At 46.4% G+C, this 140,798-nt stretch overlaps 4 protein-coding genes across 5 annotated transcripts; 2 read left to right on the forward strand and 2 right to left on the reverse strand.

Annotated features, from left to right (window-relative positions):
• Positions 1–956: 956 nt before the first annotated feature.
• On the reverse strand, positions 957–54,173 carry TTLL11 (tubulin tyrosine ligase like 11). The gene is made up of 9 exons (XM_075716222.1): positions 53,850–54,173; positions 46,728–46,824; positions 44,810–44,943; positions 36,318–36,893; positions 35,630–35,725; positions 34,984–35,102; positions 9,461–9,718; positions 6,908–7,014; positions 957–1,272 (listed from the first exon to the last, which is right to left on the reverse strand). Exons 1-9 carry the CDS (start codon positions 54,171–54,173, stop codon positions 983–985), a joined length of 2,001 nt encoding a protein of 666 aa, XP_075572337.1. The 3' UTR covers positions 957–982.
• A 9,851-nt stretch (positions 54,174–64,024) lies between these two features.
• Positions 64,025–102,588, forward strand: LOC142594262 (carboxyl-terminal PDZ ligand of neuronal nitric oxide synthase protein-like). The gene is made up of 11 exons (XM_075715959.1): positions 64,025–64,129; positions 68,015–68,086; positions 93,208–93,300; positions 93,949–94,007; positions 95,470–95,578; positions 96,009–96,150; positions 96,540–96,700; positions 98,538–98,705; positions 100,072–100,237; positions 101,336–101,693; positions 102,099–102,588. Exons 1-11 carry the CDS (start codon positions 64,025–64,027, stop codon positions 102,586–102,588), a joined length of 1,923 nt encoding a protein of 640 aa, XP_075572074.1.
• Positions 102,589–120,590: 18,002 nt separating this feature from the next.
• On the reverse strand, positions 120,591–122,827 carry NDUFA8 (NADH:ubiquinone oxidoreductase subunit A8). 2 transcript variants are annotated; one of them, XM_075716726.1, is made up of 4 exons: positions 122,749–122,827; positions 122,501–122,643; positions 121,315–121,480; positions 120,591–120,839 (listed from the first exon to the last, which is right to left on the reverse strand). In XM_075716726.1, exons 1-4 carry the CDS (start codon positions 122,797–122,799, stop codon positions 120,702–120,704), a joined length of 498 nt encoding a protein of 165 aa, XP_075572841.1. In that variant the 5' UTR covers positions 122,800–122,827; the 3' UTR covers positions 120,591–120,701. The 2 variants fall into 2 exon arrangements, with proteins under 2 accessions (XP_075572841.1, XP_075572840.1); XM_075716725.1 differs by having other exon boundaries at positions 122,480–122,643.
• Positions 122,828–122,983: 156 nt separating this feature from the next.
• On the forward strand, positions 122,984–136,602 carry MORN5 (MORN repeat containing 5). Its single transcript, XM_075717043.1, has 5 exons — positions 122,984–123,030; positions 123,102–123,249; positions 123,582–123,693; positions 124,615–124,746; positions 136,523–136,602. Exons 1-5 carry the CDS (start codon positions 122,984–122,986, stop codon positions 136,600–136,602), a joined length of 519 nt encoding a protein of 172 aa, XP_075573158.1.
• The last annotated feature ends 4,196 nt before the right edge of the window (positions 136,603–140,798 follow it).

Consider the following 140,798-nt stretch of genomic DNA (forward strand, 5'->3'; position numbering starts at 1 on the left):
AATGAAGAATCATGCAAAGACAAAGTCTGCTCTAGATGTTACTGCAGGTCCAAACAGGGTAGCAAACACAAAAAAGGCAAAAAAATGAGCAAACCTAGAATACAATTAGTGCAGCCTCAAGTCAGTGACAGGGCTAGTTTCACTGGAATTTAAATGAACTCTTAGGCCTTTACACTGTAAAGCTTTTTGCAGAAGCAGTGCTTAGTACCTGAAGACAAAACCACCACTTGATTCACCAAATTTGACCTAATGAAGTAAATTTTTTCTGTGAATAAGTGTGAGCTTATTGGTTCTGTGGAAGCAAAAGGATAAACATCTTTAGTTTTTCTTTAAAAAATTAACAGTACTTGTCATGGCAAAGACATGTACAAAGAAGTAGAAGCCAAAATATGATTTCAGTGTTTTAAGACTGACTTTAAAAAATAAGTACATAGACAATGACCAAATCTGCATTGATTCCAACATGTACAGTCCGAGCCACGGAAAGAAGAGGGTCAAAGCCTGAAGTCTGACCACAACCCTAATTCGAGGTTTCAGTTTTCCAAAGTCCACAACTGGTATTTGGGACTGCAGCTCTCCTTACTTGCTTTCCATGACACATCCAGTGCATACAAAGCAATGTAATTCCTTTGATATGAGCATGCCTCTCGATCAGTGCAACCAATCCCATGATGCTGGTTATCATCTCACTGTATTTTGGTCCTTGTCTTCACAGGTGCTTTTCTATACACTCACGATGAAAGCACAGTTTGTCACGTGAGGTGTACTGTAGGTCCAACAGCGAGGAAAATAAATAGCCATCACCAGGATCATTATTTGAGATCGGGAGCTTGCAGTAGGTTTTTTGAAGAGTGTAAATAAAAAAAGCTGAAATAAATAATTGTGAATCAGAAGAAGGAATTCAAGAATCTGTCTCTCCTCCCGCAGTACACGTACGTATCTGGGGACTAATTCTCAGTTCTGTCCTGGTGAATTAGCACCGTTAATAGCGATGATTTCTATAATCTGAAAATTTACTAGCTGTGGCCATGCGATGCAGGAGGGGTGTAGGGGCAGCTGGTGTAAGGTGAAGTCCATCCGTCTGACAAGGAACTACTGCACTTCGGCGTTCCACAATCCCGCGGCCACAAACCAGGCGCTTTTCATCCAGGGCAGCCAGCTGATCCTCACAAAAATCGATCAGCGATGCCACTTGCTCGTGAAGTGGCAGGGACTTGTATTTTTTCTGAGCCAGGCAGAAGAAAGCTTCGACAAAGGCTTGCAAACACATTCCTGCAACGAAAAGATGTTCATAGGAGATTCGTAGCACAGCATTCTCTAGCAAACTGCATTCTTTAAACATCATAGTATCTCTTGTTTCTTTAGCACCAAGGTCAAATGTGTACGTGCTGGGTGTGGACGCGTACAATCGTGTTAGTTAACAACTTTTAATTTAAACAGCACCCATCTAGAATGCTCACTAGAAGAAATTGCCTGTCCTTCCAAAACCAAAAGATGAGGTTTTATTTGTACGTAACAGGCACGTGAGCTCGTTGATGTTTCAGTACAGGGTAAGCCCAGGCTGGGGTTACAGACGCGCGATAACTCTATCGCTGAGGCTACTTCTGGTTTGACAGACATCAGCTTGACCAGCAGCCTGGCATCCAGAGGCAAACTGGTACCGCAACAACCGATGCTAAGATATTGTACAATTAAATTGAAGTAATATCAGCCTTGATTTCTGCTGCCTCACATATTAAGTTGAAACCAAACCAGTCACACAGTAACATATTGAGCTTCAAGGAAAAGAATCCACCTGGAGACAAAAATTGTATCGGCAACGCACTTGGGTCATTTAAACCTTGTATTTTTAGTGATGGACCTAAACCAAAAGTTCAAGTGTAGAACTACTGAAACAGGACGGCATTTCAGTCTGTAGCACTCTAAAGATAACCCCATTACCAAGCATCACCTTATCGCAGAAGTGAGTTGCTTCCCCTCTGCAAAGACTTGTACTGGCTATGAATCCTTAGCCTTCCTTTTGAAGGCGAAGAGGCCATTTTTTCAGCCATACCCAGTAGCTCTGCACCAGGAGTTTTGCTTCAGCTGAATGAAAAACAAGCAGCTGAAGTGTGTACGAAGGGAAAGTGGTGCAGTGCCAAAAAATTCCTTGGCTATAATAAAACTCTCCGCTCTGCCCCTTGACAAACAAAAGTACCCCGCAGAAGCCACATGCTGCAGAACAGACTCTTCAGGTGTTGTTTGATCACATCTTACTAATAACACATTACCACAGACGATGGAAAGAGGGGCTGCATATTAACGCTAATTACTGTATTTAAGACCTTGAAGCAATACCTACTTTTTAATTCTTAATTAAGAAGCCAGACCGCAATCAGTTTTGCAGAATGCCAGCAACGAGCAACAGTTATAGCTGCTTTGTGCTTTAACTGGCTCTCCCAGTCTGAACATACACCTAAGAGGATTATTTTAGGATGAGATACTGAAAGGTTTGGGTTTTTTTAACTTAATGTTGGCTTATTGATGCTGCAGGAAAGGCAGCTTTTCAAAATACTACAATTACATTCTGAAGTATAATTTCTCTCAACTAAGACTGCAGCTGGGGTCGCTTACGATCTTGGCTGTAAAACAGCTTGCAAAGGAATTGTTGGGTTATCTGAAAGCAGCAGCTGCCAGCTCAGTAAATTATTTTATCAGTCACGGTGAGCTGCAGGCAGGGAAAGTACCTGTGGTTGCATACGCACTTTCTCCCCCGTAAGTGACACTCATGTGAAGCATTTAATGAAAAAAGTTAGAAGCTGCTGTTGTACAACAGCAATAGTTACTGTACTGGTTACAGCTCTAAGAGGGCCAAACGCAAGCCAACAGAAATGGTTGGGTTTTTGCATTTTAACACCTAGAAAACATGTGGTTCATTGCAACTCTCAACAAATCTCTTCATTTCTGAAACCCTGAAGATTCACTTGCATTTCTATTATTTTTGCTAGTGAAAGTCTATCAGCTAACCACATAAACGACTTATACCCACATTGAAATGCTAAATGGGAATACTCAAATTTTACATGCCTGTGAAACTAAGGTGACCCTAAGCTACCTAAAGTAGTATGGGAGTTCACACATTATGAACCATCCTATCTCCTCTGCACTATACCTTCATTTTCTTCCTTCTAATCATAGATCTGGATTTATCCTTTCTATCAGCCACGGGAACAGTCTATTTTGCCTTATCTGACTTCATCTACCCAGACTCTACAGGATATTACAGGATACCTATGTTCAAGCAAAACAAAATAATACTTACCTATTTCATACAAATAAAAGCTTCATTAACAGTTCTGAAGCAAGTTCAAATATTCAAAAAAAGTTATTAATTTTACTGTTGTCATACCTGACCACACTCTCACACATTATTACATGTATCACTGATTCTTGATCTTTATGCAGGAGAGAACTACAGATGTATTTTAGGGAGGTGGGATAACAAAAACAAAAGTTAGTCTCAACTTGGAGACTTTTGATTCTTCTGCTATTTTAGCATTTAAAAAAAAAAGATGCAGGAGTATATACATTGATGTCCATGTTCAGCTGCTTATATAAAAATACATTTTGAACCAATTTCTGGGAAGATGCCAGCTGCAGCTGTGACCAGCACGCTAGTTTATACCAGTGGCATCGAGGTGGATTTCTTTATCCCACACTGACTGAAATGGAACCTTGACAATCCTCCTCGATGGCCACGAGGAGCAGTGATACAAAACCTTCCAGAATGCTCCAGCTGCTGTTTCCCTGCTATAAATGGCTCAAAAAAATGTCAGGAACAACTTCTTGTTGTTGAGACGGGAATATTAGCGCAATTGAAATTATTCAACGTGTTACAAAAGCTATGGAAAAGTTGCCAAATTTCTGGGCTTAAGTTCATATAGAAATGTCATAGCAATTTTAGAAATTAAGTTATATATTAAATGGTGCATTTAGGCCATTAATGTAACAAGAAAATAATCCCTGAACTCTGCTCTTTGGTAGATTACTATCTCAGATCTAAAAATGTGACCAAAGCAGATGGGGAGGTAATTCACTACTGAAGGCTAGGTTGGCTGTTTGTTCCTCTAGCAAATTATACAAGGTTTTCTTCTGTTTATTCCTTTTCAATAGGTTTTCTTCATAAACATCAGTAACAAACTCACCAACTCATTGCGAACACCTCATAAAATGATATCTAAATTATATGGATCGGGTGCTCATGGAGTTTTTAAAAATGCTTATGCAAGTATGATTTCTTTAGGCAGAGAAACACTCTTTGTTCTTAATTATTTCACTGAGAACTGCAAACCTTCCTTTTCACTAATAAGGCTGAGCACACACTAGCAATGTAGATATTCTGGAACCTTCCAAAGTGTCTCGTCTTCTGATGGAAGAACTGAACGCCCTATTACTGTTATTAACCTCCCACTTTTTGCAGAGGACAGATTCTCAAGCCATGCAGCCTAGAAACCTACTAGTGCCCACCCCCGAGCAAACCTAAGAACACAGGAAAAGACAACAACAGAAGGCAGTCTGGGGTCATTAGAAGCAAAAATCCTTGAAGACCAACTTTTACAAAGATATTTTTACAACCGTTTGCCTCATACATAGGGATCTTGGACAAATAACAAGACCTAAAACTGGAAACACATCGCATTTTTAAAGCAAAGACTGAAGATTATAGCTAAGCTGTACAGTAGGGACTTTTATAAGTAGAGCTGGGCTCCTCATGCAATGCTCTGCTGCCCCAGTGATGTCTACCATATGAACACCTCAGTAATATCTCAGAAATATTTATGAAGCAAATATGTTTGCTTTAAAAACCTAAGTCCATAAGATAGTCAGCAGAAGAAACCCGTTGTTGATGTTTAGTATAATCACCCCTTCTCACAAGTAATTAGTTTTCTTTAGCAACCTCAGATAAACATGCAAATGCAATTTGTATTAAGTAGCAGAAAATGGAGCATCCTGGTATTATCTCCAGCATCTGGTACTGCCAAGTCCTTTAATGCTGCAGCAATAGTGTGCTACCACTTAGGAAAAAATTATATACATTTAAACATTTAGAAAAACTAGGTTTGAAGAGGTTTTTTGTTGAGAGAAATCTTTTCTAAACTTCAACACAGAAAACATTTACATCGGAAAGTTATCTCACTGATCTGCACGTACCAAGTCAGCTCTGGGGTCCCAGGGTTATCAGTGCGGATCCAAAGCTATTATAACCATTTCTTACCGCGGGGCAAGTAATTACATCTAAGAATGCCTACCCTTTAGCGTGAGCAGAAGATAAGAGCCAAACTCACAAAAGAAGAAAACACTGACATTTCAATTAGTTTGTTTTCCTTTGAAAGGAATTTGTGACAAATCTGTTTTATAAGCCCAAGAAGTGAATGTGGACGAACTCTACCGTGGGTGCAGGTAAACTGAAGACAGTTTGTAACTTCAGCCTGGACAACGTGGTCAGGATTTGGGCAGAGAGATCTATTTTTTTTTTTTTCAGAAGATGAAACCGATTTTCACATTTTTGTATAAATCCAGAAAAAATAACCAAACAATATAATCGAATTTTAAACAGGAAACCAAAGACATGGATGGAATGCTCCCTCTGGCCTGTTTATTAAATTGTGAGGGATTTCTTGTAATAGGTTAATATTCCAAATGCGACTGTGTAATAGGAGAGTGTTTATATTCATTTTGGCAATCACTCAGCCGCAGTATCAAGAAGATATGTGATGGTAACACAGTAGCTCACCAAAGAATCTGGGAATAAGATCACACAGTTTAATAAACATTTTCATTTTGGCTTTAGAACTGTAGAAAATCCTTACTACTGTGTAGCAATCAACTTCCCATAGCCTCTGTTCTTGGCTAACATCTTTAATGTGCTGTGTTTCAATTTAAATGCATATTCCTAAGTTAGAAGTAAATAATTTAGATGAATGACTTGTAATGTTTCTCCCAGAGGCTGCTCAATGGAAGGGGCACTGAGCGGCACGGACCTGGCACCTCCTGCAAAGGTGCCCCTGACCAGCTGAAGGAAAGCAGTCACAGGACAAGTGAACCCTTGCTGGGGTAGATGAATTTCTTATAAAAGCTTTTCAGCCATTCTGAATACGCTCTCACACTGAGCATTACAATCCAAGTCAGATGTAAAAATGTTTAAAGGTGACTTAACTGACTCCTGCTCCTATATGAACAAACAGGAGCACAATTTCCAGTAAGGGCTGCTTGTAGCAAAAAGTGCTGCTACTCATCCTTAATAACAGCGTATTTAATAGCTGAGCACTGCGTGAGTTTGTGCAGAAACCTACTGTCCTTCCCTTACCTATCGCAAAGACAACGAAGATGGGAGTCTACTGTTGGGCGGGGGGCGGAGAACTCTCTGGGAAAGCAAAAGTAATACAGGTAGTTTTGTTTGTCCCCAAAGTAACCTTTTTGGGGAAGAGAATTAAATCAAAAAGAGCAGTTAAACGTATTTATTTCTACCTCCTACATAGCTTTTTGTTTGGTTGGGTTTTGCTAGACCATGCAAGCTACTCTAATATGGACATACCTTCTTACATTGTAATTAAACTGGAGGTTCCGCGGGGAACGTTTTTAAACGCTTCTCTGCAAACAGCAACAAGAGTTACAAATGCAAAATTGCAACCATAAAAAGGGGCTTGCAGAAGACTTGTTCCAACAAATAAATTGAAAACTAAGAGTGATCTATTCCATAGATAAAGGGAAACTACCATGGAACAAAACAGAAGAATTTGTGTACGTGTACGTGTCTCAGATGTACATGCCTTGTTCCCATTATTTTACTGAATGTTTGAGGTGTGCTTGAGCTACCAAAACTACAAAAAACCAGCTTCCATAGCCTTCAAATACAAAATAGTGTTACCTGATTCTTTGTGGTCGATTCCCATGCTGTTCCACCTTCTTGTGATATCAATATATAAGATATCTACAGAAGCCATTGAAAAATTGCTGTTACTCAGTTTGCAGTTTCTGTTAAAAATAGACAAAGAAAAAATTCTGATTATGTCCAAACTTCCAAGTTAGAAAAAGGGCAACTGCAAGGGCAACTGAGAGAACATTGGGAGAAAAGTTTACTCATGTCATATGTAAACGCCCACTGTAACATGCTTAGTCTAATAAAACACAAACAGCAGATAGCAAACAAACCAGTGTTCATTAAGTGTACATATCCGAAATGGTAAAGGCCCTGAATTTTTCATGTGCAGAACATCTCCTCTATGTACCTAGTCCTGCTGCCTGTCCAGATCACGCAGGCACCACCTCTGCCAGAAGTGGCTCGGGGCCGGAGGAGCAGCCTGCTGCGATGCATGCATCTAAATACGATTTGCACGTGCAATCACATGGCAATCTCTAGCCACGAAAAGGCAGCAGGTCAGATTGCAGATTAACGGGTTTATTTGGGGTTTGCAACAAAGCAGGAAGAAAAAAGAAAAAAAGAAGAAAACTCTGAATATTTCAGTTAAAAATATGAGTTGACCATTAGACACGGCTTTCTCGCTGGCTATTGCGAGTACTCTTTCTGAGGCCGTAAGAGAATGGAATCAATTGGTACATTGCAAAACCCAACACAAATCTGCACAGACTATCTACATGAGGCAGAGCTTTCACAGAGAAATACTCTTATATTTGACTGACTGATCCTGTTTGAAAAGGGTTGGAGGAAAGCTTCAAGGCACAGAATTACTTCTTCATGCCTGAACACTGAACAGATTTACCCCGTGTTACTGAACACGGCATGGAAAACAGCAGCATCTCTGGATGCATCTCGGGTGTTTGGTGCTAAGCGCATGTAGGAGGTCTGACACTTGTGTGGTCTGAGCCTGCAGTGCAGTGTTGATCAGTATATGAGAATTAGCCTTCTGTCCAGGATTTCCAGATGTCTGGCAGCCTGGCTGGAACTAGTGCAGCGTGCCAAAGAGCTGGCCAAAATTTCTAGCCAGAAAAGAAAAAAAAAAAAAAAACAAACCCCAAACACCAAACCAAAAAACCCAGATAATTTAAGAGAATCCTACTCTTTAGTAGCCAAAGCAGAGCTGCCTTAAAACGGAGAGTTAAGGTCTGGCCTAGATAGTCCCAAAAAAGTCTTAGGTAGCATCCAAGCAAGGACTAGAGCCACGTTCAGCATTTCCTTTTTAGTTGTATTTTAGAATGAAGACATTATTGAAGGGGAACGGATTTTGATTAGCTAAAATTTGACTGGATAGTCTCCGCCACCACTTGGCCACATGCACACACACACCAAATCAGACTTGTGTACCATTTTATTCTTGAAAAGTGATACAGCACACATCTTAGAAACATGACCTTAGTTCTGAAATGAGTAGTAATGACAGTATTTCAGAAAAAGGCCATATAGTTGGTATAGATTTTTCCTCTGGGAAAAAATAAACAAAATATTTGCCAGTATTAAAAAGTTTAATTTAACATGCATTAGGAAACGGCAAACACTATTTCACTGAGATATGGCAATTTATTTTAATATTCTTAAAAGAAAATGTTGGCGTTTATTCTGTGTTCCTCTGACAAGTGCCAAACTAAGGCTGGACTAAACAATAGAAAATACAGAACTGGAAACAATCCTGTACTGGTCTGTGGATAGAGCAGATGCCTTCAGTCATTTTCTGTATATCGTAATTTGTATAAATCAAATTGTTTATATTCATTCCTGAATGCTAAATGCATCTGCACAGAAACAGGATCTGTATTTTAAGAGTACATCTGCTGCTGCTGCTTATTTCGTTTGTCATTGTCAATGAAAGACAGAAAATGAGCTGTTTGCACCATGGCTAGAACAGATATCACCGTAAAAAACAATGAAAAAAACCCCCTCACAAATAAAAAGTACGTGAAAAAATAAATTGAGTTCCTTGCCATTGCAAGTTGCAATTTCACAATGCAAATCCTTAGCGCACAATGCATCAGCAGCTGGCATTTGGAAACGCTTTCCTGCGGCCCGGGGCAGACGGCTATGCCCCCCAGCCAGCAGAATCGGCTCTCGTGACCCAATTTCGGCTGTCGCTTTCTCACAGTGGTATTCCTGCGATTTGCTAGGAACATGACATGTTGACTAAGACTGCAAGTAGTATCTCCCAAAGTATCACTGATCTGCTGTAGAATAAAGACCCAGGTTCCTACTAGACACAGTTTCATAGGTCAGGTGTTTGGGGAGCTTGGAAGAAAAATATAGCCGTTTTATTAAAAAAATATGCAATGGTTCAATGGAACTTATGGGGAAAAGTTTCTTTAGCAGGCATTACTAAGCCTACAAGCTAAAAGTGTACCACTGTTAGGGCCTGCTTTTAGTCAACAAAACTTAAGATAAGCACAGGGACAGCAGCGCTACCCCATAGGATCGGGAGTTTCTAACTTCTTGACTACGCTTTAAGCAATTCCTAAAGAAATTCACCTTACTAACCTTATAAATGTTCGGAAACCCGTTGGCCCCAACTTTGTTGTCCCTTTTACACCAAGAAATCGGATGAACAGTGCAGCCACTCTGTCCACGAGTCGCAGATAGTTAAACTGCTTGGCGTACTTGGGAAACACTTGCTTGAGACAAAGGGAGGGGAGGCCAGCCTCCGGACTTTGGGTGGTATCGCATTCCGCTCTGTCTGCCGGCCCGGCATCCAACAGCTCTTCGTTTGCTTCTGACACATGCTCCAAAGTCTGACACCTGCAGCACATAAAATAATTGTATCTTCGGTTAACCTTATTCTTACAAGATTCAGTACGCTGTCTTTCTGGAATTTTTTTTTTTTTTTTTAAATTACAAAACATTATTTTATCAGAGCTTTACAAAAATGAAAAACTCAAATACTAAGGTTCCCTAAAGCAGAAATCACGTTATAGGAGTATTTAGAAGGATAATGAGCAGACCATTCTCTGATGCCAAAAATAACGCCTATCAATACGATCGACAAACAGATGCTGCCCCATTGCCAGGTTAATTGTGAGAGCTACCGTTTACTCGTAACTCCCCTTGAAATGACCGGGAGTTGGGCACAATCTTACCATCTTTCTGTAAGTTTTGAAATTTTGTTTTATACTAAACCTCTCCTTTATCAAAGTCTTGGGTTTACCACCCCAAGAAGGTAGGAGTGGGTGCCTGGTCACTGCAACACTGCCCGGTCACCCAGACCCTGCGCGGTTGTTTTTATACGGACCTCTGGCTATTGTATCCTAGGAAGAGGTCAACAATTTGCTATGCGGGTATTAAATTGCAAAAAAATCTAGCTGTGTTCCTTCTGGGCACTGCCCAAGCTGCAGAAACAGATGGAAAACATTACCAGTGTTCAGAAATTCAGGAGGATGCCTATCAATCCAGCTACAAAATTATAAAAATGAGTATTTTTTGAAAAGATGGTGATTTTAGGACCTCAAAATTATGACAATTTAAGACATTACATTTTCCATATGACTCTCCAGCATTTTCTGAAAATCATATTCCCTTAAATTATTTCATATAAAACACTCCAAAGCTGAAACACTGACAACAAGTAGTTACTTCTGAGAATCTTGATCAAGGTATGCCTGCATGATTCCCTTACAGTACTTCAAAAATATTTATAGTGCATTCATTGATAAAGACATTTTAGTTTATCTTTAATAACAGAAAGCCTGGATGGACATCAGATTGCATTGCTCCTTTCTGCATCCCTGATCTGGAACAGTATTTTTCTCTCATCACCTTTTCTTTATTATTATTATTATTATTTTTAAATTTTTTTTTCCTTCCCTTCTTACTTTTTCTTGTCCTAACCAGTAATGCTCCTTAGATCACTTAATAAAGCTGAGGCAACAACAGGTTCTCAAGAAATTGGGCCCCACTGAGTTAATTTTTTTTCTAAAATGGCAGAAGATTTTTTTTTTTTAATCCACATAGTTAAACGTTAAAAGCCAAACACTTCAACCTCCCCCTCCAACACAGAAATTGTTCTTCTCGATGCAGATTTGTTGTGAAGCTGCAGAATATCCGTATTCCTTGCAAAAGGTCTTTACAACCTCACAAAAGGTAACCGGCTAACTTCTTCCGCACAGACGAGGAACGAGGAAACACCAGATAGTAACCGCACGTTGGTGTTATCAGCATCAAATATAGGTGTGTAGAAAAAAGATGAGTTTCATAGAATATTTCATGGGAAATGCTTAGAGTTTGTAATAATCTAATGATATTTAATTTATTTTCCAATAATGATTAGAAGCTTCCCTGATAAGTAAGGCGCAAAAACTACAGTAAGATACATTTGCAAAGAAGAAATTCTAACAATACATTCAGAAGCAATACAGTTCACATAAATGCATACTGGCACTACTCAGAAGACAATTTCTGGGAAATCCCATTATTTTTTATTCAAGTCCTCCGTGCATACTGTCAAAATACATTATTTCATCTTGATTATTGTTGCCAAATTCCCTAAATAAAGCTGATCAAGATAATGATGTTCCGAAATAAATGTTACATGTTTAGTCAGCGTGACATACTTTTACTTTTTTTCTGCATTTGACATCTCTAGATAAAATCCAAGATTGCTATTCTCCTAAGTTCAGAAAGTCTGATAGCTGATGGTAATTATTTGGCACGCACTAAGTGTATGCAGGTTTTCATTTTCTTTTCAGTCATTTTTCTAAGTACCTATCATCAAGAGTAAGTATAATTCACACCAGGTACTAAAAAAATTAGTGCTTTTACTACCTTGATCTTTTGTGTTCCTGAGCAGATTTAGCGTCCTTCAGAAAGTTCTGTTCCAGCAGAGGATAACAATCAACATAGTTATTATCCACCCACAGCACTGTAAAAGTTATTAAGTCAAATCTACAGTAAATCTGTACATTCTGACTTCGACTGCAAAAGGCAGCAGATTTCCTTAGCCCTCGTACAACCATCCTGTAGTCAGTCAACCAGAACAAATATCACCATGGGATTTGCAGCCTCTCTTTTCTACTGAATGTCCCTGAAAGACATTAATCCATTGCCACATTGTGTCCCCTTTCAGTATAGAATACTTCAAAGTCATACTTTTAACTTCTAGTATGTTGAAAATAAATGTATGGCAACTGTAAGGCAAAGGGCTCTCACACAAAAAGAAAAGTAATAATCACCCCAAAAAAGTTTTAATAAGTATGAATTAAATTGCAATCTCTAATTTCTAAAAGACATTTTTGCGGCCAAATTTTCCACCCTGCTTGAAGCTGGGCTCTCAACTCATTCACACCTCCAGATGGTACCTTCAAAGGGCAGCAGCTCACCATCCACAGCAGCGCCTGCCCAAACTCCAACCACAGACGCAACTGCTCAATGCAGAACCAAGGCTGGAAACTTCTCCCTGCACCAAATGCCAGCTCCAAGCTTATTCAGATGAACTTCGAACGTCAGCAGAGGTTGCAGCGGTTATTTGTAAAGGGCACCCATGTTCAGCCCCGTTTGGTGTTTAAGCACTCATAACTGCCAAGCCATTGCTGCTTGGATGGGGCTGTCACACCACGATTCACAAAGTGTCTGTTCTTCTAAGACCATTGCTAAAAACTTCTAAAATAATGGTACTTCTTTTGTATCCACACTTACATTCATCGATATTGAATACCTGTAAATGTGATCATTTTTTTGAGAGGAAAGACTCTTAAAAAAAGTCTTTTAAAATTAAATAAAAATCTTAGGTAGTGCTTTGGTAATGTTCCTCTTTACTGCAGATAGCAAAGTAGAAAAATGATGTTATTCTTGTCTTTAGTTAAGTAAAGCTTAAAGTAATAAATCATTAGTTTTGTTCTGTCTCATGTAAGATCGGACGGTGGTTTCACCGCCATCGAGTACCCTCTGGCTGCCAAAAGAGCGAGAGTACGTACAGCCAAGCAACAATGAGCATGCAGGCTTCTATTTTTAATCTAGAAAGGTCTGTTCATGAATTTAAAAATTCAAATCTTCAGCCAGTTGAACTAGACCTTGACCAAACGTGAAACCTTGTACTCAGTAGGAGAGAAGGTTGTGTTGTTTGTAACATAACTCTTGTTTTAATGACGCCTAGAAGCCCTGAACCCTTTCTCATTCTAAATTCAAGAGTGTTTTGGATTGTACATTATTCATTTATCATTAATGTTTTCAGTTAAAAAAATACAAAGCTTTACTTTAAAAGATGCAAGCAGAGCTGAGGAAGTTTCATTTTTTACAGAAAATCCTGAAGGGACTGCTAAAGGGATGAGCTTCAGAGAAATTAAGTACAGCCCAAGTGCTCTCCGGTGCCTGCGCCGCCCAGCCGCGGGAGGGAGGCCGGAGGGTTGTCCATCCGCCCGACGTTACCCAGACAGAAGTTTGACTTGTGGAACAACGGCTCTCAGCGTAGTCTTCATCTGCAAATCATAGAATCGTTTAGGTTGGAAAAGACCTTTAAGATCATCCAGTCCAACCATTAACCTACACTACCAAGTCTACTCTAAGCCAATCAAGGGTTGACTAGACTAAACCATGTCCCAAAAAAAAAAAATCCACACCTCCTTCTGGCTGAAGTAATAGTCCCTGGAACTTCTGAGGAAGTACAGGAGTCTAAAAGAGGGGTTTTTTCAGCCTTTCAGTTTTCAACCCCCATCCTCAAAAGAAATGTGAAATGGTCATGAAGAGAACACCCAAACCATCATCATAAACAAATACTCTATGTACTGCTGGGAGCCACAGGAGATTCTGGAGTGGATACAGTCAAATTATTAAACAGGACTATGTCTGGTTTGTATTAGGGTCATAGCAAATTGTGTTCATAGAATTGTGGTCAAAGGAAAAATATCGTTGAATATAATAAAGCAGAGGCTCTAAATTACCACCTAGAATTTCCTTCTACCCCTCCCTTCTATAGAGAAGAGCCTACAGCTGCCTTTGAGGTCATAGATAAAAACTCAAAACCAGCTTCCCATTTCAAACCTTTACTGAAGTAGCTCTTAAAACCATATTTCATATTAGAAAAGTATTTTTTAAATAAACCCAGGTTTTTTTGTATGCTGCTGTATGTCTCATTCCTTTCGACTTACACACTGGGAAAGTTTATAAAATATTTAAGTCAGAACAAGAAAACTTAATTCTAATCTTTATTGCCAAATCTTGTACTTTCATTAAGTAAAAAAAAAAAAAAAAAAAGAGAATATACTTCTTAATTTGCTTTTGCAGGTTATTGCTTTTATAAAGTTTAATGATTTGTTTTCAATCTTTAGCTTCCCTTCCCCCAAGATTTCCTTAAGTTTCCTTTTCTAATGCACTAGATCTTAATTAATTTGATCATATAATTTGGATTGAAGTGAAAGTTATGTTTCCACTTTTAATAAAACTAAGACTTTCCGAAACAAACCTGCACAAGTGCTTGTCCATATCTGTAAAACTGAACGATACATAGACTCACCTGTTCTGCACGCTCACCTTAACTGCAAGCATTTACACTGACTATATTCAGAATATAATTCTCCACTGCTACCACAGACACTACTTCCATAAAAGTTTATTTTCTGTAGATCTATTCAACACACTTGTATGCACCCAATCTCAATGTGGTCTCAACACGACTAATTAAGAAAAACTGCCTAGCTAGGTATATTACAGCCAGACTCGGTATCTATAAAAACAGAATTTTACTGCGATCTGCACATTTTTGCAAGGAAACAGTGCACAACATATTTTTTTGCCGCAGCGCTAGATAAATTACACTCGCTTGCAATGCACCATTACATTTTCTTCTGTGTTTCGCTGCCATCTGCCATCGCCACACCATAAGGGTGAGCCGGATGACATAACTCCCCAAGGGTCATGCAATCAAAGACCGTAAGTGTTGGCAGTACAGCTACAAAAAGCAGAAATACAGCTCAAAGTCCAGCAACAATGAATACGTAAGGGGGATTTTCACCTCCATTTCTACCATTAACTCGTCAGTCAATTGGAAAATACAGAAGTACACATTTTTGTAATGTCACCTGTCAGATTCAAAGTGTCACTAAAAACTCCTATGCATATTTACCATCCAGTTCTTTCTTAATCCAGAACGTGACTTCCAAGAAATATCATATATACTGTGTCGTTCAGGATTTCACCTCGGGAGTCCGCTACAACACACGGGGTTCTCATGCTTGGCCCTGGTCTCCCTGAAAACCTTGCAAAACGTCTGTGGACAAGCACTGCAGTCAAGTTGTGGGGAAGGGATGAGAAACTCCAAAATGCTGAAACACATCTCCAGAAAGAGAAACTTGCACAGGTTTCCTCCATTAGCTCCTTTCTCACGGGATTTCCAGCAGGCAAGGGGAGGAGAAGCAAGCTGAGCCCCACACTTAAAAGCTGCTCCTTAGAATTAATTGTTTTGACTGACACAGCTGAGTCAGGCTAAATGAATGAAAGGTCAAATATAAGGTAATGCTTCTGTTGCCATACAGAACAAAAGCAAAGCTTAATTTACATACTAATGTCTGACCTCAATACATTAATTTCTCTAATTCTGCAGCTTATGACAGATCTCCCTTTAGAAATGATCAACTGTGGAGACAATATTAACTGCATCTTTAAAAAAGAATTTCAATTTTAATAAAGCTTATGGAAACAACATCTAAGACTACTTATCTTTTATACATGATTACTAATTTATTAATGTTTCCTCCATCTATGTTTTATCCCTTTCATTCTGACTGGCCTTAATCTTTATGCAAATACAAGTTGCTAAGGGACAAATTTGCAACTACCAATTAAAGGCTTCAAAATTCCCAACATTCTGTATACTTGTATATACAATTTCGCTGTCAAGTTCAGAGTAAAATTAGGTAAGAATTGCAATATTAATATTTCTAAGAATGCTCACTTGATATATTTAACATTTAGGGCATTGCTAGAAGTAAAAATTAAGCAATTTTTGTATCAGCTGACAACTGCTTGCCTAATAAAAGAAAATATTATGCTCTGGATTCTGAAGCTATAATTATTCCCTCAGCTGAGCCAGTATTCTCAAAGCAAGGACTATGTTAACATAGTTAAAAGCAGGGACTATTTTGCAGCTAGATCTATCCACCCATTGATCACCGCAGTATATGGACCTCCCAAGAAACAGATACGCGTCTGTTACTGGAGCGTGTAGGTACGAACACGTCTGTGTGCTCATTCACAGAAGTGAATCATTTAGGAAACAGTGAGTCAATGCCAGAACAGCGTCTTTGCATTATCAACCATTCATGAATTTTCTTTTATGAACTAATCCCATTACTTTTATTAGCACACAGAGACTTGTAGCACTCACAGGACATGGTAGCAAGAAGTTGCATAGTTGGACTGCATGTTGTGTGAATAATCAGCATCTTTTGTACCGGCCACCTGCGAGTTTCATTTGAAGAAACTGAATGTTCATGAAGAGGACTTCACCCTCTGGCAAAGTGAAAAACATCAACAGCACTAGCATTTCCTCCTTTCAAAATAATAATAAAGTTGCACAAAGATAAAAGTATTAAAAGAATATTTAACCCCACAGAGTAAGAGATTTTTGAAGTTATATTAGAAACATTATTGCTCTTACATATAGTTTACTCAACACGTCGAGAATGCTTTGAGGCAAAGCAACCACAGTAAAGAATCCATATTTCAAAGAGCAGAGCCAATCCCATTAAAAACAAGGTTTGGTAATCAGCATGTTGTCGGCAGTCAACTAACTTCACATCATACAAAATACATTTGGAAAACACAGCAGCTATCCTGTCTCCTGGAAGCAGAGAGCACTGAAAGCAGTTACAACTTCCATCTCTAAGAAAAAAGAATCCATAGCTCAATTAGAGAAATAAAGTCACCGCACTTCAATTTTAACCTCATCACAAGCATGACCATGTCTAACTTGGGCTGCACCTTCAAGGCCTAATACCGCATTCACTCTAGAAGGGTGAAAGAAATGGAGCACGCTAAGTTTGTTTCTGAGAGCTGGCAAACAAATTCTAGGAGAATCCAAGGACAAATTAAAAAGCCCAGCCATTTGCTTAACAAAACCAAAATAATTTATCAGATTCTTGAAAAAGTTAAATCGAAGCCCCTGTGGTCTGTCATCAACAATCACAGCAGCTCTCACGCACAGCATCTGCTCGTTGCAGGCTTTCCATTTTCTGTCCCAGGAGTGTTATTTGTTTACCACGTATCGCTCTCTGTAAGCTCTACAGCCATCAGCCCCCTTTCCGAGAAGGATGTTTCCCTGCCTCTTCAGATTGGGTGGATTTATTACAAAAATAAACACTTCTCATTAAAGATTAAATAGCTTTTGAAACAAAACAGAAGACTGAAAGTTCGCCACCTTAACACATTGTTAATGAGCATTTCCAAGATACAGAAATTTAGTGTGGATCCTGACTTGCTCCACAGCAAGGACACAAAGCGATGGAGGAGAGTATTACTGACATTTTCATATCATATGCAGAGAAGACGAGAGCCTGCACTTCAAACTCAAAACCTAAGACAAGCAAACATGCTGTCCTACACATTTTGTTTAGGAAGAAATGCGTTTGTGTTACAAAACATGTCCGACAGCCACACAAGCAATGATCCATGTACTGCAATTATCAACAAGTATTACTCAAGGATTAACACTTCCCTTTCAAAGGAGACGTACAGAGCCTTTCCCAAGTCGTGCATTGCTCAGAGGAATTCCTGAAACAGGAGGCGGTGCAGAGGCACACTGTGCTCAACTTTCCACCTTCAGCCTACACAAATACAGCCACTTCTGTTCACTCCTAGATGATGCCGTTCAAGATGCTCTTGTCTACTTTTGTACAGAGAATGCTACAGAAATAATAGCTTCCATATGTTCCATAATATAAATAAACTTTCAGATTCCAATTTAAAAAAAATCAAATCACAACATGGGCAACAGCCAACACCGTTGCAGCAATCCATAAAATACCAGAGCACAGGGACCAACAGAGATTTACATCCTTCCTTTGACAACACAGCCATGGAAGAGTTCAGAAGATGACCCAGCCAGAGAAACCACTGTTTCAGAGAAACCCGAGAAGCCCCAAAGTCGAGTCAGTGAGTTATTTGAAGAATTCTCCATAGTTTGGAATGGATGTTATCTGCCCTGATTAATAAGCCAGGATTTGCTCCACTAGCCTTTGAAAAATCTGTTCTCCTAGACAATTCGGGTGCTGATGATCTTAGCATTTGCCAGATCAGAAAGGGCTTAATTTTAGGGTGTTTTAAAAAGAAACATGTATGAAAAGAAGTGTTCAGGTTTTCAACAAGCCTGTTACGCAAACCAGAAGTCAGAAAGGCTGTGTTAATTCCCTTGTATTTTAAACTAAAGCTCAATCCAATCAACCATTTTGAACCTGCTCTCCAACACTGTCGGTGTTCACCAGTGATACCGTGATTAAATCCAGTTTCGTTCAACTCCTGCCTTACCAGGTGATGACAGGAATCAGTACAGCAGCACACCAGAGAGAGGAGAGACATCCTTCAGAGATGCAGAACAGATACTGCACACCTGGGATAAACATCCAGCTGGATGTAATAGTTGCACTTGACCTCTCTTTTTATTTCTATAGCACTCCCTAACACATAGTTTAAATCATTAAAGTGAAGAAATGCATTTGAGAAGTCTCAGGTGCAATGTGCTGAAAAAACCAGTTATTTCCTAATTATTAATTGAGATTCTTTATTTCCAACTGTCTCTTTTTAAGAATAATGGTAATGTCAGTTTGCATTAGCTAAAGATTTATTACCTCTAATGTAACAGAAGCAGTGAATGCTTACGCTATTACCTGTCATCTATTTGAGTGCTGCAGAAAATATGGCATTACTATAATGAAATAATGCACAAGCAATGCAAAACCTGCATCGAAGGACTTTGTTCCACTGTAGCAAAAAATTATTATAGAACAAAGATCATTAAATATGGTCCCAAATACTTTATTTTTTGTGGAGGTAGCTTTTATTATTCCTAGTAGATTTATTTGTGTTCACTATTTGCTTTTAAGGTACTTATGTGCCTCATTATTTCTCCAGAGTTTCCTTTGTTTCTTTTGAAAAGTGTGCCTCAAAAATAGTAATACAGGATACTGCAAAGGCAACCCAGTTGTAAAGCCTGATAATATAGTGAAACCAACATTAAATTAGACCACCAAGTGTCTTACAGTAGAACAGGAAAAAACCTAAACCGCAGGGTATTTCTTCTCGTGTGGAAATGATTCTTAGAAAGCAGTCATGATTATGCTAGGGTAGAAAAGGAGCTTTACCCTGTCATCCAATGGAGTAGAAAGCAGCAGTGCAATTGCATTTTATCAGCAGTAATCCTCCTATTAAAGCAGGTGAATTCTACATACACAAAATAACACTACTGATAATTACAGTGCTGTTAAGTCATGTGGCTTTGTGCTTTCATTTTGTGGCAACTGGGTGCTAGGCAGTTTTATTGCTTTCTAATTTTTTCAGAGACTAGAGACCAATTATTACTTAAAAATAAGCCAATCATCTCTCCTGCTAAAAGATGACTAGCAGCAGAAGTTAAATTATAGAGAACATCACTGCCCCCAATACATTAATTTCTGTCACTCTGTCACTGTAAAAATTTACAGCAGATATAATCTCTTTGAAGGGGGATCAAGTCATAGAAAATACGAGCCTAGTTTTAAATAGAATTTTAATTTTAATGAAAGCTTCAGGGAATGATGTTTATGCTGCTTATCTTTCATACCTGGTGATTAAGTTAATTTATACTTAATGGAAGAGGATATTTCTAATCCCCAGACAGGCTCAACATCTGTCTGTGACTATGTTTTTGGAAGCCTTAAGCTGCTTGTGATTGATGTAATAAAACCAGGATCCTGCAGAACTGACACCTGAAGGATATCTGTAGGAGGGAAAATGTTATTTTTCTGCTCAATGCCTGTGCTTAAGTCAAGCCAAAATCCCAAGCACTTAATTTTGCTGTCCCTTAAAAACTTGCTTTGCACTCCCTCGCCGTTATTGTGCGAGTATAAACAGGGGAATAAGCAAACACTTCTCAGATATGGTTATGATCTAATATTCATGCTCGTTATGTGCAGTATCTGAGAACACGTAACTTTCCAATGGCCTGGAGCTGATGAGAATAACAAAGCTCCTGCAAAAATCAGAGAAATAATCTCCATTTTTCCTTCACTTCTCATCCCATGTCTCCTTAAGACCAAATGCTAGCAAAATAAATGCTTGCATTTACCCTGTAGTTACAACGGAAAAAAAAAGTCTTGAAAAGTAAACATCTTGCTGGGAAAAGATATAATTTTCAAGTTTGTCCCAACAAATCACAGTATTCCCGTAGAAGGAAAGAAAACACACAAAAAAAATTGGTATTTCCATCTGTCATGTATATCCATGTTACTTTAAAGTGATGCTCTTCCAGAGAGGAAAGCGGCTACCAGAGATTATTACGAAGCAGTCCGCCAATACTATCACACACTGGAAAAAGCTACGGAAGTTCAAAGCAACACAGAATGGAGGAAGACCTAGAAGGTGAATGGGAGTCAAGCAGCAAAAGAAAAACAAAAACAATAAAACCGCAGGTTTGAGTGCTTCATTGTTCATTAGGATGAGAGGAAATGGGCTCAAGCTGCGCCAGGGGAGGTTTAGGTTGGATATTAGGAAAAATTTCTTTACGGAAAGGGTGGTCAAGAATTGGAACAGGCTGCCCAGAGAGGTGGTGGAGTCCCCATCCCTGGAAGTGTTCAAAAAATGGGTAGATGTGGCACTTTGGGACATGGTTTAGTCTGGTCTACCCTTGATTGGTTTAGAGTAGACTTGGTAGTGTAGGTTAATGGTTGGACTGGATGATCTTAAAGGTCTTTTCCAACCTAAATGATTCTATGGTTCTATCTAAAACTGTTTCTGGAAAGGGTAAGATAGTGCCCACAGGTGCCCAAATAAGTCTCCCTGGAATAACCAGCATTTACACAGTAACCAGTAATGCCGGGAACATGTTAAAAGACGGCAGTAATATTTAAGCTCCAATACTGTACCAAGTGTCTTGGAAGAATGTCTGACACGCATTGCTATGATTCCCTCAGGCCTAAACCCCCCTTGTTATATTAAAAATACCCTCAAAAATCTTATTATTTATATATCTTTATATGAAATTGTTAGTATAAATTATGGATTTTTCTCTCCAGTAAAGTAGTGGAACACTTTTAAAATACGAGCACTCCAAGGTGGACCCATTTCATGGCTCTGACATTCCCTGACATACTTGTTCCACCGCCGCTGACTGGGTCCGTCCTGGCACAGATGACTGCCCTGACGACCCGGGAAAAGGCGGCACAGGCACAGTTGCTCGCTTAAAGCAAGGCTCCAGATCTAGAACAGGGAACACACATGTAACGTAGCACCATTCCAACCGGCGTACAAAGCACGGAACAGGGAATGCACTTAAACTTGTGTGCTAAGAAAGCACAGTGAAGTTTGCTTTCGCAAATTAGGAACCTGCATTTAAACTCTGGCACTTTCTAGCCACTGAATTAATCTAAGGAACGATTTCCAGTTAAGTGTCCATGTGTAAAAGTCCAATTAACAGGAAATTCTTACATTTCCCTATTCTATCAGGTTTTATCTCAGGGAATCTCTATCTTATTCATGTCTCCCTGTCTTCTTCTGTGGTCCCTCAAGTTGATTTTGTTTCTCTCTCCTCCTGGTTCTCCTCTAAGGATTGTCACACAACTTACATTTTACAGGACATACTTATTCAGAAAACTACCAAGTGTCTAATGCCTCTGGTTTTGGTATGTTCTTGGGAAGGAAAAAGACCCTACATCACATTTTGATATCCCGCTTCAGAGGTTATTGGGGTAAAGAAAAACCTAGCAATTCTTTATTTTAAAGGATGAAAAAGAATTAAGATCTCTGAAACTTCAGTTGAAAAAAAATTAATGACTGCATGCAAAAATCAGCAAAATTAAATTTGCAATGAAAAACAAGATCCTTTCTATCTCCCTCCAAGTATCTTAACAGGTTTACTCAAAACCCTTTAAAAGCAAGAGGGCATTTTCAACACAAAGTAACTCTTCAGACTGAAAAGAATATGATAACCTCATTCAAACAGTATTGTCTCATGTTTAGTATTTAGAAATATCTACAAATCATGCAGAACTAAACTGCTTCCATTAGAATTCCAATTAATGTTAGAACTGAGCTGAGTTTTTTCAGTGCTTTCCCCCAAATCATGCATCCAAGTCAGTGAAACCTGCCGGCTGAGACACACTTTGCAGCCAATGGAAAGTACCATCAGTTACTTCAGTCCATGATAAAAAAAAGAATGGAGTGGATTTTGTTCAAACTAGCAGTACCAAACTTGGGCTTTCATGTTACAGTGCAGTGAATTAATGGTTTGCATCAAAGGAAAATACATAAATGAGTTATTTCTTGTAACAACATGGGGTAATTAGATCATTAAATTTGCTCTATAATTCACAGCTGCACCGAGATTGACAACTATTTGCTACGAGTTCTCCCATTCCTAACCCCGACACCTAAATACATTGCAAATAAATAATCCTTAGAAGGCATGTGCATGTAAGAACTTTCCACCGGTATTCAGGGATATAATCCATGCCTGTGCATTCATTTATTCCATTTTACTGTTACCTTAATAAAGCACCGTTATGTGGCCCGGGAGCCCTACTCCACAGAAATGATTTGTTTCTTTTATTAGTAAGGTGATGTACCTCAGTATGCCCTTAGCTGATCGATTTGTTATAACATCTTCTGGGTTGTGTGAAATCTTATATTTTTAAATCAATTTGTTCGTGGGCTGTGCCATTCCTGAGGGAACATAAAGTACACGCTGCAACTCAGCAGTCGCATGAAGAACTCAAAGACATAACTGGTAACCAAGACAGAGTATTCAAGGCTCACCCCACAGATTTCATGCAATCAAAACTATCACAGTTGGTCGTAGGTTTAGGTACACATAACGTACAGATTGCAAAGATGGCAAAGAGACAGGTACAAAATAAGACATTTTTATACCTTATACAAAGATACACATAGGCATGCTGTATATACAGACATATACACACATACACAGTATATACACTACAATTTGTCTTTATAGTAAACACTTGTACAGTTATTTTATGAAAACTATCTGGTGGGAAGTAATTTAGTATCAGAAAGATTACAGAAAATTAGAAGTTACTCTCCTTGATTTTAGACAAGGCAGTTAGGCTAACATTCTAAAAATCAAATTTCATTCAAGAAGTACTTAACTGCAGGTTAATAATGGAAATTGTGCCATACAAAAGCTGTGAAAAAGCTATATACTGAAGAGTGCAGCTGAATCACTACTCCTGCAGGAAGTCAAGATATCACCCAAAAACCAGATGATGCTAGCAAGCTACAGGGTAAGTAGAGGTGAAGATTATTTTGCTGATAGCAGAAACTCAGCTCAAATGATTAGCATATTGAAGTGTCAGGAAAAAAACAATTTGCACTCAAGCCTACCTACTAATCACCTTCCCTGTATGAACATGGAAATTCAGTGAACCCACTTGGACAGACAAGGCACGCAGATGTTGCCTCTGCCCCATACTTAAGACAGAGAGGAAAAAAAAAGAGAGTGTTTTTAACTTCAAAACACAACAGCTTTCTTGTATTGAAAACTAAAGAGGAAATTATAGCAAATCCAAAGAAAGAAGATGTTGTACTATGTCTTAAAAATGTACTTTAAAAAATTAAGCAGTTTCCTTCACAAAGGAAACAGCTGCTCATTTTCCTCCTCTTCTTTGCACTAGACAGGCTGTGATTAATGCAGTCTAGCAGAGGAAGAGAGGAGATGGCATTTGTAGAATGAGTACAGAAGACAGAGAATAAACTTACTTTCTTTCCCTATACAAGCAACAAATTAGATTTCAATTAAATTAATTTTATAAGCAGAAAGTTACTTTCTTACGCGGGGTGTTGCTGAGCAGTCTGTTTTCCGGTTAGACAGCATGCTAAGCCGTGTCCTCCTCTGCCCTGGTACTCTTCTTCAGTGGATTCGCTAGGTACAAATACACTTGTTTAACTTTTACTACACGACAGTTTTTCAACTTAAGAGTTAGTCCAGATTAACACTCTTTGATAAAACATAGTACACTTCCAGAGCTGGATGGATGCTTAGATCACTGAGGCAGAGAAGCCCAAAACAACCAGAGCCATGTACTGAAAATTAGTTGGAAATTAAGCCTTTGTTCAACCTGAAGAGATGTCAGCCTTGAAGGCTACATACCAGAAGTCCTGAATGGTGGAAATAACATCTAAAGGACATCAAGGACTTCTCTACCGTATTATTTTTGCAAGCCAGTTTACCTCTGAGGTAAAAGGAAAAGGTGAATGGCCTTAAGAACTACAGTAATTTCATTCTCTCAAAGGTACAGAGGGCTAACTCCACAAAACACTTAAGTATGCGCTTAAGTACTTGATGAATAAGGTCAAAGATGGTATTTGTTTTATATCCTATCCAATGTAACCTGAACAAATTTCTGACCGTGCTTAATCTGAATTTTCACTGGTTTCAGCTTCACTTGCCTTCAGCACTGGCTGGATCCAGCAAACATCTGTCTGCAACAAAGCCTCCAGGGATGCTTTGAAGTATTGCTGAGTTTAGGTTTAAAAAACCCCAAAACAACACAGAAGCAGCTTACTTTGTTAGAATTCGGTCCAAGCAGGAGCACACACCAAAGGAGCTCCAACACCTAGGCTGTCAGTTATGGAATGAGGCTTGAACAGCCGCCGAGCGCCGCGAAGCCTTGCAATATCGGGCTTTTTATTAGGGCTCGGTGAAGTCAATGGGACTCCTCTTGCTCCAGTCATTACTGCTGCTTATGAGGGATGCAAAACACAGCGTGCCTTAAGCCAGATTCTGTTACCATTAAGACTCACTTACAGCCTCTAATGAAGTAATTGAATTCAAAGATGTATTTAGACCCACTGCCTCCACATTCATTTTTATGCCATTTGGAAGGAGACTAAGCAGCCACCCCACTCTATTCCTGACCTCCCTTCTTCTTGGGCAAACCTTGAAGATTACAGCAACTTTTGTGGCTGCACTACAAAGACTAGAGGAACGTGGCATATTTTGATAAAACCTTCCTTGCCTCTGCATTCTATCACAAAGGTTTTCTTTTCATTTAAAAATCATCGTAAGAGAAAAGAAAGCAAAAAGACTTCTTAATGATCAACTTAAAATGTAATACAGTGTGAGTATCTAAGAGAAGTAATTGCTATAGCACATTTTGATACATTAGAATGTTTGGAAAGTTCAGATTTTATGGAAACGCTCTTGACATGTCACACTGCTCAGCTTATTTTCAATCCTTCCTCTATTGCTCACTAGAAATTTTAGAGAGCAAAAAGAAAGAAAAGAGATGTCAATAAAAATGTAATTAGATTAGCTGCATCTCAAAACATTGCAATTCAAGTCTAATTGGACAGACTGGTCTCCATTTGCAATTTGATAACATAAAACCAGACTTCAGTTCACACCGGAGCTAGGGGCACTGCAGCACGCCAATTACTGCAAAAGCATACTATGGTTTTAGACCAATTAATTTCACAGTGCTGAAATCTAAGCCTTTTAAAATTCTGCAACCCATATCAATTCTTGTCCATTAAAATTTTTAAATTCATTGGGCCTGTCATCAGCTTGCTTTCTTAGTACATTCTAAGCACTTCCAGCTGTCCCTCAATACAGGGTCATTTCAAGAGATTGAAAATAAGACTGAATTCACTCTTTATGTGGCAGTTAAAATACAGTCTTTACATTCAAGACATTAGTGCTTAGAATACAATAGATGAGCAAACACAGACCAACTTGCAAAACTGGACTATGAATAACAGCACTTTTTGCAGTGGTGAAGGTTAAAATGGGACTAATCATAAATTAATCTGTTGTCAAGCAGGGGGTTATTTAGTGCTGTGTTTGTGTGCATTCCAATGTGTCGTGGTTTAACCCCAGCCGGCAGCTAAGCCCCACACAGCCGCTCGCTCACTCCCATCGCAGTGGGATGGGGGAGAGAATCGGAAGGGTAAAAGTGAGAGAACTCGTGGGTTGAGATAAAGGCAGTTTAATAGGTAAAGCAAAAGCCGTGCACGGAAGCAAGGGAAAGCAAGGAATTCCTTCACCCCTCCCCATGGGCAGGCAGCACTCAGCCATCCCCAGGGAAGCAGGGCTCCATCCCGCGTAACGGTGCCTTGGGCAGCCAAACGCCATCGCTCCCAACGTCCCCCCCGGCCTCCTCCTTCCCCCAGCTCTGTGTGCTGGGCCTGACGCCGTACGGTGTGGGACATCCCTTGGTCAGGGGGGGTCAGCTGTCCCGGCCGTGTCCCCCCCAGCTCCCGGTGCCCCCCAGCCTGCTCGCTGCTGGGGTGGGGCGAGAGGCAGAAACGGCCTTGGCTCGGTGTCAGCGCTGCTCAGCAGGAACGAAACATCCCTGGGTTATCAACGCTCTTTCCAGCACAGATCCGAAACACGGCCCCATACGAGCTACCATGGAGAAAATTAACCCTATCCCAGCCAAAACCAGCACACAGTGGTATTCCATAAGTTCTCTATTTTATCAGCAAAGGACTGTAAAATGAGAATAAAGATGAAAATAACACCATCAAAGAATGACATTGAGAAAAACCCTTCTTTAAACCCTAATATCCTGAATATTCAAATAGCACACCATGCACCAAGCTATGTATAGAAAACGCAATGACTCTAAGCACTCTGTATGGGAGAAAGTAAAAGGTAAAGAGATGACTAATGACAATCAGGTTGGCAAAACGTGAAGAATGCTTTGCAAACCTTAGTAACCACCAGGGATATTTACTGAAGAGTGTAGAATCAGACCTGGAGTCTTCCACAGAAGAAAACTGAAGCTTTTCTGTAATATTTTTATATAACAATACATAAACTGACCTCATATACTACTAAGCATAGTAACAGGCCATATCCCGAACACTGTAATTTAGAAAGACTGGCAATGCATGGGAGAAGCGAGGCATCATCCTCTTTTCACAGAATGAAAATGGTTGAAGGAAAATGTTTTGTCTAAAGGTCACTGAGTAAACTGGCTGAATCAGGAACGGCAATTGCATCTTTTATGTCCTAGTCCAGAGTTATTTTCACAAAACCAACTTTTCCTGTAATCGCTTGATAGAGAAAAACATTGAAGTGAATTACTGAATTCCCAGTGTATCTATGTTAGGGATATGGTTTCAGCTATTTTTGAAGAAACATTACTATTGCTTGTGTATTTACGCATTTTTAGTCAATTAAAACATTTCAGATACATGTGAAATACAGCCAATTATAAAGCTCTGACCTTCTTTCTATCAGCAGATTTTATTTTCTTTTCTATGTTAGGACTGTTGCCACAGACCATTCAAATTATTTACCGCTGTTCTGCACTCAGTATTGTGTTTTCTGTTGTTGTAGTAAACACTCTTGTGGTGCTTTCCTCTAAGTGGCTCTTAAAACCAACGTAAAACTATCCTGTGAGTCAAGCACTACCACATCCTTCCCTTCCCTTCACAGAGGGACGTCTCACATTGTAGTCTGGAATTTCCAACAGGGCCTATCCTACTCAACAGGAGAAAGGTTAAAAGCTCTTAAGGATGAAGCAGATAAATAATTGGAAAAGCAAGAACAGAGGGCAAAGATCAAGGCACCTATAACATTTGCTTCACAAGACCGAACAGAGCAGTTGAGGCTAGTTCTTCTCGAGCAGGATGAGAAATAGCAGTAGAAATAAATACTACCCAACTACAGAAAAACAAAGTTAACGTTTCACTAATCTGAACTGAAGTAACATTGACAAACATCACGTTTAAAAGTCTCCCTCACATGTCTAACTCATCAAAAGCTGCATGGGCTAATGTAACAGACAAGAATTGATACTGAAGTTGGCAGATTGCCTGATGAAGGAATAAACCAAAAAGCCCTCTAGGAAAGAGAAAGGGTCTAATTCAATGTACTTTCAAAGGGCTTTGGCAGAACGATCCTGAATATGAATGCTGGGTCATTTTGACTGATGGAGAAAAAAATTGTCTCAGCCTCCAAAATGAACCAGAGTAGAAAGATCAATCTCAAGAAAGCCACACATATGAGTTTATACACTCTCGGGCAGAAATAAGGCTTGGAATGAAGAGGTGGTGCTTGAGAAGCATTTGAATAGCTGAAAACCTGACCAGACTTCCAAGTGATAGCAAAGGCATACAGGAATCAACCTAGAGCTCTGGCAGTCAGCTCATAAAGTCAATTAGCAAACGGAAACCAAAATACTGATACTACCATAGCTAGGTTTATTGCATGCTTATTTTTATAAGCACTAAACTCACCCCATATAATGCAAAAGGCACTGACAACCCGCAGTAATGAATCTCTGCGGAACATAATATGGTTACTCGCAGGAGCGGAAACTAAGATACATTACAACAAGACTGAAGAACAGTCATTATTTTCTGATCAGTGATAGCTGCAACACCAGTATTCTCCCATTCATTCTCTCCATATGTTTGCGCACTGAGTTGCTGACCCTCTTAAACCACCCCTGTCACACAAGCATAACCTCAGAATATGTATAGCGAGATAAACACAGTAATCAATAGCAAGAATGACTTTATCATCATGAAAATCTAGGATAATCATACTCTCAAGACATCGTTGTACAGTATATTTTCATATTTCTATTAAACATGACACAAACAGCAGGGAAGGTTATGAAACGGAATAAAAAATATCTAGAAAATAAATGGAATACAGCTGCACAGGTGATTTCCTGACATTTTTTTCCTTCTTTAAGGACCTACAAAATTGCTCCTCAATATTAAGAAATTATGAAGAGCATTAGGATTTGGAAAATGTCTTTGAAACATACAAAAGAGAAACATCACTGAAAGGCCTGTTTAAGTAAAGACCCACATTCCTCTTGCAGTTCAGTAGACAAGGTTAGACCCATGGGTCGCTAGCACAGCAGGAGACATCTCCTAAAAAAGTTGCCACTTTAAGTTACATTTAAAGGGGAAAGTACGTAAGTAGAATGTCCAGAAATTAATTCATGTTTTCATTTAATACAGATCACATATTCTCCTCCTAGAAACTATTAATTTTGTCCTGTATCAGAAAAAGAAATATTTAAAGAGAGAAAGATGTGTAATCTCCACAGTAGAAAAAATGAGCCATCTTGTTTTGTGCAAGAAAAGAGTAAGATCTTTTGTGTAGTAAGTTCTACAAAACCTTGACTGGAATTTCTTCCTAACTGCATAACACTTAGAGATAAAAAGTCAAACTGACATACATGAATATTTACAGGGTGCTCTCTGAACAGAGTGACATTAGCCAGTGTTTGCATGCTGATCTTGCAAAAATTTGAGAGAGACCACATTGGAGTTCCTCCTGCTCAGAAAATTAGTTAATCATATTTGACATTTGCTAGAGCCACAGAATCCAGAGAATAGAATTGCACCTGACATATTTTTAAAAGAAGGAAAAAAAAAATAATCAGAACATCACAAATAAATTTCAAGGCTGAATTCAGCTAGAAAAAAAAACCTGAATTGCTATGTACAGAGAATAGCACCCAAGAAAAGATAAACCAGCAATGAAACAGCAATACCATAATAGGTAATAAAAAGAAAGCACTCATTTTTGCGGGCACAATGAATTGATTGTTTTTATAACAGCCATAGATTAAATTACATTTCATTTCCAAAGTGTTTCCATTCTTTCTTCTGTCAATGGCTATTTCAGTGCTGAATAAAAGTCATTATATGACTTAGGGGGCTGCACCTTCATCATCTCTAGCAAGTGAAAAGCAGATTTTTATTCCATGAGCAACTCATATTTCTAATGACAAGCATGTCATAATACTGTGCTTTCTTTGTCAAAAGAATAAAATGCTTATTTTCTGTCTTGGAATATGTAAGAAACAAGGCATGTAAATGCAAGAGATCATACTGGGACACAGAATAAATAGCAACAACAAAAATATAACAACAAAGTCTCTTACTATTGCTGGATTAATTAGCATTAATAAACTAGGGCACAAATATTTTTGACAGGACAGGAAAGCAGGTCATTAGCATTGATGAGATGACAAAATTATCTTCCTAAGATATTTAGAGCAGCCCCGCTCCAAAAGATACTCACGGCTTGCAATTATACCTCCAGTCAAATAGTTTACACCTAAGATCCAGTGGAGAATACACAGTGTATGCATTCAAGACCAAGAGTCCTTTTGCTCCTCAAATCCAATGCAATTTTAAGAAGAACGAATTGCTAATAAACAAACACTGAAACTAAAACCTTTCACTACTATAGAGATTCAAAATTAGGCACAAAAAAAAAAGTTTGCGCAGCCTTTTAAAATAGATTTTCTGTTGGAGGCACAACATAAACAATGATTTGCATCAGTGATTATCTTAATTAAACTGCTGTTTACATAAGTAACATTGATTTACTTTAAATGTTGTTCGGTGTCATTAGACCATTCATTTAATTGTGCAAATTTCCTTTAGCTCAGGTCTTCTCCCACCTTCGTCAGGCTGCGAACAGCACCTCTGCTGCAAGAAGTGCATCCAGAGCAAATTTAATATAAGCTTTATATAAGTTTCTTTGCAGAAACATTATGGAGCACAGTTCAGCCCCTTACCTTATACTAGTACGTGACAAGGATTTCACTCTTCAAGTTGGCGTAGCCAAGCTTTCTGACCATGTTGCCTATTACAGACTTGGATAAAAACACGTCCTGTGATCCTATGAAGGGACATGTGCCACCCCTGCTATAACACAATGCTTTGGATACGTTAAGTAAAAAGAAACTACATTCTCTCCCCCTCTTTCTTTTTTTACATTAGATTTCTCACTCGAGGAGGAAAGCTCCCTCCTGATGATACAGTGACCAGCTGGCTAATCTGGTACTGAAGCTCTTCACTAGATCATCAAGTCAAGTCAAAAGAGCTACCATGGCTGAAAAAAATGTAAGCTGGAAAAACCACCACAATAATTCTGAAATTAACAGTGACAGATGTTCAGAACAGAAATCAAGATTACTGGCCATCACTACCCCCAGAATTCACTCTGTAGCAATGGTGGAAGAAATTGAGCTTTGTTTGATAATATTTAACAGATTTACAGAGGAGTTTAAAATTCCGTCTTTCCAAGAAAACAGCTCAGCCACGAATGATTGTGTTTGTTCCAGCATGTCATCAGCCTGGATGGCTGCAATGATCTACTCAAGCCTTAAAATCCATGAGAACAGGACTGCCACACAAACAAAAGCAAAGAGATAGTCTCTTCCGTATTATTTTATTAAATGTTTTAATTTCTTAATTATGAGTCAAACTTGAGTTCCAAATTAAGGATGCCTAAGGAAAATAGTACTAGTCTAGGAACCAAAGCTAGGGCAAAAAAGGCTCTACATTTTGGCTCCTGCAAAATTCCAGAGAGGAGGAATCAAAAACCCTATTTTTATAACCATGCATTTTTAGCTGGATTGGTTTTTTTGGTTGGTTGGGTGGTTTGTTTTTTTTTTTTTTAAGAAGAGCAAAAGAGTAAAACAAAGCACACAACATGTAGTTGATCAGCTGCCGCCTTTATTTTCAGAAAGGGCTACCCAGGCTCTACTTGGTCAGGCAGAGCCACCACTCACCCTCTGGGTTACGGAATGGTTTGAAAACAGTCTAACAAAGTCACCTGCAGAGCTGCTTTCAGATTCTCCTCTTGAGAGGCTCCGAGCCATTGCCATACATCTTTGCCCTGCAGAGCAGTGCAAGACTCCAAATCTCTCTATTCAGAGTTACTGGGAAACTCTGCTGTCATCAGACTTTGGCTACAATTGCGCTAACGTAGAGGATTCAGAAGCAGCAAGGAAATTCATGCAGCAAAGCAGGACATCAACCTTTATAGGGATACCCTACTGCCTTCAGAATCTTGACACGCAGAATAGGTTTTCTGCGTACGAGGTGTACGGGATTTGTGTGGCAGGGCTTGCACAACATCAGGGAGAAGCAGGCATTGTGCAGTACCCACCCTGCTCATCCCTTCCAAAAGCCTCACATGTGCCTGTGCCACTTTTTATTCCATTTTAATTCCTTATGATCTTTGCAGCACAGAGTAACACAAAGCCTCCCCTCATCTCTACAACAGAAGATATTTCCCCTACTTTAGAAAAAAAAAATCATCTTTCCATGAATTTAAAGTTTCTGTTTAAACATGTTACATGCACAAAATATTAACCACATACCTCAGTACCTAAATGCCCAGGACAAATTCTTAAAACTAAGAAAAGATCAGTCACACTGTGGAACAATAACCACTAAGTATATTTAAGTACATTCATTTGAACTTGTATCACTGCAGATTTTCAGTGACTAATTATTGGCAGTGCCAAGATAATTGCTAGTGATTGGTGCATGTAAAGACTGGAATTGTGTTGGAAAAATTAAGAGATATGTATGGTAAGATAAACTGACCTTATTCAACTTAACTTTTATTTCAATATTATATGTCACATGAAAGGAAGAAGGAAAAAAATAATCAAAACTCCATAAAGATGAGGAAAACTTAAACTAAAAAAATTTCTGAGCTATTAATCTTTCCTGATAATGAAGTACTTCAGGATGACTTCTAAAACTCACTTTCATTTAGATGCTTCATTTATTTTAATCTGGGAGATAATTAGAGGGAAATCAAATCCATCTCCACAGCAGAATATTTACCTGAGATGCAGCTCAGACTTCTCAGTATTTCCCCTGTGTGTTCAAACTCAGTGTTATATGTATTGTTAAAACTTTATTTATATTAATGTCCATTACTTACTTAGCATCAAAACCAGAGTGTACAATGTTTGCTGCTGGTTACCTGTCAGAACAGGAATTCTTTCAGATTTTTGTTCTATTAATAGCCCAAATTTTGCTCTCCCTGCTGCCAGGCACAATTAGACTAGAAAAAGTATTACAATGGATAGGTAAACTACTGTCCAACTTTCTATCTCCAGTCCATTATTTAGTTATTATCTTTGTCCTGCAAACAGGAATGATGCCATTTTCCTGCAGTTACTGACAGGGCTGTTTGGAGGGGGAATGTGGGAGCACGCGTTAGAACTGGCTGAAATGCGCTGAAACGAGTGAGAGGCAGGACACAAAGGGAAAGCATTGCAAAACCTTGCTAGTGAGGACGAGGCAAAAGCAACTCATGCTCAGTTCCTCTCTCAAATGCTTTTACTTTCGTGTAAACCTCCATAGGTGATCAGAATGAGCTCCTTTACTTGAAGCTCACCGTAAGATCATGCCTCTCTCAAGAAGTTCCACGCAGCATCCCCAGTTCAATAAAAAGTACTTGGAAGTAGAAGGGGTAAATCTCAGCTGAACGGCTGGGCAGTTGTCACACATGAGTTCCTGTATATCCACACACAAAGTTATCAGAATATTGCCCTTTGCAGCAACAAACAGGATTGACTTATGGTGAAGACATGTAGATATTCATCAACAAGATGCTCTATTAACTAGGTTATCCTGAAAAAAAAGCTGCATCACTGATGATTCTTGCTGTGGAGAGCCAATGGTTTATCTCATCACCAACTAATCCTGTTATAAATTATTTAGTACTCAAAATGTATCAAAGAAGAATCCTCAGTTGAATGAGTGTTCCACACACACCGGCGTTCTTCACAAATTTAATTGTAATTATCATTTGCCTTTTTTCCATATCTAATATATAGTTAATTAATGCCTGACATAACTTCAGCATTAAAAAAAAAAAAGACATGACTACATAATTATAGGTTAAAAAAATGATCTTTTTTCAGCTCCATGCACTGAAGTAATCTTAAGGGTGAAGGTTAAGTACAGGCAACACACAGTAAGAATTGCTTTGTAAGACATTCTGCATACTGACCACAGCAACCCCTGTGTGTGGCACTGCCTCTGAAAGAATAGTTTGATCTTATAATAGTATTACAATAATACAGAACTTGTAAGTATTATCAGTCATGTCTTGTTCATGGGACTCTGTCTACAAAAGGACAGCAAGTTTGCCCTTGAAATCATTATAGAACATGAATAACGTATTTAAGCTTGCCACTAAGTACCAAGAGAAGAACAAAATCGATATTCTAGTGTGGAGGCAGGCCTGTAAGCAAGAATTTCTAGGTACAAAAAAATAAATCTCCCTTTCGTATGTCCAAGGAACTGCTTAAAACAAGGTGTTTCATCAAAAAAGAAGATACTTCTCTCAGCCTGATCCCACCACAAGCATTTCTGTGCAAGCTGCTTCAGGCAGTTCCTCTCATTTCTAGATCATAGACTTAACTATGTTTATTATCACAGATCAAGGAAGTAATTTCTAAAGACAATATTCATACTTTTCAAGCTCCAATGGGGCAATTCATTCAGAGTAATTTGTGTCTTTCAAGCAAATTAATACACAAATTTACGTCTCATGACTGTTTGAATAAAAAAAAAAAGAGGCCTCAAGTAAAAGTACAAATAAATAAGCCTGAGTTACTAAATTGTTTGCACCAGTTCTGAATCAAAGATATTCCAGGTGAACTGATAAAGCCAGATTTACTATCAGTTCATGGACCTTTTCAGTTCCTTGAGCTAGAGCACTTGCATGGCTCCTTCCACGCTTCTGCCAAGGAGCACATGAAGTAGTCAGTGCCGAGCTGTGAGAATGCCATTTGGTGGACTTGCTGCTACTCAACGGAAAGTATAAAATGAAATGTTTTTTTCCCTGACCTTCCCCTGGCAGATTCACAAATCTGAGTACTCTTTTTGTACCACGCCACCCATTAATATCCTACAAGCTTTTTTGAAAGAGTTAGTACTGTGGATGTAAAAGGAGTCACACACGCAGTTGGGAACTCATTGTCCTGGAAAAACTAACATGACTGGGGAAAAACGTTTCACTTTTATCATTATTGCAAGGCACTAATGCAAAAAACAAAGAAAGTCAACACACTTACTGGACATCTTTTCTCTTTTTTTTCTGAGGGTCCACTAGACGAAGAGTATCTCTGATAACAGCTACTTTCACTTCTTCATCAACAGGGCTTGGGACATTTTCAAATACTCCAGGAGAAAGCTTTAAATTACAAAGGGATACGATTATTCAGAATTAAGGATTATTTATTCCACATTTGCTCAAACTTCATGCATGTCATATGTTTTAAATACACAATGATAGATTACACAATACCTCTTAAAGAACACACAAATACCTTAACATTTTCAGTATGATATTACAACAATTTTTGGCAAGTTTCTCTAGTAAATCAAAATATTAAAAAAAGATTGTTGCCAATGTTACCATTTATATTATGTATACAAACATGAAAAAAATTATTAGCGATCCCCTAAACACAATTAAGTCAACTGCAGGGGATGATGAATAAATCTATTTATGACAAAGATGATGGAGAGCTTTCACCATTCCAATAAGTCATATTTCCAGTGCATAAGATTAGCAATGATTTCAAAGCAGAAAATTACAGACAGCCTTGGAGATTTCATATTAGCAGACAGCTTTCATCTTTCAAACAAGCAAAAAGACCAGAAAAGCAAACCTAAACAATTTCATTCCAATAACACTAGCACATTGAGAGGTCTTACCTCTTGCTCGTGTTCTATTCTCATGCTGGGGTTTGCATTTACTTCTAGTAACACGGGCTTCAAGTTTTTCATCAGGAGAATGTCAAAGCCTAAAATCTGCACATAACAAGCAATGTGTTACTTCCATCCTACTCACGGTGTTCTTCTAGAGAATGCAATGGTCATCCAAATGTCAACATTCAGGAGAAAGAAACATTTGAAAGACAAAAAAAGAAATAACTGAGAAATATACTATATTGCTGAATAATTACCAAAACCATTTGCCTTTGATACTAATAGCTACTTTCACACTACCCCCATGTCTAAATACTGCATCTGTCAGCATGGACACCTATGACAAGTGGGTCTTAAAATTGCCATCGTAATAGCTGCGTTAGGAAGCTGCAAGGCTTCATAGAAGATGGAAACTGGAGTGAATACTGCTATTAATGATTGATACCCATTTGAAATTCTCCATATATGCTTATGGCTAGTAGTAACATAGGTCAGGAGACTGAGATTTGTAAGGTAAAACTTGGGTGAGGAGAACCTAAACTCTGAGCTCATGCAATGCTATTCAGCAGATGCATTACATCCAACAAGCGACTGGCAACGTAACTAGAGAAAGCTTTTAGAAAAGGAATTAAACATCCAGAAAATTAATCCATGCATACAAATAACTGCATTCCTGGCAGAGATTCCAACCTACCTGGAAGCAAGTTGGCCCAGGCTTTCCTGCTGGTATGTCAGACTGATAGTAAACTTTCAGTTCTGGCGTCAGTGCAATAATTGTTTTAATCACCAGTGAAATTATATCTGACCACAGCTTTTTGACATCAGCTCCTCTGGAAGACAGTCTGCACAGAACGCTTGAAAAAGTCCTCTTGCTGCCAGTGTTTGCATTGTCAGAATGGATGAAATTCCCGCTATGAATATTTAATGAGTAGTTGGTTAAGTGCATAAAAACCTGGTGCAAATTTTTTAGAGTGGGTTCCTGATAGGGCTCTGTACAAAATCTAGAAAGTCCATCTTTGGCTATATAAATTTCTAAGGGTTCTAAAGATTTCAGTAAGACATAAAGACGAATATCAAACTTTAGTTTGTCAACAAGCAGTGGTTTGCAAATATATTCCTGGACCACAGCTGGCCGGCTCTGGATGCTTCCTGTCAGTCTGATGTCGCTTGGGTCTTTAATGAGGTAGATTCCATCCCCCTGGCACCCTCCATCAGGTTTTACAATAAAAGTGGGCTTCCAGGATGGATCGCTGTCTTTCATCATACGAACCTAGAAGGAAGAGAATTGCACTGAAAAACACTAACTGGGGGGAAGAAGGGCTGATACTATGAAAGCCAACACATTGCATTCGTAAACAAAAATAAATAAAAATAACATGATCACATCACCATAGTAGTAAACACTGTGCAAAAAAAGTAGAAGATAAACAGTGCTGACAAGCACAAAGACAAACAAAAAGCATGAGTAGGGAATTACTAGGACAGACAAAAGGTCATTTTATTTAGCAAGCCGTTGTAGAAGTGATTTCAGGAACTTCTTTTTAGTGTTACGTACCAATTTACAGAATGAAATGCTGTATACCTCATGAGATCCATTTTATTAGTCACTAATGTATATGAAACTGCTAAGTTAAACTTTCATGCTGCATTTTGAACAACTACGGACAAAGATAATCATTAACCTAAGGAAAGGAACCTTATTTATTGAGGTATGAATGCAGACGAACTGTACCAGAAGAAGGAAAGATAAAAGTAAAAATTTGGCACTGCTAATACCTTTTTCCACCACTGAATATTTTTCACAGTCAGATACCCAGTGTTAGTAAAACTAGGGAATATCAAGCCAGGTACAGATGTTAAGCAAATATCACAAATTTACTAAACAAAGCATAGAGTTTATGACTCAGTTGCTACCTACCACCGTTCCCCAAAATGAAGGATTTTCTAAATTATATAAAAAGTCCCCTCAGGCCTGACATGACATGCAATTACTGCCTTGCTAACCAATGCAAGATAAAGAAAATTCTATCACGATTTCAACAACTCTTCTCAGTGGCTTCAATTTGTATTAGGAAGATCTGTTGATAGCAAGTGACAATTCAGATGCTTTCTTTAGATGTACCTAGTGTGAAATCAGGAAAGGGAGAAAAGTTGGTGGAGAATTTGGTAAGTGTCTAGCACCAAATAAAAACCTTTGGATGAATCTACAAAGCAGTCCGTGCCTGGCCTGTCGTTTCCTCAAGCTAGTGCACACGTTCAATCTGTGTTCAGACATTCAGCACTGCTGCGCTGGTTCAGCGTGAAACACAGTGCGCTCTAGTGTACGAGCTTGCAAACAGCCAACACCAACGTCTGCATAGCACAATGCATTTTAACGCGCAAAAATGCTTAGAAACATCACTACACAAGATGCATTTCACTTCTTTCACAGAGAAATGCTTACAGTTTGCAGATTTCTTAAAAAGTTATGTCAAATACTCTTTACTGCTAATAAGTTAAATTAATAGAGTCATTCTGGAAAACATTTTTTTCCAAAAGAGGCACACTGACAATTGAACTTGCTGTGTATGGGGTGATGGGAGATGCCCACACTAGAAAGGAAACAGCAGGTAGGAAATTTTGACACCTATTAATGCTCTGTGAGCAGGTGTATAAGGATCATCAAGACACAGAAACAGCAAGAGAAAGGAGAGAAAAAAAAAAAAAAGAAAAAAATCCGAAAGGTTAGCAAACCAGTACCTTTCAGTATCAGTGCCTTGCCATGAAAGATCTCTGTTTGTTAAAGTCAACTTTAATACTTCATAAGAACGTCGCTGGAGGACTGTATAACCTATTTCTGCATTGTTTACAGCAGCGTGGACCTCGATACCCATGAATCCAGTTCTCTTGCTGCTTTGTAGATATCCATGAGTACAGTAAAAGCCATTATACCCATACCTTGATTTTTTTTCCACACTGTGCCCTAGATTCTTGGGGCATATAAGGGAAATGGTTTACCACAAACAGAAATCATGGCAACAGTGATGGGGAAGTATCTGTGGTTTGTCAGAACCTAAATGTCCAACAGAATCCCAGATGTGGCCTTAGTAAGAGGAAACACAAAAGTAAATTATAGAGAGCTATAGGATTAGAGAGAGGTGTCTGCATCCTCCCACAGAAAGTGAGATGAATAAAAAGGGGAAAAAAAAGTTCCAGAAGTCAGATTAGATCCAAACGTCTCAAATACAAAAGGCAGTTGAATCTGAACTTTTTGCTCAATCCCACTGTCATTTCTACAAACTGGCATCAGCAGCTGGGTTTCTGGGGCATAAACAGGGCTTGGCACTATAACAGACAACAGCCTTTTATAGAAACTAGCTTCTTGGAAGCAACAATAAATACCTTTGGATTTTTAGAATCAGTTATTTTATCTGTGAGAAAATTAGACAATCCCACCTGGAACAGGCTGTTAATAGTTGCCAGTCCAAAACATGATTATTGTAATAAGGTTGTTTTGGCCTTTGAACATGTTAAACTGATACACTCATTTAGCAGGGACTGTTTGGAGACTAATGTCATTCCCATCTGGATACTGTGAGTCAGAATTAAACATGGCACCAATAACTAACCACTGGATTCAAATTTGCACTTTTGTAAACAGCGTATATTAACTCAAAACTCTCTCTCCAAAAAAGAAAAAAAAAAAAATTCAGTTTAATTAGGGAATCTTTTTACATCAGATAAAAGAGCAACTACACCATCTAAATTGCCTACAAAGCTCACATTCCCAAGAAGCAAACCTAAACTTTGCAAGCTTCAATGCATTTTATTTGAGGATGAAAAAAGTCAGGAAGACAGTAACTAGGTCACTGTAAGGGCTTGACACATCTGCTGAATATCAGATCTTTCATGTTACATGCATATCTGCCACTGCCTAACTAAATTTTAGTTTATTTATTACTTGTATAGCAAAAGTAAGAAGTGCAGAGATTTGGATGCCCCAATTAGTAGAAGTGAAATTGAGAAAGAAAGCAAGTCAGGATTTAGAGTTAGCTTAGCTTAATTTCAAAAACTATTCATAAAATATGGCACGTTTTACAACACCTAGCAAGGAAAGAACATGAGCGTGTTTAAGCCAGTGAGTTAACAAGTCTCAGCCTTCAGAAGCACAGGAGGGAAAAAGCAGCTACCTGAGGTACGGGCTGACTGAAGACCCATCTGCCGTCTCTCCCAGTCCCGCCAGCACCAGTGGTGCTCCCTGCTATCGGAAGCTGTTTGGCAAGTGGAGTGTGAATGTAGTGATCCAATTGGCACATACCAAGAACAAAAAGAAAACCCGAGGGAAGCGGTATGAATCGGCAACTGGCTTGGAGGTCAAGGGCTGAGCAAGCAGTGGAAAATGAACTGCAGCATCACCCTCTCGGGCAGCCCTTAAGTTCATGGTAAAGCAACAGGACCCTAGTGAGGAAGCCTCCGTAGCTGCCCCAGCTCTATCACTGTTCTCTGTGTGTAGATAAAGTCCCTACGGTTGTAAATATAGTAGCACTGCATTCACAAGTATTTAGGAGGAAGGAAATTGTTAGAGCACAAATAGTAATTTATCAAAATGGCACTATAAAATCCAGGTTTCAATGAATAGATGCTGAAGGACTGTAGCTCATGAAACACCTAACAGCCCTGGCACAGGGAGCCCTAACAAAGAACGCAGCTAAAGAAAACACAGGATGCAGGCTAACGCATTTATCAGCTACTCATGGGATTCAGAAGAATAAAGCACTTCAAATCTCTTCTTTTTAAAACGGAGGGACATCACAGTACAGACCACTCTTTTCTTGCACTCACACATTTTACGGCCCCAGACCTGCAGCTGCTATTCTCTCCATTCAGCCAGACACGTGCTGAACGAAGTCGGTGATCTGGTTTTACACAGGCCTGCGGCTCGCCAGCAACAACTGGAGATTGACTTTAAGAAGCCTGAGGATACACTCTAACAGTGAAAAAAACCCAATCAATTGCCACCATCAGCCCCGGCACTGCCGAATGAAAGAGAAAAAATTAGCACGCAGGAAAAGGCTGAGCACTGGTCAGATCGTCACGACTTTCAGACAGCACCCTTTGCTGTGACTACGTTAGGCTGCTGACCCACACAAGAGGCACAGCTCTGTAGCGGTGACGTTCCCAAGGCCTGAAGGACTTCTGGCTCCATCCTATCCAGTTATTTATTTCATTGAGAATCACACGCTAAAAGCTAAAAGCCTTCCTACTGACTACAGCACAAATTCAAGATTAATTATTTAGACTAGGATTTTTCTTGTGACAAGCATCACACTAACTCAGTGAAAGATCCTTCTTCAAAATAGGTCACTGTGAGGCATAAAATGCCACAATGGAGATCAGGTTTACATAAACGGTGTGTGGATGAATAGGTCCAAGAAGATCAGCAGGCCTAGATGTGCAAAGAAGGAAAGCAGGGTTTATGATCTAGTCTTTTTACAACTAAAGAATAAACTTCCCCTCACCTGACATTACTCTGCATACTAGGGGATTCTCTCTGGTTCACATGTTGTTAAAGTCAGCATCCCAGAAAGATATTTGGTTAATCTTAAACCTCCATGACTAAACATAACCTACTATGACTCTAGTTGTACATACGAAGTGCCAATCATGGTCTTCCAGGGCAGGAATTAGTAAAGAACCTTTGTGAAACCAGCCGGGGCAATCTGCCTCCCATTCCCATGTCTGTTGTTCATGCCTCGGGCTCCTTCTGCTCTGCTACAGCAGCACCTTTTCAAAAGAGATGATGCTTTCTGGGGACTATTGTTAAAGATCCAACAGCAACCTGCTTTTCAAGTCCTGCATTTTAACAGTCATTTGGCCTCACAGATCTCACACTTAACTCTTTCCATTTAGCTGGAAAAGAAATCATTTTCTCCATCATTTTCTAGTCCATTTTTTTATGGACTAGAAGGCCTGGATATTTTTCAGGCCTTCTAGTCCGTCAAAACTTACGCATGGCAAATGAAGATAGGACAGTGGGGAAAGGGGGAAGAGTAATCCAGAGTCAGTCCATTTTTCAGCAGTTTGACTGTCTTGAAGAAAGCAGATATTTTCTTGATCTTCAAGGAAATTCCTGACAGTTGTCTTCAAATTCTCCACAATCCCCTCAACTATATTCTTTCAAATTCTCACTGTGAGGAGGCTTGTCCAGACTTAGAAAAGTCAGCCATATAGGAAAATTAGTTCATCTGACATGAAATATTTGTGTAGTTAGCTTGACAGAAGGAAATTATCTTTAAAAACATGTTAACCATTTACAGTCAACAGCAAGAGGACAATGTCATGTCTAATTGTATGAAAATCTGATTCAGTTGCAGGTTTGCCTTTCAGGAGGAAACACAGGCTGAACGAATATAGCGTTCTGAAAAAAATGCATATAATGGGATATGAGATTTGACAGCACAAAGACTAGAATATTCATGTCTATGCCTAAGAGGTATCCAAAAGCTGAAAACCTGATTAAACCACCAAAAATATGCTGTGCTGGAAATCAGACTGTCCAAATTAGATTCTTATTGAAAATTAATCATCCTAGGCCTATTCATCATCCTCACAGACAACACAAAGAAGGCAGTATGAGAACAATCAAGGCCCTGGTTTGAATCCCAAGCTAGTTACTTTTCAGAAATTGGAATTTCCTATTAGAAATAAGTTCTTAGCACACAGATTCCAATAGATTCTTCTCTGTTAGTGAAGGGGTGATTACTGTAACACCTGACAGATTTCCTTATCTGTAATTCATCTTCCGTTACAGTGACATGTTAGTACGGAATGTTTTAGAAGGTTAAAAAATAAGTGAATATTGAAAATAGGTAAATATGTACTTACTAAGTAAAACTAACTTTTAAGCCCTTGTTAAAAATACCTATCACCATTTCAGTTTATTAAATGACACTAAGGGAACTACCATTTTGTTGGCATTTCCCAATATGAAGCTCAGCCCCAACAAACTTAGGAGCGCAGCTGTCCCGTCAGTTACTGGCTAATTAATGTTAGATTAGCTGCAGTGTTTTCTACCTGGATTTAGGGATGGGGGAAAGCAGGAAAAGCTGACAGCATTTGATTTAGTTATTGATACAAGTGTATGATAAAAGTTCATGATCATGTCTATAGAAGTGAGGAACAGTAAGAATATTTGAGAGAGAAATTGTTTTGAAATGTTGTAGTGCTTTAGGAGGAGGCAGTGAGACTGAAATTCTCAGTGAGTTTGTTCTTTGAGTCGTCATTTTTATTACAGGCAAAAATCTCACAGGTGTTCATTTCTCAGTCCAGCCCTTTGCGACAAAATCCTATACTACAAACAGCACCAAACCATCTTCTCATGTCTAACCTATACATACACCGACACAGAATTTGTGACTTTTGTTAATTAACCATGCCCTAAAGGACCTGAATACTAGTAATAGTGAAGGCGCAGCAACATGAGTTTCAGCATGACACATCTAGAGCTACGTACTTAGCAGCTGCAGCCCATGACAGTACAGCTTTACTTCCAGAAGTACCAGAGATTGCTTAAATCATCTTTTGCTCAGATAAATGTACACGTGGCATTCACATATTCAAGTATATGCCAGTCCCTATAGGGGTATGTCTAACATGCAGGCACTGCCAATGCTGCATTGTACTTGTTTGTGAATAAGCTGAAAATTCAGTCTCGGAGAGCTGACATTTTCGGCAGCATTCGGGTTCCTCGGTTGTAAAGCAAACAAAACCACCTATGAACAAATCAACAACAGAAAAGGCTGGAGAGCTCCTACTGAGAACTCACGAAGCTGCAAGTGAAAAGTGTTCTGAACTATTTATGGTTGACAGTCAATTTGGAATTTTGTATTTTTTTCTCGTTTTGGAGGGGTTACATTACAAACTTGTGTTAAGTAGAACATAAACTCTGACAACATAAAATATAATGTTTGATAACAAGAACTATGCTTTTCTCAAACACAGATGGAAGAACATATGCAAAGGAAACTCCTAGGAGTGTGTTACTGGACATCTGTTATTCTTGGAACAAAAAACGAATCGTTTTCACTCCAGTAACCGTTCAACCAGAGAAAAGTATTTATTTGCAGTGCCACCTGCTGACAGCGTGCGGGTCCGTGCATTTAACCTGATGTACGGACCACATTGCTACGTGCTGCTCAGTTAATCAGTGCTTTGTAACCGAGACAGGCATGATTCCCAAAAGAGCCATCACTAGAACCCCAGTGCACCATTTTGAAAGTTTACTTCCAAGTTATTTGCACTTATCTACTTGTCATTGCTAAATTGATTGGATAATGTACATTCCTTTCACAAACTGGTCTTACATCTAAAGCAATAAGGCTGAAGTACTGTTGGGATTTTATTCATTTTTATTGTTACTAGCAGCGCCATGGCAGTGACCCAGGACACTTTGAAGAGTATATATTAAAAGATGTTCATGGATTTAATTGGATTGTGGATATGGTAATTATCTAAAAAGTCACACACAGTATAGAAGTCTGTTAAAGTCCATACCTTTTTCTCTCACTTTTCCAAGCAGAGGATACTGTAGAATACAAGAATGCACTGGGCGAGTCAGGCAGGGTTAAAACAAACACATACAATATTTTTAAAAATATTTGTAATAACAGAACCAAATACCAACACACAGCATCACTTTTTTTTTCAAACAAGCTGAAAAAGAATGGCTTTTTATTACATTCTGAATATTTAAACAAAGCAACAGTCTGATGAGATGCAAACAAACAATTATTCAGGAAGACGTGAGTATATTTCACAACACACAGTACAAAATGCTCTTTTGAAGGATTTGGATAGAACAGGCCAGATGGACTAAAAAGAATTCAGTGACAATGAACCTGGTGAAGTACCACACTCCACACACTGTACTGGAACCTCCTCAAGCCCTCAGTAGGATATACAGGGAAAGGGCTTACATGGTAGCATGTTTACTTTTCAGACATCTCTTCTGGAATTACAGAGAAGCATAATTGGTTTTAAGTTTATTCTAGAACATAAAAACCAAAAGTGGTTTATCCAGACTATGTCTGATCTCAGGCAAATTGAAAAAGATGTCATCCACAGCACCCAAGTGTGATTTTAAGTACAACAATGACATGGCAACAACATCCAACAAGTTATACCACTCTGAGAGTAAAAGTAATCTACCTCAGCCACAAAGAGGGGAAATTCTTCTGGCAGAATCCAGGATCGAGGATAGAAGTTATACTCAAGAGGAAATAGATCTTGCATTGTTCGCACTGCCCGACTCAGTGTAATTTTACGTACCATCTCTGTCATTCCTGGGAAAAGAACAGACAGTGTCTAAAAGTGATGAAAAATGCACACTGAAGTCTCAACCTAAAGGTAAATTGTTATATCACTCACCCTACTGGTAAGGCACTCTAGTAATTGCTTTCAATAAAGCTGAAAACCTTTTAAAATTTAAAATCTGACAAAATATTTGTAGCGTTCTCCTGCCATATTTCATATAGTATGTATTACTGTATCATATTAGAAAAAAATTAATTATCAAAAATACAACTCAGAATAATAAAGGGAAAGCTTTAGTCAAATAGTAACTACTGTCTTTGCCGTAACCCAAAATTATTGCCCTAGCCTGCTACCATTCCAGGAATAGGTAAAAATGGCATTTAAATATAATCAACCACTCTGCATTTACTTTGCATTCATTTAACTACATCAGAAAGAACAGGTTATTTTGCGAGCAGCCAAACTTTGCTGCTTTCCTGAAGCTTTGAATCTCATGCTTGGATCATGCCATGTCCAGATCTGTGTGAGCTCCGGTAAAGGCTTTTTCCCAAGGTCGGGGCATTCAGGGTTACTCTCGTGTTGTTTATACACTTTTAGATATTACAGCTTAATAAGGTTCATGCTGCAGCTTCTTTCTCAGCAAGAACATCATCTGTGGTCTTCTCGCCTACATGGTCAGCAAATTTCCACAAAACTTACAGGAACTCAGTAGCCTGGGACTGCAAACCTCTATCGAGTGCAGTTGATTTTGGCGACAGGGAACACACACACACTTGCTGAAGTCCTATTTCCATCGGGAACATGACTAAAAAGCTATTTTTATGTAAAAGTTTCTAAGTCTTCTAAGTCTTTCTAAGTCTTCCAACCCTTTCACGTTCTTTGAATCTCTCACAAGTGACCAAGAAAAGCATCAAGATCCCTTCTTTAAGAGAAAGGATTTAGTAAAACCCAGCAACAAGTTAGCACAACGTTCCTGGAAATGAGGTCTGGTTCTGAAGGGCCCTGGTTTTGATTACTGTGCAGGCCACTTGCTTACAACATAGAAGCCAGAATAGAAAGAGGGTAACATTCATCTAAGACAGATTTAAACCACCAGAAAACTACACCATCCGATACTTGAGTGTGAACTTCCCACAGACAGGAGAAAGTCAAGGTAAATAAAGCATGAAGTTCGATATCTGAGGGTTCTTATTCTCACAGCATACTAACAGCAGCAATAAATCTGAAGTAAAGGGCTTATCTAAGTCAATACCTAAGCTCTTAGCTCTTATTTAGAGAGATCTCAACAGGGATTAAATGAGAAAAAAGGGAGCTTAAAGTAGAAGAGCCATCATAAGATGAGGGCTGACATGAACTCTTCAATATTAAAAAATCCATTTGAGGAACTCTGCTTTGAGCTTCTCCCTGGGATAGGCCAGAGTACAAAACAAAACAGATTCTTTCCACTTTGAGTCAAGACCAAATCCAAAGATACAGCACTGCTATCAATGCTAGATAACAGACAATAATTGCATACTTCACTTAAATTACAGCCTAACACTCTTATTTTTCCTAAATTCATACATGCAAAGTATTCTTTTCATCAACAACACTTTCTCTCCAGAACAAATGTCAGTTCAGAAATTGTTCAAGACACCCATTCTGATATTCTTACCCCCTACGCAGAAATCACCTACCAACACCAGTAATATGCTAAAAATACTATCAGCTGATTAGGCAGATAATTCACATTTAAAAACAGTAAAACACAGAAACAGTTAAAATAATCATGTTTTTAAAGCATTTGTTTAAACTAGAAGCAGAGGTAAGGTACCTGGAAACTTGTTGACTTGACCTGAGAATATATCGTTATCATGAAATGATACCCCATGCCAATAGATATCGCACGGCAAGCGTCTGCCAAAAGGAAACTGGAAGAGAGACAGGAGACAAGTTTTGAAGCAAACTGGCAATACCCATTCATTCCTTACTTTTCTAAATGCTCACATTAAGCATAAACCACTCAAGAACAGTCTTCTGACTGTCAAAAGAAACCACGCTCTACATTTTGGTTGCAAAACTACGACTATCTTGGTCAGTTCAAGACTCTATAAAGTTCAAGACATTAACAAACTGTGAAAGGTTCTAGAAACTAAAACCAAATGACCAAGAGGCGTGATCTGTAACTGAGAAACTCCGAGCTTGTTATCAAGCACAATTAAGGCATGGCTTATTTGTAATTTAAAATACTATTACAAGGAATAAAATTTCATTAAGAAGCACTTAATTCCAGCACGTGAAGGCACAGCACTAGCAAGCGCTACAGCTGGGAAGTAAAACTCTGACAATGTTTTGAGTTGGGTTTTTTTTCCTCCCCGGTTATGGGGTGGTAAGCAACCATCAAGGGAATAAAGCATTAGAGGTCATGGAAGAATTGTCATTACTGGCAGTTACTAAATCAACTCCTATTCTCAAAGAGATCACCATTTAACGCCGAGAGTCTCGCGGCTTATATTTGTGCTCCCCTTCTGCAGCTTGGTAACCCAAATCCCTTTCCCAGATTGCACCCGTGCCCGCGGTGGCCCTTCACCCCCGACCACGTGGCATCTCCACGTGCTCCCAGTCCAGCGTGAGCAGGAAACAATTCTACTGCCTAGGGCTTTATTTCAGGGAATACACGTAGTTAATAATATTGTTGTAAATTAATAGTAAGTTGTAACTGCAAAGCACTTTCTGAGCAAGCTGATTTACATTGCTGTCCAAGCTGCAATAAATTTAAAATGGATATTCAAAGCAAGATATTTAAGTGAAATAACTATATTATTCATTTTTATATATTCAGTTACATGTATTAATTTATACAGTATGAATTCCTTTCTGGTACTAATAGCCTGTAATTAAAAGAAAAGCTTAGAGTTTAATTAATCATTTGTTGAGCATATATATTTCAACTATTAAGGACTAAGGCAATTACTTCAACAATATTAAGTACTCCAACAACTTAAGAGCTTCTTTTCCCATTCACACAAGATTTCACTATAAATTGGAAAACTGTATAGTTTGTTTTCTGTTATCAAGAAGATCAACCTTTTTTCAAGCAGTCTGAAGAGCTCTGAAACAGCACTGCCAATTACTGATAGGAACAGTTTCTAATAGTAGTAAAGTGGTTTTAAAAAAAAAAGCTACCAGCAGTAAGAACAAAAGCCCCATGAATTAGCAGTATCGAGAATCCAAAGTAAAAAAATTACTAAATTAAAAATCAAACATTTGTAATCGATGTTATATAATAATGAAGAATTAGTTTTGTGTAAAAAAAGGTACTCTTCCACACTTGTTCTCTCAGGCACAGTCCCATTTAACAACCCAAATAACCATTTTATCTGCAACTCCACACAGATGCCTTTTAAATACCATATGGAATACATTCACAGGAATCTCTTCTATTATTAGGCTACATCTTTTCCAAATAAATACGCTATATTTCTGACCACAGCATTTTTAGGACACATTTGTATTAAATATCTACCACCCTCATCACCCAACGACTTCAGTACCATTTACTTATTGAAAGAACTGCAGTGTTTTGCAGAAACTACTTGTTCTTCACTCCAAATGTAATTTTTCTGGCTTTAAAATGTTTCTTTAAGCATGGATTTTTTTTTTTTAATGTGACAGAAAAAAGAATCACATAAAGCTTTTGAGTGAATTACTTTATTTGCTACTTTAATTAAAATTTCAGTTTCCTCAGTAAATAGCCTTGAAAAATGAATTTAAAATGCTAATTGAGCAATGCATCCTTTCTCCGTTTCCCTACTCATAAGGATGAGATATCAAATTTAACAGAGCCAGTGATTCTTCACTTATTTCATTATTATTCAGCCTGCAAAATCTGTTTTTGTACAAGTGAAAATTAATTCTGTTAGGCTCTGGAAGACAATCAGTGGCCTTAACCTCTCTCCACAGGTATACCCAGAATACAGATGCAGTACTAGGTCTCAGAGCGCCCTTCCCACTAAAACCTGAACCATTTATTTATTTATTAAATGAAATAGAAATGAAAGGAACAAAATTTGCATTTATATAACACCTTTCATCTGCAGAGGATATCAAAGCACTTTACAAACACTGCACAGAAATCATTTCCCAACAGATGAAGAGTGAGCACCTCTGGACTGGAAAACGGAAGCACTGCAGCCCCGCATCAGCGATTCAGATAGCACCAGAACTTCCCTACTCCTGACAAATCAAGATTATTTGGGTTTATCCAACGATGGGATCAAACTCACCTCCTGAATGAGCTGGGAAGGATTCTTATCGTCTGCACTCTACTTTAACAGAATAGTGTTTGGAAAGGAACATACAACTTTGATAATTTGGCTCCCTCTGGCAGTGCCAGGAAGACATAAATTAATCTTACTGTGGTAGAAGAGGCCTTTCCGCCACCTCCCCAGCTCCTGGTGCAGGGGACTAGCTAAAAAGAAAGGTGGATGCTTGAAGCACTCCTCTGTTCTCAGAGTAACGTCGGTCTACGACTACCTGGTCTCAGCCGGAACAGCCTCAGGTGTGCCGTCACTGATGCCAAAGCCAAGGTGCTCACAGCCTGGGACCCGGGGGTGCTCACAGCCTGGGACCCGGGGGTGCTCACAGCCTGGGACCCGGGGGTGCTCACAGCCTGGGGGGGACGGGGGCCGTAAGCACGACTGGAGCTGTCCTTGCTGCTGCGCCCACCCTGCACAGGGAAGCCGCGAGTCTGGTCCTAGGATCCGTCACTGCAAACAACTTTCAGGTTGCAAGCGATTCACTAACTCTTTGGAGAATTTATTTAAAATCTTTTTTATTCAGAGTTGGGGGGCATTTGTCAGAACAAAAAAAAAAACCCCAAAAAACAGGAGCCACAAAGCGAATAGCGTTGTTTTCACAACTTTGACACAATTAATAATCCATCGCAGTAAAATTGGTCTGACAGGTCATTTCTACCTTTTGATTGGAAGCCAATAATTTAAATTGTCTCATGGGTCACATCAGCCTGTTCTATCATGCTTAATGACAAGTTAAATGACTCTTGTCTTCTAGTCAGCTTTTCCCAGCGTAAAATTTCGAACTATTTCTACGCCTCCATGCAGCTACTGAACAGCGAGACAAATGAAACGCTTAATGCTGGGATATTTGATGCCCAAGACATCCGCTTCTTCCATTTTCCTAGTAATTGAAAGCTAGCTGAAGAAATAATTTATTAAGTGATGAATAAACTCAGGATGCAAGCTCAATTTGTGCCCATTATTTCATTTGGCATAGCATGTTCATTTAAAGAATCTGACACACTAAATCAGATAGTCCAATCTAGTGATGGGAGTAATTGCTTCACTGGCATGCACGTTAAAATTCTGCAATGCTTTTTAAAAGGTCCACCCTGGTGTGTTACCCAGACAGGGCTATCATGGTTGATAATTTAATTTACTCAAAATTCCCACAGCTGAAAAAAAAAAAGGAGCTTTTTCTGTCTTTTGCTTCTGATAACAGAATCTCAATCGTCAAATTGCTCTCTCTTGAACTCTTTCACCTCTTCCTCATGTATCAGTGCCATAGGATAAACTGCTCACCAGTATTAGCCACGTTCAGAGTATTATTCCTTTTTTTTTTTGTCTTACAGTGGCATTTACCATATGTTAATTTACTAAAATGAACTACTACCATGTGGACAACTCTGTAATCACACAGCGCATTATGTCATACTTCTACAAATTATCAGGGAGCATATTGCAATAATAGATTATTACTGAAACAAAGCTCTTCCAGCAAGTCAGGGTAACTACAGCAAGGAGATTTCAGAATGTACAACTTCAAACAAACCAACCAAAACAAAAGCCTATATGACACTGCAATAATGCTATCCATTAGATAGAAAAAGTTACCGATAAAAAGGAGCCCACTTTAAAAAGCCTAGTATCATGTCTCCCACCTAACAAAATACTCAAGCCAACACATCCATCAACAAACAGAGAGAACAGAAACAAAACAAAAGCAGCAACGGGAAAAAACATAAAAGAAGTGGTGAGGGAGAAGAAGGATCAAATATACTAAATCAAAGGCCAAGATGCAATCACCTTGAAAAGTATTATACAAGGGATGGCAGTAGAATACCAGCCCCTGAAACATTTGTATTTAAAATATACGCATTTCATTACTACTACTAAGATTTTTTTCTCATTATTTTTATGGAACCTACAAGAAACGATATACATGTTCCCTCTGCTGGTCCTGCTGTAACAGTGAAACTATTTCCAAGGCTCTTTGGCCATCAATGAGAGTTGTTTGAACAAATACTTCAGTGCTATTTTGCTAAACATTTGAAAAGGAGAGCTTTCAAAATTATATGCACTTGAATAAAAGAGTTTTCCTTGGATTGCTCTTCTTTAATGTTTAGTTTTCTTTTCAAATCTAGGTAAGATCTTGCCTACTGATTCCCTGTGTCTAGGGAAGTCTGCTAGCTTGAAGTCAACAGTTTGTCTTGCTCCCGTCCTAGAAGACTTTAATCTTCTTATTTTCCCCAATGTGAACAGTACTAGTTAAGAGTCATAACTAATATTGGTTCCCCTTTCATTACTCTTTCCACCTTCAGGGGCGGTGGGAAGAAGGAAAAAAACCAAACTGATTTGACACATATACATTGATAAGAGAAAATACTTTCTTAACAAAACATAATGTTACATTCATACATATTAACCTCTTATTATAATAAAGCTGAAAAACTTACAGAAATACATTACAGTGATTTGCTTACAAGGAATGAATTATTAGCCACCTAGATGGTATGGTCAAATAGCACAAAATTTCATATTTGGTCTCTTCTTTATTAAGAGTATGAAGTGGCCAGAAGGGGAAGCAACAGACTAAATGAAAAATATTGACTGAACTAACAGATAGAGGAGAAAGAATATTGAGGGAGACAGTAAACAAAGAAAGATGAAGTAAAGCCAAAAGCGATTGCTGTTGTGGGATGCAGAGCAGGAAGGAGAATGCTGATAATGCAGTGCAGATATTCAAGAAGGGAACAAGAGCATGTGAAACAAGTCAATTTGTAGGACAGAATACCAAGTGCAGAGAATCCAAGAGATAAGATATGCAAACCAATTAAACCTCAGGAAACAGAAAAAACAAAATTAACCAGTAAGTATGGCTCATTACCAACATAATCTGTGAGGCTAACTTAAATCTGTAATTCAGAAACACTCACTGGACTGGCACCAGGCACTCTGAACATAAAACTTAGCCATAAGAACAAAGAAATTAAGTGTGAAGTCTCCCTTGCTCTGTATGTCACGGAGTAAAACACGGAGCAAGGCTGCTGACAGACACTCCACAGGTGCACGGAGGGGTAAAAGAAGTAAGCGTAAGAGGTTTTAATTTCACACCTCTCATATTTCTTTACTATTTTGCCATAAGAGCAGGAGTTGAGGACTGAAACTTTTGCGCAATGAGATTTTGAAATTCTCCCATTGGATTTCAGTAACAAAAATCTTGAAATAAAATTTTATGAAGACAGAGAATGAGAAGGCATTACTCTTCCTAGCAAGGAGCATATACATCTTCATAATACTAGGTGTTTAGGACATTATGAATAAACACAGGTAACATTTACTGCCACTCAATCCTCCAGAAAAGAAATTTGTAGCATTTAACTCTGAGGTTAGGAACAACACAGAATATACTGTCTACCCCAAGTCTGTACAAATTTTGTTAAAAAAAAAATCAGGTGCACAGAAATATTAGTATCTTGTGAGCAGGCATCCCAAAGGCAGCTTTGTAAAGTGGAGCGTGTGCCAGAGATCATGCTGCTGCACCCCAGCTCTGCACACGAAGAAACAGTTTACCCTCAGGTTTTATCCTTCCACTTTATGTCCCCTCCAGCTTCCCTCTTCCAAATGGATTACAAGTCCCCTTTTTCTTACAGAAGTCCTTCAAAAAGCTCCTAGAAGCCAGCTCAACTTCTATAAAGCCATTTATGAAGTCATTATGGAAAGAAAATCTTTAGAGTTTGAGAACAATTTAGCATCTATAATAAGATACATATCAGAAATCTCTTCAGGATTTAAATAAGGAGCTCCAAAGCATCAGTTTTGTGCCAGCTCCCGTATTGTCATGACTCCTGTTCAGCACAGACGGCCAGACACTGAACTCCTCACACAGCACAGAGAAAACATATGACTCGAACTGTAGGGGGGAAAAAAAAAAGCCGTACCTTCTCTACATACAATAATTTAGAAGGCTAAAGCCTGTAACGTATGCTTTATAGGTGGTTTAATATTATTTCATTCATACACAATGCTCTTTGACATGCCTTCAGGATAATCTGTGATGCAGACGCGTTGCCACCGGATCAGACAGCTGATCTATCAGGTCACACTTTTTTGTCCGCTGCCACGAGCCTTATTTCACATACCCATACTATGAGGGAAGGGCGAAAGGAAAGAAATGTAAATTGACACAACACGGCAAACATTTCTACACGGGGGTAGGCTTCTTTCTCGCCCTTTCCCGTGATCGCTTTAAGCTTTGAGGCGTAATATCCGATTACCCCTATTCTGGCTTGCATAACCGGTGATGGCAGTCTTGGTCACGAAGCGGATCAGCCTCCAGACTTGACATCTAATTGGAAATAACCCCAGCGTCGAGACGGCCCCAGCCGGGCCGAGCCCCCGGCTACAGGAGCCTGCTTTGGCGCTGGTGCAGGGAGGCAGCGGGGGGACGTGGAGGGGGGAGGGAGGCACGCTTTGCCGGGGCAGGTCCGAGGCGCGGGAGGGGAGCTCTCCCCAGCACGGCCGGCAGAGCAGCGGCAGCAGCGGAGGGCAAGGCCGGGGCCCGGCCGGAGCCGGGGAGGGGGAAGGCGGCGCCGGGCAGAGCCCCAGCGGCCTCCTGAGGGCCGGGCTGAGGGGCCGCGGGCCGGGCGGGCGCTCACCTCCCTCCAGCGGAGCTGCCGCAGGCTGATCTTCAGCGCCTCCAGCGAGGTCTTGGCCTTGGAGCTGTCCACCGTGACGCGGGGCCGCCGGCCGGCGCGGGCCCCCTCCTCCCCTCCGCGCCGGCCCGGGGCCCGCCGCCCCCTGCCCCGCACCGCCCGCCCGGGCGGGCCCTGCGGGCCGGCACCGCGCCGGCACCGCTCCCGGCCGGCCGCGGCGGGCTGGGCGCCCTGCGGCGCCGCGGCGGGGAGGGCCGGGGACCCCGGCGGCTCCTCCGCCTCCCGGGCCGGGGCGCAGCCCTGCGGCGGGGCCCCGGCCGGCTCCATCCCGCGCCGCGCTGCCTCGGCCCGGCCGCCGCCCCCGCTCCCCGCCCGTTGCCATGAGAGCGGAGCGGCGGACGGGCCGCGCCAGGGGCCAATCGCCGTCAGGCGGCGACCCCGCTCGCTCCGCCCCGCCGGCAATGACGCGCTGCGGCCGCCTCGGCCATTTTGGGAGCGGGCAGGGCCGCCGGCCTCTTCCGGGGAGGCCATTTCGGGAAGGCGCGGGGCGGGGCCGCCATCTTGGAAGCGGGCGGCGCCGGGCGGGAAATCAGCCCCGTCGGTGGCGGCCGCGGCGGTCAGCGCCTCAGGCCGGTCGGGCGGCTCTGGCCGCGCCTGGCAGCCGTTGCCTTTGCTGCCGAACCCCCAGCCCGCGTGTCTGAGAAATTAAATCTATTCCTTACGGCGCGGTGGAGCGATTTTCACGTGAGGGAAGGAGGGCCCGGTGCCGTTACTCCGAAACAAAGCCCTGCTTCGGACCAGCACCATGGATCAGCTCTTGAGTTTCCTCACCCTCGTCCAGTAACGGCCAACTTGCTGTCCTGGACTAATGTCCCCTGTATGGTGTGATTAGTTTCTGTGTTTTCTTAAATTACTTTTAATTAAAAGCTGCCTGGAAAGCCCATGCCAGGGCGTGCGGCTGGTGGAGCGGCCTGGGCCTCTCGCTCCAAGGGGGGAGCGTGGGCCATGTTGGCTGAAGGGCCCTTGGGCCCGGCGCTCTGGGTGTGCTGGAAACGGCTCCCAGGACGCATGTTTCCACGGTCTAGTTAGTGTTGCAGTTTCATACTTTCCATATATTTCATAAATACCATGGTGCTAGAGTCACTTCCGTCTCTGGATTTTAAACACGCTCCTGCATTGCCCGAGTGAGTCGAACACACAGCAAGAAAATAGGAAAACTGGTTTTACAATGTCAGTAACGCAATGAATAGTCTTACCAGCAGTTACATGAATCCCTCACAATGTTAGTTAACAGGTGATGAACTTGAGAACACGTGAGTGAACCTGCCGATGTCCGAAGGGTAGCAAAAGTAAGTGATTTAGGGAATTTAGAAAGCACAGAGGAGCGTGGGCAGGCGGTGGCGCTGCACCCTGGGAAATCCGGCCTGGCTGCAAAGGATTCCAGGTTTTAGATGCAAGACTTGGGAAGGGAAAGGAAAAAAAAAAGCAGGAATAATCAGGATTCTGTGTGAAGGAGCCATCACTATAGTCATGCTCCTGATACAAAGCAGGACTGAAAACAGGACATCAGAAGAAACCATTTAAATGAAAGCAAAATTTAAATAAATGCAGCAAAAAGTTGGGACTTGCAGTCAGCTGCGAGTCAAAAAAAAAATAAGGTTGTGTCAAGACTAAGCTCCTGACTATGGAACTCCTCAGACCAGGAGGAGACATGAATGTGCCTTTCACCCTGCTAGATCACGTTTTAGGAACATCTAGATTAATCTAATTCTCACCTCACAAGCTCCCTGGTGTTTTATAGAAACCAAGACGTGGGACACAATGTGCCATTAACTGTGATTCCGTACACTTGGACCCTTTTCCACAAGTCAGCAGTAGTTTATAAAGAAGAAAGTTTAATCACCGAGATACTGTCTTAATTCAAGAGCAAACTAAAGCTTCACCTGCAATCCTAACGCTACCCATATTTTTTCAGTGCATCACCTATCTTCTGCCATTTACCTTTGCAGGCAATGAAGAAACTAACTAATTAATTAATTACAGCACTGTGTCTTACACTGTGAAGCGACCGGGAAGGCTGAGGTCATGTAGCTCGCTCTTGGTTGCTCTCAGGTTGCTATTAAATGATGTGCATTTTTTTTTTTTAAATAGCTGTGACAGTTCTTAATTAAAAACTTGGGAGGGCCTGTAACCTTGGCAAGGCTGATCTGCCCAGGCATCCTTTCTGTGTCCATCACTGAAGAGCACATCCTGGCTGTCTCACCCACCACCACCAGATGTTGGTGTCTGCCAACTGGAGTGTGATTTAAAATCGTGACCTGACTCCGACTGTCTCTTATTTTACTGCCAGGCCCCCGGATGAACATTTTTTAACATATATTAGAGATTTATCCTCACCAATGTCAGCAGTGCTGAAGGAAAGCCAGGGAAATAGTTAAGATGGGCCAAGGCATTAAGAGGCTTTGGAGCATGGGAAGTACCAAACAAAATGATTGTAAAGGAGAAACATTTTTTTATCTAATTATTACATATCCATATTTCTTACAGGCTAATAATGTACTAGTTTCTTTACCAAAGAAGCTGTAATACATCGGATACCTGGTTTGCACTGTATTGTGTGGATAAAACCTTCATTTCATGTTGAGATAAATAGAGATGGTCTGTAGCGTGCAGCATGAAGTGCGGCTGTACACGGTATTCAGGTACTGCAAAGTAGGGGAGTAAAGTATAGGTTGAGTAGTAATAAGGTAGCAAGGTAATGCAGAAGGAGAGTGTATCCTGCTGAATACTGCAAGCTGGATGTAGTAGCAGGAGAGAAAATAGAGGAAACTTTAGATCACCTGTCCCCTGTGAGGAGAGGGGAAATTGAAAGTTACTGGATGCTCTTAAACACAAGCTTATTTCCCGAGACCCTTGCTCAGGGGGAGTTGTTGATGAGAACAAATTGTTACTATCTTGTGATACCAAGGGAACAAGAATGTGTATTCTGTCTAGGAGAACTGTACATCTGTTAGACTGTGCTGGGAAAACTGTCAATTTTTTTTCTGAATCATCTTCCAGTGCCACGGTGACGATGGTAGTTGTAGGCAGGACAGAACAAAGTGTGCTCTCCTACACAGGAGGGAATTTGTCAGAGTATGGGTATGCACGTACATTTATCGGCACAGTATCACACACCTTCAAGAGATATTTCAATTCCAAACTCACAGTATTTTGGCCTTGTAAGAGCCCTGACCTGACTCCTAATGTAACGTCCATGTAGTTTTATTAGTTAAATTCAGGATATCAAATATAACAGATACTAATCTAATTTTATGGGAACGGGGAAGGATATTGTTTGATTTTACAGTATTTTACTCATCTCTTAGGCCAACACCTTCACTCTCATTTACCCTAAATCATAACTTACTGGGTCATTATACCATGACATGGTTAACCTGATGCTTGTGTGTGCAAATACACGCCTTCCCATGAGGTGCACAGGTAACCGTCGGATCAAAGGATGAGGCTGGTAATAAAGCGATTTTACAGAAGCAGACCACGGATGGGTAACGTACTGGAATATCACTCCAGAGATCGGCCTGTTTCCCTGAAATGTGCTAGCAGATACTCTGCGTGTATTTGCAGGAATATTCTCACTGAAAACCTAATTCTAAGAATTACACTTTCCCAGACAGTAAACTGAACAGTATGGGTTTCACACCATGATAATGCGCGGATCCAAGCAACTCCTACTGAAGGTGAACTGTACTGCCAACTCGTGGTGCACAGAACTGATGAGTCAGACATGCAAACACATCAAGCTTATGAGTTTTATAAGTAACATTTTTCTTAAATAATAGATTTGATGACTTCTAGTAAGCCTTTTGGTTACCGGATCAAAATTTCAAGCTTTTATCTAGCATCATAAGGACAATAGATGTATTCTTTTCTATATTTTTCTTTTTTAAAGATAGCCAAGACAAGGAAAACGTTCAGTAGCATGTAATTTGCAGAAAGAACATACAACCTTTTTTAAATATCACATAAAACTGTCCTCCTGCCAGTGGCAAAATAAGAACTATTTGCAGAAATACTTTAATGTACCATTTTAAAAAAGAACATGTTCCTCAAGCTATTATAAAAAAAGTTACTCATTAAGAACTATCCATCCATGTCTGAAATTAGTAGTTCCTTCTGCAATGACGGTGGGTATCTTTTGTCAGTTGTACTTTTACAAACAAGAAGAAAGCAATGCTTTATACAATGAAAAGTCAGAAGAAAACATATCTAGTAAACAGACTCCACTTGGAAAATGTCAGTGGTGTTAGGCTTCAGACTGGGTTTAAGTCTGTATACACCAACCTATGCTTCCAATGTTTATGTTAGACCACTGAAGATTTGTGGTTGACCTACATATGCAAACAAAACATTTGCTGCATACTTTGGGGTGGAGGAATTTACATGATAGAAGATGATGAAAATATGCATAATTGTGGATGACATTTTTCATGCCCGAGTCCCGCTGCACAGAACTTTGGAATTGGCCATGCATGAAAGAGGCTTGCAATTCTAGCGGGCAGATTGCCTGGCCACGCTGCTAAGTTGAACCTTCGAGACATTAAGCTTCTGTTTCTTCTTGAGCAACACAAATCTGGTATAATCATCTAACCGAGCAGACGCTGTACTTGCAGAGGACACGTATGACACTGACCGAGGGGGCTGAAACAATGACAGTTCCACGTGTCACGTCTGAGGTCATATCATTGGGCAGCTTCAGAGACGCACTTAAAGATTTTGCTTGCGAGTTTTCTCTGTTTACTTCAAATCCCCAACACAACACAGAGGGTAACATCACAGTTTCAGCCAACAGTACCTAATTTATCTACTCTTGCCTCCATATTTCATCACACAGCAGCATTTATAGGCCATGGTTGGTGCCCCCAGGCTTGCCTGGTTAAACAAAGGTTTTAGTTTATCACCTAGTGATCATGAGTGATAGCTATCTGATGTAAAGCAAACAAGAGGAACTGCAGGTCAAAACACACTTCTGAACTACTTCATCCACCTTTATTTTGCTAATTTACCTATACAGGAACGTTCAGATTTGGCAATGGTTGGCATTTCTGATTTGTTCCCATTTTTTTTCTATTAAACTGAAGCTCAAGATCAATTCATTTAAATGAAGGTTGGGCAGTTACATAGTGGGGAATATAAATCTTTACCTCCCATTGCTTCCAGATCTTTTTTTTCACTAGGGGAGAGCACAGCTTCCTAGAACAACAGAGGGAAAACCACATACATAACCCTCTGACCTTGCAGTAGCTTTGTATGACAACGCTTCATGGAGAACTCCTGACATGATGTTCCCCTTAAGTCTGCGTCTTAACTTTTGATCGCTGACTGTCTTACGATATCAAGTAAAGCCAACAGGTTTTGCTGTGCAGTAATACTGCTTCATTTTGCTTCCTTGAGTAAAGAAAGCAGTTGTAAGGGGAGTTGAATATGTCTGAAATTTTGGAAACCCAACTGCAGTACACAATTTTTTGCCTCTGCTAGCAGAGCACGTTATTCCCATAATGTGTTGTCCTCCCCTTCCCCCACATCAGCTCATCCTGCTCTGTAGGAGGAAGGGACAGAAGCCAGTTGTTGGTATTATGCATAAAAACAACTCCCAAACTCTTAAATGACTATTATATATAACCAAGATAAAATGCAAACTCTTTGAAATTAGTGAAAGGTTTTATTGCTTTGATGCACACCCCAGATGATTCACCTGTATTCATCTTTCTGTCCTATAAAGCCATCAGTAACTCAGTGAAGTCCCTTTGGTCTTAATTGATGAAACTTTATGGCACTAACTGCTGGTTCTCAGTAACTGTGAATTGGGCATACTTTGCTTCATTCTGCCACTTTGCTAAACGCATACAGACAAATGCTGCTTTCAAGCAAATATACATGTCCTGAAGAATGGCAAGCGAATTCAGCTGCTAAATCTCAGAGGGATGTCCACGGTCACACTGCGAGTCTGCAGGCAGGATAGTACACCAGAGACTTCACTCTAAAAGTTGCACCAGCACAAATAAGTATTAATAACGTTGATAAAGTCGCATGACAAAACCAGATCTGCTAAGATAGTAAGCATGCACAGATCTCTCAGATCTCACAAGTACGATGTGGAAGTGATTTCCTGTAACGGAGGTTTTGTCTGCCATTACTGGATGTCTGTCTGGTTGTTCTTGCTATGTCACATGTTATTTATCATTTAAAACCTTTGCAGCTCTGCTGTGCAGAAATAAGTGCTTAAAATGATTAGCAGAAGGGAGGAAAATTCCTTGGCATCGAGACATGGTCTCCTTTGGAAGGCATGCAGTGCCTCTGCAACTCCTTTATCCGAGTCAGAAAGGTGGGTTTGGAAGAAGCCTGACAGGATCAGACTGGAGCAACAGCTACCTTCCCTGCAAACCAACTGACGAAACGATTAAAGAACACCCCGCATATCATACCCACTACCTGATTTACACCACAGTCGAGGTCCCTTCGAGCAATGAAGCTATATAGGAAGAAGGATTGCCATGCAGAGTAAATGTCAATGCAGACAGAAACGTGCATCCATGTGAGGGAAAGAGAAGGGAAGAAATCTTGGTAGCCTGCGCCTGAAAAAGAAAGCTGATATAAACCTGTTCTCTGCATAAAACACTTGAAGCTACGAGCCAAGAAGCTGTCTTTGGTGCTTCACTCCTACTGTGTTCAGAGAAATGGGACTTTCTATGTGTGCTTTGCACATCAAAGGAATAACCAGCTCAGTACCTCCATCTGATGCAAACACCCACTATGAAGTTTGGCTAACCGTTCGCATCAAGAAGGGGTAATGCTAGCAGGGGTTTGTTTCTGCGAAATCCGTGATGATGTACTGTGTCACTGTTTAAATCTACATATGTGCCCAGTTTTATTATCCAGAAGAAAAGGCATACGGCTTTCTTACTTCCAATGGAGTCAAAGAATTTTCTTTGCCCAAAAAACAAACTAGAAAGTTAACAGCTTTTTAAGCTTAGCAGCCTTCAAACTCAATTCTCAGACACAGATCCAAACCATTAACCTTAGGAGAGCTAAGGCCTACAAAAAGTTCACAGAAGTTAATGAACACAAAATATTAAACACCTCCATTCAATTGTGATCTAACACAGTCTGGCACTGCAAGCTTTATTAAATCACAGTTGCCTTATTTTTCTCAGGATTCCCAGGAGATGTTTCTTTCCCCCCACCCAAAGGATTTTATAATCTGTGGGATACTGGAGAGCACCAGAATGGAAATAAAAAGACCATTCTCGTTATTTCATCCTGCCCTTTCTATCAGATTAAAGAAATGTAACTATCCCAAGCGAAATCCATATGCTCCCACTTATATAGGAATGCTCTTGTGGCAATAGGAGGGTAATGAGGAGGAACTTTGAGCAGCTCAGCACCAAGACAGGTTCCTGCATGCCTCAGTTAAAACACAGTATTGCAGAATCAATGTAGAGACTCACCAGTAGTGGCTGTGTTAGGTTTTTTTTCCCTTACTAGTTGAGCTTTGCTGGCGTTAGCATCAAAGGAAGCATGAGCATAGGCTGACTGGGTGGCATCTCCTCTGTGGGCTTAGGAGAACCAAGGGCCTTAATCTTGCTCAATCAGTCCAAGGACATTTGCACACAAAATCTAGGTTATTCATTCAGGTCAGCAGATATTTTTTAAATCAAGATTCATACAAGATAAGAAAAGTGCCGTGCAGCGTTCTAAGTACACACTAGACAACAGCATAAAGACCACACAAAAAAATCAGCAACAAAGAACTAAACTGATGAATGTGCAGGTGAGATGTGTATCTAGAGTAGCGCATTGGACGGAAACCAATTTATGTATTTACATACCTGAAACAAAACCCATTTTGAGTTATGCTGTATAAAAGAGGGATTAGCATAAACATGTGAATATTTAAATGAGAGGGTAATGCAATGTTTATAGCTTGGAATAAAAAAAAAAAAAAAAAAAGAAGCCTGTCTGGAAACAGAAGAACTTAGCACAGGAGGCTGACCACAGAACCCATCCCAGCACAAGTGGCTGAGCAAGCTGCTAATACCACAAAATACTTGAACATGTAGGGTCACAGTCAGTGAACCAATATTAATTCTTTGAGCTTTTTCTCCCTTTCTTAATTGCAAGTTTCTGGATTTTTGGCTCTTGCCCATCTCCTACTGACTTACAAGTACTCGGAGATGCCAAGAAACTCAGGATGATTACGCTCCCAAGATGGAGACACGGAGTTGTGCGCTGTCCGCCCGTGGCCAAAATTTTCTCTCTTGCTAACATGAAAGCGACATAAAAGGTGGTGTCCAACAATGTTCAAGCATCCAGCTGGGGAGTTATGTGTATAACAAAAAGTTATAACTGATCACTCAAAAATTAATTCTGGGGAACCCAGATGAGGTCAGTTGGAGCACATATAAGCCTCTGCCCCTCGGATTCTATACAAGTCACATTTCTGATCATTCCTGAAAATGGCAAAGAGCGCGGCTGTACTAACAGTCAGAAGACAAGTCTTGGTTCTTGCCATTACGGCTGTGCATGTGCCTCTGCACCCATCCCTTACCCGTGCTGGTGCCGGCTGAGAGCTCAGGCACGTCAGGCAACCCAGAGCCGCATCTGCAAGGGCTCACCTGCGTGCCGGTGGTGATGAGACGAAGCTGGAAGGAAAGAACACCCTGAGTGCACAGGTACAGCGGTAACACCCCGTGCCCACAGCAAAAATCCTGACAGCATATCAAGTCAGCCAGTGGCCACCAACTGCGCGACAGGCTTCTGACGGAGGGCACGCACTAACAGAGCTGTAAGTCACGTTAACGTTGGGCATACGTAACGGTGTTAGCCTACCATTCTTGTGCAGGAGCTGCAGTGAGATCCTAGATCATTGTCTTTTTAGACTTTCTAACACAGGAAATGGAGCAGGTGCTGCTGACACGATACAGCGTGACTTACGCTATCCAAAAAAGCAAACAATTCGATTAAGACGAGACTCCATCCGTAACCCCTGCCGTGAGGCGCACAGGGCTGCGGCTCACAGCCAAGGCAACACCACCCGCTCCGAGGCGTGCTCAGGACAATTCCTCGCCATACGCTTACAGCTGCGAACCGGGGTTTGCTATTTTTGTGCCCTCGGAGGTTGTGACGTAGAATAGAATCGTTTAGGTTGGAAAAGACCTTTAAGATCATCAAGTCCAACCATTAACGTGGTGGTTGTTCCTGTGTATTAAAAAGGCACCATCAGGCCAGGACAGCCCCAGACACGCAAAAAGACAAAACCTCCGTAGGCCAAACAAGATGCTTCAGGTGTTTAGCGTCAAGCCTACAGAGAAGACTTCGCAAGGTGACACCTCCCTTCCAGATCCACGGAGCTCCGCTCCTTCCAGAGGGACCGAGCACGGCACTGCCAGCGGCCGGCAACCCAGGCCAGCTCTCACGGGCTGCCCAAGCCAGTGCTGAACCCGGGACTGCTGCAGCCGGGACTGCTGTAACCAGGACAGCTGCAACCGGGACTGCTGAACCTGGGACTGCTGCAACCGGGACAGCTGCAACCTGGGACAGCTGCAACCTGGGACAGCTGCAACCTGGGACTGCTGCAACCTGGGACCGCTGCAACCTGGGACCGCTGCAACCTGGGACCGCTGCAACCGGGACAGCTGCAACCGGGACCGCTGCAACCTGGGACTGCTGCAACCGGGGCTACCGAGCCGCAGGCGCCGCAAGGCCCGCAGCCCCGGCGGCGGCTCGGGGTGGCTGCTCCCTTCGGCAGCCGAGCTCATGTCGGCCGGTGCGGGAAAGCCCCGCGCTGCTGCAGCCGGGCACGGCTCCGCTCAGGCGGCGCCTTCCTTCCCCGCAGCGCCCGGGCCGCGGCTGCCGGCGGGGCCGGCCGAGGCGGGGCAGGGCGGGCTCCCGCCGCCCCCCGCATCACATGAGGGAACTTCGGGCCAATGGCGCCGCGGCGGGGGCCGGGGCCCCGCTCGCACCCGCGGCCGCTCGTTCAAAACGCGGCCGGGCTCGGGCGCCGGCAGCCCGCGACCCCCGCACCCCCCCCGCTCCGCGCCGGGGCTCCGCGGGGCCGGGCGCTGGCGGCGGGGATGCCCGGCGGGGCCGCGGCCTGAGGCGGCCGCCCGCCCGCCGCCATGCCGGTGAGGAACCGGTACAACCTGGTGGACGATGGCTGCGACTCCCGCGTCCCGCTGCACAACGAGGAGGCCTTCCAGCACGGCATCCACTTCCAGGCCAAGGTGAGCCCCGGCCGCGCTCCCCCCGCCCCGGGGCCGCCGCTTCCCCCCCGCCGCCTGTCAGAGCCCCTCGCCCCTTCCAGGCTCCGGCGGTGGCGGAGGCCGAGGCCCCCCCGGGCCGGCTCCCCCGCAGCGCTGGGCCCTCTTGGGCCTCGCCTGTTGCAGACCAGCCCTGGGCACGGCGGGCCGGCCGGCTGCCAGCGCTGGGGCATGTGCTGGCCACGGGGCCAGTGGCCCCGCGGGCTCGAGGCCGGGGCTCGCCGTGCCCCCCGCCACTCCTGCCCGCGGTGTTTTTCATTTCGGAAAGTGCCCCTAACCCACGCGACTGCGCGCAACCTGAGGAAGCCTAAAGAAAACACCGACAAATTATGAAAGCCTTGCATGTAATATCACGATCAAACAGGTTCTTGCTCTTTCCCCAGTATTTTTTTGCAGCTGTTTAATCTCTAGAAGCCGCCTCGCGCGCTTCATTTGAGAGCTGATCTGGAAAGACCCCTCTTGACAGCGCAGTGGGCACTGCCGGTGCCAGGTGCATGTGCACGTCCTTGCCCGATCCGATGCCTCTCCCGTCCCCCATCGGGCAGGACCCCGATCCTGCCACGCTGAGGGAACAGCTCCGTCTTCCCCTGGAAACCAGCAGACTGTTAACGTGCTGCTTAAAACCATATTAGTGCCTTACTCCGTCTGACCTGTTCCCTGCTTGAAAAGCTGGGCAAGCAAGGTCTTCGTTTAAACGCATGCAGTCTTCAGTTATCAGAAAGAAATACCGATACTGTCAGAAATTTCATCTTGATCATAAAGAACAGCCTGGCAGCGCAGCATCACTCTCGGAAAGTGACTCCATTGGAATTGATATTCTGTAGACAGCGTGGGGAATGGGCTTATAATTCAGCTGACAAGAAGAATTGCATTTTGCTGGAGCAACTCTAGGGTTCCCTTCCCCTCCTTGCAGGTGGCCTAACACAGATTAGAAATGGAATTCACGCCTGCTGTCTCCTGAGCTGTAAAGAAGGGACATATCTATTCAAATAAAGCTTTGAAATGGGGATTTTGTGCATTTTGGTTTTCATGCTAAAAGATCTGTAAGATTTAAGCAGGAGATAGGATGGATCTGAATAGACAGTTAATCACATATTTTAAAAATCTCTCTCTTCCTTAGGGGAGAAAAAACAATTAATCTTTGATTTCTTTTTTAAATTAACATTTGCTGTGCCGCAGCCCGTGCTGAGAAGAAAAATCCTCGGTTTGATTTTTAAAAGATGTGAGGCAACTGTACCTTTAACCGAGTGGAAATGGGCTGCTTCCGATTGACAGCTTCAGGCACCCAGAGCTATTCAGAGAGTGGGTAACACACTGTTAAGATGTGTGGGTCTGAGATGGGGTTTGCATTACCTTAGTAACACGCTTGCTGGGTTCTGCGCTGAAGTCTGTCTCTTCCAATTAGGACGACGCTCATTGCAGGCACATCAGTCAGCTGCAACTCTGGCAATGACAGGGCTGTAAGTGGCTGCCAGGTGTCTCGCACCAGGCAATCTTACTGACCACATTTAGTCTCTAATCTCCACATACCAAACTGTCTTACTTGCCCTATAATCTTCAGGGACAAACTTCAGGAGGTCAATACCGGGAGCTGCTTGTGGAAAGGCGTCTGTTTGCGCAGAGCTTCGTGAGCTGGCAGGGCTCGGCACGAGTACCCAAACTCTGCAGCAAGGCCAAAGCAGGGAATTTGGGAGAATCTCTTCTGGCTCAGCAGTCACCAGCTCTCCTCCTGCCCCCCCACCTATTAATTTAATCTTTGGTAGCGCGGCCTGTTCCCCACTGCAGCTCTGTTGCTTATAGACAAAAGGACAGCTGGCTGCGCTGAATCGATCTGGACTACCTGTGACTGTACTGACAGCCACCGCGGAGCCGGGAAGGAGATGCCTGCAAACCAAAGAGACCGCAGATCTGGAGCGATACGGCTGTGCCCTTGCCACAGGGGCGGAGGGAAATCCTGGCTCTGTCACTCCCTTCCCCGCTGCCCTCAAGCTCTCGTGGTCTGAGCGGTTTGCCGCTCCTGTGGTTTACACCAAAGGCTATAGCTGAACTTACTGCTCTTAAAAATGCTCTTTTGCCAAGCCATTTTCAGAAGCATCAGAAAAGCCAGATGACCTTTCAGATTGCTTGCGGTGCTTATTTCAAGGCAGATGAAAGAGCCGTAAATACTGAGCCAGGAGAACTCATCTCTGAAAGCCCTATTAAGTAGAAGTTTTTTCAAGATAAAACCCAAGCTGTAAGCGTAACAGCAGAGAAATAAAACCAGAACTATGTCAGTAACACTGATAGCTATGCGGCTGTTCTTGGGGAAGTATTTTGTCTCTGTTGATATGTATATTACCACCGTGAATTTTGCAGGAGCCTCCTGACTAGCTGCCCCCTCTCCTCCCCACAGCGGAACAACCAAAAAAACCAAAAACACCCCCACAACTTCAAACCACATGCTCAAGACACAATTCATGAACCAAACGCTCTTGAAAGCGTGACTAAGCTTTGTGAACTGCCCACTGCCCCCCGCTACCCTGCCTGTGACAGCCGTGTGGGGACAGGCGAGGGAGCGCACAGACCCCGCTGGGAACCCACCAGCGCCAAATCCGGCACCCTGCCCTCGGCTGCCGGAATCACAGCCGCAGGACCGCACCTGGCACCAGCCCGTGCTGGCAGGACACTGGCATTTCTCATCGGGCCGCTCACCCTCTCACTCCGATGGCATTTTTCTTGCCCTCGCCAACATGCCCTTGATGTGCAAGTCTTTCCTCAGAGCTGTGAGCAACACCGCTTTGCAACATTAATGGCCTTTTGCTCCACGCACGAGGTGGCTGTCCAGGACACGGCACGTTTTCCTCATTCCTAAGGCTGAGCTGGCAGCTTTGCACCTTCCCTGGCACTCCTTCTGTGCATCTGTGCCATCGCAGGTACCCGGGGCCGCAGCAGCAGCTACACAACCAGAGTCTGCTTTGGCACACCAGCGTTACAACCCAGCGTAAGGGGAGAGTACAGGCAGCGCAGGGAACAGCACACAGGAGGGAAAAACTGTCTGCCTGCAGGTCTTCCCTGACAACCTGCGTAGCGTCAGCCGCATACTGACACTGCATGCGAGAGAACGCTTGCCGAAAGCTGCGTGTGTGTTGAAGTGGTAGAGGCGGAGGTGCTGGGAAGCTGCCATCTGCCCACGTCCCAGCCCCTGAGCGAGCGAGCAGCGCTGCAAGGATGATGCTTACGCTTAAAACGCAGACACCCAATGCCAAGGGCAGCCTCTGTCACGGCTCAGCCAGGCAGCTCCTTTAGGAGTGCAGGTCCCATGAGCATAGTTAAAAACAGCTGGTGTAGGACGCAGATTTGAGCGAGTTTAGCAGGATTCTGCAGACAGCTGAGCTGGTCCAACCAAGCAGGGACAGAGGGAGGATAGTCCGGACTGAAAAGTTAGGCCAGAATCATGAGCCTTTCCCAGGAAAGCTAGTTGCTGCACGTCCTGGCAACTTTCCAACTCTTATGTGCTTTTAGCTACGAGTCTTTTAAAAGCAGGTGTAGTGACGAATGACAAAGGATGGACAGTCCCATTTTCAGACCCACGAGATCGTGACTTGATTAGCAACAGACGCTGCTCTGCAAAGCACTGGTAAAGGCGCATCCAGAATCTGAATGAGGTCAGAGGCTCACACCCAACATTAGAAATCCATGAAATTCTCCCTGACTTTGATACTATTATCCACAACAGATATTCCTATCGTGTCCTGGGTCAAGAGAGCCTAAGCAGGGACTAAATTAACGAGAGATGCCGTTTGTTTTGAAGAAGCCTACACCATTAACTTGTACATTACTTTACAGACATCTCACTGTTCTGTCTTTCAGTACATCGGTAGCTTGGACGTACCCAGGCCCAACAGCCGCGTGGAGATTGTGGCAGCCATGAGAAGGATTCGGGTAAGTTCAAAAGAGCTGAACCCCACATGGACTAAAAGGTTACATTCACTGGAGTGACTTGGTTGCAGTGCGCTGTTCTGCATTCCCCCCCCCCCCCATCGGGGGCTCAAATCTCAGCACAATCATGATTGTGACAAGCTTCTCCAGAAATTCCCAAGGCATATCAGGAGAGACCCATCCCCTGCTATTTGCAAAGGGATCAGTTAGCAAAACCCAGACATAAAGCCCTGGTCTCTGCTGAGCAGGTATGGGGATTCTGCTTGAACCTAAGAGATTTATTTAGCCTGTTCGGGGTTTTGTGTGTGTGAAAAATGAGATGTACACAATCTGCTCCACAAAAGCACTCGAATTCATTGACAGTTCCACATATATTATGTTGTTATATATTGAAATATCAGTGGCCTGGCAGATATTGTGGATGTAAATCCCATCAGACTACACTTTGTGGACTCTGCTGCTCATGGAATAATTTGCTGCTTTCCCCCATCCTCCGATACAGTTTTACAGTTCCTGTTTCTCATCAATAAGTCTGCGCTCTTCCTCCTCTAGTCCTTTATTCTTCAGAACAGCCTGTGAATGGTCACCAGATTTAGCTACGATTAGCAGGGTGGCTAGCTTACATCTGCTTCATGTATAACCAGTTCAAGTGTGTCTACCCCAAAAGGCGGTGCAGCTGTTGTGCCTGGCTGAAGTTTTGCAGGGATCTTAATTCCGAGGCTGCTCATGTGTCTCACATCAGCTGAAGCAGGTTTGAGAATCTTCCATTTAAAGCTTTGAAGGGATTATCCTATTCCCCTCCCTCCCCCCCCACAGTGTTTAACCATCTAATTTTCATTTAGAATATCACTTTTTAAACTTAGCCTGTGACTGGCTGGGGAGCTGATTTATTCATCTCCAGCCAAGCTCAGAAATGACATTCCCCTGCCTTTGCCGGCTCAGACTATTAGCACAGCTCTTGCTCAGAACACAGTGCAGCAGCAGTCTAAATTGCCTGGTTATTTATGGAACAGGTGAACATCTATAGGAAGGAAAGGCAATAGGTGAGGACTACCGGGGCAGTTTAGATGCTGGTGTAACTACTGGTAATTTTTGATCTGACTCAATATTTAGCATCAGATTTGACACTGCACTTCTGCTGATCCTTGACTGGATAACACCCTTGCAAGAAAAAGCAGGCAGTATTTTCATATCAGTTTCTAGGAAGTGTTGCATTCTGGTTTCACACCTGCTATCGCCACGATGGCATCTAGCTTGGAGTCTTGGCAGTGCAATAGCATGCTCAAGTGCTACATGAAGCATATAAGAAGCCACTCTGCATTCATGGATGCCATCAGTTAATCTTATCACACAATATTTTTAAAGCAGGCATCCTGTATTCTATACTGGGTTTTTAATCTTGGAAGCCCTTTCCAAAAAGGGAGGGCTTCCCTTTTCATGTGCGTATTGTACAGCAGGATCTTATTCAGACACTTCCTGGCTGCTGAGCGGAAGATGCTCCTCTATTGAAGATAGTTAATTGGCACTGATCCTTAATTAGAGCATAAAGAATGAACTGGGAGGTCTTTGAAGAGAATTCTAGCGCATAGAGTACACAACCTAGGAACTGAGGGAAGATGAGGGTTATTTATGTAGCATTCATTTGCATGCAGAGGCCTTGTCTGTACTAGAGTTTTTTCCCATGGACTCTCAGCAGCACCAGTTGCAACTGGGAGGAAGCACTGGAAGGAGCTATTGGTGGAAACTAGTATTTTGCTACCATCTAATTGTGAGCAGTAGTGCCCGTTTGCACTGCAAGAGCAAGGAAGGTCCTGCAGCCCTGCGAAGTACTGGCAGGGGACGTTGTGCTGAAGCTTTCATCCTTTGTGCACTCCTGTGTTCCACTGGAATTCTCTGCTGGAGCGGAAGAAAAAAGTCGCCTAGTACAAGCCCCAGCGCAACATTTCCTATGCTGCTCTCTATGCCCTGCGACATGGGAGGAGGCAGCGTGAGCCATCGCTGGAGCAGTCGGTGACAGAGCCAGCCCAAAGCACAGGCAGGCTGTTACTCATTGCTTCTGCCACTCCAGAAGGGGACCAGGGAAGAGGATGAGGAGTCACAGCCCTGTATTTTTCCAGGCTCTGCCAGAGCTGGTTACTCTAGTTATTCATTAGTAAATTGATACAAGCTCTGAAACTGCCTTCCTACCACTACGTCTGATTCTGGTCTCCGGTGCTGTGATTAAAAGTACTTGCCCCAGGGAAAAAAAGCCTTAGGCTACCCAGGACTCAAAGTTGTCCTTAGAGTGTGGGGAGAGGGAGGGTGGTAAGAAAAGTAGCAGCTCCAGTTGCTGAGTCTACTCCTTGGCATCTTACTGTCCTGTGTTTTGTACTGGCTTCTTTTGCCAGTTGCATATGAATTATGCCAGGGAACCTGGGAGGAGTCCAGTGGTATTCTCCACGCATTAGCAGAGCGGTCTGCTTGCAGGCTTCAGGACGTGTGGATTGCCCAGGCTATGGGGACATTACTCCCAGGGAGCCTCAAATGACATGTTTGAACATTAGTCTGCTGAAATCACGATCTGCTCTTTTGCAGTAGGTATTTAAGATGCGCTGTGATAGTAAAGCTTAAATCCATATTCCTGACTGAATGGATGCTTGTAGAATTGCCAGCAATACTCCATTAGTCACACATTAGATTCCCATTTCATAACAGACGGCAAAACCTTGTCTCATCATGTTCTATGCTTCTACTGGAGGGAATGCAAATGCAATAGGTAGCAGAGGGAAGCTGCTGTTCTTAGCTTCCCATTATGCAGAGCTAGACAACTTTAAGTTTGCTAATCCTCGCAGTGGATTATTAGCTGCATACAGCTACCATGTTATTATATGATCATCAGAGTTCAAACTAATCCCTCTACCTCCTCTTGCCCTGGCAGGGGAGGTGATGAAATTAGTTTGCTACTTGAATAAGTACACTGTGCTCTGACAGGCACGTCGAGTTGCCATTCATGGGAGTCCAATTCATTGCGCAGCTCCAAGCACCCAGCGCAGGCGGGCATTCCTCCACCTCCCAGGGAGAAGTGGCATGCCGCATCTGCTGTCTCCCGCTGCCCGAGGCCATCCAGGTCTGGGTGTCTGGCAGCACCCGCTCAAGCTCCTATGTTCAGAGTCAGCGTTCTGGTGGAGCTGGCTTTGTGCTGAAGTGGATTCATCTGCAGCTATTTGAGCCTTCTCAGCACTCTAGGGAGCTTATGTACAGTACAAGATTTTTCTTCCTGCAGAAGTCAAGTGGCAGCTAATGTGAAGAATGTGAGAGTCCTTCTCCAGGGCCCAAATAGCTCCCCAATTCAGCAGGGTCACTCTTTCCCTAGACAAACTACTCCTGGCTGCCTGTTAGTGAACAACTAAATAGCCAAGTTCTCCCCTTAGCCAGGTGAAGGCTCTCACTGAGGTGACAAGGAAAGATGTTGTGGAGCCCACACAACAGTGAAGCAGTAACAGGAAAGCTTTTCTAAAGATGCTTATGGGTACAGGCCTAGGGGTAAAGATGAGTTTTGGAAAACACAAAACATTTGTTTGAAGCTCCTGAGGTTGCTTGGGAAACTTTGCCCTGGGAGACCAGGGAATGGATGGCTTCATGTGAAGGGTTAACATCACAACATGTCCTGCATCCCCAGCTTCCACAGAGCTAACACTGACCAGAGGAGCAGCAGTCAGCTGGTTACCCTCCTAGACCAACGCTACCCTCAGTCCAGCACTTCACAGCCAGGCAAGCAGCGCTCGTGAAATGCTGCTATTTTGCGTGGCGAGTTGTACAAGGACATGGTAGGCATAAGTGTCAAAGCCTGTCATCCCTACAGACAGCCTGCTGCCAGCAAGTCCCCAAGTCACTCCATTCAATTGCCCTGATTCTGTGCCTTAAGTTTCCCTGGAATTTGCACTTAAGATTCTATGAAGCCTAGAAATTTCAGGTCTGTTTGGAAGGTCTAGCTTGGATCTAAGCAGGTATTAATGCTCAGAAAGGAGCCAGATGTTGGATTATTCGATCATTTCATAAGGGAACAACCAACTGGTGCTGTGCCCATCCAAGCACCAGGATGAACAAACAGGAGGCAGGCATCCAGACCAGTATGTTTCTTCTGTTACCTACACATTTCTTGGGCTTAATTTAATTGAGAAGTCTTCTTCCCCAGAGGCCAGTGTGCCAGAGAAGCAGAAACATTTATAAATCTTGACACAGGCTACATCAGAAATGCCCGAGTTCTCCTTGGCATGAGAACTGGGTTCTGACTTCAGCCTCCCTCTTATCCTGATCATTCTTCCTGCATCCATGCTCTTAAGCAGAGCCTCAATGCTTTGCAATTTCTCCACACTAGTGAGGAAGTGCCACACTGTAAGTCATATTGACTGCCAAATGTCAGTTGGTAGTGTTGAAGTGTGACGTGACATCAGTTTAAATCAGGATGAATAAAAGTTACAATCCTACAGTGCAACCTTGTGAAGCAGAGGCGGCAGGGACAGCCGCACAGAACCTGCCGCTCCTGCGCCCCAGCAGCTCCCAGTCTGATAGCTGGGCTGGCTTCATACAGCAGCTTGCACTTAAAGCCGTGCCAGGCTGTAAATTGCAATGGTTCAGGAGCAAATCTGGATGTCATTTGTCTGCTCTTGCTACAGAAGGAGAGGAACCAAGTAGACAGCTGGCAGAGGGCAGGGTGACTGCCTTCAGCCATCTCAGTTTAACTTATCACTGTGTGGCAGACTTCAGAGGTAGAGATGTTTAATAGACTTGTTCATGAGATTCTTTAAGAACACAGTTCCTTCAGTTTTCCCAGGCAGACAATCTTCTTCACACAGAAGAGAAGTTCACCAAGATAACCGCTGCACAGATTCCTCTGATTTATTCTGCCTATAAGCCCTTCCTGAGTTATTATGCTTGGAGCTAAGTTTTCCTGCCAGCTTCATGTTAATCTGAGCTGGAGTTGTGATCAGTACTAAAAAAAGATAGAAGCTGAACTCCCAGCTGCTGGGTTTCTTGGTTAGTCTTTGCAGCCTCTCCCACTGTAATGAAGTTATTTGGTCTGCTGCAGCTGAAGCACGGACTCAGATGTGGAAGTGCAAACTGCTGGAGCACTTGCCCTGGTGCAGACCTCTGTGTGCCAGGATCTATTGTTGTTGGATGGGAATTTGTTCTGCTGCAGTTCCTGGAGGGCTCTTCCTTTCAGCCTCTTTGGAAGAGCATCCAAATGTTCAGCTAATGACAGCCCTGGGTTGTGAAAGAAAACAATCCTAGCATCTTAAAATATTTCAGCAGTCTTCTTCAGACTGCTGGTGTGGACCTTTCTTTAGTTCTCAGAATGCCATGCACCTTCCTTTCTTTTACAGGAGGGTGCAAGAAAAGCAGATGACAGTTCTTAGACATGGTTAGAGTGTAAAACACAAACACCTCGTGTCTGCTCTAAACTGCTAGCACACCCTGAGCCAGTTACAGACACAGCTGACAGTGCACAGTGGTGGTGGGGAAATGCTCTATGTTGGTTACCAAGTCCCATTTACTAGATGCTTTGCAGACAGGAGAGCTGGGCCATGTCAGTTCACCCAAGGCCTTTAAATAAATATTATTATCACATGAGGAACAGTACTGTAGATGATAGTCCCACGCTGCAGTCATGGGTCCAATCAACATTTATACTGACAAGCAGACCTTATGGGAAGATAAGAGGAGGACTTGAGAGAGACAAGCTTCCCCAAGCCTGTACATTTCTCTTCCTCCTGCTCTCCCATACCAAAAGGGCAATGTATTTACCCCAAAGTATGCTCCAAGAGAGCATCTTTTTCTAGGATACCTTCCCTGCTTCTCTGGAGAACCATGCAAGGGTTGCTTACACTGATAGGTATTAAACAGAGCCTGTAGCCTCCAGGAAAGAGCAGCGGTTTTAGGTATCCAAACCAAGTATATATGAGCACGTACAAACTTGCTGCGATACCTTTTGCAGAAAGTCTGGTGTCAATTTTGGCTCTTCTCCAAAGCAGAGGAGGCTCATGCAGCTTCACACAGGCAGTACATGATCAGTCAGTCCTTCTCAGCACAGCCTACAAGTCTACCACAAAAAATCCTGAGGAACTCACACTAGTGACTTGGAAGATTTACAGGTGATCATGGATGGCTTTGTGTCCTCTGCCTACTCTCTGGATCTTTCTGTACTTCTGTCTGCTTGTCCAGCAGCCCACACACCTTTGCCTGCTGTCAGTCAACAAGGCTACAGGCACAGAGAAGAACAGTTGCTCAGACAAGCAGGCTAAGAAAGCCGAGATTGGCAGGAGGGCATCAAGAGCAGAGGGGATGACTTGGCTCAAGGCATCCTTGCCATTCGGCCCTGCTCTTCCCCAGGCAGCTGGTGCCCGGGCAGGGCTGCATCCCGTTACCCAACCCACCTGCTGGACTGCTCAGTTCCAGGCACTATGGTCTCAGAAACACCAGTAACTCCCAGGGTCCCATCCACGACAGGCATCTGAGGCAGTTTAAGGTTTCTACCAGACAAGATTAAGCTAATTGGTTTTACCTTTCCAGGCCCTAGCAAAATACAGCAAGTGTTTTCAGGATGGTAATTAAGTGTTAATTGCAGCTAAGTTTAGCCCTAATGCCTCATTAGTTTGTTTTCCTCTATTTGTTGCAGCTATAGCAGAGTCTCCTGCACAGGGATGGGGATCAGGCTGGGCTTCCCGAGAGACAGAGGAGTCCTGCAGCATGCTCCGAGGGCCCTACGTGAGCCATGCCAGGAAGCTTCTTACCTCCTCCTACACAAGAGGAGGAGATCTGCATGTGGAGATAGAGGCCCTTAGACTTGAACGCTCTAATTCCTATCCAGGCAGCAGCTCCGCAGGGGTCTCTGGTGCACCCAGACACACACATTAGCCCATTTTCATGATACAGTGGATTTTGCATCCCTTCCTATTACTCCTTCACTGGCACCTTCACCACCCCAGCCCCCTTAGCAGGTTCTTTGCCCTCTCCCATGCCAGAGGGCTAGTTAGTGGGGTTAACAAGGGCAGGCAGTACTGCAGCTGCTACTGTTCAGTGCCCTGCGCTACTGAAAAGCATTTTACTGTTCCACACTGCAAACAGCACCTGAGTTTGGTTCCCACAGTCTGTCTGTTGGCCTTCAAGATGATAACAGACCTGACAGAGATGCCACCTTACATTAGGAGATGACAGCCACATTATGGGTCTTACCTTTCTGCAGCACAGGCGCTGCTAGGGTGCTGAGGAAGGAGATGAGCCCTCTGGCAGAAGGTCTGGCAAGAATCCATTTCTCCAGGCAAAATGAGTGGCCTCAGCTTGCAACAGGCAGAGCTGCAGCCTCCCACCCCCTCTCCAGGAAGGGCTTCCTACCCTGCCACTGAGTTTTGTAGCCTCTCCCCTTTCCCAGTGTACCCTGCAGCCCTAATTAGCCAAAACACCCGGTGGGACTGTATCTCCCAGAGGTCCCTTGCCCTGAAGGCCCATGGAAGGGGGAAGGCTGGGGTTGGAAGGATGGGTGATGGAGGTGCAGCTCCTTAAGCCTCTCTACATGTGTTCTCTGGTCCATGGTCACCTTGGCAGGCTCAAGTGTGTTTCATGCGTGTGCTGCTTTACTAGCCTTACAGAAAATTTAATTTTCATGAACTAAAGAAATGGCTTTAGAAATGTGGAAGCTGCTTTTCTAGAAGAATTGAGTCTGCCATGCCTCAGACTAACCCAAGCTTGTTTTATCCAGTTTCTGCTCTTTGTATTATCATAACACAAAGGGAAGAAGCTCTTAATGAGATGTTTTTGCGGTGGTGTCATGCACAGTGTTTCTAGGCAGCATTGTGTGGCTATGGTGGAGAACTGACTACACTCTGCTTGTACGTCTCGAGTGGGAGGAGAGGAATAAACACCTTTGAGATTACACGAGAATCCAGCCTTCTGCTCAGTGCTTGGGGATGTCTCACCATGCCATAGAGCCACCCCACTGATTTATAATCTCTTGCAGGCTTCCAGCCTGCTCATCTCCAACCCTAAATCACCTCTGGACTCCTTGCCACAGAATGATGATTAGTTATCTGCCACTTAGCTCCTGAGCGGTGACCGGTCTATCTGTGAATGCGGCCACTGTAACAGAAGACAGCTTGGAGCTTTTTCAGTAGCCACATTATGACCTAGTTTTTTGAGAAGTGACTGGTGATTGTAGATGCTTCAGTCTTTATACCCCGTTCAGAGAGCGTGCTACGTATGATTGATAACAGATGGATGGAGGGATCAGTCAGTGAAATGTGTCATCTCTAAGCAACAGTGACCTTTTAATGCCTTCCTCAGGGTGCTGAAAACTGGATGGCTTCTCCAACAAGGGGGTGGAACTAGTGAGGCATATTAATATTGTTCTGCATAAGAGTCATGAAGGATTGGAGTTTAGTTGAAGGCTAATAAAAGCAGCAGTTAATCAGATAAAAGCTAAATTAAAATGTTAGTACTAAACAGAACGAGACAGAGCTTTTTGTCTGATGCTAAATCTTGGCAATGAGGCAGGTACCTTTTAATTGTAAAATAAAGTGGCTTTAACAGTATTATTATATTTCTGAAGCGTTTGATTTCACTAGCTAAAATACCAGCATATGAGATCTCTGCAAAGCTTTTATCTAGTTTGAAATAAAGTAGCTTTTTCAACACTTATGTTACTGGTTGTAGAGTATTACAGAGATGAAACATAATGGCTTTCAAATTACATTCTGGTGTAGAACAATCAGCTGTGACTCAAAGCTGTTTCTTTTTTGGTGTCTGAAAAAATGTAATGGAGATGGCAACTGGAGCGGTAGCGAGCACATTGGATTAGCTTGTTAACGAGGAGGTGCCTTAATCTGAGTGACAACTGCGTGGGGAAGGGCAGAGAAGCTGGGGTTGCGTGCCTCTGCTACGCTGGCGGAGCAGAGACCCTCCTTGTGCCGCTGACGTGAGCGCACGTGTTGGTTTCCACCAGAGCAGGTTGACATGTTTCGGGAACAAAATCAGCATGGTCCATGAAAATACACACACTTAAACCTGCCCCATGGGAGAGGCTATCTACATGCAGGGGAAAAAAACACAAAAAACCCGAGCTTGTAGCTATGGTGTAACCTTGTGCTTTGACCTCAGCCTTTCTGGTTCTTAGGTTGAGTGCCTGCACTGGCCACCGGAGGAAGGCTAGACCTAGTGCCTCTGTAGATGCTGTCTTGATTCCTGTCTAGTGCAAGGGCCCTTTGTACTTTATGGATCAGCGTTCTGAGGAGAGGGGACCATGACCGCAAAGCAAAATTCTGCCTAGTAAAATAAGATTAGCTAACAATAGCTTGGTTCTGCGCTTGCTTTCTTCATTCTGCTTTTGCTCTGTACTAAATGAGGCCTGAAGGCAAACAGAATCGGTGCTACTTAACATAATACTTTGACAAGCTACTTCATGTTTTGACCAAATAACTCTATGATAAATCTACAGACTAAAAATCTTGAGTGGGTCCCTGGAGGGAAGGATACTTTGATGAGGGAGCAGGGATTTTTTCAAAGGCATTACAGAATAGTTTTCTTTCTTTCCTGCAGCAGTGATTAGACATTCTCTAAATGGCCTTTCCCTGGGCCAGATGGGTTATTTGGACTAATTGGCAACCGCCTGACTGCTTGCAGGACACCTGAGTCACTTCCCCCTTCCTTCTGTCACTGCTGCTGCAGAGATGCTGCCCTGCAGCGGGTCTGCTGGAGGGGTTGCCCTTGCATTGCAGAGAGCATCCCAGGCCAGGGCCCCAAATCACCCTGCTGCCTGCACAGCCAGGTCCAGCATACCCCCAGGAATCCCACCAAACCCTCTGAGCTCCAGGGGTTACTTTTTAAAAAGAAATCATTTTTGTCATGGGAAGAAGAGCAGTGGGACATGTTAAGACTAGATGCAGTGTGATGGAGGACTAGACATTTACAGCTGCCTCCAGGAGCTTGTAGTTACTCTTCAAGCACACTTTGGTGTCCTTTGGTAGAACTGGGTCCTTTGGTAGAACTGGCCCAAATGCTGGTGTCCACCACCAACACCTGTTGCCTCGCCGAGTGCCCCATACCTACCGCAGAGCCACAGTTCATGAAGCACTAAGGTTCAGTGATCCCGGGCCGTCACAGACCAGTTCAGTCCTGCTGCAGCCTGTGCTCCTGCCGTTAATGATTACAGGGCCTAAACTTCCAGCCTGGGTACATTTTCTTATTTTCATGTTGTTGCCTCCCCGGGGCAATGCTGGTCTCCCATTCATCTTGCTTCCTTGCATCTAAGCCCAGGGCAAGAGAAGCTGTGAGCTGGGTGTATGGAACACTGTTTGTGGTTAATCATTGACCTGTATGCGAGCAGCACAGGACGCATTAATGTCCACAGCTTCACACCTAGCTGCTGACACCACTGCTAGGCCAGGGACATCAGGAACAGCACTGGGGAAAAGCGGAACCGAGCATCAGCCCCGAGGGTGGCTGCCGGTCACTGCGGAGCAGGGGGACACGACAGCATGTCGTAGCTGTACGTGCGGCATGAATAGGGCACACCCAGGTGGGTTCCCACTCTTTGTAGCTGCTTTTGTGGCTGGTTGTAGCAAGTCCTTCATCTTTACTTACCCATCTGTGAAGTAGCTGCATACGCAGCTGAGGACCCTGGCATGCCTCCAGGAGACCTGGGCACGTGCACTGCCCAGCACCGCGAGCCTGCAAACGGCTGACAAACAAATCATCCAGTAGCCTCTTGTCCAAGAGCCTGAAAGCCCAGCCCAGGCTACTTGTACTCCGAGTACAGTTTTGATGACAAGACCTCTGCGACAATAAATACTGATATCATAAAACCTTCTTTATCCATAATTCCCACTATCTAAACCCAGGCTGCTTCTCTCATCATGATTCACTAACCTCAGCAGCTCCCCTGAGGCTAACAAAGTCCTTGAACTGCTTAACATTCTGGAGTTTTAGAAATGACACAATTAGCATTAATTTTTCTTTCTCTTGTAGTAACAGTCTTATTTCCAACTTTGAGAGTAGGATTTTATGGACAGCTTGAGGAGAACCAAGAGACCTTCCATTAGATTTACAGATTGCCACAGAGAAGGGTGACCACGGTCAATTTTATTAGCATTCAATAATTTCTAACCAAGGACCTGTGCTGCTCAGGTCCTCACATCTGGGTAATACCTGGGTGCGACAGACACCTGCCCGGGGACAGCCTGGGCAGAGAGGGGTGAGCTCCCTTCCATCTTCGCTTTTGCTATATTCCAGAAAAGCGCATGATACAATCTTGGGTAGATTTCAAAAGACATTTGTGCCCCCACGTGTGGTTCAGAACAACCAAATTTCCTTCTAAAGTCAATGGGAATTAGGAATTGCATGCTTTAGAAAATCCCTCTTAATAGCTGCATCTAAACATCAGACCTGACTGTGCTGATTTTACTAAGGAGGCAGGATCTTTCAGTACTGCATGCCAGAGCTTTACTAACAGACCTTACACGCACAGCCCCTGCAGTGACTGACCCCCTCCAAGCCCAACGGCCTGTTCCTGGCTGGAATTGCTGTACTCTCCTTGTTCACAGATGCAGACACATCCTTTCTGTGCAGCACTTGGAGGCCGACTATAAGTCACTGGGCTTTCTGTAAGAAATGTTTTCTCAAGTGGAACTGTTGGAGATCGATAGTATTAACAACTACACAGAAAAGTCTCCTTGCCGGGGAATAAGGCAGATTATTTCAGTCTCAGACCAGTACATGGCAAGGCTGCTCATGAACATCGCTGGCATTGAGAAGCAGAAAGGTTCAGCTGCACCCAGGGCTTGAGCTAACAAAGAGCTCTCTGCCGTGAAAGAGAACGAAGCCTGATTGCACCTAGCAAACAAGGCATGAAACCTGGGCTGCACATAGCAGCACGCTAGGCAGCTCAGCATCCCTCCCATTTTCATGCTGGTCTAGTTTGTAATCAAGTGCTATTTCTGAATGCAAATGGAGATCACGTCTGCATTCTAGCTTGAATTCTGCTTGCTCAAAGATAGAGGTGCCAAGTCCAGCTTCCTACCTCTGCTGTAGATACGCGAAGAAAATGCTAATTTCCCTAGTAGGTGGCTAGGAGAAACCACAAGACACGGAGCTGGAGGACAGCACCCAAGATGCATATGGTGTGTGATCGCAAGTTTAGAAGCCAAGAGATGGTCCCTCCCTGCAGCATTTACCAAAAGCAGGTGTTAGTCATGCAGATGTAGCTTCTCCAGATTCTCAACAGCAAACTAAATTCCTCCTCCTCCTTTGGATAAGTATCCGCCCCGGGTGGACACGCTCAGCATCACTCTCCCCCGCATCCTGAAGTCAGAGGCTTTAAGGAGGAGACTGCAGGCACATGGTTTCTCCTGGCTGCAGAGCAGCACGGGCGCTGGAAGCGGAGAACCACAGTAGACCACATCTGGCCCTCTTGGGAGCAGGGGACGGGTTGACTTAGTTACCGGTTTGAACATGTGGGTCTTCTCTCCTCTGCCTTTTACATCTTAACCTCACCTGCTCGGACTGAGCTCGGAGCACTGACGCTTCCTCTCCCCCCCTGCACGCAGAGCACGGCTCGCCCAGCCTGCCTCTGCCTCCAGTTCGCCGTCCTTCGCTTGGACTACCTACACTAAAATAGCAGCACCACATAAATGCGGAGGGAAGCGTTGCATTATTTAAAGGCCTGAAATCCTGGCACCTGCCTTTGTCAGAGCCTCAGCACGGCAGCGGGATTAGGATTTCTCCCTGTCTCTGTGCTGTGCTAGCGTGAGCCCCTGCCAGGGCCCTCCCTAAGCACCCCCGGAACCCCCACCCCACGCACCGCAGCCCCCTCCACCCGCACGGCTGCACCACGGTGGGTCCTGCCGGCTCCCATGGCCATGGACTGCTCGCAGTCTGACCGGGTGCTCTGCTCCCTGAAGAACAACTGTCACGAACGCTCCCGTGAAGAGCCAGAGAACTAAAAATTGACTTTCCGTTTTTATTCTCTCTGCAAACAAGCAATAAACACCAGCTCCCAGAGAGAGAGCAAAGCCATCCTGTAATCACCCCTGTCCCAGCTCCCCCTCCTGCTTCTGTAAGGGCATCGGCTCCTCCTCTCCCTCTCTGCACAGCTTCGCCGTAATACCAGGCAGCAGGCAAGGAGCATCTCCCCTGCTGCGGGGCTCAGCAGCTCGCTGGCATGCCACTGCGTTAGCGGCCTGTCAGGCGCACGGGGAGGGCTGGGAAGGGACCGGCCGTACAATGGGGAGTTTTGGAGTGAGCAGCAGAAATCCTCAGTCACTCCCCGCTCGTGTCTTCGTACAAACAGTGCCTGGTGGCCTGGCCCTGCTGGCTAGGTGCTGGGTAGCTGTCACTTAGCAGGAGACCGGCTGTAACCAGAACAACTGAATGAATGAAGGAGAAAATGAACATCCTTGCTTTGTGGGTGAGAAACTGATGCACAAAACGCTCGGTTACCTTCCCACAGCCACGCAGGGGGTCTGAGGCTTTTTCATGGAGCTCCGAGCCTGCTGCAGAGTCCTGGCACCTGCTCTTCTGAGCTTTGTTGTTTGAACATTGATGAACAAGGCTTAAAAAAATGCAATCTCCTAACTTGCCTCCTGTCCTACATACCAGACTGGAGGGCAACTAGGATATCAAACATCATGCATACAAAACCAGGACCTTCTCTGCAGGGCCTCCTGACGCTGGTGTTTATAGGGGAAATGCAGAATTACTTGAAGGTATCGCAGCATTAATTGCAGTTTCTCTTCTAAGGGTTATTTCAGGTGAATCTGACCTGCTTCTAATGAAATTAGCACTTTTTATCTGCAGTAACCTAGCAGCTCTTTCAGGTAGGGACCATTTTCATGTTCATGTGCACTCAGTGCCTGATACATGAGACTCCGTTGGGGTGGGGTCCCAAGACGCTACTTCATTACTGAAACTAATTAATCATCCAAAGCACTGCAGACAGAAAAGGTAATTTGTTTTCTCCTGCAAAGCGAGTAGAGGTAGGGAGGAAAATAAAACCCAGCTTCCCTGTGAGCTGGGGTTGGCCTGCCCTGGCGAGGCAAGGACTGAAGGGCTGTGTGTGGGAAAGCTCCCTATTAAACCTGGGGACGGCAGGGGGTTCCTGGAAGTGACAGTCACACAATGGTGCTTTTGTCAGAGAGGCACCAAGAGCCAGATGATGTCACCTTGCGCTGGGCTGCGAGGCTGCTTGTGCCTCTCGGGATGGAGCTCAGCAGTGTCTCTTTAACAGGGAGGAGGCAATGAAAAGGCTGCTTTTATCCCACCCTTTCTTAAAAGCAGGCGAAGAAGCTTTGTTCCAGAGCAGTCTGCCTGTTTTCTGAGGTGGAAGAGACTCATTAAAGAGCTGGTGCTGGTCTCCCCACCAGCTCTCACCACCTGCAGGAGCTCTGGTCTCCCCCGTGGGTTAACTCGGAGCACTCTTTGCTCTGCATCCTTTTGACTGGCTCAGAGGAACATCTAAACTCCAGCCATGACCTTTGCCTTCACCACCTCACCTTTAGGTGGAAAAATCGAGCTATCCTTAAAGGCTGCCTGAGACTCCAAAAGTTGGAGACCTCCCACAGACAAGAGCTATTGAAGATGGGGAGAAGGGGGACAGAGAGGAAGGCCTGCATTGACCTGCCCATCTGAATGTTCTGCAGAGCCTTGGAAAGCAGGATTCTCTCAGAAGGCAAAGGAGACCTGGATCAAAGGCAGCTCTTTCCCCGTCTCCCCCTTAGCTGACCCCCCTCCAGCTGCTGCGGCTGGAGGCAGCACCCTCACAGCCCCCTGCCCGCTGGGCCAGGCAGCACCACCGGCCAGCCCACCCAAGCCCCAGCAGCTTCTCTCCCAAACAGAGGGGCAGGAGGAGGCTTTTAAAAGTTTAATGGCCAAAAAGAAGCACAACCCATGGCAACCCCTTCTGTATGGTGATCGCAGTTAGGGCAGCCCTCCTAGAAACCTGTGTTTCTCGGGCCATGCAGTACAGCTGACAGATCGCCATGCAGTACAGCTGACAGATCGCCATGCAGTACAGCTGACAGATCCCAGCCCTCCTGAGCGGCCGGGGATCGGGCAGATCTTTACCTGGTGTCGTGGGTTAGCCCCAGCCAGCAGCTCAGCACCACGCAACCGCTCACTCACTGCCCCTGCCCCGATGGGATGGGGGAGAGAATCGGAGGAGTGAGAGTGAGAAACACTCCTGGGTTGAGATAAGAACAGCTTAATAATTGAAATAAAGTAAAATAGTAATGATAATAATATAATAATGATAATAATAATAATAATATCCAAAGCAAGTGATGCCCAATGCAATTGCTCACCACCCGCCGACCGATACCCAGCCACTTCCCGAGCAGCGATCGCTGCTCCCCGGCCAACCCCCCCAGTTTCTATACTGCCCATGACGCCGTATGGTATGGAATAGCCCTTTGGTCAGTTTGGGTCAACTCTTCTGGCTGTGCCCCCTCCCAGTTCCTTGTGCCCCTGGCAGAGCATGGGAAGCTGAAAAGTCCTTGACTGGCATAAGCAGTACTGAGCAACAACTAAAAACATCAGTGTGTTATCAACATTCTTCTCCTACTAAATCCAAAACACAGCACTGTGCCTGCTACTAGGAAGAAAATTAACTCTATCCCAGCCGAAACCAGGACACCTGGTCTGTGCACCTTGCTGCAGAGGAGCAGGCCTCAGTTCCTACTGATGTAAGCGGGCGTCTGCTTGCATTTCTCCATCCTCACAAAAGGAGCAGTTTACTATTTCTCTGCAAATTCATCTACGCTGTAAATAGGCTCTCAAAGTCGGAGAGAGTGTGGCTCAAGACTACAGGGTGCAACAGAGCTGCTCCGCAGGCGATTGCTGGGTGGCCATGGGGACTGCAGCCGCGCTGGGGATCACGAGTTCGTACACGCCGTGCAGTGGGGATGTGTAATCCTCACCCTGAGTGGGTGCTGGAAGCTCCTGATTTCAGCTCGCTGCTCTGCCTTGACTTGCCAGACAAACTCTTGATGAATAAGCCAGCCTCAGTTTCCCGTGTTGGAACTCTGGCTAGTGTCTGCCCACCTCAGGGAGAAGCCACAGCTTGGCATTCACATCTGCAAAAGAATTTGAAGCGTGGAAGGCTCTGTTCGGGGAAGGTCTTCAGATTAGTCAGCTCCCAGTGTGGCTGGGTTTGAATATTTATGAAAGCAGAAAATTGTCAGGCATGTTTTGCTGAGCTGTACAGCTCCTTTCCTGAAAGGAACATTTTTCCCCAAACGGTGTTTGGAGGCTTGTTTACCTCAGTCTCTCCATGAACCCGCACTCCACCGAGGTGACGGGCAGGAGTCCGGGATGATAGCAGGCAGGGTGTCTGCAAGGGGACGTAGAGGGCACAGGAGCTATTTGGGCTGAAGCAACCCGTCAGTGCTTTCTTTCATACACTTGGAGCCCTAAAGCTGTTGGGAAGGAGTGTCCAGAGAGCCTGGATCCACAGGTTGTTCTCCTGTTACCCACAAACTGCTTGTCTGAGGCTTCCAAAACCCTGGCAGGAGGGCAGCACTTGGTACGGCTTTCTAAGGGATTATTTTTTCCCCTTAGACCCTAAACACTGTTGTGGTTTCACTCACACCCATCACCCCAGAGCATCTCCAAAGCCAAAAGAGGAGTTAGCAGGAGGCAGCCAGGCCAGGCATGCCCAGCATTCCTGGCGTTGCCTCTTCCAGAAACCTCTGTCCCCTAAAGAGCATCCTAAAGGGAGGCAGAAAACACCTGCAACCTGCAGCGAGCTGAAACACAGCCAGAGCCAGGGCTGAGAGGCTTGGGCTGAGCTCGCATGCCCTTTTCCATTTCCAGGCAACCTTCAAGAAGCTGCTTTTGGAGCTGCAGTTGTGAGCTAAGCCAGGAACTGGCTGAACACAGCTGGAGCACCCTCATGCTGGCCGAGGGGTTGTGGGGCACAGGTCCAAGAAGACCTGCGAATTAGACCAGTTAAAATAGTACCCACAACACCAAATGGGAGGCTCCAGAAATGCAAATATTTTCTTAGCTTAACTCACGTTTTTACAGTTTCCTCCACTGCCCTTCATCTCCCCTCAATCTGCAGCATGGCTCAGCTCTAGTTGCAGTCAGGGGCTGACCACCAAGTCTGGGCATTAGTGAGGGGGTTGGCCAGCAGACCCCTCATTGGTGAGGTGCTTGTGCATCTCCTCACGCCAGGGCAGCTGTGCAAGGGGCCACACACTGCCCTGGGCTCAGGGAGCAGCAAGGGTGACTTTGTTCCTTCAGAGAGGAGCCAGAAGCCAACCACAATAACGTGGCTAGCAGGGCAGGGGCCTCACCAGCCAGGGCCCCCATCCCATCATACCTGAGCAAGGTGAGCAGAGCAGACCCCTGGTAGTAGCCAGGCTCAATCAAGAGTCCAGATCATCTGGCAGGTCCGTGCTGATGAGACAGACCCAAGGCCAAGGTGGGAGGTCAGCCTTCAGGTCAGGATCAGCAGGTCCATGGCCAGGCATGGCTGCAGCTGAGCTGGAGACCAACGCTCCTACACTGGAGCTCAAGAAGGGGTAGAAGGCCCAGAGCTGAGCTTAAATAGAGCTCCTGTGCCCATGGGTGTGGTGTGGGTGGAGGCCCCAGGTGAGGCTGGTCAGGACCAGTAACACCTCTTCACAGCTGGCCACTGTGAAGTGGCCAAAGCGAGAAGAGCTGGAGGTGTCAGCGCAGCCCACCGAGAGGTGGTCCCAGCAAGGCAGCTGGGCTTGGTGGGAGCCTTTGGAGCAGGAGGGCTATCCTCCAGCTAGAGCCAAGTGCTGGGACTCCATAATCTTGGAGTCCGACCCTGCCCCTTGGCCAACCTACGAGTACCTCTGCTTCCACTTCCCAGCTCTGAAAGAGCAGTTACCTGCCTGACCAAGCCAGTGCTGGGAAGCAGATGGTTTCATGTACCTTAGATGTGGCTGCTGGGGAGATTCTGAGCTCGTGGACTGGATTTTCCCGTTAACCCTTTCATCACAGTATATGACAAGATGTCTCCAGCTCCTGCACCTGAGCAGCATCTACAGAGCTGCTGCACGTGGGGCACCAGCTCCAGGCCAGCCGCAGCAACCCTATCAATAAATCATCTGTGGCTAGTCTATCCTGTGGTGCTTTTCTTGCCAAGACTAAATCAAAGCTTAGCCTGTAAGCAGGTCTCTGCAGCTCAGGCTGTGGCCAGGGACGTCGGCATTGCCGGGTGGGTTGTGTGGAGACTGAGCCTGTGCTTTAGGTGGGTCCTCGGGAAGGAGCGTACGGAGCTCCCCAGGGAAAGCGTGCTGCACCGGGGACCCTGCTCCTGCTGCCTGCATCTCCCAGGGGTTTATCTGCATGAACCGCCAGGCAGGAAAGGACCAATGCACAGGAGTCCTGGGGAGGAGAGCGTGGTGGGACCTTGTGGTGGGTGATCACCGGGGTCCTGAACCCCATGGACGGTGCTGAGGGGTGAGGGCACGATGCCAGTCACCGGAGGTTGCACTCAGATTAGGAAGGGGACAGAGAGGGTTACACTCAAATGTGCACACTCAGCCCTTGACTGGCCAGCTCCCGCGAGCTGGGGAAGGAGAGAAGGGGATCGCTGGGCCAGCTGAAGCCTGCAGCCACAGGCCCTGACCCGAGGTGCGGCGCAGAAGCGTGCACAGATAGCTGCTCCCCACAAATGAGCTGGAGCCACATCCCGGCACCCCAGCCCCAACTCCCGGGCTGGAGCACAAACCCGCAAACACTGTCCTGCATCGTCGGAGAAGTCGGAGTCCTGCCTGGCTCCGCAGGCAGCAAGCACCGCTGCCAAAGCCCAGAGCTAGGAATAAATAAATCAATCCTGTGTGATGAACTGCGGTCACATTTCGTTGCTGCCCTTCCAGGGACTCCCAGAAACCCAGCGGGGCCGTGATAGCTCCTCGGCCCCCTTCAGCTCGCTGCGTGGGGAGCAGTCTGCGGTATCTACAGAGAATTTGTTGGATGGTGGAAGGAGCTAATTTAAATGAGAAAAAAAGACTTTGGGTATGTTGCCAGCATTCTCCTTGCCTATTGTACTCCCCCTTCGGTTTCTGCTTTCCACTGAACAGTTTTATGTTTCCAAGGATCATAAATTCTCATTTTTCCACTGGGCAGGAGGTGCACTCCTGGACTCCACTGCTTCCTGCATCGCTTTTGTGTCCGTGTTGCCCAGCTACTGCAGCACAGACCCAGACTATGCCCGGCCGCATTCACACCGGCCACGTCCCTGGGAGCGTGCGCCCCGCCGCCGGGCACTGGGAGTTCATAGGATTCAGACAGGCACATGCTTCCCAAGAGGAACAAAGGAAAGGCCATAACCCAGCGGTTGCCAGCCGGAGGCCGGGAGGGAGCAGGCTGCGGCTGACCGGCGAAAACGCCGCTGCCTGGCAGGGCTGTCGCGGGAAGGTGCGACGCGGTGCAGAAGGGGCCGCGGTGACTCGGGGGGGATTGGAGGCTGGACCGCAGCCTGCAGTCCAAAGGGTGTGGGAACTGACGCTGCTTGTTTGTCAGCTCCGAGGCGGCACGCAGCGCTCGGCTAAGCTGCGCTTGCTGGGAGAAGAATTCTGTAGCGTCAGTTCCAAGCGGCAGCACTCCAAGCATCAGTAATTCAAACGGCAGTCGAGATAACGCCGTGTCCTCATACCGCGCGGGTCAGTTTGGTTTGAAACTAATAACATTCCTGAACTTGAAATACTTGGATTCATCATGGCTTTAATTCCTAAAATGGCACGCATATGGCATCGGAGGTTGCATACGGCAGTGGGAGGGAAGGATGCCTCCCACGCAGCCGGGATGCAGCCGTGGGCCAGCCTGGGAGCGGGGACCGGTGGGTCCTGCCGGGGTGATGCTGCCCGGAGCCGGTCTGTCGGGGGGCAGAGCCGAGCAGATTTCCACCTCCTCATTGCCATGCCGCCTGTGTCCGTCTGGCGGGCAAGGTTTGGGAAGGGGCTGGGACCGCTTATTGTTGTGGGGTTGTTTATGGACACATACATCCTGCAGCCTGCCGGGCCGAGGCCGGGGCTGGGGGAGGCTGGGGGCAGGACAGCAGGCTAAGGGCTGGCTGGAAAATTTTACAGCTGCAGGGAGTCGTCCATTTCCAAGCCTGTGGCATCTTCCTTTGGGCACGCAAAGTACTTAGCCAGCAGCGACTGGGAGCACTGACGTACTCCTGTTTCAAAAACCTCGAGAGCCTCCGCCTTGATTTCCCTTAACACAACTTGGGCTGCGCGGTAGCAAACGAGCCATGGCAGGGAGCGTGTCCTGGCTCCGCCGGCTCTCTCGAGTCTGGCCCTTCTGCTCTCTGTTAATGAGGAAGATGCATTTTTTGGAAACAAGCTGCCTCTAAGACTTGCAAACTCTGTCATAAAATAGAGTTTTCATTTGCATAATGAAAGCCCTGATACCTTCAGTAATTAATCACATTAAGAATTGCTTCCTTGAATAACGCTATTCATGCAAGTTGTTCTTAGTGCTGGAAACTGCATATGATTTCCAATGTGCATTAGCCCATCTCTTTCATCAGCAGATGGAAGCTGGTAACTGCATGTGTAATTTATATCTGCTTGGGTGGAATTACCAGATGAAATATGCATTACGCAGCGCCATTAACATTTCTAGTCATACAGTCTTTAGCTCTCGGGTAAGTTAATATTACATGCCAACAGTGTGTGGGACCGTATGAAAGGCAAGGACTCGAATACAGGGATTTAAAAGCAGAAATAGAAAGTATTCCAGGTCAGAGACATCAGAAATAGAATTAATGAAGCTGCTAAATTAAATGAGATGCATCGCCCTTTTCTGACCCTCATTTTTTTTTAGAAAATGTCCCATCTTGTCTCCGTAGCTAAGAAGCTGCCAGGCTTGCCTGCTGAATCACCACCTGTAAGGGCAATTCCAGATCCTTTAACATCCGGAAAGCTTTCCCCCATAGGATAGCACAAGCAGCAAGGGAATAACGACTGAATCTCAGAAGGCAGCAGAGAAGATGAACGCTGCTGTGTGGGTTTGGATTTGTTGGTAACCTTGACAAATTTGGAAAAAAAAAATCACATCAATTCAATAGTAAGAAAAAAAAAATACCGGTGCCTAGACTTTGCTCTCTGACGACAGTGCCAGGTTAGCCGGGGAGCCTCGTGCTCGGGTGTGTGTTGGTTTATGCGTGAGCATTTTCACAGGAGATGGTCTGCTCTCCTGGCGTGTCTTTTTTCCATGTGCTTTTTTGTCCTTATATAAATCACAGTTAATTAAAATACAGATTCCTGCTTGATAGGAAGCAATTAAATGACTGAAGCTGTATCCCATCTGCCTCTTATGTGTAGAGATGGAGAGAGAGTCCAATCCAAGCCGGCGTGGCGTGGGCTCGCGGGGCTTTCGCCCAGCCCTGCTCGCGGGATCACGGTGCTCTCGCCCAGCTGGCGTTGACCACTCTGCAATGCTGAGCCGCCGATCGGGGCCAGGCCATCCTACGGCTCCTGCTGCTGGAGGGTTTTCACCCTTTAGGAAGGATTTTGGGGCCCGATCAGTTCAAACTCTTTTCAGGCCAAGCTAATTCTGCCTGCGGCTGGCACCCTGGCACCCCGGCTGTGGGAAGCGTGCGCTCGCCATTGGCGAGGACGCGGCAGCAGAGCGCGAGCAGCAGCGGCCACGAGCTGCACGGAGCGAGCCGGACCGGCAAACTCATCGTCCTCCTTCCTCGCTGACGATGCTGTGGCAAAGGGCTGCATCCTGAGCAGAGCCTGAGGGTGCTGCCTGCAGATTGCAAGGGTCAAAACTGCTTCAGATGCTGTGTGCGGGGCGTGCGTGTCGCTGGGGCAGGGGAGAAGCTCTGAGCTCTGCTCCCACCCGCCCCGTGTGCCTCTCCAGCCCCGGCTGCAGCAGCACGGCTCCGCAGATCAGCACCGGCCCACGGCAGGGGCAAGGGCAGAGCGTGCCGGGCAGCTCACGCCGGCTGTGCGGCTCTGCTTGGAGCTCCAGTCCCATACCTGTCCCGCAGTCAGGCTGGGGTGGGGTGGGGTGGTAGCTGGCTGAAGTTCCCTGGGTTTGCAGAGACTTGCCATCACTCCTGGCAGCACCCGGAGATGCGCTGCTGCTGCTCCTGATTGTTCCTTTCTGTCCAAGAGAGAAAGAAAAAGCATCTCTGCAAAATCCAGACTTGGACTTTGCTTAAAGCCTTTGAGTAAAGAGCCTTGTTTGAATGTAATTGCACCCCTGTTGCTACAAGGGGAAAATACACTGTATTGCTCTCTCTTTCTTGGAAAGCTCAGCTAGTATTTTCCCAGCCATTTGTGTATAAAGAAAGATAAATAGCTCTTTAGCGGGCAAAACAATCTATCCCGGTTTTATTGACATTCATGCAAGCAGACAAGGAGAAACAGTTTGGCGGTGCTGAGCGGAGGGGAGGGGGAAGCTCCAGCCTCGCAGAGCTGGGAGCACCCAGCGCGGCTGGGCCGGGGGTGCCGGGGCACCGAGGGGCTGCTTGGGTGCAGGGTGGGAGAAGCCCTCTCGGGTGCTGAGGCCGGCGAGCCTGCCCGCCTGTCCTCGGCCCCACGGACGGGTGCATCTCCTGCGGGTGCCCCCCGGCCCGCGGCAGCCCGGACGATGCGCTCGCCGCCGCACCCGTCATTTCACTCTTCCCTATAAATAAAAAAAGTGTATAGCGAATTTAGCACTGGCTTCACACGCAGTGGTGCTATAGATGGATTTTTAAAGAGCTTGTCTCAGAGTAATAATTCATGGGGAGATCAAAAGGCTATGGTTTAATCCCGGGTCTGTCTGATACCGTAAACCTTGCAGAGTGCTAAGAATTCAATGAGCGGCATCAAAAGCCTGATAATCATGAAAGCCACCCAATTTTCTGCCTGTAAGGCTGGCGTGGCTTACAAGGGGTGTTGAGGAGCTGGGAAGATGTCTATCCTCTCTGCAGTGCTTGGGTGCCACACTGACATGGAGCCACACACAGCGTCCTTCAACTTCAGGCTCCTGGAAGAGGTGCCTGGGCTCCCTTCACGTCTCAGTTGCTACCTGCAGCTCTGCCAGCTGGATAAAGAGAGAAGATTTCTAATTAGATGTCTGGTTATACGGTGTAGGTGGGCTTCAGGCTGCACTCCGCCGCTCGGCATCGCCTCGTCCTCCGTGTCTACGAATCACGCGGTCTGTGTTGATTCTCCAACGCGATGTGGCAGAGACATCCCGGGAGACAGCGGAGGCTGGCGATGGAGCGGAGGCAGCTCCCGTCCCCTTGAGCCCCTCGGGGCAGCGCAGCGTTCCCCGGGAAGGCTCGGCGGCACGGTGCTGGCCAGCGAGGTGGCTGGCTGTCCTCGGGGCCGCAGAGGGGGCTGCCGGGTCCGAGTCACCCTGGCACCTTAGCAGGGAAAGCTTGCAAGCTGCTTCCAGTTTGACAGACTGCTGGAAGATATTTTCATTCGTATTTAGTACGAGGAAGAAGCAGGACCTTCATTGTCAATGTGGCACGCCTTGCTATGCCCATGTAACCAGTCTGAGGTCTGACCCTAAATCCCAGCTGAGCAGGACGTGCGCTGCCGAGGCCACTCGAGCATTGGAACGGGCTGCCCAGAGAGGCGGGGGAGTCCCCATCCCTGGAGGGGTTCAAAAAACGGGCAGAGGTGGCACTTGGGGACATGGTTTGGTGGGCATGGGGGTGTTGGGTTGGTGGTTGGACTGATGATCTTAGAGGGCCTTTCCAACCTTAGTGACTCCTAGTTTTTACTTTCATTAAAAAAGAGTCCAGCCGCCAAGCCAGGAAACATGAAGTTATTCCTCTCCCCTTAATTGGTTTAGTGGTGGAGTTGGTAGTGTAGGTTAATGGTTGGACTGGGTGATCTTAAAGGTCTTTTCCAACCTAACCGATTCGATGATTCTAAGATCAGCCAGAGCCCACCTACCGCCTGTTTTCTGGCAGACCGTAACTAACAGCGCGTGGAGAGAGCCCCGAGGCTGTCGCTGAGCTCGGCCACGCTCGCGCCGGGGCAGCTGCCATGGTGTGCCTGCATCTCCCCGGCCCCCGCAGGGTCCTGAGCGACTCGGTGGCCCACGTAGCATCCACGCCTGCAGCCTCGCCAGCGGGCAGTGGTGTCCCCATGATGTCCCCTTTGCCGAGTCCCCGCTCTGTTACTGCACCGTTGACATTATTAGACTATTAAAACAGGGGATTTGTAACCTCTGCTTTCCAGCTATGGTAACTGTACATCGAGTTAATCCAAAGGATTTATTTTTTAATAGATACATGGTGGCTGTTGCTGTAGCTGCGCTGACAGTAATGGATGTGCTGGTTTAGATAAATTGAGGCTGTGGCCCAGGAAAGCTGGATTTCAGATAGGGACTGTGAAAAACACGGGGTATCAAAACGCTGTATTTGGAAGCCGAAAATAGTGCCTAAAACAGGGCCAGTAAGGATCAGTGCTGTAAATACAGGTCTCCCGAGTGGAAGGGCTCGCTGTGCTTCTAGCTGTCAGCAAAAGCAACACTTAAAAGCTCGCAGTTTAATTTTTAACACAAATGGAGGTGAGTTCAGACTGCAGACACCTGCAGGTGAGGAGCTGGGTTTTTCTCCAGAGATACGGAGCCCACTGAGGTTAATGTGATTATGTAAATGACTGAGGTATAATTGCGTTATTGCCACCCATCTGGCCCTCCCTGCAATTCATAAGCGATTTTATATTCCCCATGCGCTGCAGCGCTGACACACAAGGGCACTGGAGATGCCATAAAGCACTGCTTGGTGTTTGCTGCCAGTGCCAGCTCCCCGTTCAGCCTCTGGTGCAGCGTCCCGCTGGACTAGGCATGGCCAATGCATCAGGAAAGTTCTTTCCAGATCCGAATTAACAGTCTCTGGATATAGTCCAGAGGATCGAGCTCTGCTTGTCCTCTCCCACGGGACGCTCCTGACAAAGCCAGAATCCTGCCCAGCATCCCAGCTACGGCAGCGGGTCCTTCCCAATACGGATTTTCTTAGCAGGATAAAACAAATTCCCACTTCCCTCAGCAGCTGGGATTAAACACAATCCCGACATTTTCACGTAAAACACTGACTGTCCCAGGTACCGCCCCCACCCCAATCCTACCTCTCTTCTAACCTGGGTTTTTCTTCCCATCAGTATGAATTCAAAGCCAAGAACATTAAGAAGAAGAAAGTGAGCATCATCGTGTCCGTGGACGGGGTGAAGGTGATTCTGCGCAAGAAGCAGAAGGTGAGACTTGCCCAGCCCTGCTGGGGCACTCAAGGCCAGAGCACCCGGGATGTTGGCTTTGACCATGGCTGGGTATTACTGCTGCTCAGGATAGTCACGCTTCTCACCAAAACTGGCCTTTTCTTAAAAACCACCCGGCATTTTCACAAGAAAACACCACGGTTTTCATCAAACTAATAACAAAACCTTGCTGAAGAAAGAGTGGCAAAATTACACTGTGAGTAGAGGTGGGGGTTTTTTTCTACCAAAAAATGTCAAGCTTTCAGGAAATACAGTTTCTTTTTCTTGTTAATACCGCTAGGCTTTTTCCGTGCTGCCTGGGCTCTGGACCCCGATCTCCCAAGCTCTAGCTCGGAGCCTTCTTCCCCCAAACGTGTTACTCTTCTGCATATTTGATGCTATAAATTAATCTTAGGGACCATTTTCAGCCCTGAAGGCTGTGATCAGATGACCAGATATGATAAACGATCAGAGAAATCTATTCCTATCCAAGATACTGATGAAACAGCCATTGTTCATGTAGTCAAACTGTAGCCCGGATCTGGCTCGGGGCAAACGCGCCATTTTCCAGGGTGCCTGCCCCTCAGCCTGGTGGAGTTTCATCTTGACTTGACTCACTGCAATTCTGTTTCTGCCTTCTGCTTACAGAGAAAGGAGTGGACCTGGGACGAGAGTAAGATGGTGGTGATGCACGACCCTGTGTACAGGTACGCGGCAGGGGATTTACACCAGCTAGGTCCAATCCGCCCTGAGCGATGCGTATCCGTCCTCCCGCTTGCTGAGTTACCTCCACCAAGGCTGGCTTTCCAAAGGACCGTGAAAAATTAACGAGGTTGCAAAATTACCACCGATGGGGAATCCTTTTCATACATTTTTGAGAGTGAGATGGACTGATCTAGCTTTGAATCTGGCTCTGCTTTGAACAGGGGTTAGACTAGATGACCCCATGAGATGCCTTCAACCCGAATTACTCTCTGATTCTGACTCTGAAGACAGGCTTCCCGCGGCTTTCCTTCAGAGCATGGCTCGCTGGATGCCGTGTGCTTCTGAAGAAGGGCCTTACTCTACGGCATAAGTGCTTACAGGGAATTAACCCATACGTGCTAAGATAGCATTGACTTTCCATAGGACCCACCATGGGATCTCAAAGTATTTTGGAGACTACAAGCCCCACCCAGACGCCTCAGGGCCCATCAGGGATGGCTTCCTCGAAGGCAGCCCCAGCGATGGTGCGTAGCCTAAGGACACAGTTAAGAGCACAGGTTGGACCAGGCTGTTGGATCTGCTAAATAATTGTACCACGAGCGCAGAGCCCGCAGCCCCAAGGGCTGGGACCGCCAGTGTTGGCTTTCTGCGAGGAGACAAGGAGCGGAGGATGCACCGATGCACTATCCGAGCCTACCTCTCCCTTCTGGCATTTTTTACAGATTATTACAAGATGTGGTACGTGGGCAATAATTGCTCCGATTGCAAGCTCAACACAAAAAAATTCCAATGACAGAAAAGAGTAAAAGAAAAAAAACATCCCAAGGATCCCTTTGGTTTCTTCTCTATTCAGAGCTGAACTCACTTGTCACATTCTTACCCAATTAAATCAAATACATAAAAAGGTCTTTAAAAATGGCTTTGCAGCATGGGGAGGAGAAAAAGTCAGCCTGAACAGCAGAGAGAGAAATCCTCCGCGTACACGCAGCATCCCTGGGAGAGGCATCCGGGGACGCTGGCTTTTGTGCCGTGCCACCTGCCTGCTGCTGCGAATGGACCCGTGCTGGGTCCCCGGGCCGGCTGCACCGCGGAGGGCAGGACGTTCACTGCACAGGCAGTTCTGCCACGCTGCAGCCCGAGCAGGGATTAATTGCTGGGGCTAAAAATAGCCACACGCTTTCCAATACTATAGGTTTGGGTTTTTTTAGCTTTCCCACAGCATCTTTAAAAAGCTTTTGCCTGCTTCAGAAACCAGGAGGTTTTCCATCAAGCCAGAAACACTCTCTAAATCCGTCGCCGCCTGCCTTGAAAATCGCAGGAGGGGCTGTGCACTGGCACCGCCTTGTTCCTCCGGCCCTGGGTGCTGTGAGCCAGCCGTCCTGGAGACACACGGGAGCCTCCAAGATTGTCTGGGGGCAGAGACTCTCCTGGGTGTTTAATTCCCTTTGTGTCTCTCCCACCTAGAATCTTCTATGTGTCTCATGACTCGCAAGACCTGAAAATATTTAGTTACATCGCAAGGGACGGCGCTAACAACTCCTTCAGGTGCAACGTCTTCAAATCAAAGAAGAAGGTAGGATGCTGCCGGGGCTGTGGCCAGGTCCTCCCCGGGTGAGAGGTCTCCGAGGGACCTAGCACCTTCCCATGCAGGAGCCAAAAATGCCCGCTGGGTCAGAGGGTGCAGATCCCTGGGGAGACACCGAGGCAGCGCCAGTGCTGGACGTCCCCAAAAAAAACCATGCCTGGTGCCCGTCCCCTCCTGCCCAGCCAGGGCAGCAGCGCAGCGCGCCTGCCTCAGCCCACACAGAGATAAGAGCACCCATCTCCAAGAGCAGGGGACCCGGGGGGATGCCCTGTGTTGGGTCCAGCCGTGGACCCCCTGGTCACGGGATGAGATGGCAGCGTGGGGCAGCCCCGGGGTGGGAAGCGGGAGGAAGGCTCCCAGTTTTCCCCGTCGGCGGCGTGGCCGCCGCGGGGCTGAGCAGTGCGGGTTTGCTCCACAGAGCCAGGCGATGCGGGTGGTGCGCACGGTGGGGCAAGCCTTCGAGGTGTGCCACAAGCTGAGCCTGCAGCATGCCCTGCAGAACGCCGACGGGCAGGCGGACGGTGCCAGCGACAAATCGGCCGAGGAGCAGCCGCTGGAAGGTGACGCGCGGCTCCCCGCGGGGCGCGGGCAGACCCCTCCCTCGGCAGCAGGGATGCTTTGGGGTGGGGGACTGCAAGGTGGCATGTCCTTTGCGGGACAGCTCTAGTGACAGCGAGAGCTTCGGGTGGAGGGGCACGGGGAATCCGCCCTGCCTGCCCACCCGACCTGGGCACCAGGAAGGCGGAGGCTAAGCCCCCTTGCCCGGCGGGCTGAGGGTCTGCAGGCACCAGCCCCTCGGCCGGCCCGCTCCCTTCCTCCGGCCCCTCCGCAGCACGCCGAGCCTTGGAGCAAGTCCTGGCCGTCGTCCCTGAGCTGCCTCCCTGGCTCCTTGCTGCAATCCTGCGGCGGTGGGGGGGGGCTTGGGTTTATTTATCCGTCTCGTTTGAAGTTCACCAGATAAAGGGCTCCAAGATCACAGATGCAGACGAGGTTGGCATCGACTCTGATGGCATCTGTGTCTCCGAGAGGGGACCTGGAGAGCTGCCTGCTGCCAGGGGGGACCTCGGCATGCCGAAACCGGGGCAAGCCTCAAAGGATAAGAACTGCCAGGTAACGGGGGGTGGGCTGGGGGACGGTCCATGCGCTCTGCCGCTCCTGGCATCCCCCTGCTTGGGGTCGCTGTATCACGGCTTGACGAGGAGGGGCTTTCATGGAGACCCCATTGCAGACCCCGCTCCCGGCTCCCTGCTCTCCCAGCCCCCGTGGCAGGACAGGGCGCTCAGCACCCAGTTTACCCGCGGCTGAGCTGTGTCCCAGCGCTGGGGCAGGGGCAGAGTTAGGATTAGGGTTAGAGCTGGGAGCGTGGCCACGGCGCACGGCTGAGCGGGCTTCAAACGCAACCCGGGAGAGCCCACCCGTGCAGGCAGGGCAGAGCACGGAGGGGCTTTGCTGGGGCGATCGCCCAGCGCTGGAAAGGAGAAGCAAGGCAGGACCCCCCCTTCCCGCAGCAGCATCCACACAACAGGCAGAAAATAAGAGGAGGCATCTCTGGCGAGGCAAACATTTCCCTGCCACGTGGGGTGGATTTCTATGCCCCCTGTGCCGCTCTGCAAAAGTCCCACTGCCCCGGTAGCGATCCCCGGCTCCCCTCGCCCCCCCCATCCCTGAGGGGGCCCAGCCCCAGCAGCGCGGGCACCCAGGACACGTTCGGCAATGGTTTCGCGCGTTCGGCGTGAGCAATGGTTTCGCCGTAATGAATGGCTGCTCCGCAGAGCTTCTCCGTGAGCGCTTCCCGGCGGCCTGAATGGCATCGCTTCATCTCACACAATTGCATCGCTCGCAGGGCCTGGCTGAAAACAGCCGCAGTGAAATGCACTCAATGGGATTCATTTCCGTGGCTGGAAAGGCAGGGCTTTCCTGCGCTTTCCTTCTGGGTGCTGGAGCTGCCCAAACAAGGGAGGGCAAGGCAGGAAAGGCAGCGGGCGCGGGCCGGCTCCCAGCGGGGCACGCTGCGAGGGGAACCATCCTAAAACAGCCCCGCTGCCAGGGCGGGGGGCTGCGTGAGCCATGCACGGGGCACTGCACGCTCCCCGCGGCACAGGAGGTGGCTGCAAACGCACCCACCCGGGGCTGAACCGGCAGACCCAGGGCTCTGAGCGCCGTGCCGGGGTGCTTGTGGCTGGGTCAGGGGCTGCTCCGAAATGGGTCAGCGTTTGCACTGCCCTTCGCACGCTGGGTATCTCCAAGGGCTGGGACCGCTGCACTTGGTATCCGCGCTGCCCGCCTGCGGTCTTTTAATACGCCAATGGCCCTGACACTGGACCGCTGCTGCTGCTGGCAAACGCTTTAGGCAGCAAGGAACAGCCCAGCCTGGGCAGCCACATTTCGGGGAGGGTGGTGGGGTGTCTCCTGCCCAGGGATCTGCCCTCCCTGTTTGGAGCTACGGCCAGAGGCAGATGTTGCAGCCCTGCCAGCTCCCTGGGAGCAGGAGTTATAGAATCATCAAATCGTTTAGGTTGGAAAAGACCTTTAAGATCACCCAGTCCAACCATTAACCTGACACTACCAACTCCACCACTAAACCAATTAAGGGGAGAGGAATAACTTCATGTTTCCTGGCTTGGCGGCTGGATTATTTTTTAATGGAAGTAAAACTAGGAATCACTAAGGTTGGAAAGGCCCTCTAAGATCATCAGTCCAACCATCAACCCAACACCCCCATGCCCACTAAACCATGTCCCCAAGTGCCACGGGTCGGAGCCGCTCCAAGACACGCTGTCCTGGGGGTCACGCAGCGGTGCAGTGCCTGACACCGAGCCCAGGGCTGCCCCCCTCCAACAGCCCTTGGTGCCAGGGGGGCGGGGGCTGCTGTGCCGTGGGGAAGCACGCTCCAAATCGCAGCCTGAGCTGGTCCGTCTGTTCACCCTGCCCGTTTCTCTGTGCCCAGGATGCCGAGAACTGCTCCCTCCACCCAGCCGGCTCCCAGCAGCTGCTCAGCCCAAGCAGCCCCTGCTCCTCGGCCTCCATCACCCCGCTGGCCTCCCAGCACTGCCTCCAGCTGCTCCAGCAGCAGCTCCTCCAGCAGCAGCAGCAGACGCAGGTGGCCGTGGCCCAGGTACGCGTCCTGCCCTCCCCTCCAGCGGCACCAGCCATTCCCTCCCTGCTCCAGCCTCTGGCCAGGCTGGGCCGGCGGCAGTGGCAAGCACCTTGTGCTGGGGTGGGAGCGGTACGGGGAGCTCGCAGCATTGCTTGCAGCTTCGCCTACCGATTAGCTTGCAGCATTGCTGACAGCGCAGCTCGCAGCATCGCTCGCAGCGTTGCTCGCAGCATCGCTGACTGATTAGCTTGCAGCATCACTGACAGCACAGCTTGCAGCATTGCTCGCAGCATTGCTCACAGTGCAGCTCGCAGAACTGTTTGCAGCATTGCTCGCAGCACAGCACACAGCGTAGCTTGCGTTATTCACAGCACATCTCGCAGCGCAGCTCGCAGCATTGCTGACCATTGAGCTTGCAGCATTGCTGACAGTGCAGCTCACAGCACTGCTTGCAGCACAGCACACAGCGTAGCTCGCATTACTCACAGCACAGCTCACAGCATTGCTCGCAGCGTAGCTCACAGCATAGCTCGCAGCATTGCGTGCACCACAGCTCACCGCAGAGCTTGCTGCATTGCTCGCAGCGTAGCTCGCATTACTCACAGCACAGCTCGCAGCATTGCTCGCAGCACAGCTCACCGCAGAGCTCGCTGCATTGCTCGCAGCACAGCTCGCAGCATTGCTCGCAGCACTGCTCACTGCAGAGCTCGCTGCATTGCTCGCAGCGTAGCTCGCATTACTCACAGCACAGCTCGCAGCATTGCTCGCAGCACAGCTCACCGCAGAGCTCGCAGCATTGCTGGCAGCGCAGCTCACAGCATTGCTGGCAGCACAGCTCACCGCAGAGCTCGCTGCATTGCTGGCAGCACAGCTCACCGCAGAGCTCGCTGCATTGCTGGCAGCACAGCTCGCAGCACGCCTCAGCTCCCCCCGCCATGGAGCTGGCTGCACGCACAAGCCCAGGCCGCTCTAGCAGGGTCCTGGGCGGGGTGGGGGGGGGTCCCACAGAGCCGCCAGCTCCAGTTTCACCCCATTTTTGGAAGCCGCCCCACCGTGCCTCTTCCCCCCCAGCCCAGCATCAGAGCGGGCAGCCCGGTGCCCCCGCGCTGGGCCCCTCCCCAGCTCGTTTCATGTTACCGGAGGGGGCAGAGGACACCCCCCACCCTCCCCTTTTATCCCCCTCGGGCCCGGGCTGCAGCCGCACCCGCAGCTCCGCGGGCCCGGACCCGCCCGGGGCGGGGGGGGAGGAACCGGGAGCGGGGTGCCGCGGCGCGGCCGGCAGGGGGCGCTCGAGGGCCGCCGCGCCGCTGCTCCCGGAGGCTCCCGGTGGGTCCCGGCGGGTCCCGGGGTGCTCGGCCCGGCCCCGCATCGCCCCGTCCCGCAGGTGCAGCTGCTGAAGGACCAGCTGGCGGCGGAAACGGCGGCGCGGATCGAAGCGCAGGCCCGGGTGCGGCAGCTGCTGCTGACCAACCGCGACCTGCTGCAGCACGTCTCCTTGCTGGTGCGGCAGCTCACCGTGCTGGAGGCCCGGGAGCAGCGCCGGCAGCCGGGTGAGCGCAGTGGCCCCCGCACCGGGGTGGGGGCTGCTTGGGTGCTGGGGTGCCCCTAGCACCAGCCCTTCAGAGCATTGGGGTCCTGCAAAGCACGTGGGGTGCTCCCAGCACCATCCCTTCGGAGCATCTCTGCACCCCTCACGGTCCCAGGGAGCAGCTGGGGTGCTCCCGGTGCAAGCCCAGCAGGCTCTGGGGAGCTTTGGACCATCTCGGCACCCCTTGGGGTCCTGCAAAGCACGTGGGGTGCTCCCAGCACCATCCCTTCAGAACATCTTGGCACCCCTCACTGTCATGGGGAGCAGCTGGGGTGCTCCCAGCACCATGCCTTTAGAGCATATCTGCATCCCTCACGGTCCCAGGGAGTAGCTGGCGTGCTCCCAGTGCAAGCCCAGCAGGCTCTGGGGAGCTTTGGAGCATCTCTGCACCCCTCATGGTCACAGGGAGCAGTTGGGGTGCTCCCAGCACCATCCCAGCAGGTTCTCGGGAGCTTTGGACCATCTCGGCACCCCTTGGGGTCCTGCAAAGCACATGGGGTGCTGCCAGCACCATGCCTTCAGAGCATCTCTACATCCCTCACGGTCCCAGGGAGCAGTTGGGGTGCTCCCAGCACCATCCCAGCAGGCTCTGGGGGGGCTTTGGAGCATCTCGGCACCCTTTGGGATCCTGGGAAGCAGTTGGGGTGCTCCCAGCAGCATCCCTTCAGAGCATCTCTGCACACCTCACAGTCCCAGGGAGCAGTTGGGGTGCTCCCAGTGCAAGCCCAGCAGGCTCTGGGGAGCTTTGGAGCATCTCTGCACCCTCATGGTCATGGGGAGCAGTTTGGGTGCTCCCAGTACCATCCCCACAGGTTCTGGGGGGCTTTGAAGCATCTCTGCACCCCTTGGGGTCCTAGGAAGCAGTTGGGGTGCTCCCAGCACCATCCTTCAGAGCATCTCTGCACCCCTCATGGTCATGGGGAGCAGCTGGGGTGCTCCCAGTGCAAGCCCAGCAGGCTCTGGGGGGGTTTATTGCATCTCTGCACCCCTTGGGGTCCAGGGGAGCAGCTGGGTTGGAGGTCCCCAGCTCTTCACGCGCTCCTTGTCCCTCTCTCGCTAGTTGACCGCTCCTTGCAAAACCTGTCCCTGGCTCAGTCCCTCTCCCTGAACCTGAAGAACCACTACAGCTTGGACGTCCACCTGCCGTCCACCTCCACCCCCGCCAGCATCCTGGGCAGCCCCGTGGCCCCCGGCTCGTTGCCCACCCTGGGCCCCGGGGACTCCTACCTCAACCTCGTCAGCCTGGAGAGGGGCGGCCACCGCTACGGCAGCAAGGACGGGGACGAGTGCCTGGCCGTGCTGGAGGGGCAGGACGGGCTCAGCCGGCGCGTGGAGGGCTCCGAGGTCAGCGAGTTTGCTCTGCTCAACGGGAGCAACCGGCAGAAATTGGACGACACAGACAGAGGGGACGAGGACAGGTAGGATGTGCCACCTCCATCTCCTGCCGGCCAGCGGGAATGCTCCAAGCAGACCCTCCCGCTCCCCGCTGCTGCCGCAGCAGGGGCTGGGGAGGAAGGGCTGTGTCCTGGGCACGCCGGGCAGGGACGGGCAGCCCAGGGGCTGCGCGCTGGCTCAGGTGCAATAAGTTGGGGCGAGGAACCCACCGTCTCCCCCTTTGGGGTCGCTGCCTGCCTTGCGCCTGTCCCCCTGCCACAAAATGGTCATTGCCACATCGCTTCCCCCCAGCTCCAACGTTTGTAGGCGATGGGTTGCACTGATGGGACCCCACAAAAGTGTTTTGAAGAACCTAGGGCAGCCAGCCCAAGCCCCCCGTGCAGGTAAGTACTTGCCCGTCACCCCCTCTCTCTGCTTTTGCTTCCCAGGCGGCAGCAGCCCATTCCCAAGCTCAACCCGCCACCACCCATCCTACGCAAAAGGTCCAGCAAGACCTCCCCGAGCCTGGAAGTGGAGGTGAAGCCCGAGAGCGCTGCCCACGGGAGCTTGCCCAGCCCCAGCATCTCCAGCCTCACCAGCATCGCTGCCAGCTCGCTCACCCTCTTGGACCCTGAGGCAAGGACTCCCGCGCGGAGCGCTGCCTCCGGCACGGAGCCCATCCCCGCGGGGACCTGCCAGCGCGCTCTGGGCAAGGACAGGACTGGAGAGAGCGGGCAGATGTCCCCTCTGGCCAGCATCCGCGACCCTGCAGCCGGCGAGGCCCTGGCCAAAGACTTGGCCGCCCTGGCCAGGCCCACGGACAGCACACTGCCCTTCTCCCCTGTGGACGACACCTGCTTGCACATCAGCTTCTCGGAGGACGAGCTGCTCGAGCCAGAGCTGGACGCTGCCGGGGGGCCCAGCAGGGTCCCCTCTTAGTGGGACCGCAGTAGGCAGCAGCTGGCTGGGCAGGGGGTCCCAGCAGCTCCGTCCACGCCGCTCCACTGGCCCGCGCTGGGGTTGGGGGTCCCCGTACCCCGGCTGCAAAGCAGGTCCCTTTCCTGTCCCCGTCCCACGCAGCAGCTCCCTCGGCCACGCACGGGGCGGCCACGTGGGATGCAACCCGGCCGAGCCCCCGCCCTCAGTCCGCACCAGCTCACGCTGCCTTCGTGCTGCCCCGTCCCCCTGCCTGCTGCCTGCCCTCTCCCTGCTCACACAGCCACGGGTGCTGCACGGCTCCCTGCCTCCACGCAGCTCTCTCCGCCGCACGTTTCACGTTCATCACTGCATCCCTGCTGCCAGCCGGGCGGCTGCAGGCAGCCCCGCGCCAGCCCCGGCCTTCCCGCAGCAGGCGGGTGCCTTTCCCAGCCCCTGGCCGGGCACGTGCCATCGCCTGCTGAGCGGCCCGGGAGGGCGAGGAGCCGGCAGACGGCACTGCCGAAGGCCAGGGCATGCCGGATGGGGATGGCGCTGGTTTGACTTGCTCCGGGAATGTTCCCACCCAGCCAGCATTCCCCACGGGATGCTCTATGGCAGAGACATCGCCAGGAGCGGAGCGACGGGAGCACGGCACGGCGCAGGGCTACAAACACCTGTGCACGAGGCTGCTGCCACCAACCCGCTCCATCGGTTGCCACCCGCGGTAGCGGTGTGAGTGGGGCCACGCGGCGCAGCCGCGGTGCCGCTCCCGTGCCGGTCTCTCCAGGGCAGCCTGGTGTCCACCAGCACCACGCTGCGCCCAGCCCAGCTTTTGGGGACAGCAGCCCCACTGCTGCATCCCGACACGGCAAAGCCACCACTGCCTCCCCCCACAGGTGCCTTTTCCCATGCCCCGGCACCCGCTGCCCACGCAGGCTGGGGCCAAACCCCCGGAGGTCACTAATTGGGTGCAGGGCTGGCCCTGGGAGCCCGCCGCTGCGGTGGGTGACCCCCCCAGAAGGGAGGGTGCACCCCACATCTTGGGGTCGTGGTGGGAGAGCCCTCCTGTGCCCCCACGCAGCTGGTGGCTGCAGGCAGGAGGCTGCTCCGTTGCGCTGATTTTAGGGTGTAATGGCGTGGTTTGGGTTTGGTCTCGGAAGTGTGAATGTCCCGGGATGAGTCAAGGTTTAAGGAAGAAGCCCAGCCCCGGGTGAAGGGCCAAGGCAAGGTGCCGTGTGTCCCTCTTCAGCCCGGGCAGATTTGGGGAGGGACCCGAGGAGACGCTCGTCTACCTCGGTCGTTTGCAAGAGGGCGTTGGGGAAGTGTTGGAGGGTCGAGATGGGGAAGCGTCGAGCAGAAATGGAGACTCGGAGCAGCCGCGCTGCCTGTTCCTGGCACAGCACTGTTCCCATGGGAGGAGATGGGGGGGTGACGGGATGTGCACCCCAGAGCCGGCCGGGAGGAGCCGGCCAGGGGCTGGCGGCACGACCACCGGTGACCGGGGCTGGGGGCTCATAGTGCTGCGGCTGGGCTGTCCTGTAGCGCGGTAGAGACGGACCAGCCCGTCCGTAGGAATCAAGTACGCTGCAGTTTGGTAACTGACTTTTAAAGAAAAAAAAAAAAATAAAGGTGTCCGATTTGCAGAGCAAGCGTTGTGGTCTGTGCCCCACGCGGGGCCTGCACGCAGGGAGCCGCCGTGCCCAGGTGCGGATTGGGGACCCCCCGGGTATTCCCAAAGCAGGCAGATCCCTGCTGGGAGCCACGGCTGCCCTGAGCCGCCAGCCTGCTGCTTGCCCGCCCACGGCCCCGTCTGCTCCCCCGTGGAGCGCGGGTGCCAGCGGGAGGTCCTGTGTCCCCACACACGCTGCCACGCAGGGGACAGGTTCCTCCATCCTGTCCCGAGCGGGAAATGGGGCTCATTTCCAAAGCAACCCCCCCAGCCTGCTGCACGGCACCGAATGCTGCCACCCACCACAGCCCCCACCGGGACGTGCAGCCCCCGGGCGGGGCCCTGCTCCCCATGCACCCCCTCTGCCCTTTCCTGCCTCCGTTTCTCCTCCCGAAATAAATCCTGGCCCCCAAAGCGAGCCCGGCTCCGGCATGCAGGGTGGGAGCACTGCAAATGGCAGTGGTAGATCGCAGGCAGCAAAGCCTGGCGCTGCGGGATGGGATGGCACCGGCCACATGCCTGGGCCCCCCAGGAGCTGCCCCCAGCCCCCCACAGCACCCCGGCCCCTCCGAGGAGGTAAGGAACCCACGGGCAATTCGGCACGGAGGCTCCAGGACAGATGGGGACCCCGCAAGACCGTCCCCGCACACAGCCCCTGGCAGGTGGCCCTGGCTGGAGGGACCCAGCCCAGCCCTAGGACAGACCCGGGACCTCCGCGGGGGTCTCGGGGCCGCTCTCCATCCCTCCGCAGACCGGGTGCAGCCTCCAGCGTGACAGAGCCGGGAGCAGGGAGCCCTTTCCCCAGGCCCACCGCAGACATCTGCCTGGGGGGGCCGCCCGCGCAGGGAGGGGGCACTTCCAGCCCAGCATCTTATTATGCTTCCTTCATGGGAAGAAACTTTTTCCTTTGCTGTCTGGTAAGCTGCTAGCAATCATCAGGCAGGCAGGTGGTAAAGATTCATATCCATCAAACAATGCCATTTAGTTTGTAACCTGTGACTAAATCTGGTGTTAGCTTTAATTTCAGAGTCTGCTTTAGGGCTTGCTTGTTAATCTCTATGCAAAGCAGATGAAATGAATATGCAGCATTTTGGATGTAATTGTACGGCTTCAATTCAGCACTATAATTTTCCAAACAGGATCTTGCAATCAAGCTTCTATTCATTAGTGTATAAACAATTTAGTTTCTCAGCTCTCCAGTATGCCAATCATCTCAATGGAGTGAGCATCTCCAACAAAAAGAGGAGGAAAGTTTCCTTTGTGTAACAGAGGTAAAAGTTGCTCCATACTTCAGACAATTCCCACCCAGCAGATCCGGGCCATTCCCACAGAGGCGGACGGTTCCCGGTGCCCCACGACACTGACTGCAAACCGCATCCCGGGGTGGAGATGCCGGGGTGGCCCCGGTGACCTCCCGGCCAACGCAGCCCCGTGCCCTCCAGCAATTCCGGATGCGAGACCCCAGCAGACGAGCCCAGACCCTGCAGGATGGGGCCACCTCGGAAAGGTGCAACCACGCGGCACCTCGGCACCCCCTGGCAATGCTCGGGGCTCCCTGGGGAGAGCAGCCCATGGCTTTTGGGAGGGGAGAGGCACCCCAGCCAAAGCTCCCTGCACATCCCCATCTCCCCCACACCACACGCCGGCTCAGCCTTCCCGGCCGGCACCGCAGGACGGGGCACCCCACGCCCAGGATGCTCCACCATGAGGGACTGGGCCAGGCTGGCACGGGGGTGGGTGGGTGGGGGGCAGGTTTCGGTCTCCGGGGCTCAACCCCCTCATGGCAGGGTGCTTTCCTCGGTGGGCACCCAAGGGTGCCGCACACACACGAGCGTATCCGGCACCCAGCCGCATCCCCATCCCTCCGTGCCCATCGCCGCTCCTCGGAGGCGAGGAGGGAGCAGCCGAGAGCCTCGACAAAGGGAAGCGCCGTCGGTGGAGCCGCTCAGCGCGGTCTCCGTTTCCAAATGAATATCGACAGCGCTAATTACAGGCCGCCATGCAGACAGCTTATTAGCTTGTCACAAAAAGACGGTATTGAACTCAAAGCCCGCGGTATTCACAGAGCGCAGCAAGACGCTCCCCAGACAGCACAGCGAACCAGGCAGGCGAACAACCTCCAGCAAAACTAATTACTTCCTGATTGTCTACGGCCACCCACTGGGTATAATAGTATAGACTAAATTTGGCATATACATAACTAAGCACTCAGCACCAATTTGGCATACAATAATCATCCTCTGTGTTGCATAATTAAAATCTGATCACTTGGAATAATTATTTCATATTCCTGGTATTGGGTGAGGATTGCATAATGCAGCGTGGCAGGAGCGCAGGGCTCAGGAGCGAAACCGGCCACTTTCGTGCCCGCGAGCACCCCCCAGGAAGGACATTACGGCTCCAGGAACGGCGAGGGACCTGCTCAGCACCAGCTGCCTCTGACGGGTGCCAATAACCCCGTGGGCAAGGTGCCGCCGTGCCCCGAGGCTGTTGGTCGGCACCGGCTGCGGAGAAGCTGGAGTCACCTTAACTCTGCCCTCCGCGGCGATGAGCCGGTGCCGAGCACGGCCCCTGCGAGCCCTCCCCGGCGGGGAAGGACGATACGGGCTCAGGACAGACTGTCCCCACGTCCCCAGAGCAAACACTCTCTGTATTGACCTTTCCAGGCAGGCTGCTGCCCCGCTGCCCGCCCAGCCGGGATGCTCACCGCCCGGCCCCATTGTGCTCGGACGTCTGCTAAAGGCGTTTGGAAAGACACGGCAATAAAAAAATAAAAATCAAGTGGAACGTGTGTGTCTAATCCATTAGCTTCCTCTGGCAGCTCCCCGGGGACACGGTGAGGAGGAGAAAGAATACGTGGATATTGCACGCGCCCTGGCACCTTGTCCCCGGGCCAGCCCCGCCGCTGGCCGCTGCCACCGGCTCATAAATCACGGCGGGCGACAGCGTTTCACAGCTCGCTTCCCAGCCAGGATATGGCCATTCCTGCTGATTACACGGCCAGCGCGCGGGGGAAGCTGCATCTCCCACTTCCAGGAAGGGAGGCTCCGCAAGGAAAATGCATTGATAAAAAGAAGAACGAAATCAGCTTTGTTCACGTTGTGAATCTCCCATTGTTCCTGCTGCGGCCGTCAGCCCTCGCTGGAGAAAGTATTTCCTCAGCGATAAATCTCCTGGGCTCCTCGCAGCCCTCGCCTTGGCACGGGACCCTCCTTGGGTTGTTTTGAAAGAAAAAGCAGCTTTTGCCACGGGTCCCCCATGGGGTGTGCTAGGCAACTCGTGGTGTGATTCTGGGGGACAAGGGCCCTCCCTGGGGCAGGGGAGGGGGGGCTGGTGCCCATCCTGGGGCTCTCCGGCCCGCGTCCCCAGCCAGAGCCGTGCCAGGGGACCCGCACTGCTGCTCCCAAAAGCTTCGCTCCGCTCCCGTCCCGCAGAGCCCGTGTCCTCCCCGCCAGCACGGCGCAACCCGGAGAAAGCAAGTCCTGCTAACCCCAGCACCAAAACGCAGAGCTTGCGGTGGCCACGCACTTGAAATACAGGAGCCGGGCTGACAGTCGTACGAGAAAATAGAGGCGAGCTGATGTGATTTTCATCAGCATCTTCAGCCGCCTTTCGGGAAGCCCCAGCCTGCTCCTCATTCCTGCGCTCTGCTTTACAAACCACTTAATTCCTTGTTGCTTTGGAAACCCTCACAAAGACCCTCTGCATCCCCCAAAATAACGAGCAACAGATGCTGCTTTGACCTCAGCAACTTCCTGGAAACATACATTTGTCAAAATAAAAATAAAAAGATTAATGTGAGGAAGGCTCTTAAATTATAAGAAAATAGCAGACGGAGAGCCTGGCCGCGCATGCCTGCTGTCAGTGACGGCCTCGGACAGCGGAGAAACACGGGGCCGGCCAGGGCGGGGGCCGCAGGACCGGGGGTCCCTGCACCCCTGGGGGTCCCCGCGCCCCTGCTGCCCTTGGGAGCCAGGGGAGCTGCTGCCGTGCGGGGACAGCCACGGGCTGAGCTGGCACCGGGGGGTCCCTGCCCGCCCTCGGGGTCCCTGCCCAGCCCAACCCACCACGCCTGGAGGGGCTCCGGTGCGGGAGCGACAATCCCTGGTCTTGCTTCAAGTCAGGTTTGCGAAATAGTTTGAGAATAAATATGAAAATGAACGTTTTCAGCAGGAACCCTATCCCTGAGCAACGCTCATCACCAGAAGGGCCGCGGTCTGGCAACACCGTCCGCAGTGCAAGTTGCACCAGGTGCAGGCTCAGTTCTCACCCCTCCCGCATTTCATGGTTTATAGGAGTAACTGCTCTGTTCTACAGAGTTTTAACCCCCCTTTGCTCATCCCACAGGGGGAAGGAGATGGGCAAACAATGGGTAGCCAGGAACTTTTTGGGTTTGGGTGCTTGAACGCCAGCAGGTTTCATCCTCACCCTCTGGCTGCAGCCACCTGGCACGTCCCGGGGGACAGGGCTCGTGCAGGGGCACAAGCGCTTGCCAACAGCACACATGATGCTTGCTGATGGACAAGGGCTCCTGCCAGGGCTCGTGGCAGCCACACTGGTGAGCCACACAGCCCAACCTGTGGCACAACCCACCCCCTGCAACCCTGAACCCACAGCACTCACCAGAGCTGCAGGCAGACAGGGTGGCTCCACAGGCTCCATGCAGGGGAAGGCCCTTTTCCCTCCCAGCTTTATAGGATCAGCCAGAAACGAGCTGCTGGGAAGGGCCTTGGCCTGGTGGGAGGTGGGCTGGGTGGTCCTGGGGGTTTGGTGCACCTGGAGAAGGAGGATGATGGGCACATTGGGCATCCCCATCCCCATCCCCATCCCCATCCCCATCCCCATCCCCATCCCCATCCCCATCTCCATCTCCATCTCCATCTCCATCTCCATCCCCATCCCCATCTCCATCCCCATCCCCATTTCCATCCTCATCTCCTGGTTGCACCCAGCTTTCTGCTGCTGTGTGTCGAGACCTGACCATGGGACCCAAGGGACGTCCCTCCCATGAAGGTGCTTTCTCCCTAAGGACCCCGTGACCAGGCTGGGGGTGCACCCATCTTGGTGAGAAGCTGCAGCGACCCAGGTTGATGCTGCCATGCAGCAGCCAGCGGCTGCAGGATGGTGAGCGGCGGGACGGCGTGCTGGGGATCTGTCCCTGCCTGCGCTGGGGCTGTGGCGGTGGCATGGGGGTGGGCACAGCCTGGCTGCTCCTGTGCCAGCGCCGTGGGGTTTGTGGGTGCCGCTGTGCCAGGAATGCAAATCCCGACCCGGGCTGGGCTGGGGGCTCTGCCTTCCCCAGCACCAGCCGGGATTCCTGCTGTAGCTATGGCAACGGCCATATACATTTACATATTCTTCCTGTTAATCACAGGGACATCCAGAGCAACTGTCTTCACCGGGGGGTTGTTGCCATCCTGCCGAAGGAGGGCTGCAGCGTTCCCCGCCTTGTACCCATGGCCGCTCGCCCACGCCGAGCAAGTCCTCTGCATCGCCCCTTCCCCGGAGCCCCCGGCGCGGGGCAGCCTCCCCAGCCCCCTGCCCGCACGAGGCATCCGGCCCGGGCAGCGTGTGCCCCGGTGCCGTGGGCAGCTGCCTGCATCCTGAGCCCTCCATCATCGCGGCCACTTTCCCGCGAACCCCGTGGCCGGCACGGGGCTGTCCCCGAGCCGCGCTGGGGTCGGCTGGTGGTGGGAGCCAGCGGGAAGCCCCTGGTGCCGCTGCTGCTGTTTTGACCCCGGGGTCCCGCTCCCCCCTGCACGCTGGCACCTTCAGGCAGTGACGGGGCCGCTCAGCCAGCTCCAACGCTGCCCTTGCACCAGCTTCTGGGCGAAACCCCTTCAGGAAGAGAGAAACCAAACCCTCAGCTGCTCCGGATGTATTTGTCCGACCTCTGTCATCGGTAAAAGCCCCGGAGCAGTCGGATCCGCTGGAGATGTCCACACTTATTCACATCAACCCCACCCCAGGGACTTCAGTTCCCAATTTCCTCCATCCACCCACCACAGCAGCCTTGGCCCATCGGCGTGTTGGGACCAGACACGACCCTCCAGCGTGGGGGACGCGAAGGTGGTTTACCTTCTTGTTCTGCTTTAGCTGGAGCAGGCAGCAAAAGCCGGGCAGGGAGAGCGTGAACCCTGTGCGAAGGAGGCAAAGCAAAGCGGTCCCCGGGGAGCACGTGCCACGCGGGCACCAGGTTTCCCAGAGCCGGTGCCACTGCGGGGTGGCCATTCCCAGTGTGGAGGAGACCCCGCGGCTCGTGGGAGATGGGGTGGGGGCTGCTTCGCCCTCAGAAGTAACATCCAGGGCGTGATTAAAAGCTGGCAGGACCCAGAAGGTGCAGGCACGTCTCCCAAGCCGGAGCAAAGCTCAGCAGCCTGGTCTGCTGCCCACAGGGACCAGCCGGGAGCCAACTGCCTTTCTTAAAAATAAAAAAATTAAAGAAATTGGAAGATTTTTCTGCATGATTTCCTGTGGCCTCCTCCCTGCAGATGTTTTGCAGGGGGGCAGGCTGCCTTCCCGGGAAGGGAGAAGCCTCCCCCAGTGCACCCACCGGCCAGGGCAGGGTGCTGGAGCTCACGTGGGTGGCAGAGGGGAAAGGGCCCAAAAAATGACTTTCCATCACATTAACGAGAGCCAAGAAATTGCCGGTGAGCTTGCTGGTGCCGGCAGGTGCGTGCGGGCGCTGCCAGCTCCCAACAGCAGTGCCAGGGGCCTCCTGTGCCAAGGGATAATGAGCGCTGTGCCGGAGCGCGGGCGCAGCCAGCCCCGCTGGCTTCCATCACGGCAGCGTGTGCCGAGGACGCTGGCTGAGCCCCGGCTGCCTTCGGCATCGCTCACCCAGGTTTCACCTTGCAGGTTACAGCTGGCAGCACCTCTGCGCTGCCAGAAGCCGAGAGGTGTAGTCCTGGGCCAGGAAAAGGAGCTCGTTTGCTGAGTTAAAGGGAGGAGAAAAGCCATTCGAGTGGGTCATTCTAATTAATTGCTCCCTTGCACGGAGCATGGCGCAGAGCTGTGTCCGCAGCCGCAAGTACGGCTGGCCGACTCCCGTGGCGAGGCGCAGGGAGCCGAGCAGCGCGCAGGGACGCTGTCCCCTTGTCTGTCGCCTGCCTCCCTCTCCGGCTCGTGGGTGCTCGAGGGGCACCGGGGTGGCACGGCGGCACGCTGCGAGCGTGGCATCGCCTGCAGCATGGCCTCAGCTGACAAAGAAAGGGACAAATGCTGCAGCTCCCCGTGCAGGCTGGCACGGCAGGCCCCACCGGCTATATGCGGGGCCACGAGCCACCGCGCTTGCACCAAGGCCACCTCAGGGCTTGCCGTGCTCTGCCCGGGTCTGTCGGGCTCTGCAGGGGTGCTGAGGCCAGGGCAGCCCTGCCCGCAGCATCACACCCCGGGGCACTCCCGTGCCGCAGCAGGAGCCTGTGTCACCGCTGGAAGCCCCCAAAGGGACATTTGATGGCTGCTGCCCTCGCCCCGAGCTCGCAGCATGCACCGCTCGCAGCCCCGGGCACATTTTCTGTGCGTGCAGGGTCTGCCGGAGGGCTTGGAGCAGCCCTGCCCTGGCCCCACACCGCCAGGATTTAAGACCCACCAGTTTCCTTTGCCCTTTCCACTGAACCAACCCGCAGAAAGTTTTATAAACTTGAGGAAACGCAAGTCAAAGCAGAAGGAGCCCAAAACTGAGCCAAAGCATGACCTCAGCAACCTCCCCTCTTTGTCCAGCCTGGGACCTCGTTATTATCTGTCAGCATTTGCTGAGTCTCCTCCTTCGGGGGATGCACCAGGCCCTTCCGGAGCAGGGCCTCGCCACAGCCCGTGCTCCTCTAATGACTGTGTTATCTCTGCCATTTCCAGCTCCGCTTCCCTCTGCCGGTGGAGGGGTGATGCCCTCCCTGGGCTGGCAGTCCCGGGGGAAGCAGCGCCCTGGTCCACGCCTGCACGGACCCCTCGAGGGATGGATTCATCCTGCTGGTCTATGGGGCTCGGGGCCGTGGCTCTCCCTGTGCTTGGCGGGGCAGCAATAGGGATGAGGGTTTGCTCCAGGTTGCAGCTAATACCATCCCATGGATGTGATGTGATGCTACGCTACGCTACTCTACTCCCATCCCTGCTCCAGGCCTGATGGAAGGGAGGCAGAGCCCGGCAGAACAGGGGCCGAGAGAAGACAGAGCGCAGTTTGCTGTCTGAAGCATTAACCTGCCTGTCTGACATGAGGGCAGTGACAGGCAGGGAGTGTTTGGTGCAAAGGAAGGAAATGGAGGAATTAAATCCACAGAACTTCCCTGCTTTTGTTCTCCCTCCCGCCCCCGCTCTCCTCCTTGGCCGCTCGCTCTTCTTGCTGGATGTGTATGGCTTGATACTACCCAAGCAAGCTGGAAACGGGGTATATCAGCTGAAAGCAATTTACTTTGAAATCCAGCTGCCAGATTTTCCTTCATTTGTTTACTTTTAAATGCTTTTTTAAAAGCCAAAGTACACAAGGCAGCCAAATTGCTGACATGTGTGCCGGGCCGGTACCCCGCAAATGCTGCATTCTTTCATGTCCTCCTGGGCTCAAATCCACTCATGTTTATTTAAAATACGTAGAACACTTCAGCACTATTAAGGACCCTGTTTTATAGTAAATGGAAAAAGATTTCCTCGCAGGCCAAGGGGAGAGGAAAAGAATCACTTCAATTCAGTTTTGTTCTGACAGCACTTTGCCTGCCACACCAGCGCCCAGCCACCCACGTCCCGCCAACAGGCTCGGCCCAGGGCCAGGACCCAGTAGCTCCGGTTGCTCCTTGGGAGCTGCCGGTACTCTGGAAACGTCAGAGACAGGTGAACACAGAGCTCCAGCAGTGCTGGGGTCCTTCTCCCCCATAGATCCATGGGGCGGCTGGCCTGTGATGGCTGAAAGAAACCCCAAGACGGGGCTTGAAGTTATCGAGGTTCTCGGTGGCTTTGGAGCCTCACGGGTGTCACGCTGCTACCTCCATCCATCAGCTTTCAGCTTAGGCCAGAACCTTCTCTCATTGCTCTCCCACGTCGACACATTCAGCCCTCGCAGCTTCCATTTATGCGCCCAGGATTTCACACCCGTGAACCATGGAGGCTAAAGCTGTAGGTGCGATACCAACCTGTGTCACCCCAGCTACGACTGCAGGGCAGCCCTCGCGAATCAACAGGAGACGAGACGGCAGCGCAGGTACAGGTTAGCAGGAACACTGAGAGGTAGCAGACCTATACGCCGCAGAGAACGCGACACAACGGACTTATTAGAGATGACACGTAATGACATACCCTCTCAAAGATACGATAAAGATGCTGGAATGGACAGCAACTAAATATTTTTAAGGACAGTAACAGCTAAATGGGACTATACGTGGAAGTAGCTACTCAAATTCAGATTTTAAGTGTATTGTTAATAGAGGCATTTTGAGAGGGATTGAGGGTGGAAGGGGCATTTCCAGCTAATGCTGCCTTTCCTCAAAGCATCCCTCTGCGACTGACACAAGCTGAACTCCACAGGGAAACATAAGGATGCGCATCAGAAAGTAAAAATGTCAACAAACGGCAAATAAATCCTGCAGGCTACTGTCACTGCTCCAGCTTAGCGAAACACAGAAAGGCAACAACATACAAAGGAGCAAGGAAGCAACTTATATTTTTTAATCAAACGATCCGCTACCAGCAACACAGAGATGGACAGTGGCTTTGTGAAAATGTGTTCGCGTGCCTCTGACAGACCTCCTTCCTAAAAGAAAACGCCACTGACGTAACCAGAATTGCTCTGCTTTGTTTCCTAGCAAAAAGCACAAGAAAGCAGAAACCCCCACTTATTAAGTGTTAATCATTTAGAGCCCAGCACCTTCATAGTTTTATTGTCATTAGCCACACCAGTAAATCTTCAAAAGGATTCCTCCAGTGGAGTCCCAGACTCAGATTATGTCACGCCCTGAACACAACATCCCACAACTGGTTTCACTCATGGTTAGAAGAAACAAAGGCTCTGAGCAAGTGATGATGAGGAGCAGAGCGGGGTTTGCAAGGACAAGCACTGTGCACCAGTGCTACAGGTGTTTTGGGGACTTTCACTCCTGTGACCACCTCCCTTGCTCCTTGGCTCCCTGTACGCAGCCATTTCCAGACATCGCACTGCCACCGCGGCGAAGAACAGCTCAGAGCTGAAAGCAGGGTGCTGCCCTTAGGGTCTCTGAAAGGCAGGAGAGACCCGTGATGCTCAGAATTGGGAAATACCCTTCCGAGACTGCTCAAAGGGATGCTTCTCATCTTCCATTCCTCAGACAGCGAGGTCTCCAGCTGCCTTCCCGATCACAGAGCTGTCTGCCTGCCGGCGCGCTTACAGAGGGCAGAACAGGCAGAGCCTGTACAGGAAAGTGTTGCAAAGAGCAGGCAGCTGCCAGACTGAGCGACGAGGGTAGGGCAATGGGCCCACCACTTCTCTCCCTACCCGCACACCCTCACTGTGCTCGCTCTGGGGAAGAACAGCGCTGGGCTGCGGCTCCCCTCGAGCCACAGGTCTGCGCCTGCCGTGGCCGCACAGAGCTTCTCCCAAGACTCCTCCAAGGTTTTTTACAAGGACAAAGATGAGTAAACAAGCAGAGAGTGCTCTGTTGGGTGGAACCACCCCATCGCACAGGGGAGCCAGGGCAGAGAGGGAAGTGACATGCCCCAAGGCCGCACAATGAGATAGTGACAGGCAGGAAAGGGAAGCCGGGTTGCCTGTCCCCCAGTGCAGGGCTCTACCCTCCAGTCCACACTACTCCTGTATTGCTCCGTTCTTTCCCCTCTCCAACACGCTGGCGTAAAAGACAGAAAACAAACACATGAAAGCCTGTAACAATAAAGAGCCCAATAACTGATAGTAAAGACTCCGGCAGCTGTAAGGAGCCAAAAGCTTCTTGGAGGGGGTGGGATGGAAGCTGAGTTTCCCCTCCCTGCTTGTATTGTATTTCTTTCCTCTGCCAAAATGTGCTTCCTGAGTCTTGGGCAGAGCTCTCTGCTGCTGACCCTCACCTTCCTCTGTTTAGCCTGGAGCGCAGGCTTGCCACGAGTGCCTGAGGCCGCGCCTGGGGACAGGCAGAGCCTCCCGCTGCGTGCACATGGCCAGGGTCAGGCCTGCTGTCAGCAGCTTCCTGAAAACGAAAGCCAAGTCGGGCCACACCTGACTGCGTCCCGCAGGAGCAGCTGGGCAGAGCTCAGACACAGGAGCCTGGAGAGAGCTGCGGGCTGGGGACCCAAGAGGTGGCGGGCGCGGGAGAGGGTTACAATTGATGGGATTCCCGTTTAAGGGCTCCATCCAGTCCTTTTCTCCCAGACAAAGATGGGTCAGGTTCCACTCTCAGCACAGCTGTAAACGGGAGGCAGCGAGAACAAAGCAGAGGTCAGACGGTGCTCTAACCAAAGGGGTAATTCTGACTCCATTAAATTTCTCGCTCCTGTTTGCGTGGAAGCAGAAGGCTGTGCTACTACTTATAAAGAGCTGAACCACCCTCAGGGTGACTCATAGCCCTTAACAGAGCTGCCACACTGATTTTACAAATATTACAGCAGTGCCTCAGAGTCAGTGTTTTGTATGGTTTAACCTATCAACTTGGGAGCAGACCCATAGCTCTTTCATAAAGCTCCCCTTCCCTGTATTTTATTTCCATTCTTGGTGCCAGAATCAGAGCCAAAGCCGAGCTTAACAAAGCAACAGGCATGGCCATTCTTCCCAGCCCTCATTTCCCCCTGTGAGAAGGGAGAAATTAATTTAAACCCTATCAAAACAGCAAAAGCTGTTCGCCATTTTGTGCTGTGGAACACAGCGTGAACGAAACACTCACTTGAACCATCTGCATTTGCCAGCCCAGCCAAGAGCCCAGGAACACGCAGGTTGGAATCCTTTTGTTCAGGCATCTGCAACAGACAAACGTGATCTAAGCTATTTTGCAGGCAGTGAGGGCAGCAGCAATGGGGACATGCTTGGGATGCAGGCAAGATAGAAGAGCTTTTACCTTATTAAATGCTCTCATTTCTTTTCTTTGAGCCCTTATTCCTGGATCCAGTCAGGTACAGCAAAGCTCTTCACGTCCCAGCAGCTTCTGCTTCTGTCCCGGCCCTGCGATAGCCTGGAGCAGCTCTCACCCAGCCAGGCAGACTTGGAGCACACAGGCAACGCAGCTCTCCATCGCCTGCTCTCGCTGCATCGCTCTCGTCAAACACAGACATGACACACAAGAGGAACCTGCACCCATGCATGTGTTAGGCTGGCCAAAGCTTTTGCAACACGTGTAAGGGAGCAGAGAAACTCATCATTGAAGAAGAAACCAAACCCAGGAATAACTCCTGCACCGCCGAGAGAGCTGTGCTGCTGACCTGCCTTTGGGGTCTGGGAACCACCTCCCTTTCAGCATCTGCTTCTGCTTGCTGGGCTGATTTACTGCCTTAATATCCAAAATAACGCTACAGACTTTCTGCTTCTAGTCTGCTGTTCTGTATTTTCTCAGATCTTCTCTCTTTGCCAAAGCATTATTTGTACCACACTCAACCATGCAGAAAGTGTCTTAAAACAGACTCGGATCAAGTCCCCAGCTAGACAGGCTCACATGGAAAACCATAACCATGAACTAGTAACAGAAGGACAAGGTTACATTATTAAGCCCATTCACTAAGGTCACATCTACCTATAATAAAAAGAATTATTGTGCTTTTACATGAAGTTACATATTGCAATTAACCCGCTTCCTGTGTTTACCTGTCACACTGCTAGCGCTGGCCCCACAGGTTCAGAATCATCCTGTTCTCTGCAGCACCAGGGGCACCCCCTTTCTGGATTCAGAGAAGCAAATACAATCTACACCGGGATCTCCCAACCACCTCCATCTACTTTGGCTCTGCCTTACCTTCCTTAAGTCATGTCAAATGTGATTGAGGTGATCAGGATGTTTTCAAATCATTTTTCTTCCTCTTCTCACTTCATACTGAATTCAAGAGTTTTCATATGTACGAAAAAGCAAGTTGAGACAACATTCGCATGGATTTTGTAGCAGAGACAAAAGACTTAATCCAGTTTCTATTAGCAATACTGAAGTAGCTTTAGGACTTTCATGATGGCAAGATCTTCACACAGATGCCCAAGATCAGCTTAATGCAGCCACAAGAGGGAGTCTTAAATCTCCTATTAATATCCAGATGGATTCTAGTTTCAAAACGCTTCTAGTACAAGAGTACACAGCAAGCTTTCAAAAGGATTTTACAAAGTTATCCTGAGCTCCAAATTTCTTCTCTGGCTTTGCAGAACTATCCTTGTTCTGAAGGTAAAGGTTTTTTAAAATTACGAATCCTTGGTATAAAGATGCACATTTTGCTTTTCTTCGGGGGGGGGGGGGGGGGGTGGCGCAGAAAATTACCTTATTTATCCATTCTAGCACCATATTCCAATTGAAGGCAGAGGAAGAGGAGCACATGAATGTTTTTTGCCCTAACCAATCTCAGTTTACAACTGCTTGCAAGGCTAGTTCCACCTGAACTGGTTCCTGGGAGTCTCTTTTTTAGCAGGGATGAGAATATGGATAATGACGTGCAATAGAATTATGAAACTTGCAAGAGAGTTAAATAAAAGCAGCTCCGTCCCACCACTTGCTCATATTCAGTGGCTATAAGCAGAGTGGGACTCGCTGTTGGACTCCTGGCCTTTTTGGCTAACAAACAGTACACCTTCTCCAGCCCTTCTGCCTTGGGAATTAAGCAGAACCATTCGAGACCAGGTCAGGTCAAACTGCCAGGTGTCCTGGAGGGGGATTTCCTCTTCAGAAGGACGCTGTCCTGCTAGTGCCACACAATTCTGCTGCACCAGAAATGCACGCTCCTACCTTACTGATATTAGAAATTACACTAGGATTTTACTCCTCCCATCCATAACCTGAAAGAACGGAGCAGGTTCTGCCTAATCTAACCCATGGTGTGGCAAGCTACCATGACGCTGGCTTAACATTTTATTTATTTGACACACGTGATTAGAAGCTCTGGCAGAGCTAAGAGCCTACAACACAAGTAATACTTCTCACATCGCCAGTAAAATATCTATGTTGAATCTGTACGCGTCTGCTCTCCATCTGCCAAAAAAATGTCAAGATACATTCCTCAAAAATACTTTTATGGTCTTTATTCAATCTTGACATTCACTTGTTCTAAAGTTTCCAAGAAAACACTACAGCTCCAAAGGGGGCATCTATGTTTGAGTAAAGCCACACAATGATTTTGAACAGAAATAGCTACATACAGGCACTCTTTGAAGCGCCAAGAAACAGACCTCTGGCAATGCTTTTTCGCAGAGATTCAGCCAAGAGATAAAGACAAGAAGCAATTATCTCAAAGAGGTTAACGAAAGAAGTGCTCACCATACAGCTGAATTCTACTTGACTTTATCACTTCATTGTCCTCTGCTGTTCTCTTTTGTACATTCACCTGCCCACTCCTGCTTGAAACTGAAGAGGGAATCTAGGCAAGCAGATAGTTAATTCTGACTTTTAAATGTGGTCAGTGCATCATTACCGGATCAACCACCTCTAACCCAAGAGGTAGTAGATTCAGCTGTCATGAAACAGATGAACAATCTTAAACCTCTATCACTGTATTTTTTTTGCTTACAGTACTAGCCAACTTAAGGGTGGAGCTCATAAAAGGCCATTTAAAAACATTGCCCCCCTATTTATGCATGCTGTGCTTTTCAGAAGCAATTTAATAGGAAAAATACTCTTTAATCATGATTAGGGGCTGACTACTGGAATGTCCAGGCCTGTTTGTTCAAAAGCAGATGTTCAGCAGTGCAATGTTTCACACATTATGCTGACAATAGTAAGTTATTAACAAAACATAGTAAGTAATATCTAAAAAGTCTTTCTGCGAGGTTGCCTAACTATTGGAGTGGGTCAGCAACAAAAGATTGGATGTGACACGTGTTAACATCCCAGAACAATTTATCCTCTACTTGGCCAAATCTCATTTCACTCACTCAGTTGAATGTAATTAGACCTCAAGCTTGCCCTAATTTCAGTCTCTGCAGAAAAGAGGTTATCTTCCTTCAGTAGTACGTGGCTGCTTTGAAACACTGGCAGTGATCTGGAAGGAGAAACTGCAAAGGTGCACACCATCTCACAGATTTAGACAGTACTGTATGTACATTAAAATGCAAACATGTATGCCATAGCACCTGCTTGGAGTTTCGGTCAACACACCCAAGCAGGAAGCAGCAAGAACCCATGAGCCACACAGTGCCTGAGCTATTTTTAGATAAATGTTATACAATTTTCCCTCTAGTTCCATGGATCAGAAACATATGCTGCAGCTACAGACCCATTACAGTTTAATCCTACCCCAAACAAGGGGATAGTAAATCTTCAGATCCTAATAAAGGCTAGGCTATTCAAGAAGCAAAGCACTATTCAAGTCTTTGCTATGGTTCAAGGCTACACAATCTGGCCCAGAGCAAGCTAAACCGCACGTGGCCTCGTGAAAACCAGTTCATTTAATTTTTTCTGACCTTTGTAATAAGGTTCTTGCTATTGGGTGGAAGTGGAGGAAAGACTAGATTCTACTTCCTATGAAACATTTGACTTTTAGATATTGTAGAAAAGATTAATTTAAGCAAGCCGATTTACTCCTCTATCAAAAATATCACAGTGAAACAATTGGGAAGGATCTGCCCCAAACCCTTCAAGTCAGGGCCTTGAGACAGAAGACAAGCCACCTTCTTACACTGCTTAATGGGACAGGAAGATCCTTTAGGAAGCAATTTTTCCTTACAGGTGTTGAAAATTTAGCATGATTTTTCTGATGAGGTAGTTTGTGTCATCCCCATCCCCACCCCCCCCAAAAAAAAAAGGAAGCCACTAACCTAGCTGCATGAGGAATGAGGAGCTGGTAAGTAGAACACGGATCTTTATGTCAGAAACAGCACTGACCTCGTAACCTAGCAAAAGCCACAGATTCAGACTGAATCCTCACTCCAAGACAGATTTTAGGTTAAACCTATACAGAAGGAGTCCCTTGGAAAAAAAATGCACAGGAAAACATTAATGACTTGTTTGTTCTCAAAGGTCCTTTGATCCAAGAGACACTGTACTCAACAAGTAAATAAATAAAGTCTCACCCCAGTTTTTGGTCGTTTGACACAGTAGTGAAAGACTCAGGCTACATTTATATGTAAATCTCAGACAAGCCTGGTAGCCACTACCAAGCAACTGACATTATTAGTGTTAAGATGGTCCCAAGGGTATACGACTGCAGAAAGCACTGTGCAAAACAGGGAAATACATTTTTTTAGTTGCTATGATGTGTGAGTATGTTTAAAGAAGTCTACTAAGCCATGTAACGGTTTGGGGTTCTTTAATCATTAAAGTTATACCCAATGCATACCGGACAATTTACATTTGCAAGCAATACATCTTTGCACTTCAGTTAACAGCACGGTCTGCCCACTTTACCAGGACCAGAAAAAGAGCCTACTGCCAAACGGAGAAGGCTTCAGCTCTCCTTCAATGGGTGGGTTTGGCTCTGGTCTCGGTCTCGAGTGATAGGCATTCTCAGGCATAGGACGGTCTGTCTTCACTTTCGTAACCTGGAAAGAAAAAAGAAAAAATGATATGGCTTCTCACAGCATTTAATAGAAAAGCTAGACTGAGTCAGAACTTAAAGGAAGAACTACCAAGAAGTACCAAACGACACTAAGGACACATCGTTGATCTGACGAGAGCTCCTATCTCCAGACTACTTCTAAAAAAGGGGAGGGGCACTTCACTCATAACTACGAAGCAGTTCTGCATGTGCATGAGCTTCACTCCTAAAGGAAAGGTCTCTGTGCTAGGAAAAGCAAAAAAGTACAAGTAAGTCGCGTTGTCTAAGAAAAGCGCAAGTCTTCTGGGAAAGCAACCCTGGCGAACGCTGACGGAGTCTTGACTTCTAATAAAGTCCGCAAGCTTCCAGTGTGGAGTTTGTGAATCACCTTCTGGCTGGGAGAAGAGTTTGAGACCTGGTCTGGACAAAATGTCCCTAAGAAGGCAGAGAAGAATCTGGCTATCCAACCAAAAAGTTACCTTAGAGAGCTGTCCCAGATCAGGTCTCACCCAACCCAACTTCTCCAGCACGCAATTATCAAATACTGCCTGCTGCTTTCGGCATCGACGGAGCTCCTGCAAATTGGTATAGTCAATGCATGTCCAGTACTCAGTAAATGGCTCCGCACAGTGTGCCTTAATCTTCCTGTAAGAGATTGCAGAAAGAAAACGGTTAGCAAACGTTGTAGCTTTAATGTTTTTCTCTCTTCCTCATTCAAACTTTAGCTTGAAAAAGTGTTTTTTGGCAGTTTTAAGTTCTCAGGATCACCTCAAGTCTTCAAAGAAGTCAATATTTGAAGCGTCATTAAACAGAACTTGATAGCAATACCAGTAAAATTTGTATCACTGTAGCTACAAGTAGGGATAGCAATAACTTAACCAATACATGGAAGGTATTCTTGCCAGGTAGGCATACACAGCTTCTCCATATGGGACGCTTGTTTTGCTAAGTAACATCGCGTACACTATACAATACTCTAATGCTTCCAAATTAATTTGGTGTCTTAAGCTCAAGATGACATGCTTAGGGCAGAGGTTTCCGATTACTGGCTGCTATACTGGAAACGGACATGCTATAAGCGAATTAAACCAGGCCTGTTGCTAGCAACTTAACATGGTAACTGGCACAAGCCTTGATCTACATTTTTGGTCAAAGAGGGAAATTGTGTGTCTAGTGCACAGAAGTACACCTGTGAAACAGAGAGAACAGACAGTGCACAGCTGAAGCAGGCTTCCTGGATTCCATAATGTAGATGCAAGGTGCAGAAGCAGCAAGCCTTCCACCACCCCCCAGCATTCCTTCACTATCCTAACACAAACCCGAGCCAATTTCTCTGGAGCAGAAAGCATGGACCTTCATATGGAAGGACAAGTTCACGTATAAATAAGCCAAACAAAACAGGCACGGCCTCTACCCCCAAGAGTTAAAGCTTACAAAGCAGGAATAAAGACTTCGAAGGCCGTGATGGTGGCGGCATTTGTAATTAAAGCCAGTGACCGCCTGCGCTCGAATAACAAAGCTCGGCAAGGACGCGCTACGCCGGCGGACCCCCCGAAACACCTTCACCTTCAGGGCCGAGGGGGGCGGGCGGGCGGGCGCCCACAGCAGCGCGGCTCCGCGCCCTCCGGAGCGGGGCCCGCTCACCTGAAGAAGTCGAGGGCGCACTGGTTGACCTGTCGGCCCTCCCGCAGGCACCTCCGCGGGTCCTTCTCCTCCCAGCGACACAGCATGAACTCCTTGTTGGGGCGGTCGCACTGCGAGCCGTAATGGTGGGCCGCGGCCTTCAGCACGGCCGAGCTGACTCTCACCTACAGCGGGGCAGAGCGGCAATGGGGACAGCCCGCCTCGGCGCCGGCCGGCCCGCCGCGCTGCCCCGCGGGGGAAGGGCCCGATGGCGGCGAGCGTTCACTCACCTCCTGCACATCGAGCTCCTCCAGCGAGGGCACCTGCAGGGAGCCGGGCATGGCGGCCCCGCTTCTCCTTGAGCTCCCCTCAGCGCCCGCCCGCCACCGCGCATGCGCCGGGGGCAGCGGGGCGGCAATCGCGCATGCGCGGGGGCGGCGGGAGGCGGAGCTTTATGTCCCCGCCGCGCCCCGGTAGCGGCGCCGTTGCCATGGCGACGTGGCCGCGCCGTCGGGCCGGGCCGCCATGGAGGCGGCGGGCGGCGCTTACAAAGGGGGCTTCGTGCGCGGGAGGTGGGCCCGGGCGGGCGCGGGGGGCGCGGGGTGCCCGCTCCCCCCCGCCCCAACCTCCCTCTCTCTTCCAGGATGGAGGGGCAGGGGTCCTACACGCTGCCGACCGGCACCGAGTACCGGGGAGCGCTGAGGGACGGCATGTTTGATGGCGAGGGAGAGCTGCTCTTCCCCGACGGCGGCAGATACCGGGCGGTCTGGCACCGCGGGGTGCCCACGCAGGTACCGCAGGCGGGGCGGGCCAGCCCCCACCCCGCCTCACCCTCAGGGGATCCCGCCACCGGGGAGCAGCGAAGGTTTGGGGTGAAATAAGCCGATTTCCGAGCCAAGCCCATTTTTCATCCCCTCGGCGGCATCGCGCACCCAAACGTGCAAGGGCGAGGCCGCTCGTGGCCAGGCGTCTCACAGATGCGGCTCCCGGCGCTGCTTAAAGCCGAGCTGAACCATGTGCTTGCTCTGAGCAGAGCGCAGTTTTGGCACTGGGAACGCTACCCTTGTTCGTACTCAATCCATCCATCATGTTTATTAACTCTGTGCCTCAACATGTTTTGCAGGGGAAATACACTTTTGCAGATGGTCTCGAATACAAAGATAAAAAATGGCATTACTGTGATGGCTACGACAGAAGATTTTATACAGAAATCTGTTCTGGTCTTAAACCAGCAGGTACTGAATTGCATTTGCGATCCTAAGAGTCTGGAAGGAATTAAACTAACAGCTTTGCTTAAGAAAGATTAATTCGACTACATGAGTAACATGGAGCAGAAATGCTCTGGCTAATTTCAGGACCCGGCCATACGACGCTGCCAGAAGAATGCTGACACCACCTTCCACCAGCGCAGCGCAGGATGCGGCATTACATCCACAGCGTGGTCTCTTCTTGAGTGATGACCTGCAGGACAGGGCTCTGTGATCTACAGCTTCTGATAGCCCGATTAACCCTTTCATACTTTACACCTTCGCTCCATTAGCAGTGTGCTTTTCATATAGAAAAGTTGAGCAGAAGCGATTAGTTTACATCCAGGACATGAAATGAAGTTTGAATGCATCTGTCCCACTAGGTTTTTAGTAGATACCAAAATAAACGTTTGTGTCCAGTCTATATTTTTGCTACAGACTTTTATAATATTCTTATTTGTCTGTAGTCAAAAGGTGAAAAGATTTATAAGGAACAAGTGAGTAAAATATGTAACGTAATACATAAAATACTCTTCTTTGTACATAGAATATTTCAGTGATGACATGGAGTCCTGTGAGGCCAGCAAGACTCTCCTGGCCCCATTTTGGACTTTAGGGTCATATTTATAATGTTAGCTTAGTGGGCTGAATCAGAGGACCGTGAATGAGGAAAGCAAGTGATATCTTTTTATCACACACTTCTTCTGTATGGATTTTTGCATTTGCATTTTCTCCATCTGCAAAATTGGCAAAACGTTTTATAAAATTTATTGTAAGGTAACTGCATTGTTTTTATAGCAAATGCCATGGAGATGTAACATTTGTTAGTTACTTTGATCAAAGGCACAAATGCAAAAAAAAAAAAAAAAAAGGCAAAATAAAGCAAACCCTTTTGTTTTTTTTCTTCAGGCATTTCTCAGCTTACAAATCTGGATCCTCCCAAGAAAATCCCAGAAGGATGTTACGACTGTGGTGATGGATTCTATAATCCTGAAACCAGAGTTGTTGTTGACTACAAACTCAGGTTTCTGAGAAACGCAGGTATGATTAACTTCTTCTGCAAGGTAAACTAAGATGAGTTCATTTGTCATATCTTCTAGGATGTGTGATTAAAGCTAAACCATAAAAAAGGCCATGATTTGGTTCTGTTATCACTGAGCTAAAATATTTTTTACTTATTTATTTTTATCAGCGATTTATGTATCCCCAGAGTTGTGTAAAATGTATTTTGCAAAATTACAATGAAGTATTCCCAAGCAGATATGAATAAATATATTTTATTACCGTTTGGTATGTTAATCTCAGGAAAATCTTCAAACTCTTCCATTATGACCTCAAGCAAGGGAGTGGTTGTAAGGTGTACATCACTGATCCTGAAAGCTAATGAACTCTGTGTTGTGAACCAGCAAAGTGCTTAAGCGTGTGCTTATCTCTACGTGTTAGAATAGTCCATTTTATTGAAACGAGTCTTAAGGCTATGTTTAAATACCACGCTGAACAGGAAACTTTGTCGCCTTCGAGAGTTGCGTTTGGAGTAGAGTCTGGCAAATATTGGGTCTTGGGGTTAAGTCCCCAAATTAATAAGCCTTGGGGAAAATTAATTCTCATCAAGCCGAAAGAGAAACTCTTCAAATTAAAAACAAACAAAAGATCCACAAACAGTTGACACTGGGATAACTCAAACAATGTAATCTGACCTGAAACAAATGCTTTGTGTTCTGGCTATTTAACCTTTGTGTTTACCACCTTTTTAGTGCAGAATTTTTTTAAATGAAAATGATTTCTGAAAGCAACTACCCACCCCACCTTCCCCCCCCCCCCTCAAATGTCCAAATTGCAAGACCTGGTTTAGCTAGAAGACAGAACATTTCATTTTCAGTGTGCCACAGTTTAACAGTTTTGTTGCTTGGAAACTCCATTTTTCAGCAAATTTACTATTTGTTGAAAAAAATTCTGCTCAGCTCTACTTTCAAGAGCTTTTATAAGTATGCACTGTGATATTGGAGGAGGGAAGTGAAGGGGGGGTTAAATGAATTGGAGATACCATCTGCTATAAAATATACCCTATGATACATGGCCTGTTTTATAAACGTTGAATAAAAACTGATCTAGATTATTACAAATGGCATTGATCCAAAATACTGGAATGCAGTGGGCCTACTGATGAGGAAGATAAGCAACAAGCTTTCCAAAAACACAGGAACCTACACAGATTAGTACAGGAGGGAACGCCTTGGAATTCAATTTATTGTTTTTTAATCTGTTCTTTGAACTCATTGTCCTTTATGACATTTATCTCAAACCCTACAAATTATATCAATCAATATTCGCTAACCAGACCAGCGCAGCGTGCAGTCCGATGGAGCCGTTGGAGATGTGCTTTGTGTGGCCGTTCCATCGAGAGCCCTGTACACAAAGTTAAACTTGTTGATGTGAGTGTGAAGAAGGAATGTGTCATGTAGGCCAGACCCTTCCTCTCAAGAACATGAACACAATTGAAAAACCCGGCACTTGTTCAACATCAGAGGAACTCTTACCGCCCCAGGAGAGATGATTCAGGGCACAAGGCCACTGCAGTAAAGAAAAAAAAAAAAATAAAAAAAAAAACCCAGCTGTAAGCAGAAGAAACTGAGGAAGAGGCTGGGATGACAGGGAACAGATCCAGAATTACTCCATTATAGGCTGGGCAGGAAGGAGCAGGAAAACCTCCAGGCTTCCAGCCAAGTCTTGAAAGCATCAAAAGCAGATGGTAGGAAGCATTCAGGAAGTTCTTACAACAGCTTGACAGGTTTACCAAAATGACACTATCTTCCTCAGGTCTGGCAGCAGGCTTTCAGAATACTCCAGTTCTCACCTTTCACCCTGGCCCTATTATGAAGCAATTTCTGATTGTTTCTCGGCTGTTTGTGAAAGAGAGCAAGGAAGCATCCAGCCTTGGCGCTGACTCGCCTCCCAACTGGCAGCATCCAGGTACCACGCCAGAAGAGAATAGACGCCATTTGAAACTACCGAGTTTGCTTCCACCACTTCTTTGTCAAGATGAGTGGATGTAGAGTACCGTAGAGACTCCTGTTAAATTTGGCAAGCCTTGCATTTCACTAGCATGGAGGTCTGATACTCATTTACTTAAAGAGCTCTTACTGTTGAAGCAGTGCAAAGGCCCATCGTGAAAACATAATCAGGCCCAGGGAATGAAATGACAGCAACAGTTTTGTTATATGTTTTTATCTAGCAAAGTTTTCCAAAGTCTCATTACAATCTTGCAGTTATTACTCCGTCCCTAAACCTCTGTTTCCTCGGGGATGCTCAAATTTCTCTTGATTCTCCATGTGTTCTTCAATCTTTTCTTTTTTCCAGTATTGCAAAGTATGCAAAATTGGACACATAAATAAAAATGGGAATGCTCATTTGTAAGAAGATACGTTGTTTATTTTGAATAGATACTAGGACTGGACTCCTGTTTCACTAGGAGTATTACTGGTTTTTTTTTTTTCTTTCCAGAAATAGGACTCCTGGCACCTTTGTAACAAACAGCGTTAGGTCAATAGAAAGATGGGAAGATTTCCCAATTTTTCAGTGAAACGTAGAAAATATATGATGTTATGTTTAATGCAAAGCAGGGAGGTACAAGAAGAGCAGTGACATTCAGGTTTTAGGACCCCCGAATATCAGAGAAGCCCATAGCTTTCAAAGAGAAAATACTGTCAAAACCAGAAATTTTCTTCTACTGAGATGGAAGAGATTATAGGAGATTTGCCTGGGTCACCTCTCTTTTGATGAAAAGCAAAGATACGTCTGATTAAAATTGCTCTGTTTCTCCTGTGGTTCTCCCAAGGATGGGTTAAATAATATAAAACATGCTTTTGCCTTTTGTAATATAAGAATATTTGTGCTACTACTTTCATATTCCATCTTCAGGTTTAATTTGTATGTGTGTGGTGCACAGGGTAGCTTTCCATACTGCAGTCAGTATTACCTGAAATATATGCATCTCTTCATATAACATCAAGAGCAGGAAGACACAAAGCCTACCTTTGCACTAAAAGCTCGGTCAGGTAACTGAATTAACATGCATGTTGTTAAGAGCAGGATTAGACCCAGAAAAACAGGACAAGCATCTTATTAAGAGGAGAGGTTTTGGTGTTGCTGCAATCCCAAATCAGCCAGCAATCAGCTTAGGATTTCTACAAACCTGAAAGTCTTGTAAAAAGCAGCAGGAAAAATCCTGCTGCTTCAGGAATAATCATGAGCTGAAAAGGTCAAGATTCAAGAACATTATTTTATTAGAGTTTAGAAAAGTCTGGGGTTAGAACGTCTGAGGTTCCTTGGTTGTGAGGCTGACCCAACTCCACAGGCAAGGGTGCGAAGCCATTTTAATTCTAAGCCTTAGTAATCACAGACTTAGAGTTTCCTCGTATTGTTACCTTGGGATGAAGGTTCTCAAGCTTGGTCTGGAAGAATTTAGAAGCAAAATTTTTTTGAAAGTCGGCAGCAATGTATTCATCCATTTCAGGTTTATCCAAGTATGCAGAGCCATGAGATAAATCTCCTACGTTTTGACTTTTTTTGTCTTACAACTCAGATCTGACTTGCACCAAGTGCTTTTTGGGAAAAGTAGACTTTGACTTGTCTGAAAAATGTAGTTGAGAAGCAGAGCCATAACCACTCAATAATTACGCAGGGTAATATTTCTGTACCTACCCTCATGTACCCCAAATACATGCAGATGTTTGCGTGCTCTTTCTCATAAACTACTGGAGGACTGGGTGTGGGATGAGGACCTGGCAATTTTTCAAGCCTGGAGTATTTCTGGAAAAAAGACAGCAAGTTTAACTTTAAGTCGACTGTGGTGCAGGAAAAAAGATTGACTGCACTTAGGGATCATGCACGGAGCTTTATTCCCTGTTCTTCTTTGAAATTGCCCATTCTGATGATGGAGGGAGTGGATGAACAGTCTGATTCCAGGCTAGTCCCTAGTCATTGCCTAAGAATGTAAGAGTTGTTTTGGCAGATGCCCTTAGCAATGGAGAGGAAAGCCCCAGCAATACGCATACAGAGGGAATATAGTATTTTTGTTCAAATGAATTTAGCTTCCCATAGATTTAAATGTCTACTTATAACGCAGGACCATTTAATCTTTTGTACATTTGTTTCTTTTTTATTTGACTTAAGATACTGAATTTAGATGAGGTTTAGTTCCTACATATTGAAACTCTTAAAAGCTCTTCAAATAATTGTTCTTTGGATACTTGTTAAGCTAAAGAAATCAGTTTTGATCGGCAGTAAAAGTTCATGCTATTTTAAGTGCAATGCTATAGCTATTTTCTGTTGTATATTTAATCATTTTGAATTATATGTCATGTAAAAGATTTTAGCTCTGGGGCATTTGCCAGATGGCTGATTCTGCATTTCACACAACAAAAGAAATAATGTTTGTGTAAAGCTCTTAAAAATAGTTGGTAATCAGTATATTCTACAACGAATAGGATCCAGACCTGTTTGGAAAAAAACCCCAGCTTTTTCAGAAATTAATTTAGAGGATTTGGTCTCTACCTCTGGGCTCCGAACAAAACAAATTGTGTCTATTGTTTGCTGATTTTTTAACATTTAACAAGTTAACTGAATTGTAAATTTAAATCATTTTTATGTTAAATGCTGTTTATTGCAATCCATTGATCTTTTTCTCTTCACTTTGGCTGACAAACTTATTTCTGAAAACAGGGTTTTGTAAAACAGAGAGCCAATACTACTCTCCGTTTACACAAGTAGAGCATACGAATGTGAGTAGCCCTCTGCTTTTCTTGCAACAGCTGGAGCGCTTGTCCTTTTTACTGCTAACTCCTCTTTCTGGCCTCTTTGATTCATATTCCTCCACAATACCATTGCAAAAAAATGTTTTCTCTCTCTGCCATGGCACTCAGCTTGTTTTCTTTGCCCACAAGGCTCTACACAAGTCCATACAAATTCACCTTTTGGTCTTGTCTCCTCTATCTCCCGTATACATTTTTCTCATGTGTCTAGTCCCAGGACATAGGTTTTTCTGCCCACATTCATACAATTCCAGTTTGCTGGTACTTGCTTTCCAGACTCACTGCTTCTATGATAGTCAGAAGATTTGAAAAATATTACATTAAGAGGAAGGTTAGAAATTGTATTATAACTCTTCCATCTGGATCTCCGAATGTCTCCCATCTATGTCTTCCTATTTTTTCATTAGATAGATAGCTTTTGTCCTTCTATGAGAGCTTTGGACCTAAATAATCTTCAATGCTTAACAAATAAATTAGTTGAGAGGCGAGATCTTAGACGGAGGAGAGGCAGAAGGTTAGCAAGTATCAAACTGGGGACTGCTGAGTGGGCAAGGCAAATGAATGAGTATTGGAGTGAAGATGGCAGAAGGAAATTGAGTCTACTTCATTTAAAGAGAAGGTCCCAGACTCCTACGAGAAGTAGCTTCATGTCTATTCTTACTCTACCCTAAACACTTCTTTAAATGTTGGACCAATTCTCCTACCCATCATATGCTCTTTTCATATAGAAATGTGTTAAGATCAGGCACATTTTGAATGCCATTGCAAAATGCATACTTGTTATGTCTTTCTCAGTGTAAAAGTCTGCTCAGGTGACAGAGATGGAGACCTCTCATCTGTGTAACCAAGAAAATATTTTTAGATTAAATTTGGCTTATATGTTTTAATAGAAAATATTCTCCATTCAGTAAAATAGACTCTGAACCAATATGATTTATATTCAATACTATAACCAACAATCATAATATTAATATATGCATCACGGTGTAGGTTACTAGAGTAATTTCAGTAGCTATAGCTTTTGCAGATATATTGTTCCTTGTGGTTTCCTGGTCTTAAAATACTTACCGTTTTGAAAACTGTGAAAGTTTCAGTTCCAAATAGTGGCATGCCAAGAATAACAACTTTGTGTGCTAGCCATCCCATTGTGAATCCATTAGATACACAAGTCTTACATGCACTTATATTCAACTATACAGTTCGTGTGAAAACAAGTTTTACAAGAGATGGAAAGTTCATTTGGGGGCCATTTTGGAATTACAGTAATTAAAAGTAAATGGAAGGGTGAGAATTTGCGGGTGAAAGCAAAGGTTAATTGAAAACATATTTTCCGTTTTCTTGCCAGCCTTGATGTTGGTGGGGTCAGGTACAATAAGGAAAGTGATGCTAGGGACCCGGAGGGGGCAGTGGAAATGAAAGGGGTGTGCCAGGCAGAATCTATGGCTGAGATGCTATCGCATGTGATTGTAATTGTGCAGTGGAAGAACATGATCAACTGCACTGCGGGTGATGGGAGGAGTCAGGCATGAGAAAGAATTAAATGATATTGTTGTTTACAATGGTCTCTGTGTGCTTGGCCTTCTGCAAACAGAGGAAACTCAGCTCTTGTTCAAGGATTGTCTATTGTAAACACACCCTCTTAGAAACTGTAGTGGTGGAAAGCTGCTCTTACCACATGCCTGTGTCCTCAGGGTACGCTGGAGCTGTGAGCCTCTGATTGTCCCAATGGAGGCACATACAGCGCACATCTACTTCCCTCCTTGCTCACACAGCCTTCAACAAGAAGCGAGAGTGAACGAAGGGACAATGCCCACTCACGGCTGGTCCCAACTTGCCTTTGGGCAGAGGAAGGAGCCAAGGGTCTGAATTTTGGAGTGCATCGGGAGTGCAACAGGCCTCCAGTGTAGACAAAGCCTTTAAGACACCAGGAACACGTACAACTACAAAATGCAGTACAAAGACCTAACACAGAGTCAGACAAGGTTTTTAAGGTGAACAGTGTAGTTTTTTCCTTGTGTAAGCCACTAAATATTCTAATTTCAATGTGGTACGTCTTCCTGCGCAGCTCTAGGTGGTTTCCTGGGAAAGCATTAGTTAAGGGGGCAAACCCAGAAGCCTACACGACAATACTGCTGTTTGCTGACAGTTTCCGCTCTGCATCATGGCAGACACCTAAGCATGCAGAGTCCTAAGAAGTATCTCACAGCTGAGGTTTCCATAAGCAACACAGAAATGCGATAGCTAGAAGCAAATAATTCTAAACTTTGCAATATGCATTTAATATAGGAAGATTAAATGCACCTAAATTACAGTGTATGTTCAAGTCATCCCTTGGAAGCACCCTGAAGCAAGCCCACCCTGTATTTTCAGCTGTTTCTAATCCCAGTTGAGAGATAAATCTGGAGCTTGTAGCTGGGGAAGTCTCTTCTGCCACTACTTTTAGACTGAGCATTGAAAATTAGACAAGTGGTTTCATTTTGCAGAGATGCTGAGCAGAAATCCACTGATTTAAGTGGGCTGCAGTTTGAGCTCACCATGGAATACACTTGACAGCATTTTTGACAGACACCTGTTTGGACTTTGCTGGCGTTTGGAGCTTCCCCTAGAGCCTCCCAAAACAAGGAAGAAACTTGCAAAGCAATATTTGTTGAGAAGAACTAATTTTGAAATGGGCTACTTACAGGAACACAGTATGACCAACAGATTTAGTTGGGTCCTATTCTATCCAAACTGACCTGTTGACTGTGTAGACAATGTCCAACAGCAGATCAGTAGGACTTGCACCCCTGGTTAATCATCTGCTGTGGGCAGATGCTGTTTCTGGGTCGTGCAGATGGCTACCAGGGTTGGCTCCATATGCCTCTGCCTGCTTAATGAAAACAGCCTGAATTAATTACAAAAATAAAAGAGAAAGCTATCCCAGTTTGGGCTGGCTGAGGATCTGACCCACATTATCCAAAATATATTTTGTGGGCGCTAGAAAACTGATCTAATTTTTGATTGAGACACAGGAAATAATTCAAAAGAATCAGTCAATACTTACATATATTCTAACAGCTCATCCGTTAAGATCTCTCACTATCTCTCTCCGTTTCAAGATTTCAATGATATGTCATGATAATAGTCATTATATTTCACTAACTTTGGAAGAAATAACTTGTTAACATTAACTAGCTGAACAGGGATACACCAGACTGCAACAAAATTTTCAAACAAAGCTTTTTTTTTTCTTTACCTTCAAATATCAGCATGGTTAGTCCTGTTTCAGCAAAGTCTGTTCCATGAATGCTTATTCTACTGAGAAAAATCTAAAAAAATGGATAAACTTTTAAAGATAAATATGCTGACACAAAATTCAGCACACAACATGAAGAACCCCATACTACCTAATTGTGCCCAGGGTGATAATTTACCACTGATTAAAGAGTTTGTATTTTTTTCAAATCTTTTTTAAAGGGAAAATTACTTCGGAAGGTGAAGATGTGCTTAGACAATCATATTAACATATTCAAACAATTGCAATTTGCAAAATAGTAATTACAACTCACTATCTGGTAGCATTAATCAAACTTCAAGGTTTAATTCCATTTTAAATATTGATGAAATGTGATTCTCCAATCTAACCCTGGTGTTGCAGGGTTATGGAAGCAGCCAGTGACAGAAAAAGAGGAACGTGTAGTTAACAAGCAGCTGCCACAAAGAAGGATCGGCATCTGTGATTTAAATTGTTAGCTGCACAGTCAGGTAGAGTGTAAAAAGGGTAGTCAAGAGGCTGTTAAGTCCATTGCTGCCAATTACTAACAATCAGGGAGGAGCTTTAAGACTTGTTCAGTACAATAAACCCAGTTTGTCTTGTTTCAGGGGTTACTACTGAAGAGGTTGCAGCTGCACTGATTCAAATAGCCCTAAAACTACAGTAATTATCAACCAGTCTTCTTTAGTGTAGCAAAAGTATGTTTTACCATAGCTTAACTCTTTACATTCTAATATTTCCCTGCCTCTTCTCACATAGCTAGCCCTGGAGCCATTCTCATCTCTGGGTTTGTGGTTCTTCTCACTATGCTGGATCAATTCTTTCATTTCCCCTTACCTAGACCGAGGACCAGTAGCACTGTACGCTGGGTTGGATGGCAGTTCTAGGGATTTGCTTTAGGTTGGTTTTTGGAATATTGAGTCATTACATCTATTTTTCCTTTTCATATACAAAGTTGAAATTCATATAGCTAGTGCAGTTTTTACATCTGATTAAACTACATGCAAGTTAAGCAGCGCTTATGAACACGTCTTTAATTTGCATGGGATCAGGTCACTGCATGAACCGAGACATTTTGGGACGGGTCCGGGGAGGCTAAAATCCTTAAAGCAACCTGCCTTGTGTGCTTTCCTAGGAGACCATGAAAACCCAGAGTGCAGAAGAAAATAATCTAGGCAAACCAAGGATATGTTGGAAACCTGTTATATGAAGCCAAGTTAGCATCTGCCTTTCTCAGTGTTTATATGCTTGGTGCTCAGCGAATTGAGCGCTGCAGATTCCTCACTAGGAAGGCAGGCTGATTATTTCTAGTACTCAGGTGAACCACGTATATCTCTACCCAAATACGAGCTAGATGGTGGTGATGTATAGCACGTATAAGTTTTGTTTATCCCTTCACCATGGCACAAACAGACAAAGTTTCATTTTCGTGCAATTATTACAGGCTCAGATAAACTATTTTTTTAGTTAAGGCGATTCCAGCTAAAATCACAGAGCTACCCAGGCTGGACAAGATCTGTCCTAGCCGAGGCTCACGTGATCACGTCGTTACCGTGCTGGAACACCTAGTGCATAGAACAAAAGCCAGCACATTGATTATGGCTTTGATGTTGTTTTTAAGAAAGCTTAAGGACCACATTTGCATTCCTGCTGCAGCCCTCAGTGGAATCTCTGCCTCTCTAACGATTGCGTGGTCTTTAAGCAAGAATCAGTGCTCATCTTTTTAATTTCCCTTTTAGCATATTTTTCAGCATTTATTTTCTCCTGGTTTATACCCGCATAAGAAATCTGCCATTAACAGGATATTTTGTGATGGACCTATCGCTTCATAGGCATAGGGAATAAAAAAGAGATCATGTCAGTGAAACACAGAAAGAGCTGAACTTAGCTATTCTATCCAAATGGTAACCATTTTTCAGTCATTAAAGCAAGCCTCCAGGCTGAGCTGTTGCAACAACGGCAGTAGAGGTGCGTTCTCCCACCCGTTCACCATCACTGGGGTCTTGCGCAGAGGTGGGCGCTCACCACCAAAATAGAAGAGGGTGGGTAGGCACAAGCCAGCACTTTGTCTGGAAACCAGTGACCGTCTGCAAAGAGCAAACTGGAGAGCAGGCTCTAAGGGAAAACCTCCTGTGATTCACCGGCCTTTCTGCCTACTGGTTGTCAAGGGTGGCAGACCAGTGCCGCCGTGCAGACAAGGGACAAATGCCTTGGCACGTGCTTCACTTCAGCCCGCTTTTGCCAGGATGCCAACAGAGCTGCGTGTGAGCAGCGCCTTAGGAGAAGCAAAGGCCTGCACTCAACTCAGGCAGGAATGAGAAAAAGGGGAGGGTAGCATGCAAAAAAAAAAAAAAAAAAGGGAAGAAAAAAAGGAAAGACAAAGCGGACGATTCAAAACCCACCGCAATCAATAAGATTAACCTCCAAGCTTGAAAACTTGTGCATCAGACCTAATTTGTCACATACCCTTCTGTGAACTTACACTTCTTAGATCAGCACAACTTCATTCCCAGCACCCTTAAAAGTCCAATTCTACAGTCAAAAGGTCTCCATGAAAATTTGACTTCTTACAAGCAACGTACTTCCTTCTTGATCTATTTTGTCCTACCTAGGCAGGGAGCTCAGCTGTGCAGGGCAGCTGTGTAAATAGATGGAATTATGTGCTATGCCAAGCGATGGCCACAGCACCGGGGCTACAGCCCCCTCAGCTCCATCCTTCTCGCAATCATCTGTCCTTTCAGCTAATAAGGGCTGCTACAAACCCCTCAAAATTTAGATGAAGGCAGGTTAGACGCACATGTCACAAGCAGCTAATGTGAATTTGTTAAGGCGGTGGTAAACACGAGAAGCAGCTCTAATACATTTCATTTATATAAAAATAAATACAGGTATTGTTTTAAGTAATACTTTGATTTTTTCCAAGGCTTTTTGAAGTTTGTTTTTCCTGGTCTACACAGACCTCTTTTCCCCTACACGAACACAAAAGAAAAGGCTGCAGAACACTTTCTGGAGACAAGACTATTTAAATCCCTGGAATTAAGAAGCCACAACTTAACGTTCGCCAAGTTATTTTTTTGTAATCATACACAAAATTTCTATTCAAACTTTGCTGGACAGTTGTTTTTCCCTACATTGTCTTTGATTTTTTTTTTCTTTCCCCACTGTCATTATGCTCTGAGAATAAATATGACAGACATGAATACTAACAAGGGACACAGAAGATGGTCTAAAATACGTCTATCAGCCACTATATCAGCTTATCAATACTTGTCATAATGTCCATTTCAGAAACAGCATTGAAAGAAAAGCTGGAAGACAAGAACCCAGGTTTTGACTATAGATTTTTCTTTAGCTTCACTTTTCATAAACCGACAAGCAACACAGACATGGCATTTAAAAAAAGTGTATCTTCGTTTCTGATAGTTTTAACATATCTCCTGCACATCTCCTGCCAAAAAGTCAAAAACCAAAATATAGACGTGTAAATCTCATAGTTCTGCCCAAGCTAATCTTATCAAACAGACGAATAATCAGTCATTGCCATAGATCCAGCACCTCCTGCCTTGACAAATTCCAACACAACAGCACACAATCTTTTAAAGAAACAAACAAAAAAATGTGTTCTAAGAGCTGCCAATGGCTAAAACCAGATTTATGCTTCAAAGGAAAAATGGCTTGTTTGAGCTGGACCCTAGTGATGCAAAGAGCAGATCTGACATGGTGATATTTGGCATTCTCTTTATCTCCCTTTTAGATGATGATGAGCATGAATGGATCATTCGGACCTGCCGGAAAGCTTGGGATGCAACAACTGAACATAAAGCGAAACCATGAAAACAGTTTTTGCCAGCCGATAATATTCCAAAACAGGTAACCTGATTCACAATAAATCTAATTTGTCCTTGTGGATTTGTCTCACCCTTTCCCTCTACAGGAATATAATCTTTTTGTCATCTTTGTTAGCTCAAACAAAAATGGAAATAATCATTTAATCAGTCATGCTGAGAAAAAGCCATGGAAAAAAAGCAGACTGTACTCACAGTAATATTCCTGAGAGGTGTGTAGTGTAGTATATATACACGTTATTAAGGCTGAAAACAATTTGTTAAAAAGAGTGCCTCAGATTCAGTGTTGAAGTCATTCAAATCCATCTTAATCAACATTATTTTCCCAGATTTTAGTTAGCTGTCCTGGTGAATTCCTTTCCTCTCTTTTTGCTCAGTACTTTGATATTGATTGATCATTGTAATAATGTACACCAGAGGTATTCTTTAATGACTGGTTTGCTAACTAGGAAATTATATCCATTTACTACGAACATTTGTTGAACTCTCCTGAAGCCAGAGTTTAACAAAATAATAAAAGAGGAAAACTGGGTGGGTTGCTGCTTGATTAGTAAGCCAGAAAGTATTTAAAAATAAAATAAAATGGAATTACATCATTTTCTGGATGTAAGTGCCAGCACTTCTACTTGCATTAACTTTATTTATTACACAAATAAGACATTTACAAAGCACAACATTAAAAGTATGTAACAAAACAGACATTGGTTTTACAAAAAAGTGCTTACAATTTAGTTTTACTTTTTTTAAAATAAATATTAGTCTTGACTGTCCACTCATTCAGAGAAATTTTTTTTTTTTTTAACCATTGTAGCCAAGACATGCAGAATTGCAACATGCTACAACAAAATGATTGGCGGATGAAATAAAACTGATGTGTCTATAGTTGGCATCCTACAGATAGATCACTGATAGTAGTGCAGGATTGGTTCCCACTCCCCCGTCCCAACTAGTAAGTTGTGTAAGCACCTTTAGCTCGGGCGTTGGAGTTAACCAGCATGAGCCGAAAGAAAAATAATCAGTAATAAAACTGTAAACCGTTCCACTTTCAGACCCTAGCCATATTTAGTTACCTTATTAAACTCGAAGGAAAAGCCTTTCGCTGGCTATCTTCATTGGATTTTGTCTGCAAAAGGTTTTGTAAATAGCAACTGGAAAAGTTTAGTACGTGGAGTCTGCATTGCTGCACCAGAACCCATTTGGCAATTACTGAATAAACTAAGAAAATGAGAATGATTTTAATTTTATTTTTTTTTTAATCTACAGACAGGAGATGAATGCAAATGACCTGAGATAAGGTTTGGTTCAGTGGCAACAGTCAGTGTGAAATATGTTGTGAAACAATGTATTGAATAAATTAGAGGATTTCTTACATTCTTGGTACAGTTGAGTATTTTCCATACACATAATTAGCTCTAAAACTGCACAAGCTGAATTGCTTCCAGTTTTTGCAAACAATTTGGGCTTAATATAAACAGAGCCTGATTTCTGAATTAGCAAAGCTGCTCCTGGCTACTTATGGGGGAAAGTGCCCCGGAGCACAGTCTGGGCGGGGCAGCTCGCCCCACGGGTAGTGGTGAGTCCACTTCCACCGGAGAGAAGCACCTACGCTCCCTTGGCCCTCTGCTTTGCACTCTGGTCCTGTCAGTGGTATCAGTTACAAAAACTTGGATATACAGTACATTTCACAAGTGGGTTGGTTTGGGTTGGTTTTTTTTTTTTATCAGTAACTAAGTTGATATTTAGCAGATACATATTTAATAGTTTCCCTTTCATTGCACCGCCGAGACAGAAGAGAAATGCATCAAACCATTTTCTCCCTCAACAAAACAGTTGTGGAAATCTCAAGTACTGTGGGATGGCACGTCAAGTTACAGCCTGAAGTCTCTCCTTCAGTCTTAAATGGAATAGCTACCTACTCGTTTATGGCACCAATTCCACAACTAAATGATCATTAGGATGCACGAGCACAAACGGAGAAGAAAGTTGGGCCCTGGTGACCCTGCCGACCACCACCAGTGTCTCAAGGCTATTGCATGCGGCCACGATCCACTTCAACCTCCCGGTTACAACTGCTCCACCAACAGCCACCAAAGGGAATGCCCATCCTGCGCTCATTGCTACAGACAAGGAGAAAAGTGACTGCAACGGGTGCAACTTGTGACCGTCCCCTCCCAGAGGAGATGCTTCTGCAGCGGTGGTTCCAGTCAGGTCAGGCGTGCGGGAGTGCCTTGTCACTGGCTACACACTGGAAATGGTTATTTGCACATCAGGAGGTGACAATAATTCTTTGTGGACTTAATTTCCTCTCTCCTTTCAAACGTTATTTTAAATTGGGGATAGAGCTGCTAGCTGCTGGCTACAATTAGACAGAATACTGGCCTAACTGTCCAAGGTATTGCCGTCACACACACTCTCTCTATATATATTTTAAATATATATACACACACATGCACAGAGGGTGTGTGTATATATATTTGTTCCAACAAATATCAATGCATGCTTGTATTCAGTTCCTTCTCAAACCAAGAGATCTTGCTGGCCGCCTCGGCAGACATCCACATCTCCTTACGCCATTCCCATACGTGCGGTCAGAGCAGCGAGCGTGCCTCGCAGTTAGCTGGAGCCGCGTGTCCGGCTGTCGGTGTCTCACGGAGCGTGGGGGCACGGTCAGGAGAAGGCTTGCCAATACGGGCTGGCCAAACCAGCGGGATGGCTGCCCACCTGGCTGATGTTGGAGATTGATCCAGGATCTCCCAAGAGAGAAAAACGCATGTATCTACAGTTCAAATTAAAAACAAGTTGTGTAACGGATGGATTCCTGTCTTCTGTTCCTCAGGCACAGTTTGGGCATATTACTCACTAACTGTGGCTCATAGTAGGCTTTCACATTCTTGGAAATGCGGCCTCACAGACACTTAGCAGCAAGACGGACCCGTGTGCTTGCATGGAGAGAGGTTTCATTACAGACCTGCTCTTGGCTCGGTGCGAACTGAGAAGGGCTGGCCAAGGTTACTTGTTTACTTTTTGTTATTACCGTCAATGAAGGATCATTTTGGAGTTTTTTTCCTGATTTGGGGCCAGACTGCTGAGCGCTTTCTTTCCTGTTGCAATGAGCCCTGCGGTGCCTGCCCTGCTGGCAGCAGTCCTCCTGGGCTGTGCCTTCGTCCGAGGACTTGGCAGGAGCAACAGCCGTACTCCGGCAAGGGAGAACAAGAGGAGGGCAGAGGGACTCGGAGCGACGCTGCCAGATAAAGGAATATGCCATCACCTTGCTGTCCACTCAGCTAGCGACTGTTCCTGCTGGCCTTACTGCGGTTTTTGCCTTTTTAACTGGTCTCCAGTTTCTACCCCACTGTTTCCACTAACTGAACTTGGGTCCACACCAGGGCAGAACATTTCTACACCTTTACGGTCAGCTTCCATTGAGGATTTCCCAGTCCAGTAGTATGGAGTGTCTGAGAGTTTTGTGTAGGTACATTCTGAAATCACCCATTAGTGATCCAATATGACTCCAAGGAAATAAAGTAGCTTGTTAATAAAGAACAAGGGTAAAAAATAAAAAGAAAGAAGATTTGGCAGATGGCTGTGAGAGGAGAGAGATATTCAGTGCTCTAAGAACAAGTCAGCAATCAAAAATTTCAGAGTGCTAAACCTGGCTCTGCCACCAACCCTCACAGTTCCTCTCAGTTTAGGACATCTCGGTTTCCCCTCCTATAAAACGGGGGGAAAAACACTAAGATTTACTTACCTTAGAGTGATCAAAGGACATGTGATTCTAAAGCACTTTGAGGAGGAAGAAAAACTGCCTATTTCCAGCTGGCATCGTGTTTCCCACTTAGTGGAGTCTCAGCTACCCACGAGTTTGGCTCAGGAAGGTCTGCGTATATATATGGAGTTGCTGAGCCAAAAAAAGCCCATTTCAGATTTCACACATGCAAGTGGAAATAAGGAGGGATGTCCGGGAACCGGCAGTGCTTCACTGGTGCAAAAAGAGAATCAGGCCAAACCACGTAAATTCCTCCTTCCTTTACTTTCAGAGGTGATCATCGATCCCCCTGAGACTCAGCATGTTCTGGTTTGTTCATATTCCCATGGGTTTGGGAGCAAGATTTGCAAGCACAGTAGAGTCACTAATTTTGACTGTGTCTGGCATTGCCTTGGAGAGACTCACGGTCATTCTACAAG

The sequence above is a fragment of the Pelecanus crispus genome, chromosome 9 (assembly GCF_030463565.1).
Source record: "Pelecanus crispus isolate bPelCri1 chromosome 9, bPelCri1.pri, whole genome shotgun sequence".
Classification (NCBI taxonomy): Eukaryota; Metazoa; Chordata; class Aves; order Pelecaniformes; family Pelecanidae; genus Pelecanus; species Pelecanus crispus.

Excerpts from the sequence above, each read along its gene's own strand:
- TTLL11 (XM_075716222.1), bottom strand. The coding sequence starts at position 54,173 with ATGGAGCCGGCCGGGGCCCCGCCGCAGGGCTGCGCCCCGGCCCGGGAG. Across the intron at positions 35,103-35,629 it reads GAATAGAACACGAGCAAGAG|CTTTCTCCTGGAGTATTTGA; the intron begins GTAAGACCTCTC and ends TGTAATTTAAAG. Across the intron at positions 1,273-6,907 it reads AATCGACCACAAAGAATCAG|GAATGTGTTTGCAAGCCTTT; the intron begins GTAACACTATTT and ends TTTTCGTTGCAG.
- LOC142594262 (XM_075715959.1), top strand. The coding sequence starts at position 64,025 with ATGCCGGTGAGGAACCGGTACAACCTGGTGGACGATGGCTGCGACTCC. Across the intron at positions 68,087-93,207 it reads CAGCCATGAGAAGGATTCGG|TATGAATTCAAAGCCAAGAA; the intron begins GTAAGTTCAAAA and ends TCTTCCCATCAG. Across the intron at positions 94,008-95,469 it reads ATGCACGACCCTGTGTACAG|AATCTTCTATGTGTCTCATG; the intron begins GTACGCGGCAGG and ends TCTCCCACCTAG.
- NDUFA8 (XM_075716725.1), bottom strand. The coding sequence starts at position 122,799 with ATGCCCGGCTCCCTGCAGGTGCCCTCGCTGGAGGAGCTCGATGTGCAG. Across the intron at positions 121,481-122,479 it reads TGCGCCCTCGACTTCTTCAG|GAAGATTAAGGCACACTGTG; the intron begins GTGAGCGGGCCC and ends AATCTCTTACAG. Across the intron at positions 120,840-121,314 it reads ATCTGGGACAGCTCTCTAAG|GTTACGAAAGTGAAGACAGA; the intron begins GTAACTTTTTGG and ends TTTTCTTTCCAG.
- MORN5 (XM_075717043.1), top strand. The coding sequence starts at position 122,984 with ATGGAGGCGGCGGGCGGCGCTTACAAAGGGGGCTTCGTGCGCGGGAG. Across the intron at positions 123,031-123,101 it reads GGGGGCTTCGTGCGCGGGAG|GATGGAGGGGCAGGGGTCCT; the intron begins GTGGGCCCGGGC and ends TCTCTCTTCCAG. Across the intron at positions 123,250-123,581 it reads ACCGCGGGGTGCCCACGCAG|GGGAAATACACTTTTGCAGA; the intron begins GTACCGCAGGCG and ends CATGTTTTGCAG.